We start from the raw sequence: 144,179 nt of genomic DNA, 5'->3' as shown, positions 1-144,179 counted from the left end.
AACAACCAACCAAAAACCTGGTCCTGAAGGGGTTAAACATTGCAGTACAGGTTGATTTGATTGACCTGAAAAGGCTGCCTTCCATCTATTAACCCTTTCATGCTTGGAATAGAGTGCTCCAACCTGCTACTGACATAGAAAGCCTTTCTAACTTTGCCACAATATCAAAATTGTTAAGATTAGAAAAGGCACTTGATGTTACTGGATGTTTAGTGTTCAGGGAATGAGCTACCTGCAGAGAAAAGTACAGTGATGATTAAATGGCTAATTCTGGGGAAATTGTTGTAAATTTGGAGCAGTGATGTAATGTACCATTGCTTGTATAAAGCAAAGGTATGGTATTATGTTAGGGATATTAATGAGACAAAATAGGCAAAACCAATATTTTATCACATACGCAAAATAACGACGCTACCAAATATTGTAGTACCACATCCACAATATTAATTTAAGGAGATACCCTATATTTTATCTCCGATCCTAAATTCTTTCAGATCGCCGAAAATTATAATTCAAATTAGATAGATATCGCCACGATAGTCAATCAAAAATATTTATTTATTGTGAATACAATTTATAAAATCTATGTATGAGTCACACAGTGCATAATATAAAACACAAACTTCTTAAAACATGTCAAAAATTAAATCAATTCAAATACAATATATTATCGATAGTTATCAATATGAATTAGTACTATATGAGTCTAACACACAATTAATTTCCAGTCCACTCAGCAACCAAAAATTGATAATAATCAGGGCAGTAATAAAAATATCACTCTCTCTCTAATATTAGTTCAACTAATATGACAAATTAAAAATAATTTAATTGTGTCTAAGAGTATTAGTGAAATTCCTAATAGATGCAAATAATGTCAAACTTCATCTATAGGTAAAAATACCTTTTCATTATTGTTATTATCACGGGTTATAAGCTGCAGTCTCACAAGCCGCCATATACAATAATGCAATATATTATTTCCCAGAAACAGGGAATTCTATACGAAGAAGACAAAATTCATCTCTATTCAGAATAATAAAACAATTATATTTACCACCACTTGTTGCTGTTGTCCCACCGGTCCTTGTAGAAATTAATCCAGGTTAATTGGCAAGAAATTAAGTGGAAAAGAATATAACTTTCTACCAGTTATATAGGTTAGAACTCAAAGTAACTCCAAGAGTGAAATATGGTGCCAGAATCTTAAGATTCCAATTCTCTGGGGTAAATTTGGTGAATAAGTCCGTCCTTTTCCTTTTTCTTTTAATTATCCAAGACATAAGCTTAAAAACAGAGCTTATTATCATAGCCTCCACCTCTTGATTGGAATTCTCCAATCATAACGGTGGGTTTTACCCATTAAAATTAGAATTTCTAATGCCCAGGAAACAATGCGACTATACTTACTTGTTTCTTCTCTTCACAGCTCACAATTATATGACGGGGACCACTGCATGTCTTGCTCTTGGAACAATTGCAGCTTTAACAAAGATTGGGAAGAAGGAAGGCTGGGAATTCATCCTATCTGAACCCAAGTTGTAACCCCTTCATCTACCCCATTCTAGCCTGTAAAATATGTCTCTTATAATGAAAGAAAAATAAAAGTATATATGAATGTAAATTCAATTTTATTTTGTGAAAATTCTAGCGTTATATATATATATATATATATATATTTATTTATTTTTTAAAAAGGAAACAAAACAATTGGACTGTTACATTTGCTGTTAAAGTGAATATATACTACAAACTTTACAATCTGTGCAATCGCTACTACAGGACTAATATTAAGATGTACCTTTTTATTTGTAAAATCTTCACCTCCAGCTTTCAATACCTGACAAAATATGTAAATGAAGGTTTTTATTTTACATAGTTAACTGAGAAAAATATTGTGAAAAATCTGCGCTTATATCTGTATATAAAAGGTTACAGGGTCGCCTTTAATACTGATTGGACCCTGGGCAAGCATTTGCTCAGGATACCCCCCACTCCCTAGCATGCAATCACAACCTCCACCCAAACACCAAAATTAGGAGGAGACGCTCAGTGTGATCTTCCCTCCTTCTAACCCTTGCGTGACACCGGGTGAGAGTGCGCAGCGCCGATCACATAGCAAATTAATGGCTCTGGTCCGGTAAGTGACCTGTAGCAGATGTCTGAGTCATCATTAGGACTTGCTTTAGGTGTTTATGTGGTGCCCTGGAAACATAGCATTGCATGTATAGAGTAACTGAGTAACACACAAACCCAGCCTTACAGGTATATATCAAATAAATAATGCATGAAACCCAAAATTGCACACAGCTCAAACACCAGCCCCGCGCCCGGATTGCACACATAGGACTGGCCCTAGCATCCAGATTGCATCCACAAGACCAGAACTCAGATTGGATGCATAAGACTTGTTTGAGGACTTTGCCCTTAACAGTCTTCCTGTACCATCTGTGCCCCTAGTTAACACCTTAATGACAATTGCCGGTACGGGCAAGCCATGCCCTAACATCCAGTTAGTGACAATTGACGTGCCAGGGCCGTCATGGCATTCAGCAACACTGAGATTGGCATCAGGGGCGATGTCTGGCCCCTCCGCGGGGAGTTAACCATGCCATACAGTGCTTTATCTTAAAACAATTCTCGCATGGAAAGAGCTAAAATACTGGCATTTTAAATGCCCATGAGGTGTACTTTAAAAAAAAAAAGTATGATTTGATGGTGTAAATTGCATTGGCCGGGTTCAACAATGTCCCAAATTAACACACGGTGAAGGATGACCATACTCCTAATTTCCAATTTGAAAAATGCACACATTTCAAATGTGACCTTTCAGCCACAAAACAACCCGACAAACCCATGCATGTGGGGTATCACTGTACCCAGGAGATGTTGCTGAACACATATTGGGGTGTAAATTCATACCTAAAGTACAACAAATATACACAAAAAATACTACTGCAAAGGCTGGTGGTAAAATGTGTGCATGCAAAGAGTTAAAATGCCAGCATTTGAAATACCCTGGGATGTCTAGTTTTCAAAAATATATGGTTTAATTAGGCACACTGAATTGACCAGGCTCAAAGATGTCCCAAATGGTGCATGGGCAGTGAATCACCAAATGTCAAAATTCAAGATTGCAAAATGTCCCAAATGTGGCACTGTTTGCCCCCAGTCAAACAAACCCATGCACAGGTGGTATCACTGTACTCGGGAGATGTTGAACACATATTGGGAAAAATGCACACAGAAAATACTACTGCTAACTTTGACAAAGGCTGGTGGTAGAATTAGTGCATGGAAAGAGTTTAAATACCAGCATTTGAAATACCCAGCGGTGTCTAGTTTTCAAAAATATATGATTTTATTGGGCACACTGGATTGGCCAGCTTCAAAGATGTACCAAATTGGGCATGGGCATTGGATCACCAAAGTTCAACATTGAAGAATGCGCATGCCCCAAATGTGTCCCTTTTGCCACCAAACAGCCAGGCAAACCCATGCATGGGGGAATCACTGTACAAAGGGGATGTTCCTAAACACATACTGGGGTGTTGTATGACAGTGGCATATACCAGGAGCTATAAATTCATTAGGGCTGCAACTAACGATTATTTTAATAACCAATTAGTTGGCCGATTATTTTTTTGATTAATCCGATAAAAAAAATGCAAATTTTTTTAAATTTAAAATAATGTAATAAAAAACTTACAATTTACACTTTCATCTCTTTATCACAATGGCATTTCTCTATTCATCTTCTTATTTTACCGACATAATAATAAAAGCTACAAGAACCCAAACCCAGTGTTTCTCAAACTAGGTTTTAATACTTAATAATATTTATATTATATATATATATATATAGTTATTTGTAAATATTAATTCATGTGTTAACTATTTTTTCATATTTAATAAAAACTATGAGAAAAAAGCCTTGTGCCCCTGTGCCCCCGATATGCCTTTATACTCCTTATATGCCAGTGATATGCAACTGAGCCCCCTGATATACCTTTTACCCCCAGATATGTCTTATGCCCCCGATATCCCTAATATCGATATGCCTTATACCCCCTATATGCCACTGTGCCCCTTGATATGCCACTCCGCCCCCCATAAATGCCCTGCACCACCCTGAAATTCATTATACTCCCTGATTCACCACTCTGCCTCCCCCAGATATGCCACTGAAATATATAACTCACCCATACACCACTCTGCCTCCTCCCCCCTCCCATACACCACTCTGCCTCCTCCCCCCTCCCATACACCACTCTGCCTCTCATCCCCCTCCCTTACACCACTCTGCCTCCTGTCAGCAACGGAGGTTCACAAGACACCAGGGAGTCGGGTAGAGAGGCAGAGTGGTGTATGGGAGGGGGATGGAGCCACCCTCCCATACACCACTCTGCCTCTCTCCGGACTCCCTGGTGTTTTGTGAACCTCCGTTGCTGACAGGCACTTTCACTGGAGCTTCATAGAAGCCCCAGCGGAGGTGAAGGGGAGTAACGGAGGCTGTCTGTGCACATCGCGCAGACCCCCACCAGTTGACAGAGAGGATGATCCTCTGCAGGAGACCTCGATTCTCTGTCAGCCGGTGGGGGTCTGCACAATGTGCAGAGAGCCTCCATTACTCCCCTTCACTTCCGCTGGAGCTTCTACATCATGTGATGCTGGCGCTGAATCGTAGAAGCCCCAGCGGAAGTGGAGGGGAGAGGCGGAAGTTGTCTGTGCGCATCGCACGGACACCCTCCGGCTGACAGTGAGGGGAATCCAGGTCCCCTGCAGCGTTGCGGGGGATCTGGATTCTAGTTTTATAATCCGATCTCTGTTTGAGGTCGGATTATATAAGGAGAGGAGTTTTTCAGAGCATTTGCTCTGAAAAAAAACTATTTTTATAATCGATAATGACTAATCGATAATGAAAATCGTTGTCAACGATTTCCATTATCGATTATTATCGATTAGTTGTTGCAGCCCTAAAATTCATACATGAAGTAAAATGTGTGTGAAAAAAACCACAAACAAAATGACTACCACAAAGTTTGACAAAGACTGGCGGCAGAATTAGTGCATGTAAAGAGTTAAAATACTAACATTTGAAATACCCTGGGGTGCCTAGTCTTTAAAAATATATGGTTTGATGGGGTAAATTGCATCGGCCAGCTTCAAAGATACCCGAAATAGCACATGGGGGGAAGAATTACCAGGTTTGGAAAAATGGTTTTGAAATAGCAAAAAGCTACTCATACGTGCACCATAACGTGCACGGTTGGTTGCTGCGGTCAGGAAGAGGTGGTCAGAGGCCAGCAGCACTCTGCCACGAAGCCAGCAGTTCGGCTGGGGGATCTGGCTGGGACATGCAGGGGGGGATCTTGGTCAGTTTCTGGGGCAAAGTGTCTGGGGTGACGGAAGGGAGCGGGCAGAGTTCAGCTGCTCTCTGCCTGGCTGTTTGTGCTTCTGGTGGGGGGCATAATACTCACAGGATCCACCTCCTCTGGGGCACGCTGCTGAGCATGGTCAAAGAGTTCTCGGAAGGCCTGCTCCAGGAGCCATTCTTGGTAAATCCAAATCAGCCCACAGGTCTGGCAGGTAACAGGGCACATCTGTGAGAATCCCTTCCCTGAACACATCTGCGAGAATCCCTTCCCGGATCTCCTTGCACCAATACTTCCATGGGCTCCCAAATTCTCGGTCCTCCTGTAGGCTTTCCATTATCAATCCCGAGCCGCCAAAGTCATCGCCCTCTGGCAGGTAGTCATCTTTCAGCTCTGGACACCACTGTGCGCCTGCCAATACAGGGCCCGTATCCACAATCCACACTCATTTCAAGTTGAAGAGTTGGAGAAGTTGCTTCCAAATCCTCTTGGGGCTGCTCTACCAGATACGGCATTCGCCAATCTAGTTGTAGCACGTACCATTCCTTGGAGGATGGGAGGATTATTCCCAGGACACCCTGGTCTACTCTGAGAGCCTCCATCCAGGTATTCAGGTAGCCCATGATTCTGCTGCGCACCAACACGTCCTGTAGTGCTGGAACCATCTTTAGCTTGCTGCTGGTATACCCGCTGGGACGTTTGCAAGGAGGATCCCGCCACAGCCGCCAATGTAACAGGTTCACCAAGAGAGCTGTAGTAACTCCCAGAGATCACCCAGTATCCATCTGTTGTCCCCGGAATAACTTCCAGAACCAACCAGCATGTACACCTTTGAACCCTGCTATGTGTACCCAATAAGTAGACACAAGTACCTTGAATTGAGTACAGCAGAAATGAACAGTTTATTGTTGTAAAACATAGATTCATATATCCTCAGAACTTCATTAACATAAATTAACATTGATAAACAGGTACATCTAGACAACCCAACCTTTAATCCCCTTTAGCTACTGAATCTCCCCCTGGCAGGAATCCTGTTAATGGGATTAGTTTACACAATGGAGTTCCTGCCTGTGCAGCCAGGCTGTATTCTGTCACACTCATCTGCTCTATACTGTGTCTGTGACACTCAAGCCCAATCTACATTTACTAGCTATTATCCCCATAATAATCAACTACCAATGTTTTTGCTCAACATCATGAGAGTTGCATAAACGTTAATGTTGTGTAGGGTAGCTCTGTGATGCACAGCAAACATTCTGTGGCATTACAAAAAAAGGGTAGTAAAAAAAGGGACCCAAAATAGAAGACTTGGTAGTTTTCCATCAGTTATGGCTAACATTTGGCACTTGAAGTTCCGTTGTATAGCTCTCATGATGTTCGGCCAACAAAATAGATGGCTAATAGTCATAAGATGTACAGTACGAAACCACAATGATATAAATGCTAACCTTTGGCACTCCAGTTGTTGAGCACTTTCCCATGATCCTTAACATAACAGACTGGCTGAGAGTAATGGGAAATGTAGTCTCAACAGCTGAAGTATTAACTAACCTAGCCGCAAAATATGTTTGAATAAACTATCTTGTGTCTGCAGCATGCAAACTCTAACACCTAGTGCGCCTGTGAAGAAGTACCTGACTGAGTGAAGAGGAGACCAGCTAGCGGCAGAGGAAGAAAGGAGACCAAACCACTTTGACAGCAGAAGTATACAGGATTCAATAAAAGCTATTTTGCTACACTTCCCTGTTTTTTGTCTGCTCTCTGTGTCTAGTTAACCTACTCTGAACATTCTACTGTTTCTCCCTCTCCTGGGGCCCCCTGTCACCCCACCTCCAGACACCCATGCTTCCTCCGCTAATCCTCCTCTCTCTTTCTACCCCCTTCCCCATCTTACCTATAATCTCTTAACCAGAGGTGAATGGGAGTTGGCAGGTCAGAGCGGAGATGACAGGAAGGGGCTGGGAGGATGAAAAAGGAGCTGGAATGGCTAGGGAGAGGCTACAGAGAACCAGTTAAGGGCAACTGAAGACACTTGTCCTTGTAGGAACTCTAATTTGACTTTACTTTAAGCCTACCCACCATGACTGACAAGGCTTATTGATACTTAGCAATACATTTTTATTAGTACCTACACTGGCAGGTCATAAACTATGACAAAATATATGCCAAAAATAAAACCAGGAAGACTGCATTTAAGAGATTATCCAAAAACATAAGGGCAGTTCAGTTAAGGGATACTCCATTGAGCTTTTCCCTGCCTCCTCTTTGGCTTCTTTGCCGCGATGCTGTGTGCATCGCAACAAAGAGTGGAGAATGGGAATAATATATCCTCACCCACCATGCTCCGACATGGCACGCCACATCCTTCATCCGAAATACTTCTGGTCCCAAGCGTTTTGGATAAGTGTACTCAACCTGTATATGACTTATACCGTATTTGCTCGATTATAAGACGACCCCCCAAAATCTGAATATTACCGTATTTTTCGCTCCATAAGACGCAGTTTTTTTCCTCCCAAAGTAGGATGAAAAATCAGCTGCGTCTTATGGAGCGAAGATGCAGGCAGGGAGGGGGCAACGATATACCGTATTTATCGGCGTATAACACGCACTTTTTTAACTAAAATCCGGAGCTTAAACCCTACCTGCGTGTTATACGCCGATAAATCCGGGGTCGCAACTGAGGCAGGCGGCGGCGGCGGCGGCCGCCAGCAGAGGAGTCCTGGATTTCTGCCAGTCAGGGGGGCCCAAGGGGTGCCGAGCGGTTGCTGAAGACAACCGCTCGGCAACTCTCGGGCCCCCCTGCCTGACAGATATACAGGAATCCTTTGCTGGCGGCGGCCGCCGCCACAGCGCTTCAACTCCTGTGTTGGAAGCGTTTGTCTCGGGTGCCGGCGCTTTACGCTGGGCGCCGGCATATGACGTCAGACGCCGGCGCTCAGCAGTGAAGCGCCGGCACCCGAGACAAACGCCTCACGCTTCCAACACAGGAGTTTAAGGTAAGTGACCGGGGCGGGGGGGGGAGATCCTGAGAAGGGGGGGTTAGGGAGTTAGAGGGGAGATCCTGAGAAGGGGGGGTTAGGGAGTTAGAGGGGAGATACTGAGAAGGGGGGTTAGGGAGGGAGGTCTTACTGTGTGTGTCTTACTGTGTGTGTGTGTGTGTGTGTGTCTCACTGTGTCTGTGTGTGTCTTACTGTGTCTGTGTGTGTCTTACTGTGTGTGTCTTACTGTGTTCATAGCTTATTCAGTTATTGTAATAAATATTTTAGCCCATTTTTTAGCTCAAAATATTTTTTCCTTTTTTTTCTCCTCTAAAATCTAGGTGCGTCTTATCAGCAGGTGCGTCTTATAGAGCGAAAAATACGGTAATTTATGAAAAAAAGAAAAAGCTTGAATATAGGACGACCCTATAGGAAAAACGTTTTACTAGTAAATGTTAATTCATGTAAGCTATGTGAACAATTGTTTGTTAATAAAAGCTACGGGGAGGCATGGCCGGCAGCTGAAGAGAGAGGATGCACGGCTGAGTTCCTCTCCACACAACCCTGACAAAACCGGCACAAATCAGCTCACTAACCGGCTAAAATACCGGCACGCTGGGTCTAGGAACGCCGCTAGCCCTGGAGCACACACCGGACACACTATCGCTCCAGTCGCGGAAACGGCACTCACACACAGATACAGAGCGAGGAACAGACAGGGTAAGGGACGTCTTCGCAACGGCTCCCCGCCATTTTACATTCACCGCAGCTTACATGCTGAGGGGAAAGACATCTCCCGGCCAGGACACCCAGTAATCCCTGCTATAAAATAAATGCTGTCTGCAGCTTTTTAGAGCAGAATCAAGCGCTCAGTTTCTGGGCACACTATTGTCCGCTTTTCGGCAGATATAAGGACAAAAGGGACAAAAAAGAAAACTTAAAAAAAATAAAAAAATAATAAAAAACCCCCCCCATTCCTTTCAAATATACTGCAGAAATTACCTACTATCATAGGAGGGAAGTAGTACACAACAAATGCCTCTATATTATCACATTCATATCTTTGACAAATGAAGGGCATGTGAAAGTATCCTGATACAGATTCCTACGCTCCCTCCAATTTTGTTTCAACTCACATTATGCCCAGCCGGCGATCTAAAAAACAAACCCCGCTCAAACTTGCTACATTTTATTCTCCAAAAGATAACAATCCATCGTTATCTAATCTACTTTCTTCAACGGAAACTACACAAAGTGACTATCACTCACTATCACCTATCCATTATTCTACGTGTTCAACTATGCCTCCCAAACCCACCCCGGCAGCCTCTAATACACTTTCGGAGGAAGCTGCTTCAACAGCCTCAATGGGAGACTCTAAAGTTTCACCTACTATAGAAACCACTATTAGATCTCTATTTCAAGAATTCAGAGAATCACTACAGCAAGACTTTATGTCCTCCCTCAGTACCTTATCCAAAGAAGTTACCAGCATAGGGGAACGGACTGCACACCTTGAAGAAAAAATGGGGGAATTTACTGATGCCCACAACGCTCTAGTAGACAACCAAAACGAAATGACTGATTATTTATTCAAACTCAAATTGAAATTAGCAGACCTAGAGGATAGGTCTAGACGAAACAATATTAGATTCTGTGGAATCCCAGAATCCGTACAAGCTCCTGATCTCAGAGACTTTCTCATTGATTATTTTACAATTCTTACACCTCAAGCGGATCAGTGAGACTATTGATAGGGTCCACAGGATTCCGAAACCCTCTCATCTCTCCAAGGACATACCCAGAGACGTCCTGGCCAGGATCCATTTCTTCCACTACAAAGAGGAAGTACTTAAAGCAGCCAAGAATCCTCCTACACTACCTGACCGCTTCTCTAAAATAGCGTTATTTGCTGACTCGTCAGCCGCTACTCTGAAAAGAAGAAGAGCGTTCTCTACTACCACCGCAATTCTGAGAGAAAAAGGAATTCCTTATCGTTGGGGATTTCCTGTAAAACTTCTTGTAACCAGGAATGGAGCCACTCATGCACTTCATAACCCCAGTGCAGCACTCCATCTAATTAACAAATGGTTCCCTGACTCCGTACAAGAGACTTCCACATCACCGCATAAGAGACCTCCCCCTCTCCACCAAGAATGGACCACTGTCAGAAAGTCTTCCTCCGTAGACTCATCATTTGGACACAGACGCTCTCACTCAAGATCCCGATCTCCTACTTGAAAACCAGGACACCCCAAGACGTACATGGACACATGTTAACCGACTTTCCGGAATCACAGATCCTCTGGACTTCCCGTCCAACACACCCGGTTCCTCCGTCAAACTCCTTTGCTTGATGCTCCAGTTCCTTACTGACTGGACATTCTTTAGCCGTGTATGGTTAGTGACAACTTTTTATCCTAATTCAGGGTTGGGCAGTCAATTATAATCTCTGCCTTAATGTCTTTACATACTTCGTATATACCCACTCCCTCATTTGCCACTGTAAACCTTACGGTTTTGGCATGTTCTCACAGAACACTATTGTTGTTATCTAAAGTTGAATGTTTTCTGTTTCTATTGCACTCAACTCGTTCGAAATTTTTCTATATGAATATTGTTGTCGATGGTATACCACTTCATTTTTGAAGTTGGGCAGGTGCGTTATCTCATCCAAATCACTTAATTTATCACAATGGTAGTTAAATTATCTACTTTTAATGTGAAGGGCTTGAATAGCCCCTTTAAACGAAATGTATTTTGGAAAGAATGTCGCAATCTGCAATGTGACGTAATCTGCGCACAAGAGACTCACCTGCTTGACTCTGATACCTTTAGGGTTAAACATAAAAACTTTCCTAATATCTTTTTTACACCTAATACAAAAAAAAAAGGGGCGTACTTATAGCTAAGAACTCGGTGGCTTTCCGCTTGATTGATGTCACGTATGATGCTAATGGTCAATATATTATTTTAAACTGTGACACTAATAACGTGAAGTTCTCTATTGTTTCACTCGATGCTCCCAATAGGCGACAGGGGACATTTCTTTCTCACCTACTCACGGCTCTCAACAAACATAGATATGGGGCGATCATATTGGCTGGGGATTTTAATAAGGTCCTTTCCCCTGTATAGATAAGAACCCTCATAACACATCGGACAAAAACACAGATATTTATAACATTCTCTTTAACCCCTTCCGGACCGGCGTTGGAAAACTGGGTCTTCACTTGAAGACCGCAGTTTTTTTAAAATATTTAAATTCCGTGCTCATGATTCGCTGCAAAGAGATCACGTGCACGGAATTGAGGGGGGAGTGGCTGCTACGGATCGCTGGGGACACCCAGCGGTCAATAGCATCCGCCCCTCGCGATCCCAGCGTTCAAAGCGACGCTGGATCGTGTATCATCGATGACGTACCTGGTACGTCCCGGTCTGCCGGTGACCTTTGACCCGGAAGTGCCAGGTACGTCCCGGTTTTGAAGGGGTTAAAGAAGACCTATATGACACATGGAGAACCCTTCACGCTGATGAGAGAGACTATACGTTCTTCTCTAACCCACATCACACATACTCGCGTATTGATCTCATTATGGTGGACAAATGGCTTCTCCAGAAAATTGTCTCCTCCACAATTTGTATTATATCATGGTCAGACCACGCCCCTGTATCAATATCCATTAAGGAACAATTTAACACCCCACCTACTGCCCCCTGGAGACTCAATCATTCTATTTTGGGCGACCCAACTCCTAATACTATAATAGAAAGGGACCTGAATGAATTCTTTCATTTTAATTCCCCTTCAGATACTAACGTTCTTACAAATTGGTGTGCCCACAAAGCTGTCTTGCGTGGTACCTTTATAAAACTGGCCTCGGCCCCCAAAAAAAGCAGATTAGCCAAGACACAAGACATTATGCACAATATTAAACTCATTGGGGACACACACAAAGTATCCAGAGACCCCACTTTGCTTAAAGAACTCAAATCATTACGTTTCCAACTCTATCAACTTTTAAACTTCAAATTCGACTTTCTTCTTAAAAGGACAAGAACCCACTTCTACTGGCAGGGTAACAGGCAAACTATTAGCAAAACTATTAGCAAAACGAAAATAGCAAAATCTAAAATTCAATTTCTTTATGATAAAAGCTACGATTGAGAAAAATATTTTGTTTTTATTTCCTTTTTTCCAACCTGCCACCCTCCCAGTTATGCACATCTGTCCCCAGGCTTGCCACTCTGCCCCAGAAATGCCTTATACCCCATATATATGCCACTGTGCCCCATGATATGCCTTTTAACCCTCTAAATGCCACTGTGCCCCATGATACACCTTTTAACCCTCTATATGCCACTGTGCCCCATGATATGCCTTTTGACCCGCTATGTGCCACTCTGCCTCCAGAAATGCCTTATACCCCTATATGCCACTCTGGCATTTAGGGGGTTAAAAGGCATATTATGGGGCAGAGTGGCATATAGGGAGGTATAGGGCATTTCAGGAGGCAGAGTGGCGTAGAGAGGGTTAAAAGGCATTTCACAGAGCACTCTGCCTCCAGAAATGCCCTATGCCCCCTGTTTAACACTCCCTCCCCCAAACTTACCGGTGCTTCGTCCGGGCAGTGTGTAGAGTTCTACACGCTGCCCGGACTAAGCATCGGGGACTCAGAAGCACCGGTAAGTTGAGGGGGGGCATAGCACAGGAGGATCCAGGTCCCCTGCATCTGAGTCCCCGGTGCTTAGTCCGGGCAGCGTGTAGAGCTCTCGCTGCAGGGGTTCTCGATCTTAGTCTCATAGTCAGACCTATTTGAGGTCTGATTATAAGATGACCCCGATTATAAGACGAGGGGTATTTTTCAGAGCATTTGCTCTGGAAAAAACGTCGTCTTATAATCGAGCGGCACAGGTAGACGCCTCTCTGTTTAGATTCTAAGCCAAGCTACACATCACACAAAATACTGGTAGTTTTTTGTTGTGTTAATAATAAAAACAAATATTGTTAAGTAACACTCACCCTGGCAGAAGTAATATGGTAAATCTTAATTAACAATATCTTGTACCGATCTCTATACTTTCAGGTTATTGATAAAATACTAAATTGTAATGATATATATATATATATATATATATAAAAACATCAAAACACAAAGCCAGGGATTGCAGTGCCTGATGCAGCAAAACACAAGTAATTAGTCATCTGACAGAATAGTTATACTATTATTTATAATAACCAAGCTACACGCCACACAAAATTACGGTAGTAATATGTTGTTGACACTTAACAATAAATATTAGTATTATTTACTAATACTAATTAGTATTATTTATTAAATTATAAAAATTGGACGACTGTGCAGTTCTGGCTGCTATTGCCAACATAAATCAGTTTTACAACTTGTAAAAGAAATCCCAGTAATGCAAAACATACGCGTTGCTTGAAAACTGAGAATAAAACAGTTTTAGTAATAACAGCTAACAATATAATAAAGGCTGCTTAAATATTAGGTGGTCTCCCCTCTGACACAACACCAATTTAACATACGCGTATAATCTGACGAGAAGCGGGGCTATAGCATGTATAACAACCACTTCCGTCACTGAAACCTGGAAGGAGGAAAGTCGCGCTCGCGCGGTTATGTGACGTCAACTCACGTGACTGTCGCGACACAAGGGAATAATAATAGCACGCCTAGTTTCCAGCTGGAAAACGCCGAAAACCGGCAGGTGAGATATAGATAATGGAAAACTGACGCGCAGACTTTCAATTAAGTGTTTTCGACATGATAAAATGCTTAAACAGTTTTCTTGGTTATTCATTTCTTTAGGTATTTTGGACCTGGAGGCGACAAATTATTGTGCGCACACAAGATATGTGTGTGGACGCATGAAGTATTTTATTTAATACGAATTGCATCCAATGCTGTGATATATTTGCTATCCACAATCGTTTCTTGTCTTGAATTACATCACTTGCATAATACAGGTAAAAACAGATTTTTGTTCTTAAATATATATTTAGAAAATGTTTTGCCAGTAAAAGAACTTTGTGGACAACTTCTAGAAAATGTTCGTAGTGCAAGGTTCTTACCTCAACTAGCAATGGGATTGTCTACTTAGAAGGTTCCCTTGCAAGAGTGAACTGACAGCTTTTGAATCTATTTTGAAAAAAATGGCAGATGTGGCATTATAACAATATACATTGTATACAAGAATATATGTGTATTCTTTTTTTTTTTGTTAAGTGTCTGGGATTTTGAGAAATCTGGTTTCAGAGGTTTACTGTATCCATGGCGACATACAGCCTTGCCAATGAGAGACTGCGTGTCCTGGAGGAGATAGAGAGGGAAATTGCTGCCATTTTGTTGAATGCAGGTACTCAGTCTTTGGTACTGGAGTTTGTTGCAGAGATTGGATATTATGGCATATAATATTAAACTTTGTGTCTATGTCCCCTTTATAGGAAATGTGATTTTGGAGCTGTCCAAGGAGAAGCCAAATGAGCGTCTTCTTGACAGACAAGCTTCTCAATTCACAGCTGCTATGCAGAAAGTGGAGTCTGAGTTGTCAGGACAAATACGCTACCTCACACAGGTATAACCTCTATAGAGATTCATGGTTATATCAAACTAAGACTGTAGATCTTGTTGGGTATGATAACAAGAGAACAATTTCTATAATTCTTAGCAGCCCTCATGATGATTATTATTAATTCCAGGTAGCCACAGGGCAGCCACATGAAGGCTCCAGTTACAGTGGTCGAAAAGACGGTACAATGGCACTCAACAGGATTGACTATGCCCGCGTCAAGCTAGCAGAATTGAGCAGGACATGTGAGCAGATGCTGGAACAACCTTGAGCAAAGAAGGGTATCATGCTGAACTGGGAGAACTGCATATGTACTTGATAAATCACAGTGATACCAGAAAGCAAAACGGTCACATCCAACAATGTAAATGGAACATTTTTTATATATATCTTAATACCTAAAAAAAATATGGCAATATTTTCAACTAAAATGATTTTGTTCCACGGGCACATACCCATATGTTAATTCTTTGCAGTTTATGTGCATGCACTTGCATTTTTCTACATATATGTTTGTTTAGTAGTCTTATCTTAAAAGGACAATAGCGGGCTATTTTTTTATTATTCCAATCTTGCTGGAAATGTATTTTATTCTCCTTCTGAAATATGAGGTTTTTATATGATGATGCATCTGGAAAACTTTTTCATAGGGGAAAATATAACTGCGGTGTTTGCCTTATTACCTAATTATTAAAGTTCTCCCCAGCCTTACTCTGTTGTTCACCTAAACACCAGCCTGTCTTTTGTAGCTCTTTTTATTTTGTTATGGAAGAGGTCAGTCAGAAAAAACGGACCAGTGACTAAAATGCTGTATTCTTCAATGCTCTCTAAAATGGAACTTCTGTACCTCTCTATGAAATGCATGATAAGTAAGCTGTAAAGAGAGACAATTACGTACAGCGAGAAAAGAAATCTCTATGGCACAGTGAATTTAATGCATAAACGAAACTAAAGCTGAGTTGCAATCAGGGTACACTTATCTGACTGTATTAACTATCCTAATGATTGGCCAACCTTTGCAAACATGGCTAGGTTTGCAGTGTTTGTAAACCTTAAAATGACCTCCTATCATACTGTTTTCCTTGTAACTCCTGGCTGCAAACAAAAGAGAAGATAGCTCTACCTATCCAGATAGGGCAGGAAATTATAAAACTTCTATCCTAGGTAGAGGTGAAGCCTCCCCTCATTTTTCAGGCTTGTGGGAGAGCTCTATTTTACCCAGGCTCGCTAACCTCTCTATGGAAATACGAGGACCATTTTTTTTTTCTTCATGCCTTGGTTTTGTCTTTGGCTACTACTAGAGCAGAGTGCTGTGGATCCTTAGGCGGATCATTAAGCAGGGATTGGCATGCACTTTTGGGGCGCGTGCTGAGAACATAGTGCAGAGAGTCCATCCACTTCTGGGTACCACAGCAATAGGCTGCTTTATGGCCTTTTGATATGTTGAAGCCTCCAGGCAGGTCATCTTTAAGGGATGCCAGATGTCCTGTACTGGGTGCCATAAAATCCTACAGAGGATGAAGTCTACATTATATAGTGTGTGTGTGTGTATATATATATATATATATAATATATAAAAAAAAAAAAAAGGCCGTAAAAAATTCCTCTACGTTTTTTATCGAGCCAATATGTATACCGTATAAAGTATATATACGGGAGACATCTATTCTATGCAGAACGCGTATACAACTTCCGGTGCCGGCACTTCCGCCGTGGAAAGTGCTGGCAGGGTAGGCTGTCTGAGTGTATCAGAGAGTAGGATGCAGGTCCCCTGCACCCCTGTGGGGGATCTGTATTATAACCCTGCTGCCTCCCCGGCGCCCGGAACTGCATGCGTCGGGCAAAACGAATTGCGCATTCCTGCGCTAAACCCCGAATATAGGCCGCACCCCCACTTTAAAGAATTAAAGTGGGGGGGGGGAAAGTGCGGCCTATATTCGGACAAATACGGTATATGTGTGTATATATATATAATTTTAGGGCTAGTCCCATAATAAATTTTTATAATATTGGTTGCTTAGTGAAGTCTGGTCCCTTATAAAGGATCTACGGGCACTTCTGGTAGGGATATATACCCCCAGGGACTACCCCTCCTCTTCCCTCCCGCCCTTATTTCTTCGTGGTACGAGCACAATCGGATCCTTCAAGGAAGAAAAGGAGAGGTCTTCCAGAGGAAACACTGGTCCCCTCACTAAGGCGCATTTTGCACACATTTTGGGTGTGCAACTAACAGTGTGAGTGCATCTATTTATTTACTTACCATACATCACTGAAATATACTACACTATTTCATTCAAGTAAGGGGCTGCAGGAGATGTATGAACGAGTATGTGTGAATGAGTATCTGTGAATGAGTGAATGCTTATGTGTGTGATAGCATGGATGTGTAAGTGGGGCCAAAGATGGCCCAGACAGACTGGGGCAAACATAGCACAGGGAGGCTGTTTGGGGGTAAGCATGACACAGGTAGGCTGTTTGGGGCAAGCATGGCACAGGCAGGCTGGGGCAAAGATGGCAGAGGCAGGCTGCTTGGGGCAAAGGTGGCACAGGGAGGCTGTTTAGGGACAAGTATGGCACAGGCAGGCTGTTTGGGGCAAGCATGGCACAGTTAGACTGTTTGAGGCAAATGATGGCACAGAGAGGTTGGAGCAAAGATGGCACAGGTAGGCTGGTTGGGGCAAAGATGGCACAGGAAGGCTGTTTGGGGACAAAGATGGCAAGTCCCATGCATTCAATCTGGGTGCTAGGCTGGTCCTGTAAATGCACCCTGGGTACTGGGGAAGTCCTCTGTGGCAATCTTGGTGCCAGGGCTGGCCTGTGAGCGGTGGGGCCTGCCATCTATGTCTGCAATTTAGGGTTTCCATGCATTAATTATTTGATCTATACCTTCAATGCTGAATTGGCTTGTGATTTTTCACTTGATCTAAACCTGCAAGGCTGGGTTTGTGCGTTTTTCAGTTGGTTTGTACGTGCAATGCTATGTTTCATGGGTTATTTATTAATACCTGCCAATACAGGGTTTGTATAACATTTTTCCATGTGTTTATTTGATCTATACCTCAACTACATGAGTACTACCTCCCTTAGCGCCAACAGATAGAAACTAGTATTTTTCTAGACTTGCTATGCTATAGTTATATTGCACTACTACAGAATTTCAAATGAGCACAAAAGTAGCAGTATGAGTAGGCAGTGTGTACAAAGCAAAAATGTTCTATGCACTGCCTTAGCATTTTTTCTGACAAGTGCATGGATCAAGAGGAAAACAGATTTTAAGCATCAGTTTCTTTTTGGCCCTTCAATCTTGCACAATGCACTTTTCCAGTGGCTGCAGCCAACTTCTTTGCAGGCAGGAGCTCCTGTTGCACACTTGGCAATTGTTAGCACATAAGGTGTTAATGGCATCTCTGATGAAGCATGTCTGTCCACCTAACAGCTAGTATAGCAGCACGGACAGGTTGTCCAAAAAAAAAAAAACGTTCTTTCTGGGTGACTAGATTCATTTGGTAAATGTAGAAAAGGAGTTTTGTTGCTGGTTAATAAGCAAAGGAGCATAACATTTATTTTATAAAGGAGCGATTAATGGTAAAAGTGTTAAATTAGAAGCAGTTGCCAAATAAAACAATACCCACCTACTGCTGTACATTTAGCACTTAGGGGTGTTTTCTTTTTAAAAGACTCAGATTTAGGGGCAGTGCAGCCACCTCAAAGGAGAACTTTATGTTTTACTCTCATTGGAATAACATCGAAAGGTACCATCTGGATTTAAGGAGTTTCCACAGGCCTGCTTGTTGATGAAACTTGTGAGTGAGGGTCCTGTGTTTAAATCCCACTGTTTGCTTGTTTTTCTTTTGTATGTCTTGTTTTTTGTAATTGTAACCGTGTAACATTTGTCTTTTTGTTATTAAAATATTAATAATCCAAATCTGTCTTTGGGCTCTAGTATTGATATCCACAAACCCTAAGAGAGGATAACACGTTACCAAATTGTTATTTTCTAATTTCTAGAGGATATATATACATCGGTAGCGTACCTAGCGAACGTGAGGGGGGGTACGCCCTGGGTGCCGCTCATCAGGGGGGTGCCACCACTCCCGCACCCCTCCAGAGAAGGACAGTAATGTCCGCCGCTAGAGGAGCAGGCTTGGTTGGGGAGTTCAAGGATCTCTCTCTAACCGGCTTAAAGTCAATCAAGGGAGCGGGAGGTCTGTTAATGCAGACATCCGATCCTGTTCCCTTGTGATGCACACGGTAACTGATGCTGTGCGTTGGGATTTGATGTCATATCCCGGCACACAACACTGAAGCCGCACCCACCGCCTTCTGCGCTCACTGTCCTGGAAGGACAGGACACTGAAGAAGAAGAGCCAAGAGGAAGAACGAACAGGAGGAGGAAAAGTGACAGTGACAGAGAAAAGGTAGGAAAACATTCAGTGAGAGTGGATTAGTAAGTGGGTGAGAGTGATGGGTGTTGTGAAGAACCATGTCTGATCTTCACTGTTATTATTATTATTATATTTATTTGTACCCGGTTTGAATGTGGCTGCAGCTCCAGCCTTCAAAGAGACGATCCTATAATCCGGCTGGGGCTCTTAATCAGCCAGCACAGCCCTGTCTGCCCAGACGGCACCCGCACTACAGGGGGGATAACACAGGTGGGGGAAACCCATTGTATCCCTTAATCCCCTCACCTGATACATCCCCTGTATACCGATTTGTGAGGGGGATGTGGCTGATGGGATTTGTGATGGGATGTGGCTGATAGGATTGGGGGTTGGGTTCGGTGCACAGTGAATGGAGATTGTGTATAAGTTCTGTGTGTTTGTAATAAAGAGAGTTCTGTTTTTAACCTCAAAGCATGAAGTCCTGTCTCATGATTGAGGGACGTACTGGTCTGTGACTGCTTTCTTCGGACAGCCACAGCGTGTCCGCTTACTGGGAGAGGGAAGGAGCTGACGGGCGGATGTGTCCAGTCTGGGGCACAGGACGATCCGTCACAGGTGTTATGCTGTAGTTTATGCTGAATGTTTGTGAATGAGTGTGTGTGTGATAGCATGGATGTGTAAGTGTGTGAGGGAGGGGGTAGCATGGCATATGGAGGCTGTAATCACATTCCTATCATGCCCAGGTTCCAGCTGTACGACCGTCAGTGCATGCCTCAGTATATAATGATAACAGTTATGCTGTAGCACTGTCAATGTTTCAGTATATAACGATAACAGTATATAACGATAACAGTTATCCTATAAGGACGTCAATGTTTGCCTTAGTATATAATGATAACAGTTATGCTGTACCACCGTCAATGCTTGCCTCAGTATATAATGATGGCAGTTATGCTGTACCACCGTCAATGTTTGCCTCAGTATATAATGATAACATTTATGCAATACCACTGTCAATGCTTGCCTCAGTATATAATGATAGCAGTTATGCTGCACCACCATCAATGTCTGCCTCAGTATATATAGTGATAGGTCTTATGCTGTACCCCCGTCAATGTCTGCCTCTGTATATAATGATAACAGTTATGTTTGCCTAACGATAGAAGCTATGCAGGTTTTAAGTGTGTGTGTGGGGTGCCACATACAGGATCCGCCCCAGGTGCCAAATACTCTAGTTACGCCCCTGATATATATATATATATATATATATATATATATACACATGTTGTTTGCCCAGGGTAGGTCGATATATATATATATATATATATATATATATATATATATATATATATATATATATATAAAGATAGATATTTTATTTCGGATATCTCACATATCTGGTATCAAAATCATGAGTGGTGGCAAACTACCTGGGGGATACAGGCAGGATTTGGGGGTCATTTGGTATAACTTATGCCTTGTTAAGGGGTAAAGTTAGTAAATCCAGAGTCCTGGTGCTATTAACCCCTTCTTGCCCACACCCCTTTACACCGTCATGGCTTGGCAAGTAGTCCTGACCGTGACACCTACCCCTGCTCCTAGTCATTAAAAATGTATCATGTTTTGCCGCACCTTAACAAACTGTGTCCTCTTTTTCAGGTTAATGCTAAATAATGCACACTAATACAAATCGGTACACCAGAGATTAAACAGAAGAGGTTTGTGGATATATTTTTATCGACACAATCAAGGTGAATGTTCCATGCCTCACAGTGCACCCATGCTCATTTACGCATATTGCGGCATCTGTGCATTCTTTCTTGATAATACCTGCAATGTGCCAGCAACTTGCTGAGGGTGGACCCTCCATCAGCATTGTATACAGTGGTTTTGCTCTGATGAACTTGTCCACAATACTGAACCCACATATAATGTGAAAATTGTTCTGTGATGTTGAAGGACGGGAGGATCCCACTCTTCATGCAGAATGTATAAAGAAGGATGTGGACAGAGTGTATGCTTGCTTGTAGGAGATGAGAGGCATTACACAAGCAGTGTGGAGACATGGAAGACTCCAAGAACCACTAAGGATTATAATCAGCAGCATTGAAGATCAAAGTAGCCATGGAGAAAGCAGAGACGTTATTAAAGAAGCCAAAAACTAAGGAGAACGTGGAGATGCTGCTGTAGTCTCAGAAACAAGAGACTGAGATGATGATTAGAGGCGTGAAGTCAGGGCTGGAAGCTTTGGAGCAATGGGCTATATACTATGCTTCTCTAACAAATGAGTAGAACAATTTGAAAGAGACAACAAAAATAATCTGTGGAATTGACATCTTGAAAAAGAATTAGGATTTTGTTACCCACGGGGCTCAGAATGCCACGCAGATGACCAAAATGAGTACAATACCAGTCAGAAGGAGTTTAAGAATGCATAAACTAGACTGTAAGCTCGTTTGAGCAGGGCCCTCCTCACCTGTTATCTCTTAGTCAATTTGTTATGTTACATACTACTTGTTATGTCCTGTCTACCCATTGTACAGCGCTACGGAATTTGATAGCGCTGTATAAAACAATAAATAATAATAATAATGAAGAAAGTGGAGCTCCTACTAGCAGCCCATGAAGGCATTGGCCATCTGCTACTTAATAGCCCTGCTCTTATTGGACTCCAACAATCAAAGCTCTGTTCCCCGGGTGAAGTCTTGCAGAAAAAATATTGGTTCCCTAAAGCGTCCAAGGAAGTCATCATATTCTGAGGGAGCTAGAATGTAAATCTACAGTATGGAAGAATGTGCATACGTTTTCAAAACGTTTAGATTTTTTAGAAGATTCCAAGTTTGTGGTTTCCTGAGCCCTTGCTCTAAGCTTTGTTATCATCACTGTTTTCTAAAGGTAGGATGGTGATGCATCCCTTGAGGACAGAAAGGGCTTGTAGCCCCAAAAATATTTGGAAACGACGATCTGTGTCATGCAGTAATAAAAGTGATATTTGAGTCCATACTCCATAGGGTTGATTGGAGCATATGGTACTGATGATTATATATTGGTGTAAATGACAAGGGGAAAAAAACTAATTCTAAGTAAGAATTTAATGTTTCCATGTGTTACTAGGACGTAACAATCAATGGTGCAATGTCTGGGTAATTTTTGGACACGTTGTTGTTTTGTTTTGCATTTATAGCATTCCAGCAAATTACTCATGATATGTTAAGACTTCACAAGGAAAGCTCTTCTTGGCAGCTTTCATAAGAAGTATTTTCTTACTGAAAACTGGTTAGGATGAATTATGGGGCCATGAAATTTTGTTATGTGTGGAGCTGAAAAATAGATATTTTTTTATTTGTACCCTTTTGCTTAAACTTTTCATAACCACACATTTACAGTTCTTTTTAAATATGAGGGTTTTATATGCTTTCTTAAAAGGAAACATAGAATCAGAATTTTATGGCACATAATAACCATTTGGCCTATCTGGTCTGTCCATTGTAAAAACCTCAAACCTTATTTGGTCCTTAGTTACACCATTTATTGAAGCCTTATGTCGATTCCATGCATGTTTAACTTTATTAACTTCTTCCACCTTTGCTGGAAGGCTGTCCCATGCCATCCCATGAAGTGGTGGGTGCTTTTACCAAGGGCAGATTATCCTATTGTGACCCATACTCATGTGTCAATCTTTCCTTCCTTGATATTCTTTTTTTTAAGTTTTATGGGGATATTAGGTATACTTGCCTTATCAGTGTCAGATAACCCTGACAGTCACAATAAACACTGTAATGTAATTTTGTAAATGCACTCAATATATATAATATATTATATAACATAATGCTGTGTAAATAGGCAGGAGGGACACCAAAGACTATTCTTGCCTATGGTGCCATGTGGTCTAGGTCTTGGGGAAGTAATGTCATGATGCACATGGACTGGATGGACCAGAATCAATACTAGTAGAAACTGAGACAGGACTGACCTTTTTTGCTAATTAACCACTAGATGGCAACATTTACTGCATATGTACTTACACATCTAAATGCAGTACAGCTAAAGAGACCCCTGGTGAAAGCATAGGAAAAAATAATAGTAGTGGCAAATTTCGTATAATTATACTTCACAATTTTTGTTACAGGTATCCCGTGTTACAGGAAGGTCTGGTGACTTTAGTTAGAGTAGTGATTCATTTCCATGTAATGACTTTATATTTTTTAGAGAACACCCTGAAACAATTATAAACATCTTGAATGCTGGCCCAGTTGTAGCACACTCATACCATTAACTGCTGTGTCTTCTGGGATGGTCTGGTACTCGTCACCATGGAATCATATTCCAACCAGAATTTAAAGATGTCTCCAACAAATGCATAATTAAATGTGTGTATCACTAAAGAATGTACTATTATTCTGGAAACCTGGATTGTCTCCAGCCATTGAAGTCTTGAATTTGGTATTTGTGGTCTAGTAGTATGGGTACCTGATATCAAGTCCTTAGTGATCGAGGAAGATGGACAATGTTTTCATACCCTTAAAAACTGGAGTTTTTTTTTTTTATTTTTACGATATGTTTGTTAAACCATGAGTCCCCTTTGACATATATGATATACCCACACAAATTATACATTGTTTTGTAGGACACTCATGTATAAATAAAAGACATAAGCATTATTAGTGCTAATATGTAAAAAAAAAATCTAAAATAGAAACATTTTTGCCTCTTTTAGTTAGGATTTCTCGTACAAAGTGATGCAATTTAGACAAATCCTTACATATACTACCCTAATTTTTAATTTCTGCTCCAGGTACAATATGGGGATGCAGTTGGGCATCTCTCTTATATCTTAGATTCAGATTCACCTGATTCAGATTATCCATATTTCGACCTTTGGCTTGGACTTTTATTATTCTCCTACACCTACTTTTGGCACTGTGTACTACTTTTCCCCTGCATGTGGTTTCTTGGCTTGCCTGACCTTATCTGTCAGTCTTTCCAGACTCAAATGCCGTCTGCCAGTCTTCCCAGACTCCGGTCCGTCTGCACATTCCCCTGTATTCCAGTACCCAGGCCCGGACTGGCCATCGGGCAAACCGGGCGTTTTCCCGGTGGGCCGGGGCGCGGCAGGGCCGGATTGATTTAGGGGCTGATGGAGCTGCAGCTCCAGGCCCCTACCTTAAAATAGGCCCAGTCAGGACCGAACTGACTGGGCCTATGCGGCCTCTACGGCCGCGTTAACGCAGGGCATAAGGGGCACCTGCCCCTTAAGCCAACCGCAACTGCGACCGGGTCCGCCACTGTAAGGGGCCAGGAAGCCCCCACCAGGCCCGGCCTTACGGGTGTGCGGCCGCACAGGGTTTAAATTAAAACATCGGGGTTTTTTTTTTTACTTTATTTAACATCCTCCATGTTAAATAAAGTTTTTGTTAACTTTATTTAACATAGAGGATGTTAAATAAAGTTAAAAAACCCCCCCGATGTTTTAATGTAAGCCCTGTGCGGCCGCAGACCCCTAAGGCCGGCCCTGGTGGGGGCTTCCCGGCCCCTTAGAGTGGCGGACCCGGTCGCAGTTGCGGCGGGCTTAAGGGGCAGGTGCCCCTTATGCCCTGCGTTAATGGGGCCGTAGAGGCCGCAGAGGCCCAGTCAGTCCGGTCCTGCCGCGGGCCCGGCCGCAGTTGCTGCTTGCTCCGGCAACAAGGTAAGTAGGGTGAGGGAGGGGGGTGCAGTGAGAAGGGGCAGAGGGGGGTTAGATAGTGAGAAATGGGGAGAGGGGATAGATAGTGAGAGGGGGTACATAGTGAAAAGGGGGAACATAGTGAGAAGGGGCAGATAAGATGGGGAGAAGGGGTAGTGTGAATGCGTATGAGAATGAATGAATGAATAAATGTGTGGATGAATTGTGTGAATGCGTATGACAATGAATTCATGTGTGGATGAATTGCTTGAATGATTTGTGAGACTGCATTAATGAATGTGTTAATGATTTGTGTGAATGAGTAAATGCAAAGATGGTACATGAAGGGTGGGCTTTAACAATAAATAAATAAATAAAAATGGGCTGCTCGGGCTTAAATGCACGGGCCTATTTTTTGTCCCAGTCCGGGCCTGCCAGTACCCCTACTCTGTCTGCTGCCGTCTGGCAGTTTCACCAGTTTGCCAGTCTCCCAGGACTCTGTTGCTGTCTTCACAGCCTGGTATCCTCTGCTAAGAAGAAGGCCAAGGCTGTAGCACCTCTTCTACTGCCTGTTCCATGCTGCGTTCTAAGCCTGAACCTGTCCCTGGACAGAGACTCTTACTAAACCCAGTACCCACAGTCGTAAGATTCATGCAGCGGCAGGAAGGTGTCCCACAAAAAATTCAGCAAAGTCAGCTGTAGAAAAGTCAAGTACAGGTACGTCCTAATTGGTATCCTGTCACTTTTTTGTGATACACCTGTACTTCCATAGTGCTGTTAAAGAAGTGTGAACGTCTTTACAACCTTTTCAAAGCTTTTTTTGTTTTTTTGGAGCCTACGGTTCTGTACTTCTATGTAAAGGATGTGACGTAGAAGTCCAAGGTGCCAAACTCTTCAAAAAAGAGCAACAGTGGATAACACCAGTGGATAACAGTGGTCACTATCTCTTTCTTCAGGAATCATACCTCCTGAAGGGGTATGGAATCGCTTCCTTCTCTCTTCAGCCAGCAAGAGGACCAAATCTTCTGTATTGATATAAATAAAATCAAGGAAGCACATGCTCAGATAATATGCAAAAAAGTGCCATTACAACCAGCTAGAAGCCAAGGGATGTCTTTTTGTTTATTGTAGTTCCCCATACGTTTTCACTCAAAGCAACCAATCAGTGGCAAGACATCTCTTCCATTGAAATCACAGTTTCATCAAACACATCTTCTGAAAGTTTATGACATAGATAATAGGGGAAAGATGCGTATATCTTCTACATAATCACTGCATGCATGTGTGCATTTGCAAGGGAGCCCTCATGAAATTGTAACTGTTTTCTGGGAGGGTCTAGACCAGGGGTGTCCAAGTTTTTTCTGCAGTGGGCCACTTCATCAGAATTGTATACGTGCAAAAAAAATATGCAGATTAAAATAAAGTAAATGACACAAAAACTTTACTTTTCCTCTCACTGATTTCTGGGCCTAGAAAGGTTTGTGACTACAAATTCAGGATAATTAAAAATAAAATACTTCTATTTATTCTAGGGATGCACCAAAATGAAAATTCTGGACCAAAACATTCACAGTTCACTTAGCCAAAACCAAAAATGACCCCCACCTTTATAAATAATAATAAAAACTCACATTTTTAAAAAAAAGTAGGTAACACACCACAATTGGACAAAAAAATTTGCAATATGACTTGGCATGATAGGAGTGTGATTGCTAACAGCAATCACACTCCTATCATACCCAGGCAACCAGTAAATGATGGTACCTAGGCATTATGGGACTGTGCTTGCTGTGATTGCTGTTAGCAATCATTGCTGTTAGCAGTCACACTCATATCATGCCAAGTCAGCCAGTATATGCTGGTACAGGGTGGCTGTAAGTGATGTGTAGACCCCATACTGCTGGCAGCATCAATACACAAGGGGGGCAGCTAGCTAGGTTTCAGCATGTACTGGCTGACTTGGCATGATAGGAGTGTGATTGCTAACAGCAATCAAAGTCCCATCATGCCTAGGTTCCAGCACTTACACATCCAACCAGTATCCTGTCATGCCAAGTCAGCCAGTACATGCTCATTCAAACACCCACCCCCTTACCTGCACTGCAGCTCCTCAATGCCGCTCACAGACTTCAGCAGAGGGCGCGGCCTCCCTCTGCGTTCTCTGGTACTGCACAGAGGAAGCAGGACTGGAGAAGAGTCATGTGATGTCACGTGAACGCTGCAAGGTTCCGCTTCCTCTATGCAGTACAGAAGACCCTACCACAGGTAAGTAGCAGGGCTCAAGGTGCGGTCCGCGTAAGATCGGTTGCCCTGGCTGCCGATCTTACGCGGGCCGCACCTCGAGGTCTTGCGGGCCACATGTTGGACGCCCCTGGTCTAGACAGAATACAAATACACCCCGCTCAAAGATCTTATTTTCATGTTTCATGTTCGCCATCACTTCCATGTAAATTACTGTGACTTCGGCTGTACTTAGGATTATCTCTATGAATGTAAACGGACTTAATAGCCCTCATAAGCGTCGTCTAGCGATATCTGAGGCATGCAAGGCGTATGCCTTCAGGAAACTCACTTCTCACATCAACACACGCCGACTTTTTCTTCTTGACAATACCCTACACATTACTCAGCCATGGCCTCTACAAAAACGAAGGGGGTATCGATCCTTATACATAAGGACTGGCCCTTTCAATTGATTAAAAAGTTTTCTGACTCACAGGGGAGATCTCTCTTTATTGTGGGAAGATTGAATCACCAGGTTATTACCGTAGTGTGTATATATGCACCTAATGCTGACCAACTCCAATTGCTATCCATGTGCTTCGAGAAATTGTCTAAGGTCCAACAGGGTCGCATATTGGTCTGTGGGGACTTTAATCTCCCTTTAGGTTCGGTGTGGGATGTCTCCTCGTCATCTACCAGGGCCCGAGGTGCGCCCCTGCGCAGGTTATGTTCAGGTTTTCAGGACCTTTTGTTACAATACAGGTTATTTGACTCTTGGCACATTCTGCACGGTACAGAGAGGGACTACACGTTCTTTTCTGAGGCCCATAATAGTTACTCAAGGATTGATTTTATATTTGTCGATAAACTCACTTTACAAGACGTCAAGACAGTCACTGTGGGTGATATCACGTGGTCGGACCACGCTCCGATGTTCGTGGACGTACCCTCAGTGGCTGCGGTTAGGGGGCACGGAACGTGGCGTTTAAATGAATCTTTGCTTAATGACAAGAAATTAGTCTCCAGCCTCGTCACCGTGACGAAGGACTTTTTTGCTGCTAACTATACTCCTGAGGTAGACGTTCCGACGGTTTGGTCTGCTTACAAGGCATTTATTCGGGGCCATTTCATACAACATACCTCCCGGTCTAGGCAATTGCGTAGGAAAACTTACCTCTCACTATTGAGTGCGTTGACTTCTTTGGAACTCCAGCATAAGACTGACCCCACCATTGCTTCTGCGCAGGCACTGCATAAGGCTCGCTCGGAACTACGGGCGTACCTTTTGCAACACACTGCTTTTAATTTGCGGAAATCTAAACAGTTGTTTTACCGTAAGAGTAATAAGGCTGATACTCTGCTGGCTCGCAAACTCCGCGCCAAAACAGCACAATCCGCAATATCCTATGTTCTAAATAAATCAGGACATAGGGTTGCCAATCCAAAAGCTATAGTGGAGGAATTTGCTGCTTATTATCATACACTCTATAACCTTAATCAGGATGCTGATACGCATCAACCCAGGGTGGAAGAAATTGGCACATTTTTAGATACGCATGGTGTGCGCCATCTAGAGGAGGCCCAGCAAAATCTCCTATCACAGCAGATAAAGTTAGATGAGATTCAAGCTGCTATTAAAGCACTCAAAGCTGGCAAGGCCCCAGGACCTGAAGGCCTGTCTAATATTTTCCATAAATGCCTTCGTCAACATTTAGAGCCTCACCTCAACTACTTATTTAACTTTATTTTTGCCCACGGCACTGTACGAGCTGAGCTTCTAGAAGCTCATATTATAACAATTCCCAAACTTGGCAAATCACAGACGAAATGCGAAAACTTCCGGCCAATTTCTTTACTTAACTCTGACATTAAATCAGGTCTTGTCATCTTTAATAGACCCGGACCAAGTTGGATTTGTCATGAGGAGACAGGCCCCGGACAACACTTGTAGATTTGTTACATTCTTTCACCAGTGCAACATTCCAAAGCCGCAATGCTGTTACTTTCCCTTGATGCCGAAAAGGCCTTTGACCACTTGAATTGGGCATATATGCAGGAAGTTCTCGTTCGATACAAACTCCCAATTGCCTTTGTTCGAGCTCTCTTGGCCTTTTACTCTTTTCCTCATGCTAAAGTGTCATATGCTGAGTTCCACTCTACCCCTTTCCCCATCACCAATGGCACGAGACAGGGTTGCCCGCTATCTCCTCTAATTTTTGTGCTGGCTCTGGAACCCCTTGCCATAGCTATTAGGAACTCCCCGGTTAATTGTGGCTTTTGCACTAACTCTCTAGAGCACAAACTGGGGTTGTTCGCCGATGATATTCTCTTGGCTATTTCTAATCTGACTGCAGCCCTCCCCTCCTTTCAGAAACTATTGGACGAGTATGGTGGATGCTCTAACTATAAGAACAACACTACTAAAACGCAACTATAGATTTCCCTCCTGCTGAGATTGCTTCCCTTAAGGAATCCTTCCTCTTTGATTGGCGTACCGAATCGATCCTATACCTAGGCATTTATCTGACGAAATCTGTCCACTCCTTAGTACAATATAACTACAGTAAATTATGGGCCACTTTGTTGAAAGATATCCACAGGTGTGGTAAATTTGAAGTCTCGTGGTGGGGGCGTATTGTCTCCCTTAAAATGATGTGTCTTACCAAACTCTTATATTTGTTTCGCACTATCCCATTGCCTGTTCCATGACATCTTCTTTTACTGTATCAGCGAACCTTTAATGCTCATGTTTGGTTGAATCGCCCGCCCAGATTTGCGAAGCGCACTCTCTATATGCCTGTGTTCCATGGAGGTATGGGTGCCCCTAATTTGCTATACTATCATGATGGCGCTAGACTGACCCAGGCCCTCCAGACAGTGTTTATGAACCCTGCCCCCAAATGGGTTGACATGGATTGACCTCGCCGTCCGCGGATTACTTCTCTACATTTTTCTCACCTAATCTGTCCCTGACCCGTTGGAGGGACAAAGGGATAGCTTCTGTTGATAATCTGTATGACAAACAAACTTTACGCACCTTCGCTGTCCTCCAGACCCAATATGCTCTCCCGCACAGCAATTTGTTTCTTTACCTTCGGGTCAAACACATTCTAGTTCAACTAATGCCCACCGGTATGCCAGCGCTTCCACCTCACCCTTTAATGAAGCACTGTTCTGCCTCCTCTAAGTTGAAACATACCATCTCGGTGTGTTACCGTACACTTTTGGGCCCAGGATCCAAATTGTCTTATATGGTAAAGTGGGAAAAAGAGCTGGGCATAACATTAGATCTGGAGGACTGGCATAAGGCTCTTTGTAATTTGCAGGGTGTATCTCGCTGTGTGTCGCACTGGGAGGTTAATAGGAAGGTTCTATACCACTGGTACCTGGTTCCTTCGCAATTGGGTCACATTTTCTCAGATGCCTCAGCCTTGTGCTGGCGCTGCCACAGCTCTCCGGGCTCCATGTTACATATCTGGTGGGAATGTGTCAAACTTAGACCTTTCTGGTCCGTGGTCTTTACTGTCATTAATAGCTTACTTCCTCATAGAGTGCTACCTCATCCGAAAATAGCTTTATTGGATATGCTCCCCAAATGTATCTGAAAATTGACTCGTAAGCTTGTTATGCATGTGCTTCTAGCAGCTAAAACGCTGATAGCTAGATTGTGGAGATTATCTAGGATCCCTTCTGAAGAGGATTTCATCTCTCTCATTGAAGAGAATGAACATTATGACTATGCAGCTCATGAAGCCTCAAACCATTTGAACTCCCATGTTAAAGTGTGGAGTATGTGGTGGCTCAGGGACAACTGGGGAAGTGTGGGGAATTGATGATTCGTGGTTGGTGTCTTTTGAGATAAAGCAGAGGACATTTTACAACCTTTTCTTACCTGACAAGCACCGTGTATTTTGTTATGTTTTACCCATTTTTATTTCCACTGTATCCTGAAACGGCCCTGTATTCACCTGAGAGGGGCTCTATTCGACAGAGTTCATTGACTCAGAGATGGTGATTTTTATTGTTCAAATGCAACAATATGACACAAATTGTGTCTTGCAGTATTTTCATGCCATTATATGTATCATTGTCTCTGTACCATACTGTGCATTGTACGGCTCTGGGAATTATTGTGCATGTTGGATCTATTTGTTTCCCAATAAACGTTTTAAAATCTGCGGCTTCGAAGAATATGGTTCCAGCCCTTATCAAGCAGCTAAAAAAGAAAAAAACGGTTCAGCACTCATGCTAGCAGGAAAAAAGGCACAGCATAAACCCTCTTGAAGCATACCAACCCAGAAAAGAATCCCAGCACTCCAAACAGCTTCCAATCCTTAAGTTACTTTATTCAGAGAAAGCAAAACCAAAAAAGCAATGTTTCGGCCAAACAGGGCCTTTATCAAGCTTGAAATTTGCAATGCCTTTATGTCACTCGCACTATAGTTTATTGCTACATATTGTCATGTTTATTTATTGTCAAGTTATGTTTTGACTAACTTTGTCTTCTTCCTTTTGCCCTCTTCTAGGCTTACCTGGTACGTCGGTTTTGTTTTCAGACCGAATGGCCCTTTTGTCATTATGTCTCTGTTCCACTTATTCTATTAATTTGCCCTGACCACAAATGTTGAGGCTAATTGGCATTAGCCTGTAGTTGTGAGAGGGGCTGTGGTTATTTAACCAACGCCTTTCTTCCCACAGCTATGTTGCAGCGTCTCACGTTTGCCCTCCCTTGTTCCCCTCTCTTTTATTTCTTCTCTCTTCCTTCCTCTGTCCTTTCTTTTCATTTCTCTACTTGGGGTGGCCCTCTTCTAGGCTTACCTGGTACGTCGGTTTTGGCATACCTCAGCCCCAAAGGCCCTTTCGTCATTATGTCTCCGTTCCACTAATTCTATTCATTTGCCCTGACCACAACTTAAATTGTGTCAGTGTATGTCAATTCAGAGCCAGTGATACTGGGTCTTTCTAATGGAAGGGAGACTGAGCTGTCATCAGATAACTCATCACAATCTTGAGTGTGAATGACACTGCAACCCTGATTTTCATCCATGAGGTATGTCATTGTTTTACAGGAACAGTTTGTTTGTGATGTAGACGCAAAGGGTTTACATTAATGCTTTCCTTTGGTGAAAGGCAATTCTTTCAATTCTTGTAAAGTTTGGGTAAACAAAATGCATAAGGATTTATGAAACGTTAAGAAAATATTTCTATACTTCAAGAAATTATGTTAACTCCGTCTTCTATTTCCACTTGTCTCACCTTTTGTTTTATGTATTGCAACGGCAACACATTACCTGAAATGTGACAGCATATATGTAAACCTTCTAAGCCTACTTTGTATACATACATTTCTCTATAGGAAATAAGCAAAAAAAAAACCATTATGGATCTGCTGCTTTTTTGAATAGTTTCCATATATTTGGTTTTCTTGTACTAACAGAGAACTGGGCTGAACAACAGGTTTGCATACTCAATTGTAGGATGCAGTTCACATTATATTCCACAATAGAGTTGTAGACAAACTATTTTTGCAATCAATTAACAGAGCATGGAAAATTGTATGCTGTGTAAACATATTAATTTATTTACCAGTTTTAGATTCTATTTTAATAATGCATGTGCACGTAATTTCATATGTGATTCAACTAAGCATATTATGCTGTCCTGGCCTCATCTTTGGGATTGGCTGCTAAAATTTATTTATCACGTTTTAATAGTTTGGCTTTTGGACATTTTTGGACAAGTAGATGTAATTTCAAAGAGGGTGATGTACAATGAAGCAGAGCAATGGCTTTGGTTACCACCGCCCCTTGTTAACGTGTCTTTTAGCTCTAGTAGTCTAATATTTGCTGACCAATATTGGAGTTTTTCATATATATTTTCATAAACAACAATACTCTCATGCACAAAGCAAGCATGTGGTTACGGACAAAACAGTCATTGAAAAGAGGGTGAATATGCCTTCCATCTCCAATTCTAAATGCTGGTATTAAGTAGGTGCACAGTAGATAAATGAGTGGTGGGAAAAAGACTTCAAAATTGAAGGACAATACAGATCAAATAAACATATACCTGATATTTTTGTGTTTTGTTCAGTATTTGCAAGCTAGCCATGTTCAAACAGAACAAGCCTTGGATTAGCCACACAGCTGCCTAGGGTGCCTGGACCAGGGTGCACCACCATCCCAGAAACAGTCCCTAATATGTACTGTCTGGTACTTGACAGAAATGCAGTGGAATCCTTCACAATCGGGGGGGGGGGGGGGTGACTAATCAGATCATAACTACAGATATCACACATGTGCTAAATTAATCAGTGAGCTAAACCACACTACCCAGCCCTCCACAACCAGAACCAGACTTATCTGGGCAGAGAGTGGCCGTGCATCAACTGTTCAAAGGTACTGTGTTGTTTGCATTGTGCATGTGCAAGCAGATGAGACTCTTTTTAAACATCTGATGCTTGATACCAATTTTCCCCTCTAACTTATAGTACTTACAAATCTTATGTTATGCATTTTTTTCCTGTTACAAAAGTATGTCTGCACGGAATGCTTGTGCAAATGTAAACCTAAAATTGTTTCAAGATAGCTTTGGAACAACCTATTTCTCATGTCATGCCCCCCCCCCCTTCGCTGTGCTACAACTTTCTTTTCCTCAAAACAAAGAAATAAAGTGCTGCGCAAAGTTTACAAACGACACCACAATATGTGCGGAAATTAAATAATACTTAAATTCATTAAAATGGATTCTTCAATAGGTTCCTCTGTTGAGAAGCCCATAGAGCCCCTTCTGGGGAATGGAGTTTCTTCTTTGTACCGGTGTACCAGAAAAGACCGGAGGAGAAGGAATTAAAAAAGTAGTAACTTTAATATAAATAAAAAAATATAGTATCTTACATATAAGAACACTTTAACGCTCCCGTGGGAAGGACCGGAATAATGCTGTGTTATAGCAGGAACAGCTTGGTTCTCTCAGGATTCCTCTGTGTCTACTTCCTCAATGGGCGTATTCAGCACAACGCGTTTCACCAATCGGCTTCCTCAGGTGCATAGTCTCTCCACCTCCAGTCTTCCCATTTATAGAGCCATTAACCTCTTCTCTACCAATCACTTGATTAATTGAGTCCATTAACCCCTTCTTTACAAAGTCACTCAATTACCATAAAAATATAGTTAATAGATAAAACACATAAGAACACATAAAAAATACCAGTGTTCTAAATGAGGTAGTTACATATAAAATAGCCACAAATATATCATACAAATCTTTTAACGCAAATAATTACATATGTTCATAAAGTGCTGCATAACGTGCAAAAGATTAATTATAGCAGAATACTGGTGTTGCAATAGTTAATTTAACCCCTTCGAGACAAAGGCTGATTTTACTTTTTGTACCCTTTGTGACAATGGCCTTTTTAACATTTCTGCGCTGCTTGTGTTTAGCTGTAATTTTCTTCTTTCCCGTTTACCCACACACATTAGATATTGTTTTTTTCAGGACAAGAAGGGCTTTCTTTAGATGACATTGTTTTGATTGTATCATATTATTTACTATTAAAAAAATTATAAAATATGGTGAAAAATTTAGAAAAAAATGACTGTTTCTAACTTTTAGTTGAAAAATCTTTTACTCATCTATAAAAGGTAATGAAAAAACCTGCTAAATAGATTCTACTATTTGTCCTGAGTTTAGAAATACCCAATGTTTTTATGTTTTTTTGCTTTTTTCTACCCATTATGGGGCAATAAGTACAGGTAGCGTTTTGCTATTTCAAAGCCATTTTTTCCAAATCTGGTAATTCTTCCCCCCATGTGCCATTTCGGGTATCTTTGAACCCGGCCAATGCAATTTACCCCATCAAGTCATATATTTTTGAAAACTAGACAGCCCAGGGTATTCCAAATGCTAGTATTTTAACTCTTTCCATGCACCATATCTACCACCAGTCTTTGTCAAACTTTATGGTAGTCATTTTTTTGCATTTGTTTTGTCATACACATTTTACTTCAGGTATGAATTAAAATGTTCTAGTTTATGTCACTATCACAAAACACCCCAATATGTGTTCAGCAACATCTCCTGAGCGCAGCGATACCCCACATGAATGATTTTGCCTGGCTGTTTGGGGGAAAAAGGGCCACATTTGGGGCATGCGCATTTTTCAATGTTGAACTTTGGCATTTGGGGATCCACTGCCCATGCCCTATTTGGTACATCTTTGAGCCGGGCCATTTCAGTGTGCCCAATAAACCCATATATTTTTGAAAACTAGACACCCCAGGGTATTTCAAATGCTAGTATTTTAACTCTTTCCATGCACCATATCTACCACCAGTCTTTGTCAAACTTTGTGGTAGTCATTTTTTTGCATTTGGTTTTCCACACACATTTTAATTCAGGTATGAATTAAAATGTTCTCGTATATGTCACTATCACAAAACACCCCAATATGTGTTCAGCAACATCTCCTGAGTACAGCGATACCTCACATGAATGATTTTGCCTGGCTGTTTTGGGGCAAAAGGGCCACATTTGGGGCATGCGCTTTTTTCAATGTTGAACTTTGGCATTTGGGATCCACTGCCCATGCCCTATTTGGTACATCTTTGAGCCAGGCCATTTCAGTGTGCCCAACAAAACCATATATTTTTCAAAACTAGACACCACAGGGTATTTTAAATGCTGGTATTTTAACTCTTTGCATGCACATATTTTACCACCAGCATTTTTTCAAAGTTTGCAGTAATATTTTTGTGTGTGTATTTTTCCCACACACACCTACTTTATGTATGAATTTACAGCTCCTGGTATATGCCGCTGTCACACGACACCCCATAATGTGTTCAGCAACATCTCCTGAGTGCAGTGATACCCCACATGCATGGGTGTGTCATTTTTTGGGGGAACTAAAAGGCCACATTTGGTACGTGTGCATTTTTCTAATTGGAAATTAGATGTGTGGCCATCCTTCCCCCCGTGTTAATTGGGACGTTGTTGAACCTGGCCCATTCAATTTACCCCATCAAATCATACATTTTTTTAAAAGTAGACACCCCACGGGCATTTAATATGCCAGTATTTTAACTCTTTCCATGCGAGAATTGTTTTAAGCTAATATGCTAATTTTAGGACTTGCTCACAAAAATATATTTTTTATATATATATATATATTTTTTTTATTTTTAAAAAAAAAAAAATTTAACATTTTTTTTCAACTTGGAGGTTCCCCTGATAGTGACATCAGTGGGAAATGATTTTTACATTTTACTGTTTTTTTACTATTTTTTTCTAATTATTATTAATTTTATTTTATTTTTTAATTTATTTTTACTAATCACACTGTGATTAGAAAGCTGGGCTCCATTGACTTGCATGGTGAATGCAGTACCTGTATTCAACCTGCAAGTGGAGCCAAAGTTCTCTAGATGGTCTGGACTATCTAGCGAACTTTTAAAATTTGTGGTTCCTGTTACAGGACGGCGGCCATCTTCCTTGATGGCGAAGATTGCCGGCAGCTGCGGCTGTGACCGCTCTCCGGAGCGGTCACAGCCCATCAAAAGGTTAGTGTTTGGTGTCGCTGGATGCCTCCTGATCGAGGCATTCCAGCGACACCATTTAAGTTTAGGAGGCGATCGTCGATCGCCTCCTAAACGCTTTTAAAACGGGCGTCCGCCGCCATACAAAGTATGGCGGATGTTGACGCCCCGTGGAGGGGCCAGAGATGGCCCCTTCGTGCCGATCGCGGCGTTGCTGAATGCCTCGAGGTCCTGGCACGTCAATTGTCGTAAAGCACATGCTTTTCCGTGCCGTGCCAGGACCGGCAATTGTCATTAAGGGGTTAAAGGGCAAACTGCTTCAGAGTCTGTCTGTTTATACACATCACCTGCATACACATAGCAGCATAAAACTTTGCTCCTCGTTTAATCTCACGAATAAACACATCTAACTAATACAGCATTGGTGACTAACTAAAAATACTGCGTAATTAAGTATATCAAAGAATGTGTAAATATTCTGGGATAAAATTCCTGCAGAAAAAGGAAAGAATGGAGAAGGCAGTATCAGAGCTCAAAAAATCATAAAAAATTAAACAAATCAAAATCTTGGTTGAGTCCAAATGGATGTAATGTTTTTAATTGGTAGACCCACCTCATCTCTTCCTGACCTATCCTTCTAATAAAATCACCTCCCCTCCAGTTTCTAGTGACGGCATAGATTCCCATGAAACTTAGGTCTCTAGGATTGCATTGATGGTAGCTGCCAAAGTGAGCAGACACACTGTGTTTACCACATCCCTTTCTGATATTTCGCACGTGTTCACCAATTCGAACATGTAATGGTCTAATGGTGCGGCCTACATACTGTAGTCCACACTTACAACTCAATGTGTAAATAACATTTTTTGTATGGCAGGTAATAATTGTTTTTATAGGGAATTCTTTATTGGTTCTAAAGGATTTAACCAGCAATTCTGGTTTGTTATATTGTAAGCTGGTGCTAGTGCATGCTAAGCATGTACCACACCTATAGAAACCTTTTCCCCAATTTAAGAAGTGTTTTGGTGTATTAATGTTGGTGCCTACATTACATAGACTGCTACTGATGTTTTTAGCTCCCCTAAATACTATTCGTGGGTCACGTGTCAAAATTGTAGATAATTCTCTATCTTCAAACAGTAAATGCCAATGTTTGGAGACAATTCTTTTTACATGGCGATGACTTTTATTAAAATCTAAAATCAGTGCAGTCTCTGACCCTAAGCTAATATCTGGTTTGGTTATGGTATCCAGTAGAGCCGCTTGTTCTATTGGTTCTACCTCCCTGGCGGCTTTTTCAATTACTTCATGGGGGTATCCTTTTTTAGAAAGATCTTGCATAATCTTTTTGGACTGTTGTTTATACATTACTTCATCACTGCAATTTCTTTTAATTCTGGTAAGTTGACTTTTTGGAATTCCTGATAGCCAGGGGGTATAGTGTCCACTACTGAAAAGTACATAACTGTTCACGTCAACCTTTTTAAAGTGTGTCATTGTTTTTAACGTGGCATCTTCTATATAAATATGAAGATCCAAAAAATCTATTTCCAAGGGACTGTATTGCGTAGTTAAATTTATGCCCCATGTATTCCTATTCAAATAAGCTAAAAATTCAATCAGGTCAGTTTCAAGGCCATCCCATATAAAAAACATATCATCTATAAAGCGTTTGTATGACACCAAGCTCTGCTCCCAGCCATGCGAAGAAAAAACATGCGTGTCCTCCCAATGGGACATGAAAAGATTTGCATAGCTGGGAGCAAAGTGGGTACCCATAGCCGTGCCTCGGCATTGCAAATAAAAGGTGTCCTCATATTTAAAATAATTATTCTGTAAAATCCATGTAATGGCATTAAGAATAAACTGTTTCTGTGCCTCTGGAAATATTTTATCCTTATCCAGAAAGTACTTGACTGCTGTAGTGCCCCTTTCGTGGGATATGTTTGTATACAAGGATGACACATCACACGTGACCAAAATATAAGAATCCTTCCAGTGTATCCTTTTCAGTAACCTTAATATGTCGGGAGTGTCTTTTAAATAGGCAGCAGTTTTTTTAACCAGGGGTTGTAGGCAAATGTCCACATATTGTGACAGATTGGCTGATATAGAGCCAATGCCAGAGACTATTGGACGTCCCGGGGGGTGCGTTAGGTCCTTGTGAATTTTAGGCAATACATAAAATGTAGGTGTGCGAGGATATAGATTGTTTAAATATTTATATTCATTGTGTGTAATTATATCCTGTACCCTGGCCTTGTCTAAAAGGGATGTGAGTGATTTTTTCATATCAGTGATTGGGTCATTTTTTAAAATGTTATATACTTCCTGATCTGTAAGTTGACGAAGACATTCTAGAGAATATTGTTGTGTGGGGAGGATAACAATCCCCCCCCCTTTGTCAGCCGGTTTAATCGTTATAGTTTTATTCTCTTTTAAGCTATTTAAGGCCTTCTTTTCACTAGGGGTTAAGTTGTCACTACCCACATATTTACTCTTTTTACCTAACTTTTCCAGATCTTCAGTGACCCTTTGCTCAAAATTTAATATAGGTGCAGATTTACAAAATTGTGGGTAAAATTTGGATCTATTACGTAGTGAAGTGTAAACATAATTATTTTTATTATTGGAATCTTCTTTCTGTGATGGGTGCTTCAGGAAATATTTTTTTAAAGTCAATTTCCTAGAGAATCTGTGTATGTCAATATAAGTGTTAAATGCATTGAGATTGCATGTGGGAGCAAATTTTAATCCCTTATTTAATAATTTAATTTCATCTTGTTTCAAAGTGTACTGAGATAAATTAAAAATCCCTACCGGTTCAATGGCCTCCCTCTCTTTTCGCCTCCTATTCTGGACCCTATGCCCTCCTCTACATCCCCTTCGTCGGAATTCCTGCCCCTTTTGTGTTGGTGGGGGGTGGTGTTCCACATTCGCGAGCCTAAAAAAGTAGATTGTGCTTCTTCATTGTAATTTGCCAACGCTTCAAATCTATTCTTAAGGGGGATATGATTAGGATTGTTATCCCTCAAATTCCTTCTTCCAGACGGGGAACTAATGAAACTATTGTGCTGTGGAGCAGTATTAAAGTTCCTTCCGCCAAAGGAGGAGGAGTCTTTCAATCTCCCTTGTTGGGAGTTAGCTTCTGCATTCCTCTCCTGCCAGTTGGTGTGTTTTTTTTCTATTATAATTATCACCATCCCTTATTATCCCACCATAATACCTTGGTGCTGCAGAACAAACACACTGACCACAAGTGTGTAAAGGATAATACACAAAACAAAGAAATTTTTTTATTTATATTAAAGTTACTACTTTTTTAATTCCTTCTCCTCCGGTCTTTTCTGGTACACCGGTACAAAGAAGAAACTCCATTCCCCAGAAGGGGCTCTATGGGCTTCTCAACAGAGGAACCTATTGAAGAATCCATTTTAATGAATTTAAGTATTATTTAATTTCCGCACATATTGTGGTGTCGTTTGTAAACTTTGCGCAGCACTTTATTTCTTTGTTTTGTGTATTATCCTTTACACACTTGTGGTCAGTGTGTTTGTTCTGCAGCACCAAGGTATTATACTTGTTTAAGTTGTGTCATTACACCAGATATCTGGCATTTTCATTTTAAGCGCTGAGTATCACTTTTTCCTTTTCAACTTTCTTTTCCTCCCCCATGTAATTCAGGTATAGAGTACATAAATAACACATGGAAACATAGCATTGCACGTATAGAGCAACAGAATAAACACATCAACAGTCTTGCTCACATGTGATCAACTGAAAATCACATGTGAGCTCAGCTATGTTATAGAACATACAAATAATGCATGGGAACCCTAAATGGCACCAAGATTGCACACATAGGGCTTGACCCAGCACCCAGATTGCACCCACAGGACCTCTCCAGCACTCAGTTTGGACGCAAAGGACTGCCATCTTTGTCCCCAAGTAGCATGTCTGTGCAGTCTTTATACACAAATAGTTTGTGTGTGCTATCTGTGCACCAAACAGCTTGTCTGTGCCATCTTTGTCCCAAACATCCTGCCTGTGTCATATTTGTCCCCCCACTTACACATCCACATCTACACTATCACCATACCGGGGAACTTCTGTGCTCCGGCTACCGCAGGACGCGGCCAGGACTGCCCACTGACGTCAGTGGGAGTTCCTGCTGATGTCAGGGGCATTCCCGATGATGTCAGTGGGAGAAACACCCCCATTAAAAGGGAAAATGGGCAGGGAGTGGGGCGTGTCAAGACCCCGCTCCCGCAACCCTGAGGATTCGGGTCTTGACCCGGAGAACCAGAGAGTTCCCAGGTATGGCTATCACACACTTATACATACATAAATACATTCACACATACTCATTCATTCATACTCATGCATTCACTCATTCACACATACTCCCTCCGGCACCCTCTTACCTCACCTACAGATTTCTCTGTGGCGCTTGCATACTGTGTAGCGTGACCCCGCTGTGTTCCTGCTCCCCTTGGTGGTGCAAGAGAGGTTCCTTGCACAGTGTGCAAGCAACACAGAGGTAAGCCACAGGACCATGTGAAAGTGGTCGCAGGCCGTGGTTGTTGCGGGTTCAAGAGGCCCCCTTTGTTCTGTGTTACAGATGGCTTTGTCTTCATCTCTTAACTTTTTTACTATCTATTCTATCTCTCTCCATCTCTTACCTTTATGTAGTACTGTAGCGTGAGGTCCGCTGTCTTTAGTTTCACTTCTGAAACACGTAATTCCTGACATATTTATTTTGCATGGAGCACCCTTAAGTGGAACAGAAAGGGGTAATCTAAAATCTTAAAATCTGAACAGCCTGGGATGTTATTGCCCCCTGTCCCACTTGCCAGCCCACCCTTTGATGTTCTATAGAAAAGGAAGGAGGCTTACCGTAGAAAGGCCAAACAAAATAATAAAATGTAAAAAATATATAAATTTTTTTTCCAAACATTAGATTTCCCCTTTTACATTTCTGTTTTTAATGTTTCTTTAGCAAAAAGCTACATATGTTTGTAAAGAATCCTTTTACAATTACGTTTTTTTCAACGAGGGTATTTTGTAAAAAAACTGGTTTATTCTATTTTAAATAACAGAATAATAAATGGCTAAAATTATTTTATTCCATAGCTGGTGTAAGATATGCCAAATCTTTTTTTCATCAGTGACTAGAATAGAGAATTTTATACGACATAGTACTTCAGTTGCTATCCTTTTTTAAATTGCTTTCTGACATGGTATGTTTTCTTGAAGTTCATGTCACATAAAAAGTCAAAAGGGAAATGTATCATGAAAAATTATTTTTTTAACCTATTATACCATATAATTGATATTACAGCTGGCTAGATATATATATCACAAGTTTTAACATATTTTATTAATGTAGGATACATTATTTCCATAGAGCCAGCCAGCTTCTTTCTATTTAAAAGTAAATGGACGGTAAAGTGAACAATAATAAGAACATGCAGAGGCTAAAGCACACCTATCACTTGGAAAAAATGAACACTGATGGTATATGAAACTGTATATTGTGTTAAAGCAGTCAGTTAAATTGAAGCAGTATTTCACTTTGAATCTCTGCTCATTCCTTTATCCAACGACTCCTACTGGCATTTGCCAGTCAGCACAACCAGGCATGCTGCTGCATGTGTGGACAGGTATTAGAAGCAGCATCCCATGGCCTGGTTGGATTAAAAGTTTTGGACCATTAAGAGAAGCCTTTTTTGCATGATTTACTTCTGTATGCAAGTCGCAGAAATTTGAAGTTTACACAGAATTTGCAGGCAAATTGATGCATTCTATGCTGAATCTGGAAGATGGTAAAGTTACGTAAATAAAATATATTTTTGGAAACATATTATAAACAACCATCAATAGGTCATGACAGTTTTACGGTAAAAATAAAAGGTTTTGATAATGTCCTGTCCCCAAACTACACCACCCACTGCACCACCTTAAACAAAAGTATGACCTTCTGATCCTATATCCACGTTTTTCCATTGATAAATCACTGACTAAAATAGTATCCTAATTGTAATTCATTTTTCAGAAAATAAAAAGCAAATACAGAATTATGAAGATTTGAAGAAAAAAAGAACACTTTCAAATTACCAACTTTTTTATTTTCTTGTTATAATTGTCTTCATAGCTTTCATCTGCCTTGTACTAGGTTTGACCCATAGAACTTCCTGGTCTCCCAGGTCAGTGTATTTAATCTCTGGATGGGAGTAGAGCATTTGGCCCTACCCAGGTTCACCCACTTCCTGCCCAGGTCCTGCTCTGATCCTTTTTCCCAGTTGCTTCCAATTCTTTTGACTTGACATATAAAGGCAGGAGTGGTAGCTTATGGCGGGCAGATTTGGAAAGTATCCAGTAATGCCGGTAAACCTAATAGACAGGCTAGGCATGCATAAGTGGCATTGCCTACTTCCCTGTACTATTTTCCTGCCATGTATTGAGCATTAGCAACACAGTGAGCACCCAGGAGAAAGGCTGTTTATTTTGATCATGGAGGGTGGCTCCAGCTCGGAACATTTTCAAAGGTATACATTAGTTCCAGTGTTTTAAAATATGTCTTTTCAAAGCAGTCAATGGATCTGTGCCCACACAGCTGCTGGAAATCTGCATAAACCTCACAAATCCATTCCCATTAAAGGAAAGAATGCTAGACCTGGAAATATCTTTAAACAGCATAGGAACTTGACTTAGCCTCCTGTCACCTTACATGAAGTATCCTCAATTTGTCACTGATATGCTACATACGTATGGTGAATGATTTGTAAACCTACTTACATATCTGTGCCAAATAGGCATATTATCCACAAGAGAGGCCCTACCTGGGGCCTCAGCACAGGTTTGTACAGCCATATTTTAAAGAATGAGGGGATCATTATTTGATAGTCTGCCTTATGTAATATTAGTCTAGCTTTGCCGGGCCTGTCCTCATAATTTGTTGTCAGGAAGTTATCATATATTTTATGTAATTCTAGCACTGCCTAAGCCGATTTTCATAATTTACAGTCAATAGAACTGTTGTGTATAGGTAGATAATTGGTCTTTGCTTTAACCACTCATGCCAGTATGTTTTGTCAACATTCCAAACTAGTGCATAAAAATCAATGCTTCTTTACGTTTTACTAACTTAAAGCAGTCGGGACCACATATTTTTACTACCTACTGCAATGTCTAATTGTTCATCAATAGGGACAAGGATAAGTAAATGCTATATTTGTCTGCCTCTTTTCATGGATTCTCTATTATAACAAGTTAACAAATGTTAACAAAACACAAGCAATTACCTCAGTAAGAAGTTTTCACACATTTAGTTTGATAATTATAAAGTTGTTTCTATATTTAACTTCCACTACTCATCTAAATCTACAGATTTTGAAACTAGCATTCCAGACTGATCATTCATTGTAAGAGTTTCATAGCCCAAATAATTAATGGGATTTTCATCTTATGAATATACACCGATGGGCCATAACATTATGACCACCTGCCTAATATTGTGTAAGTTCTCCTTTTGCCACCAAAACAGCCCTGACCTGTCAAGACATTGACTCCATTAGACCTCTGAACGTGTGCTGGAGTATCTGGCACCAATATGTTAGCAGCAGATCCTTTAAGTCCTGTAAGTTTCGAGGTGGAGCCTCCATGGATCAGACTTGTTTGTCCAGCACATCCCACAGATGCTCGATTGGATTAAGATCTGGGGAATTTGGAGGCCAAGTAATCACATTGAATTTGTTGGTGTGTTCCTCAAACCATTCTTGAACCATTTTTGCTTTGTGGGAGGGTGAATTATTGTGTTAAAAGAGGCCAATGCCCTCAGGGAATACTGTATGTATGAAAGGGTGTACATGGTCTGCTACAATGCTTTGGTAGAATCCACATAAATGGCAGGACCCAGGGTTTCCCAGCAGAACATTGCTCAAAGCATCACGCTGCCTTCGGCGGCTTGTCTTCTTCCCATAGTGCATCCTGGAGTAATGTGTTCATCAGGTAAGATACGCACCCAGCCATCCACGTAATGTAAAAGAAAATGTGATTCCTCAGAACAGGCCACCTTCTTCTGTGGTCCAGTTCTTATGCTCACGGGCAGTGGCGACTCTAGAAACAATATATAGGGGGGGGCACAAAAGATACCACAGTCAAAACTGGGGGGGCATTAATAATTTCCACCATTAAATCATACCACTGAAAAAATCATATATATATATATATATATATATATATATATATAATATTCCCAAAAGTAATGATACTTTTGTTATTGGACTAATACATGGAAAGCCTGAAGCCACAAATAAATAACACAATACCTTAACTTTTCCACTAAATGATTTCTGGGCCTTGAAAGTTTTGTCCCCTGAAGTCACTACAAATTCAGGAGGGCGTTTTATCTCTGGATATAGCTCTGCCATACCGCCACCTAGACAAACACACCAGGACAGTGTCTGCCACACCAACATCCAGACACACACAGCAGGACAGGTTCTGTCACACCGACACCCAAACCAGGACAGGCTCTGCCACACCGACACCCAAACACACACCCTAGGACAGGCTCTGCCACACCGACACCCAAACACACACCCCAGGACAGGCTCTGCCACACCGACACCCAAACACACACACACCAGGACAATCTCTGTCACAATGACACCCAAACACACACCAGGACAGACTCTGATACCCAAACACACACACCAGGACAGGCTCTGCCACAATGACACCCAAACACACACCAGGACAGGCTCTACCACACCAACACCCAGACACACACACCAGGACAGGCTCTGCCACACTGACACCCAGACACACCAGGACAGGCTCTGCCACACTGACACCCAGACACACACCAGGACAGGCTCTGCCACACCAACACCCATACACACACACCAGGACAGGCTCTGCTACACTGATAACCAAAATACACAAACAGCAGGACACAATCTATGACACAGACATCTACACCAGGATGGAAATTCCACACTGCATTGTTGTTGATACCCCTCTTAGTGTTTTTGCCCCTTGTGTATTGATGCCTCAGCCAGAACCCTTTTTAGTATAGATTAATGTGGTGCCCCCACACCCTTGTATGATCTCCTCCAGCCAGCACTATTTGCCAGCGAGCCCCTCCCTTTATTATTGATTTATGTGATGGCCCCATCACATATATGCGTTAGACATGCATTTTTAACTATATTAATAAGTACTTATCACTTGAAATTGAAATATGATTTCAAAATAACAGCTGAACTGGCAGTTTCTTTAATATATTATTTATTATATATATTAATATTAGGCCCTGCCGCCGATATATATATAGATAGATATAGATAGATATATATATAGATAGATAGATATATTAGACCCTGCTGCCTATAGCAGGTATAGATCCACACATTAACATACAAGCCCAGCTTTGCATGTATAGATCAATTGAAATTCACTTGTGAACTCAGCATTGAGGGTATAGATCAAATAAACAGAATCAGACATACAAATCCTGCAGGTATACAATTATAATGTATGGAAACATAGCACTGCAGGTATAGATGAACTGCAAATCACATGTAAACTCAGCACTGAGGGTATAGACCAAATAAATACATGGAAACAGCACTGCAGGTAATGATCAACTAAATATGACATACAAACCCTGTATTTGCAGGTATACATAAATAATGTATAGAAACATAACATAGCAGATATGGATCTATAGAATAACACAAAAGCACAGCTTTGTGGGTATAGATCAATTGGAATTCACATAAAAACACAGCATTAAAGGTATAGATAAACCCCCACTTGGTATTTAGAGCTCACACAATAAAACACAACAAAACAATTACACACAGAAAGCTTAGCTGGACATAAGGCAATGGATTCAACATGGTTTTGTGTAAATAGCTTCATTCTACAATATCATATTATTGACAATGGTTGCATAATTGAGTTATTGCATTTTTCCAGCATACCTGGAATGCATAAGGGAAACTGGGGGCAAAGGCAAACTCTGTCCCCAGTTTCCCATAGGCATCTTTGTCACTAAACATGGGACCAAAGATGCCTATGGGAAACTAGGGGCAGTGTTTTCCTTTGCCCCCAGTTTCCTATAGGCATCTTTGTCACTAAACATGGGACCATGGTAAGCTATTTACTGACAAAGATGCCTATGGGAAACTGGGGACAGAGTTTGCCTTTGCCCCCAGTTTCCCATAGGCATCTTTGTCACCAAACACGGGACCATGGTAAGTTATTTACTGACAAAGATGCCTATGGGGAAACTGGGGACAGAGCTTGCCTTTGCCCCCTGTTTCCCATAGGCATCTTTGTCACTAAACATGGGATCAAAGATGCCTATGGGAAACTGGGGACAGTGTTTTCCTTTGCCCCCAGTTTCCCATAGGCATCTTTGTCACTAAACATGGGACCATGGTAAGTTATTTACTGACAAAGATGCCTATGGGAAACTGGGGACAGAGCTTGCCTTTGCCCCCAGTTTCCCATAGGCATCTTTGTCACTAAACATGGGATCAAAGATGCCTATGGGAAACTGGGGACAGTGTTTTCCTTTGCCCCCAGTTTCCCATAGGCATCTTTGTCACTAAACATGGGACCATGGGGAGCTATTTAGTGACAACGATGCCTATGGGAAACTGGGGACAGAGTTTGCCTTTGCCCCCAGTTTCCCATAGGCATCTTTGTCACCAAACACGGGACCATGGTAAGTTATTTACTGACAAAGATGCCTATGGGAAACTGGGGACAGAGCTTGCCTTTGCCCCCAGTTTCCCATAGGCATCTTTGTCACTAAACATGGGATCAAAGATGCCTATGGGAAACTGGGGACAGTGTTTTCCTTTGCCCCAGTTTCCCATAGGCATCTTTGTCACTAAACATGGGACCATGGGGAGCTATTTAGTGACAACGATGCCTATGGGAAACTGGGGACAGAGTTTGCCTTTTCCCCCAGTTTCCCATAGGCATCTTTGTCACTAAACATGGGACCATGGGGAGCTATTTAGTGGCAAAGATGCCTATGGGAAACTGGGGACAGAGTTTGCCTTTGCCCCCAGTTTCCCATAGGCATCTCTGTCACTAAACATGGGACCATGGGGAGCTATTTAGTGACAAACATGCCTATGGGAAACTGGGGGCAAAGGCAAACTCTGTCCCCAGTTTCCCATAGGCATCTTTGTCACTGAACATGGGACCATGGGGAGCTATTTAGTGACAAAGATGCCTATGGGAAACCGGGGACAGAGTTTCTCACCAGTTTCCCATAGCCATCTTTGTCCCAGCCTCCCACTGCCAACCATGCCCCCAGTTTGTCAACTTACCTGACTGAAGACACGCGGCCTGACAATGGACTCTGCTGAATTCCCGCTGCCAACTTTCTCCACCCACTTCACTGAACGGGACTGGCACCGCCCCACAAAGGTAATTGAGCCGTGCTGACGCCGCCCACGAATGTTATTGAGCGGCGCCGGCTGACTCAATTCAATTTCAAATGGACAGGGGCGGCATTTTAAGAATACCACCCCAGTCGATCCGAAATAGATTTGAGTCAGCTGGCCAGCGCGGCTCAATAACCTTCGTGGGTGATGACAGCCCCGTTCAGTGAGGTGCACTGTCCCGGATTGAATCCGGGACATCTAGATCCAAATTCGGCGGGGGGGGCAAGGAATAACCTAGGGGGGGCAATTGCCCCCCCTTGCCCCCCTGTAGCGACGCCACTGCTCACGGGCCCATTGTAGGTGCACTCGATCAGGATAGACACCATGTCTGGTCTACGGCTACGCAGCCCCATACGCAACAAACTGCGATGCACTGTGTGTTCTGACACCTTTCTATCAGAACCAGCATTCACTTTTTCCAGCAATCGGAGCTACAGTAGTTCGTCTTCTGCATTTGACCACACAGACCAGCCTTCGCCCCACGTGCATCATGAGCCTTGGCCCCCCAAGACCTGGTTCACCGCTTTTCCTTCTTTGGACCACTTTTAATAAGTACTGACCACTGCAGACGTGGAAATGCTCTGACCCAGTTGTCATTGCAATTCAGACCTAGTCAAAGTTGCTCAGATCCTTATGCTTGCCTATTTTTCCTGCTTCCAACACATCAACTTTAAGGATGAAATGTTCACTTGCTGCCTAATATATCCCACCCACTTCACCTGTCAGTAGTCAAAATGTTATGGCTGATATACACTCACTGGCCACTTTATTAGGTACACCTTGCTAGTACCGGGTTGGACCCCTTTTGCCTTCAGAACTGCGTTCATTCTTCATGGCATACTTTCTAGAAGGTGCTGGAAACATTTTGGTCCATATGGACATAATGGCATCACGTAGTTGCTGCAGATTTGTCGGCTGCACATCCATGATGTGACTCTCCCGTTCCACCACATCCCAAGGGTGCTCTATTGGATTGAGATCTGGTGACTGGGGAGGCCATTGGAGTACAGTAAACTTATTGTCATGAGCTCTGTGATATGGTGCATTATCCTGCTAGAAGTAGCCATCAGAAGATGGGTTCACTGTGGTCATAAAGGGATGTACATGGTCATCAACAATACTGAGGTAGGCTGTCGCATTTAAATGATGCTCAATTGGTACTAAGGGGCCCAAATGGTGCCAAGAAAATGTCCCCCACACAATTACACCACCACCAGCCCCAACCGTTGAGGCAGGATGGATCCATGCTTTCATGTTTTTTACGACAAAGTCAGACCGTGCCACCTGAATGTCGCAGCTGGAATCGAGACTCATCAGACCAGGCAACGTTCTTCCAGTCTTCCATTGTCCTGTGCAAATTGTATAATCAATTTCCTGTTCTTAGATGACAGGAGTGGCACCCAATATAGACTTATGCTGCTGTAGCCCATCTGCTTCTAGGTTCGACATGTTGTGCGTTCAGAGATGGCAGTCTGCATACCTTGGTTGTAACAAGTGGTTATTTGGGTTAATGTTGCCTTTCTGTCATCTCGAACCAGTCAGCCCATTCTCCTCTGACCTCTGACATCAACAAGGCATTTTCATCCTCACAACTGCCGCTCACTGGATATTTTCTCTTTTTCGGACCATTCTATGTAACCCTAGCCATCTGCATCAACAAACATGCCACTTTCAAAGTCACCTAAATCCCGTTTCTTCCCCAATCTGATGCTCGGTTTGAACTTCCGCAAGTTGTCTTGACCACGTCTACGTGCCTAAATGCATTAAATTGCTGCCATGGGATGAAAAAGCCATGGTTCAGACAGGGAAAAAGTGGTTCCTGACACCTCCGCTGCTGCCGGCACTTCTGCTGGGGCTTCTATGACGGAGCGCCGGCATCACATGACCTTCCAGTGCTCCATCATAGAAGCCCCGGCAGAGGTGCAGGCAGCAGCGGGGGTTTTCTGTGCGCATCCTGCAGCCAGTGAACGTTTGGCCAGGAAGTACTGGCCAGCAGAAGCAGAGGTCTGCATCGCACAGGCTGCCCCAGTAGACACCAGGGAGTCTGAAGCACGGGTCACAAGTAAAGGGATGCACTGGAAAGTCGGGGGGGTTGGCATGGAGGGTTTCAATGGTTTTCTGGAGGCAGAGTGGCATATAGGGGTTAAAAGGCATATCAGGGAGGCAGAGGTATAAGGCATATCTGGGGGAGTGGCAAATAGGGGGTTAAAATGCATGTCAGGGAGGCAGAGTGGCTTATTAGGGAGGCAGAGTGGCATATAGGGGTTATAAGGCATTTCTGGGAAGCAGAGTGGCAAATAGGGGGTTAAAAGGCACATCTGGGGGCAGAGTGGCTTATTAGGGAGGCAGAGTGGCATATAGGGGGTATAAGGCATTTCTGGAGGGGCAAAAGTTTTTCCTAAATTAATATTCAAATTTTGGGGGGTTGTCTTATAATCAGGGTCGTCTTATAATCAAGCAAATACGGTATTACTGTACTGCAAGGGTAGTGGAAGCATGGACTAGCTTTCCAGCAGGAGTGGTAGATGTTAATACAGGGAAGGCATTTAAGCAAGCATGGGATAGGCATAAGGCTAAGCTAGACATAAGATAAGGCCAGGGGCTAAGGAAAGTATTCAGAGGTTGGACAGACTCTCTATCCTTCTACATAGTTATTTTTTCTCCCCACACCCGTATTGACTATCTTTTCCTACAATATTACCACCTACCCCAACTTAAGAAAGCCACATATAATCCAATAACATAGTAGGACCACATGCCTCTGACTGTCTCCATCACTTTTCCACTCACATTACTGACCTCCACCACATGGCGACTCAATGAATCCATCCTGGCTGATCCCAGTATATAGAAGTGACAGCCAACTTGTTAACATCTTAATTTACCGAGAATCAGTCCCCACATATCTCACCGCTCACTGTCTGAGAAGCAGATAAATGTGTAGTAAGGGGCCACTTCATGGCACTAACCATGTCCTTTCTGATCACCAATGGAACCAGACACGGTTGTCCCCTCTCCCTCTTTATCCTCTGTCTGGAGCCCTTAATTGAGGCAATACGGCAGAAGGCAGATATCACTGTACTTCAAACCCAATGCATCCACCATAAAGTTATAGGATATGCTGATGATCTCTTCAAGATAGCCAAACCAAGTCTGTCCCTACCTATCATATTACAAGATTTTCAAGCATATGGGGCCCTTGCAAATCTCCAAATTAACTACACAAAGTCAGAAATTGTAAACATAAACCTAACTACAACAGAGGAACTCCTTATACCTTTGTCTTTCCCCTTCGAATGTTGTAAAGAGAAACTGAAATACTTAGGCGTTTGGCTCACTAAGGAACTAACACAAATGTACCAATATAATTTTCCACAGCTTTTGGCTCAGCTGCAAAAGGGTGTAAAACAATGGGCCTCTTTCTATATCTTTTGGTACGGAACGATTAATACCCTAAAAATAAATGATTTACAGAGACTCCTCTACCTATTTCAAACTTTTTTGAATCTGTCAGAATGATGGTCCTCTGATTTATATGGTCCTGGTGGAAAACAGAGAATTAAATTCAATAATGTGACCTTCCAAAAATGGGGGTGCAGGACACCCCTGTCATCATACTTACTATCAGGCTTACCATCTGCTGCAAATCCTGTAAGGGACAATTCTCCCACCCCATAAAGTTTGTGTGGAGGTGAAATCTCACCTGCTCCGGACACTTCTTCATAATCTCTATTGGTTGCAGCCCTACAAGGCAATGCCCTTACTGAAAGAGCATTCACTGACTTCAGCAACCCTTGTACTCTACAGGAAATATCAATTAAAATTTTTCCCTTCCCCGCTAACACTGATCAGAGGTAATCTGGGATCCCCCTTGGGACAGGAGCGGGAAAGTTTCCCCTCTACTACTCTGAAGGAGCTTTCTCCAGTTTCAAGAGTTATCAAGGATGGCAAACTAAAATCCCTGAGGAACCTTATAGACCAAGACCATCCTTTCTTGCTGGACTCCTTCCACCATCTTCAACTGAGTAACTTCATCTGCTCCATACCACAGCAACATGCCCTCAGTAGAGAGCTTACTCAGTTTGAACACCTTTGTAGGGGAGAGGGGCCACCCTGACATGGTATTTCTGTATTATGCAAACTATTACTCCATGGAAACCAAATAAGCTAGCACAGTTTACCAGCAAATAGGAGCAAGCCTTGCACTTCTCACTTCACACACTGGACTGAGAAAATATATTAATACTCACACACAAAAGCTCAATCTGTAACAGTACTCAGAAGGCCTCTTATAAGACGCCTACCCCATAGTACAGAACTCTGGTGTGATATATGATTTAACAAAAGTCTGAATATTTTGTAGTTTCTAGTTATGGCTCCATACACATGGACATCAGACACTATTCTGATCTGAAGCCTTCAGCAAAATGAATGGGTTACTGAAGAGTTATATGTGCGCAAAAGAGAGGGTTTTCTAGTGCACAATAGTGTTGCGTAGGGAGGGGCAAGCAACCCCCACCTGATAAAGATGATACCGAGGGAGCAGCGGCAATCCCGGGGTTCCAATGAAGAGTCCAAGGTTCAAGGATGTTATGTTCCAAAAAGTGACTTGATCCGTCCTCTGGACTAATCCAAGTAGCTAGGCCAGAGTTAGTTTACATGAACTAATAAAGAAATAAAAGTTTCTTACAAGAATATCGTGAAGAGTAATGTGATCACTGTTTTTTTCCACTGAATAAAATTAAACTTTTTCATCTAAAAATTTTTGCAGTAGCAAATGTTTTGATTCCATTATGTCTAATGTATTTCATTTATTAGGGCCTTTTAACACTTTTGCTTTCTGGCATTTTAATACAAATTATGTAATAAAAAGAATGTTTTATTTGTATGGCAAATAGTGTGACTCGGGTATGGATCAGGGGTGCATGTGGGTATAAGAGCTCGATCGCGAGAGAAATTATATGGGGCTGGTCTCCAAATGTTTCCAGGGCTGCTTTTTATTCAAAGTCCGGCCCTGGTCTCCTGACCTTAATATCATCAAGCCACTCTGGGGAGATCTCAAACGTGCGGTTCATGCAAGACGACCAAAGACTTTGAATGACCTTGAGGTATTTTGCCATGATAATTGGGCAGTTATACCACCTGCAAGAATTTGAGGCCTCAGATTGGCAACTATTACTAAAGACTGCACCCTGGGGCAATACAAAATATTAAGAACTAAGGGTATGCAGATTTTTGAACACAGGTCATTTCATTTTTTTCTTTTTTGCCATGTTTTGTTTTATGATTGTGCCGCTCTGTTAGAACCTACAGTTGAATATGAATCCCATAATAAATAAAAGAAATATGCCTGCTCACCAGTGTTCACTCTAAGCTGTGCGCTTGTGCGCGCGCACATAGCTTTCAAAGGGAGCGCACACAAACAAAAATTGTGCGCACAACCAGTAGCGTACCGAAGGGGGGCGGTCCGCTACTGGTTGTGTGCACGGCACCCCACCAGAGACGGACAGTAATGTCCGCCGCTAGAGGAGCAAGCTCGGTTGGGGAGATCAAGGATCTCCCTCTAACCGTCTTTAAAAAATCAAGGGAGCTGGAGGTCTGTTAATGCAGACCTCCGATCCTGCTCCCTTTCGATGCGCGCAGCAACTGATGCTGTGCGTCGGGATTTGTTGTCATATTCCGGCGCACAGCACTGAAGCCACGCCCACCGCCTCCACTGCAAAGAAAGGAGAGGACACAGAAGAGGGAAGAACGAAGAGGAGGAAAAGTGACAGGTAGGAAAACATTCTGTGAGAGTGAATTAGTAAGTGTGTGAGAGTGATGGGTGTTATGCTGTAGTTTAAACTGAATGTTTTTGAATGAGTGTGTGTGTGATAGCATGGATGTGTAAGTGTGTGGGGGGGATAGCATGACATAGGGAGGCTGTAATCATATTCCTATCATGCTCAGGTTCCAGCATGTACTGGCTGCCTGAGCATGATAGTATTGCTGTTAGCAATTATATATTTTTTTGTTCAATTTTGGTGTGTTAACCACACCTTTATTAAAAGTAAGTAACACACCAAAATTGGACAGAAAAATTCAATAACAATATTAATATATATATATATATATGATTGCTAACAGCAATCCCACTCCTATCATGCCCAAGCAACTAGTACATGCTAGAACCTGGGCATGATAGGAGTGTGATTGCTGTTAATCATATATATATATATATATTGTTATTGATTTTTTTTTTCTAATAAGTGGGTTTTTTTTTGTTTTTCAAGGTGTGTGGGAGGGTCATTTTCGGTTTCAGTCAAGTGAATACTAAATTTGCAGGTCCAGAATTTTCATTTCGGTTCACCCCTATATATATATATATATATATAGATATAGATACTAGGCCAGACACTAACGTGGTAGGCCTACACCACATCAATGTTTGGCTTAGTATTTAGTGATTGGGGTTATGCTGCATTATTGTCAATGTCTGGCTCAATGTATAGTGATAGGTGTTATGTTGTACCACGGTCAATATGTGCCTCTGTATATAGTGATAGATGTTCTGCTGTACCACTGTCAGTGTTTGCCTCAGTATATAATGATAGCAGTTATGCTGTAACACCATCAAAGTCTGCCTCAGTATATAGTGATAGGTGTTATGTTGTACCACCGTCAATGTCTGCCTTAGTAAATAATGATAACAGTTATGCTGTACCCCTGTCAATGTTTGCCTAATGATAGAAGCTATGCAGTTTTAAAGTGTGTGTGTGGGGGTCCCACGTACAGGATCCGCCCCAGGTGCCAAATACTCTAGGTACGCCCCTGCGGACAACAGTTTTTCCAAATTTTTTTTTATCCTTTATGCGGCCTGGAGCCTCCGCTCGTGATTCGTTCATAATTTACTTATACAGTGAGAATTTCACCTTTAAAAAAACATTACAGTAAGTTATACTACATTATCACACTATAATGTGGTGTAATTAACCATGAGCGAGCTATACCAAAAATATAGAATAACAATTTAAATTTAACATTTGCAGAAGCATATTGTGCACACAAAATTTGGGCTCTGGGAAAATTTTTGCACAAGAGAAATTTTCTGCGCACACCACCTAAGAAAAATTAGAGGGAACATTGCTGCTCACTCATATTTTCTTTAAAAATTGGACATATATTACCAATTCTTGAAGGGCATGCACACTTTTGATCACAACTGAATGTTATATTAATAGGTTTATATAACATTTAAAAAACTGGACAAAGCATTCAAATATCTCAATTGTTTTTGTTTAAGGAAATTCACAACATGTTTTCTGTATTTGCATTGTTATTTAAATTTGCATTGTTAAATTAAATTGTATATTTTTGCAAATACTCACTTTCTCGTTGCAATTTTTTAAAGCAAAATCTCTGTTGAGCTGGGAACTCTAGCCGGCCTGAGCCTGATCTGATAATTTGAAGTCAAGACACTATGAGCACCTTTTTTTTGTCTGGAATAAATTATGCAGTGGTTATTATATACACACACGTTCCAGCATTACTCACATACCAGGGGAAGGATTTTGTTTATATGGACAGCTATGAAATAAAACTATCGTGGGACATCATCAGATCTGAATGCAATTTATAACTCAATATCTTAACAAAGCTGACAGGTTTAACTATAAGTTTATTCTTAAATAAGAACAGTTTAGCACGACAGGTTCAGATGCCGGATTTATATCTAATGAAAGATGACCTCCTGCATACAGATTAACAAGAGTTAGTGCTGGGTTTCCATATAATGTATGGTGAGTGACCACTCGTTGGTCGTGTGCCGCGATCCACGAGCACCTCCATGCTGGGGACGGCAGGGGTGTGTGTGTCCCGGCATCGGTGTACCCTATCTCATTGGTAGAGATATGGGAGGCGGGGAGAGAGGCTGGTAATCTCTTATGGGAATTGCATAGCACTACAGGTGAGGGCGGGAGTATCCGGAAGCCAGAGGGAGGGGCAAGTATAAAAACACTGCACACCCTTCAGTTAGTGCTTAGTTTTTGAGCCCTCTTGTTAGCTTTCCTCTGCTCAGACCCAGTCCCTTCCGTGTTCAGCTTATGCTACCTGATAGACTTTCCGGCACCCGACTTTGGCATCGTTTACTAGACTTTGTGTTTCTCTCCTCTACTGACCCGGCTCGTTACTTGTTGTTGCACCATCGCCACCTGTCCTGATACTGGTTCGCCTACCAGACTTTGTTTGGACCTTGGCCTCCTACTTGGCCACTCTGTTCTACACTCCCAACCAGTCCTGCTAGAACCTGACAAGGACAAGTTCAGACAGTGATAATTTTCTGTATAATGTAGTGTCACAGCCCCGGTCTAAAATGATAACATACAGGTCCTTAAGGCAATGAAAGAGTAAAGGTGAGCTAGTTTTGTAGGATAAGAAACTAGGAAAGACAGCTGTAACTAGATCTGCCTGCTTTGGAGACAGCAGAGGACATTGTAACATCACATTTTTGTTTAAAGACTTTAATCTCTAGCTATAAAACTTTTAATATACTAAACCACTAAAACTGTCCCATCATATCCACAAGTATAAGCTGTCCTAAAATCTGCCAGATTTCTGGTAAAATTTCCATTAAAAACACCCACGCAGTAATGCAACCCATCTTACAGTGTTACACGTAGGTCAACCTATATCTATAATGAATTAATGGCTGAAAGTGTTTGTTCCTTCCATGAACCAGATAAAACTAATTGTAGTGTTTGTTGGTGAAATCATGATAAAAGGGAACTTGATTTGGACTATAGGTGTGAAAAAGTAGTGCATGCTGGCATATATCTGCACTCCCTAACTCATACATGGCAGGTTTTTGTTTACTGTGATATGTGTATGCAGGGAATGATTCTAATTTCTCCCTCACAATGACAAATCCATTTAATTTGAATAGTATGATCAGTACATTCTCAGTATTACGACCGTTATACACAGATTTTATTTTTATTATTATATTCCGTTTCAGTATAAAAGATTTAGTACTTAATGGTATGGTGGCTGTCATCCAGTCTACGTGGAATAAAAAATTGTCTTCTCTAGCTAGTTGTACAATATGCTGACAGTAGGCACATTTACAAAGATAGGGGACCATGGGGATAGGAATCCAAAAACTCTTGGGCAAGGGGTAGAATTTATGACCATCATGCAAATTATTTGATGTCAAATTCTGCTTATTAAAAAGGCTCATGTGAATATGATATCCAGTTACTTTGGTCTGTCCTTGTAGTGCATAAGGAAAAGAAAAAATGTCGGTGCTAGTCTCAGGCTCAAATAATACAAATGTATAATATGAGGCCTACCAAACAGTGTGAGCATGCTGCAAATACAATGTGTTGGCTGTACAATGTATACAAAAAACAAAATAATGTCTGCGCTTCTCACCCTAATAAAGTGGGCAACAAATATATAAACATAATATAAATGAGAGGTTTTGGTTATATGAATTGGCCAAAGCATAATAAAGCTCACCCGCCACGTCAAGGCACACTCATAATAGGGTGAGAACCTACTCTCACCTCTTACATAGTGGGCACACAAAGCAGTTTATACTGCTACCAAAATATGAAGGAAATATGCAGTGGACAACCTCCCTTTTACCATTTAGATTGTGGATTCATTACTATTTTTCTGTGAAATGGACTGAACTGTAGTCAAACCTTTGTCAGAGTACTTTTCTCTAGTTCAGGGGAAAGGGATAAATCATAAAGAAACCATGTCCAAATCTGCCTCTAGAGAGAACAAAATAATTCCTTCTCGACTCCAAAACAGGGAATTAAAGTTTGATTTGGATCTACATAATATCTATGTTAAAATTTAATTGCAATATCCTTTTGCAAACTTGACACCAAAACCTGAATATTCTTGGCCACAATTTTGTTGGATATGAAGTGTACCTGATCAGACCCACAGGTTATTCTGTGTCTTGCAATGAGAAGACACGTGATTCCCCATTACAACATAAAAGGCTGACCTGAAGATACAGACAATAAGCTATTAATATGATCCAAAATAAGGAATAACAATCTTAACTCTTGACAACTAGTCTAAATATTCATATTATTGTCCAAAATATCTTTTCCAGATTGTTTATTTTTGTACATTCTCAATTTACCACATCTTGCTTGCTAGTGGAGGGTGTTTGGTTTTAATCTTTGTCTAGCAGAACATAAGAAAATACAATTGTTTCTATTGACTAACACACACATATATATATATATATATATATATATATATATATATATGAAACAGAAGCCATTTACAGAACTAGTTTTCAAGATTATAAGCATACCAAATACTTTGCAAATTGGTCAATTACCTTTTAATTATAGTAATTTAAAAATCATATGACCCTGCCATTTGACCTAGAAAACCCTCCAGACAGCTTTACTTCAGGATCTATTAGGGAAATATGGGGTTAGAGTCAATGACCCATCTTAAAAGTAGACTTTTGCAAGAAAAAAAGACTGTATAGTAAATATATAATCACCTGTACGCAATTCACACTCTATGAGTACAAACTTGAATAACAGCTAAAAGACATATAGATATTTAGCAACCATAACGAAAAGTCACAGCACAGCAAGGATTGATTTCAAGTGTTCTTTTTTTTATGAAAAGCCTGGATTTTAGACTGTTATTCATTAAATGAAGCCCATGGATCCTTACATTTGTAGCCCTAACCAAAGATGACTAAAAAAGATGACTCAACATTATGGCCATACAATTGACTATTGTATTGGTATTGTTCACTTTTGTCCTCACCATAATTTGATGTTTGCAAAAATGGCCAAATGCTAGAAAATGCCCTCAATCTGCCATGAAAAAGGAAATCACAACATCTGAGGACTCAAAGCAAGCTTATGGTTCCTGTTTTGTACTATACAAGACAACATTCTAAAGACAAGTTAGTCAATGTATATATTTATCTGGCCAATGTGGTCAGAGTTTGAATGGCAAAAAGTAATTTTTACCATATGCCACAGATGGTGAAAAGATTTTAGCTATCCACCTCCTGGTCCATTCATTACACCATTTCTGCTAAATACTGATGTGTACAAATTTATCCTATAAATATGTTGTCACTGTTCATAGAGGTCTGTTTGAAAATAGACAAAAAGACTGTGCTGAAATATTTACAAATATTGAATATCATTGTTTGGAAGAAACTGCTGCTTCAGCAGTTTAGCCAAAATTCATTGCCAGTGAGGATTAATAAAGGGAACATTTTGGGAAATGCTAAACTTTTGCTTCCTTTTGGAAATAAATATTTAGCAAAAAACAAGTATATCAGACTTCAGAGCTTGAAATAATTTCATTTCAATTTCTAAACAAAAATACATATATATTATAAATATAATAAATATACATTATAACACACTCTACTACATCCACCAGGCAAGCCAGAAGACCTGCTTTTCCCACAGAAATCTAGTGCTACCACCACCGCAAGGGATTCTGGTGGGTATATGTAAATAAGGCCAATAATGATTTTATACATGGACCCCCTGAAGCAAATGTACACTGTACTAGCCAGCCTTTAAACAAACCCTGGAACACAATTGCAGAAGCCAGATAACACTCATGGACAGCTGTTTTGTCTTCAATGGGACTCATCAGCATAAGGATACTTGGGAACTTCTTGGCTCCAGCTACCCAGAGCCTTCCCTTGTGTGCGGCCAGGACTGCACACTGACGTCGGTGGGCGGTCCCGCTGACGTCGGCAGTCCCGTCGGCGGGAAACACCAACATTTAAATAAAAAAAATGGGCGGGGAGCAGGGCGTGTCAAGACCCCGCAACCCGGAGGATTCGGGTCTTGACCCGGAGAACCGGAGGAGCAGCGCTCACCCGGCAATCTCCGGGTCAGACCCGGAGAGTTCCCAGGTATGAGCATAAGGCTGGATACTGTTTTACTGCTTGAGGCTTGAAGCAATACATAAAGCACACACCTTAAACTCTAGTTATTCATGTGCAGTCTTCTAAACAATATGAGGTAGAGCACAGGAAGGAAATTGAAACTAATTGCTTTGAGGACAGGTTCCAGTGTAGTTTTTACCAGGGATCGCTTTCTACACCCGTTTAAAGTCATAATGTGCCTGGACCGTCAGTTGTCATCAAGGGGTTAAACACCTGCGACGTACATAAAACATAAACTTTAAATATGTAAACATATACTCATAACTTGCAATTAGCATCAGCTAATAACATCATGGGTACTCCTGTTTGAGGGCTGAGGAATCACCAGTCAGTCCCTCATACGGTTAGCCCCTGCTATCCACGGATCAGTCAGACCACCACTTTATTACAAACACACAAAATTTATATATATCCTCAATTCAATCTGCACCGAACCCAACCCCCAATCCCATCACCCACATCCCATCACAAATCCCATCAGTATACAGGCGATGTATCAGGAGGAGGGGATTAAGTAATACAATGGTTTTCCCCCCTGTAGTGCCCCAGCCAGGTTACATGATTGTTCCTTTGAAGGCTACGAACATATGAACCAGCTAGCCTGGCCCTGTCACAGTCCTACCTTACTAGGAGAGGGTCCGCCGGAAATGCTGGCACGGGCATAAACGATGTTAAGAATGCTTACTGGCATCCTCCCTGCATGGTAGCGAAATGGATACGAACTCCCCTGGGCCATCCCATGGGGAGTTCTGCATGTAGCTGTCTGGCATATCCCACCCAGGTTGCCGTACCTTAGACGGCCAACTCCCGCACTGATGCCAGAGCCAGAGGGACCCCCTGCCACACCAAGAACAAATCAAAACACAGGAGGGCGGGAGCGGAAACTTTACTCTATAGGATTTCTGAAAAAAGTAGAAATAAAAACAGCATAATTAGCATAATGCCCTAACAGAGGGTAGCCATTGGACTATCACTCTAACAGCAACAAATCTGGGTGATTTACAGCCAGCCCAGCCATGCTGGCCCTGCGTGTACCCTTAAGGCCAAGACTTTTCATCTTGCATAACAGAAGATGTGGATTTGTTGGCAAACCTGCTTGAAAGTACCTTGGTGGCTGAAAGTGAAGTGTTTGGTTAAGAAATCCTCCATTGGTCCAGGCACTTCTTTAACTTGGATTCAGGAAATGGCATACACCAGGATCATCAAGCTACAACAACGAAAAGAAAAATTTGGGAAGCCTGCAGCCCTTTTGAACAGGTTAACTGCAAAACCTGTTTACTTGCCAGAGCAGGCTACTCATGGGAAGGACTTTGTAAATCGGTGGGACTAGCTGTATGAGTGGGCAGGGCTTTCCCTCATATTTTCAAATGGATTGTCAGTGGGAGTAGAAATGGGTAAACACTATCCTATCTGTCTTTGGATTTCAAGATTTCCCTTGAAGTGTCTGTGCATAAGAGAATGAGCTGGTGCACAATTTAAGGGCAGCTGTAGGTATGGGGTTGCCAAGCTCCATATTAATGGTAAATAGGCAATGCAATGTGGAGCCCTGCTGTGAGCATATTTAAATATTTGTTTATTTTGCACTTTGTATGTCTACATCATAGGTGTTACGTTATTTTTATTATTTTCATTATTGTTACCTGGGTGAATTATTGGGACATTTTTCTTGCCATTCATTATTCTTGGACTTTTTTCTCTGCTTGGCTCTGGATATTTATAATATCAATCATGTTGGCCTAATTTTCCTGTCCTTAGTTACATGGCAAGATTTGTATTTACAAAAAACATATTTAGCTAAGATGCAGTTCTAGATTTTGCAGTAACTCCAAGTTACTTATTTTATTTACAGATGTCCATATTATTGAGTTTTCGTCTTGATTGCTCTTCTTTGTTAGCCTTTAACCCCTTCGTGACAAAGGCTGATTTTATTTTTTGTACCCTTTGTGACAATGGGCTTTTAACATTTCTGCGCTGCTCGTGTTTAGCTGTAATCTTCTTCTTTCCTGTTTACTGAACCCACACAAGTTATACATTTTTTCCAAATCTGGTAATTCTTCCCCCCATGTGCCATTTTGGGTATCTTTGAAGCCGGCTAATGCAATTTACCCCATCAAACCATATCTTTTTGAAAACTAGACACCCCAGGGTATTTCAAATGCTAGTAGTTTAACTCTTTCCATGCACTAATTCTACCACCAGTCTTTGTCAAACTTTGTGGTAGTCATTTTTCTGCATTTTTTTTTAACACACATTTTAATTCTGGTATGAATTAACAGGTCCTGGTATATGTCACTATCATAAAACACCCCAATATGTGTTCAGCAACATCTCCTGAGTACAGCAATACCCCACATTAATTGGGACATTGTTGAACCCAGCCAATTCAATTTACCCCATCAAATCATACATTTTTTTAAAAGTAGACACCCCATGGGCATTTAATATGCCAGTATTTTAACTCGTTCCATGCGAGAATTGTTTTAAGCTAATATGCAAATTTTAGGACTTGCTCACAAAAATATTTTTTATATAGATATAGTTACATTTTTTTTGCCTTTTTTAATGTTTTTTTTTTAAAAAAATTGGAACTTGAAGGTTCCCCCCATAGTGGCGGTTGTGACCGCTCTCCTGGGGTGAGTGTTTGGTGTTGCTGAATGCCTCGTGATCGAGGCATTTCAGCAACACCATTGAAGTTTAGGGGGTGATCGTTGATCGCCTCCTAAACACTTTTAAATTGGGCGTCCGCCACCATACAGTGTATAGCGGACGTTGACACCACGGGGAGGGGCCAGACACGGCCCCTGATGCCGATCACGGTGTTGCTGAATAAGGAGTCAAGGGGTACTGATTTGTATTCAGAAGAAGAATACTGAATATAAAGAAAGTTTGTAAATGGAAGTAAAACAAGTGTTAAACCAAAAGTGCTTGATTATAAAGGGTCCAGAACAGTTAGATTTTACTCATTGTATATAATATATAATAGCCTTGTCAATGTGAATTGTCACGCCGGGCAGGGCTTAATCCCACCCAGCATTTCAATTACCAAATTGACAAGTGATTTTCATGCATTGCGTTTCTCCCATTTATCTCTGCTCCCTTGCAATACCTGGCTATCCCCTCTATTGTACACCATGCCCATTTCCTAACCGCTGCTGCCTGGGGCTCCCAGAAAAAAAGAGAGAAAGAGGAAGAAGGGATAAAGGAAGAAAAAAAGAAAGAAAAAGAGAGGAAAAGAGGAAAGAAAAAGATAGAGGAAGGAGAGAAGGAAAGAAAAATAAATAAAGAAAGAAAGAAAGAAAGAAAGAAAGAAAGAAAGAAAGAAAGAAAGAAAGAGGAGCCAGAAAGAAATAGAGGGAGGAAGGGGAGAAAGAAAGCACACAAGAAAGAAAGAGTAAGGGTATAAAAAAAGAAAGAATGGACAGAAAGAAAAAAGAATAGAAGAAAGAAAGAAAAGGAAAGAAAGAAAGAAAGAAAGAAAAAAAGAAAGAGAAAGAAAGAAAGAAAGAGAAAGAAAAAAAAGGAAGGGGTATAGAAAAAGAAAGAATGAGGAGAAGGAAAAAAGAGAGAGAGGAAGGGGCATCAAAAAGAAACAAAAAGAAATAAAGAAGAAAAATGGAGAGAGAGAAGTGGATACAAAAGAAAGAAAGAATGTTAAAGTGATAGAAAGAGAAAGAGAAAGAAAAAAGAAGGAAAGAGAATAAAAGCTATAATGCCCAGTTTCCAGTGCATTTTAGGAATTCTAGGTAATGCATACAATGCTACTCTAAAGCGATGTAGCAAGTAACATGCATATGCAGATGAGAAAGACAATGCAATACTGATAATTTACAAAGTGTAATAAATATCAATCCTATTCCTTTATTAGTAATGATTGTCATTTAAAATAACACTAAGGAGATCCACAGTTTGTTTCACGGCAATACTCGACCAATTTATATGTGTGTTAAAATTGGTGCACTTACCATAGCACAATCATTACTGTAATTACTGTAATGTTCCTACTGATCTACCACTGTGCACCATAACGACTTTTATGATATATATTTTTTCTCTTATCTAGTTATGGTTTATTTAATTTGAAAGATGCCTGAGACCACTCATTGTTTAAAGAAGGTCGGAAGGTCATTCATGGCTTGAATTCCAGGCAAAATTGTCCTGGAAGTATCCTTGCATGTGATTTATCATTACCAATCATTACTGTAATTACTGTTATGTTCCTACTGATCTACCACTGTGCACCATAACGACTTTTATGATATATATTTTTTCTCTTATCTAGTTATGGTTTAATTTGAAAGATGCCTGAGACCACTCATTGTTTAAAGAAGGTCGGAAGGTCATTCATGGCTTGAATTCCAGACAAAATTGTCCTGGAAGTATCCTTGCATGTGATTTATCATTACCTTAAAGGATTTGACTTAGCCTGTCACAACCTATCCCAGGATCCCTGTATGTAAGGTGAATTACAGATTTTGCGTAAGGTTCTTAAGGAGGATATTATGTAATCTGCTCTTCATGACCTAATCACAGTAGCATCTCAAACAGGAGTCCTCTACTAAAATACCCAATTTTTTGTTGGCTTAACTCTTCACAAAAACCAGCATCAGTATGTAAAGCATGCACAAAATGAAAATAACAGTCATGACATCCTACATTGCTGTTCATTTATCTTGGGAAACAGCCATGGTAGACACATAGCTTGCACTATTTAGCCTCACACACGCATTAGGCCATACCTTCTCACTAAAAGCACCACCTTAAGAGGAAGTGCTCTGGGTATTCTACAATGGGAAGCTCCCGTATACAGTGGCGTCACTAGGTTTGGTGTCATCCGGTGCGATGACACATGGTGTCACCCCCTTGACTTGCATGGTGCCGTAATTCCTCCTCCGCTGTCCAGTGATGATCTGCCAGTGCCAGGTCTGCCTCCTCCGTTTCAGTTGCACCCCCACGGCCGCGCTATGGTAGGGTGATCCCAGGCGGATTACACTCTCATAGAGTTCCTTGCCTGGTGTGGTGTCACCCAGTGGTGTCTCCAGCTTTCATATTTAGGGGGACACATGGGGGGGACAGGGACCAAAGTAGGGAGGGCAATTATAAAAACGCTACATATACACCCTGTATATGCAGGTATACATAAATAATGTATGGAAACATAGCATTGCAGGTATAAATCAACAGAACACACAAACCCAGCATTGCATGTATAGATCAACTGGAAATCACATGTAAACTCAGCACTGAAGGTATAGATCAAATAAACAACACAAATGGAAACATCACTCCAGGTATTGATCAACTGAATAAGACATACAAATCCTGTATTTGCAGGTAAACATAAATAATGCATGGGAACATAGCATAACAGATATGGATCTACAGAATAACACAAAAACCCAGCTTTGCAGGTATAGATTAATTGGAATTCACATAAAAAAAGCATTAAATTACAGGCATAGATCACAGGTTGCACACCCCAAAGCCAGCACTGGCATCCACACTGCCCACATAGAACCTGACTAGCACCCAAATTACACACACATAGGACGTGCCATCTTTTTCCCCAAACAGCCCAGAATGAGTCAACATTGTCCCCAAACAGCCAAGCGTATGTCATCTTTGTCCCATAAACAGGCTACCTGTGCCATCTTTGTCCCATAAACATGCTACCTGTGCCATCTTTGTCCCATAAACACCCTGCCTGTACCATCTTGGTCCCCAATGCTTAAACACCCTATTTATACCATCTTTGACTTTTTGACAAATCAATTATACAGAATGATTCACACAAATACTTTTACAGTCACTCACTAATTCACACAATCATTTATTCATTCACAAATTATTTAAACATATTCATTAATGCATTCTCACAAATTCATTACTTCTCTCACTCATTCACACAATTAATCCACACATTAATTAATACTCCCACTCATTCACACAATTCATCCACACATTAATTAATTTATTCTCTCACTCATTCACACAAGTCATCCACACATTAATCCATTCTCTCTCTCTCTCTCTCTCTCTCTCTCTCTCTCATTCTGACTCTTTATTTCAATATTCTTGCTACCCTCCGTTCTCCCTATCTACCCCCGCCCTATCTACCCCTTATCACTCCCTTCTGCCCTATCTACCCCTTCTCACTCCCTTCTGCCCTATCTACCTCTTCTCACTCCCTTCTACCCTATCTGCCCCTTCTCACTCCCTATCTACCCTAGCTCACTCCCTTCTCCCTATCTACTCCCTTCTGCCTATCTACCCCCTCCTATCTACCCTCTCCCCCCCTTTGAAGTTCACTTACCTTGTAGAAGTCCTGCGGTGGGATCGTGAGGCCTCTGTTTCCCTGCTCTGCCGCGGTGCGTGCTGCATCATATGACGTCATATTCTGGTGCTCAGCATGAAATGCCGGCACCGCGACCGACTCAGAAGCCTCGTAGAGGAGAATGAGAGGCGCCGAACGGTTCCTGAAAACTTATTCCTGAGCAACCACTCTGCACCTCTCTCTCTCCTCCAGCTGTGCCAAAAAACAAACAGCATTTTAATTGGGGGGACACAGCATGATGTAGGGGGCCATGGCCCCCTCTGCCCCCCCCCACCGCCACTGGTGTCACCCCCTGTAAGGTGTCATCCGGGTGCGGTCCTGTGTATGCCATTTAAATATATTAAACATATTAACTAGACTTGGGCACCAGGGGGCTCTTCGTGTTCGTCTTCGTGCTCGTCTTCGAAAAAAAAAAATCTTCGTATTCCGCGAATATTCGCCTGTTCCTGTCTTCTCTTCGGGCGAATATTCGTGGACATTCTTCGTGTTCGTTTTTTCTTCGTTTTTTCCGGTTAAGGGGTTAATACGGGGTTAACGCGTACTGCAGCAGCTCTGGCGCCAGGAGTTTAAATGTCCGTATGAGCAACTCAATTGGTCGTCAGCAGGGGGCTCGTCTGCCAATGGTTGATGGCAGACGAGCCCCCTGCTGGCGACCAATAGGGTCGCTCGTACAGACTGTTAAACTCCTGGTGCCGTAACTTGTCCGGCAGATCACGGAAGTGGAAATCCGCAGGTTCGCCATCACGGGTTACAGGGCAGTGCGAATGAGCCTATTGGTCGCCTACAGGGACCTCCTCTGGCATCAACCAATTGGTTGATGCCAGAGGAAGACCCTGCAGGTGACCAATAGGCTCACTCGCACAGCCTTTGTAACCCCTGACAGCGAACCTATGGATTTCCGCTTCCATTAACCCCTTCGATGCTGCGTTAGATAACGGGAGCGGAAATCCATACGTTAAAGGGCCGTGCAAGCGACCAATAGGCTCACTCGCACGGCTCTTTAACCCCTTAAGGTGCAACAAGTCTGGTCTCCCTGGTCTATTATTTATTAACTGATAGAACAGGGAGACCAGTGGGATCTGCCGGACAAGTTGCTTCATTAGGGGTTAACTTTTTAAAGTCTGTACGAGTGACTCTGTTGGTCGCTCGTACAGACTTTTAGGCTCCTGGTGCACTTGTTGCACCTTAAGGGGTTAAAGGGCCGTGCGAGTGAGCCTATTGGTCGCTTGCACGGCCCTTTAACCTATGGATTTCCGCTCCCGTTATCTAACGCAGCATCTAAGGGGTTAACTGGAGCGGAAATCCATAGGTTCGCTGTCAGGGGTTACAAAGGCCGTGCGAGTGAGCCTATTGGTCTCCTGCAGGGTCTTCCTCTGGCAACAACCATTTGGTTGATGCCAGAGGAGGTCCCTGTAGGCGACCAATAGGCTCATTCGCACTGCCCTGTAACCCGTGACAGCGAACCTGCGGATTTCCACTTCCGTGAACTGCTGCGATGCCAAGGTAAGTTAGAAGGGGAAGGGACCGTGGTAGACGAAGACGAAGACGAAGTCTTCGCCTACGTTTTATCGCCGCTGTCTTCTCTTCGGCGTGTCTCCGGAAAGAACACGAAAACGCACTCTTAGTGTTCGTTTTCATGTTCGCCCGAAAAGGAATGCACAAGTCTAATATTAACCATAATAATTTGACTTACAGAAACAACAAGTAAGGAGGGATCTGCTCAAACAAGCATATATATATATATATATATATATATATATATATATATATACAGTTTATTTGCACATATGTGTGCCTTTTAGGATTATTTGTTTGTCCCAATGATTGGGCACTGTACAATGTAGGGTGGACCCTGTAAACCACTGCAATCAATTATTATTGTTAAAAGGTCTTTTTAGTTCTGACTAAAAGACAAGTATATTGACTAATTTTCCTGCCAGAAAGCTTGGTTTATAGAAGGATTTGATGACTTCAGCTGCACAATCTAATTTGCAAGCATGAAGAATTTAATTAAACTTTCAGCAGAAGAGTATCGGATGTCAGTTATAAAAGAGACTTAATAAACAAGTAAAGCCTGCACAAATGCACAGGCAGCAGAGGTGTATTTTGTGGGTTAGCTTTAGGACAATTGTGGTCATCTGAGGACATTTATTACCTTTTTTTGTTAGCTGCTATGCCCAATAATTACAGAAAGTATGAACCCCCCCAGATCTAAGACCCCTGTGATTACAGATTCACAGTGCAATTTAACTAGCTAGCTAAGTACTTAGCTCATGCACTTCAAGATTAGCAGCCAAAAGAATAGAGGGTACAGACTAACCAACACACTGAGGATTTTAGTGATGCATGTTTACAAAATGTACTTACAAGACCATAGGAATATAAGTGTGTAAAACAGTTGAATTGATTTAAATTTTATTTAAACATTTATTTTCACTTTTTTAAATTAAAGAAATGGGAAGATTAGCTTCTGTGGATGACAATTTAAATCAAACTTGGGTAAATATTTTGTTTGAATAGCATAATTATGAAATGAACCTATTTACCCTACCATGTGATACATTGTGTATCTCCTGCAAATATATAGTAGATTTACCTAGGGAGTGGGGACTTTTGAGAAAAGTATTGTTTGTGTTACTTTTTAACTGTATTGTTTTAGCATACAAAGATTAATAATAATAATAAGGGAAACAAGTTTTTGTTTTGTACTTTTTTACCATCTTATCTTGTGATTGGATGCACGGTTTGCCTTCAATTAGGCATCTATGAGCTTGCCCTGTCCTGAAAAAACACAGATGTCTCCTAGGTATAGTGTAAACTGCTTATATAGATGTTACTCATACCCTAACTACAAAATATGCCAATCTATGGCCAGTTGACACATTAACATATTTTTACTAGAAGGTAATGTTAAGGTACTGCAGATTGTGTTTAATAAATGAGCTTAAAAACATTATTATTATTATTTATTGTTTTATATAGTGCCATCAAATGCCGTAGCACTGTACAATGGGTAATTAATGTTCCACAACTTGCTGTTGAATGACTTATAATATTCATTACTGACATAACCAAGAGTTCTTCCTTAGTTTTGCTGCTCAGTACAGCTTACTACCAGAGGAAAACTGGTATTAACCTGGGTGGCAAGTCCAGCCATGTACCTATGTAATAAAGCAGTCGAGGGCATAACTGACACCAATTTCAGTGTATCATCAAGTTCTGTCCAACACAGGTTTCCATAAAGCAATATGTAAAAAGCCTGTACAACAGAAATAATCCAGTCATCATGTAAATGCTGCCTTAAATCCTTCAGGTAATGGCCCATTATGTTTAAATCATAGTAGCTCTACCCTCCGACATCCTTCCTCTGTTACTATGCATTTTTCAGTGGGGTTGCAGCACTAGACTTTTCCAAAAACCTACCTTCTGTCCCCTGAGCTGGCTCCTCTGTAACAGTTGACCATAGACTGGGACGAGGTCTATGTTTTGGGCACAAACCTTTCAAGCAGCTGACTAGAGCTGAAGGTCTTGATATAACATCATCAAACACACAGGGGGAAACCTTGAAGATCTGTGCCAAACGAAGCACAGACCTACACCCCTTAGGAATGATGTTGGTGTCCCAGCATCTGGTCCTGGGCCACATACATAATTGTTATCATAACTTTACAATATATTGTAGTGTAAAGGAAATGTTTAGCTCTTTTGCATGCAAGTTGAGAGGAGTTACCAAGTAACCTAGTGCCACTATCAGCTGAATAACAATTAAGTTACTGTAGAAGTGTGTTACTTTGTAAAGTACTATGAGGATACAATATTCTTTTGAGAATTGAATAATGGTTCGTGTCAGTGTTACGCCTCATCTTTCTGTGTGAAACTCAAAGGCGGATTTTACAATTGGTCTTTTGTGGGTCCCAAAACTGAAGCATATTGGGTATGCTATTAATAAAAAGGCATAATTTGTATTGAAATATTTCCTGGAGGTTGCAGAAGCATTTCATAGGGAAGGATGTAGTATTCCATAAGGTGGGATCAGCCCAGGGGTGGACTGGCACACTCTGGTCCGTAGGGCAAATAAATACAGGTGGCCCTATTAGTCCCTTGGCCCTCCAGGTAAGTAACATACACACTGGCACACATATTTACACACACTAACACACACTTATACTAACACTTACTCATGCTAACACACACTCCCTCTCACACACACTTACACATTCATTCTAACACATATTTACACATTCTTTTTAAAACACATACAGTTGCATATACACACACTCACACATACATGCAAACTCACCCACTAAAAAACACAATAATGTGCATATAAACAGCAGAATTGGTTTAAAAATTCAGTTGTGTCAATAAATAGTATTTATACCACACCCAGTGACATAAATAGCGATCAATAAGTCCCATAGTAACACAGGTCCTGGTAAAGCCCCTCTCTTTAGTCACACATCTAACACACCCCTAAAGCGAAAGGGTCCCTCTTTAGCCATTTGAAGATTGGATGTGTAACACGTCATACTGTCAAAATGACTTGGGACAAAAAGCCTGTACTGATATTTCATTTTTTTATTTTTTTTTTAAATATTTAATTATCATCTCTTGACATCTTTTATACAAAAAAGACACAGTACAAATAAAACTTTAAAGAATAAAAAGGAATAAATACAATTTTACAAAGCAAGAAATTCTAAAAACATATTTAAATAAAAAAATAGTCTCTTGCTAGCTTTAGCATAAATGTAATATTTAAAAACATTTTCTGTAATGTTAAAAAGGACCTTTGCACACACAAGACAGTGTTATATGAACCAAAAAAACACTGAGGGTCATATATTTGGAAATATAAGTTAATATGATTTTTGGGAATTTATTGAATAAATAGTAAACTGCGGCAGAATTAACGTTATCTCATTACTATTCATTACAAATGGATACTCCAGTTAGAGCATCTGTATAGAGCATACTCCAGAAAGCAGGCACTGTGGGATGCCCTCAAGAGCTTAATCTTAATCAATCTTAGTCTTCATTTATGGAGTGACAGAATTTGACAGAGACCTACTGTTGCCTCACTTTGTTTAAATAATTTGCAATTGGGTACCCACCATCTGATCATGCATCCCCAGGAATCTAATACGATATCAGTTACAAAGTCATAGATGGCAATGTATTTTAACAACAAAATTCCATATTACGATAACAAGCATGGCCGAGCTAAAGCGGTGTTCAATAACATACCACTAGAGGGTAGACTATACATACGCTAAATTTGTGAAACGCACAGGGCCAGACAGTGCACCTGAATTTGTATTTTTTTTTAAAATATACCAGACAAGGGAAAGTACTGATAGTGTTAGGTTTCTATACCGTCTGATGACCCTCTGACTACAAATTCCAGGACAAAATCAAGACTGCTGTCTTTCTGCATAATGCATAACTGCAGATTATCTGTAAATGATTTTATGACTTTGTATCATACTTTTTTTTTTTTAAGTGTGTTGGGTTTTTCTAAAACTTTTAATTGCATAATGCTCATAAAATGCATCTCTGTTCTGGAAAAAAAATACTGTAATATGGAATATGGAAAGCATGCCATAGTTTCAACAGTTTCAATTTGTGGCACAACGTGGACCTGTAAGCTTCATATTGATGCTGTGCAACTTTGTTATTACACCATGGAAAAGGAATTGATAATACTCATGCACAATACCAACACAGGGATGATTTTAACCCTTATTTGCTGGTATTCTTTGACATTTAGCCAAGACATATATGTATACAATTAAATAATGCTATTATCGTGATTGTCTATATTTTCTGGGTGTTCTGATATTACAAATCACACATATGTATAAGAAGTCAAAATCCCTCCAAGTAGAAGGTAGATGTGCTAAGTTGTTGGCACTCATGCCAACAGAGATTGCATAATCAGGTCCCCATCTGCCTTGAAACAAATAAAACAATGTATGGTGTTCACACCACGAGTCAATAGGAGGCATGTTGATGGTTTTATAAAATATCACCAAGATTGTAAGTCTTGATAGAGATGGGTAGAGATTGTTTAACTGAAGGCATGGTCATCTTACAGCAATGACATTGAACTACATGTAGGCATCATGTTAAAACAGTGCCATGTTTGTGTCTCATGACTTTTAGATTATCCTTCTTCATGTCCCTAAATAAGTGTTTCTGGATGCAGTAATGGAATGCTGAGGTTATCTCAGTGCAGTTGTATGGAGCCTCTTCAAATTCATGATCATGCAATCCCACAAGCCATTTTGTTTTCATTTTGAGTCCGCTTTCCATTAAAATATGTGAGGTAGAAATGAAAGTAATATTTCAACTCCTAATTGTCCTAAAATGCAGTACTGGCTCTCATCTGGTAGCCAACCACATTTTGCCATGTTCAACAACGTCTCTCTTCTAAATACTTATCAAACACAGCCGCAGTCTTTAGCAGAAACCTCCTTTATGGTGTGATAATGATTTTTAGAGTCAAGGAAGGATACATCATCGTCATATGATAGTGGCCTGCAACAGGGCCTGGCCCGTACCTTCTCTTTTTTGATTTTCTTTTTCCCTCTGATGCTCTGTAAGGAGAAATCGTAATTCCGAACAGCACCTTCGCAGCTTCCACTGCAATAACGGAATAAAACTGTCTCGTCTGATACATATCCCAGGCCCAGATCGCTGACACTCACTTCGAGCTCTTTCAGGGTACAAGGCTGTTTGTGAACCCTCGCCCTCTTCATCCTTGGCCCATTCTTTGGATCGTCTCCAGAGTGTACTGATTGACTGTACCTCTCTACCAGAGTTGAAACAAGTTCCCGAATCTCGCCTTGTGTGTAGCTTTCGAAAAGGGCAGTGTCTAGAATTTAAAAATAGTATTAAGTTATCACAGAACTATTAATCATCTGGTATAATTCTCCCCATTGCTCATTTTACACCACAGAACCCATCATTTATATTGTTTTATTTCAAATGAATCACTTATAAGAGTACCATTAACTTGCTTCCCTGCAAATACATGTATTACACATAGTGGAGCATGTCAAGCAAATGCATTATTTGGACTATTGTGCAATTAATTGTAAGGTGGAGGGTGTCCTATTGTGAACCAGCCGGCCTTGTATTGCCGGTCACCAAATGTATGCATATATGTATCAGCTGCTTATTGTTATGAGGCCAATCACAATATAAATAACTTTATATGCATATATGATGCAAAAGCATCATAAACTCAATAACTTGTCTTGGAACATATGCCTTGTGATTCAACTAAGTTACCTCTATCTGCTAACATCACTCATCTCTTTAAAAACAGATGTTTCACAGGTATCTCACTGTTAAAATCTCTGTCTTGCACCGAGCACACTTCTTGGTTGCTTATTGAACTCAGGTATCCCTTATAGCACACCTTTTCTCCATTAACCACCAGGAAACCTAAACTGGGGTAGGCTGGCATCACCCTGGGGGCCATTAAACCCATACTCTTTCACACACACTTACCTGGTGCCTGTTGTGCACCCAGGCAACATTAGACTCTTGTCTCCCATAGCGGACCAGATATGACCCAGTCAAGTTCTTGGGGTTGTTCCAAGTTGTTTGAAGTATTTGAACATGCCTGGGGGCAAATTGCCTCTTGGGCAATCCCACCTCTGGATAGGTCAAAACCACAGCTCTTTATTGTCGTAAACCAGCATGTCAAGCACATAATACAAAAAAAGGCCAAATGAGGAGCAACCACCATTCAGTTCCAAACCCTTGCATCCCAAGAGTTTAAGTGTACCTACCTTATGCTACACCTGATCTACCCCTCCCATATTTTATCATGTAAATGTTTGCTACAACTTCTATTGCTCTTGGAAGATGCACATCCTGTATAATGTGTAAAATAACAAATCCCTACAGAATGCAGTACCCTTAGTCCATACAGTGGTTCCTCTCTAGGTCTTTGTACGTGTGTGTCACATTAACACCTTGATCAAATCCTATAAATCATTTACGTCACTGTCATTAAAAAAACTTTTGAACTTATTAACCAAGAAATATGCAGGTCCACTACATTTAAATTATTAGTTTTCCATTTATTGCTCCCAAGCGTAAAATAAAATTAGATTGTAAAACGACATCTGGGAAGACAGATCCTACAACCAATGCCTTAGAGGCAACCGTGGCTTAGGAGGGGTTAAGGCTCTGTGTGTCAGCAAAAGTGGTATGTGATGTTGATCAAAGGAACACTGTTTCCTGCAATGCAGGAGAACATTCCCAAACCTCTTAAATTAAAACCACCAGGTAGTGCCTGGAAAGTCTATACATATGAAATACACCAATGCACTGTGATGCATATTGATGCTGGGAGGGTCTTAAAGCTTTTTGGTAGTTAGGTTTACGATTTATTTACTATCTTTTTCTCCTGTGCTGTCAAATATCAATGCAATGCTACAGCAGCAACCAAGACAGCACAAGACTAAACCCATCCCCAGCAGTTCAGCACCCAGAGAAATCAGGTATGCTTGTACCCTGTCAAATCCTTCATTGTCCTTAGCAACCCTAAAGATATATAACAGGATATGACATTTTCCATAAGATGTTCATAAGCATACATTTATAGAAGTTATTGGATCCTATAGGGAACAAAGCAATCCAAGCCATGGATGCTGCCTCGTAACATTACTAAAAATAAAAACACTTCTTAGCCAAAGGCTTGCACTACATAACCAGTGTTTCAATTGAAAGAAACAACATCCTTAGCTTGGCAATGCATCACAACTACCTCCAGGCACTATATCACTGCTTGAGGCACCACTTTAAAATGGCAACTAATATTCCCTCAGAAGTTCGACACCTCTACAGGAACTGGATTGACAGATTTAGTACATGTTAGGCATGTATAAACATACAGCTGAGGTTTATTTAGCTGCCTTGCTCCATTATTTTACAATTCTAGATGAAGCCTACTCATCTAGCTTGGGAAACAGCATGTAACCCAGCAGCATATTTATCTTTCACACTGCCTTAGGCCTGAACCAGGGCAGCACCACCACCTCCTGTACCTAAAGCTGAAAGCTAAGCTGTGATGTCATATGCTTGTGTTACGCATTTTAAGGTGTTACACATGCAGTACCAGAGAACAGCATGGTTTCGAGGATGTGCTGATGCTAGGCACAGTCCTCTATAGTGTAAAGGGTCAGTTGGAGAGATCAGAGATCTACTTTGTAACCATCCCAAAGGGTGGTATACAAGAATACACATATGGAACCCAAGTTTTTAAAAAGACTTGCCAGAGAAAATACGTTTTATATTGTTCAATAAGCGGTCGGGGTTATTAATCCACCTTATACTTTTGCTGAACTTTGCAGAAAACAGGTAGGAATACATGATTGCCCCTGCCTTACCTCCAGAGTCTGGCAAACTAAATTGCGAAGACTTAGATAACCCCTTTAAAAAGGCTACCTTGCATTAACCAGACCTGCCACATTATTAACTCATTGCAAAGGTTATGGTCTTGTTGGACGCAAATACACATTATTATTATAAATATTGATGGTAACAGCAGTTGGGAATAAAGCTACCCTATCTCAATGAACACAAGTTCAGAGTCCTATGTTTAAAATGACTTGTGAGAAACCTCTCAACACCTTTAAGATGCACTGGACACTGGGAAAAGTAAGGACAAATCCACATAGAAAATTAAATAGTCTTATATCCTCAAAATCTATTACAAAATACCTTCTGGTCCATGAAAGTTTACCCATGTTGGTGATGTGGGTGATATGACCTGTGACATGGGATATTTGTCAAATGGATATTTCTTCCAGATTCACATACATATGTGGATATTTTGTAATTCATTAAAGGATATTGTGCAATGCATTTAAGGTGTGCGAAGAACATTTGCACACCGGGTTTTGTAGAATCTTGCCTTGTTTATTGAAAAACAACATTTCTGCTCTATATGTTTTAGGGATCTAAATTGTATAATCTCACATAGTTACTACATATCGTCTCCGTGGCTACTTAGACAACAGAATTGGGTTTATAGACCTGAGAAATGTCAAGTTATTGTTATTATTGTTTTATGATTCACAACCTATGTACAAGTTGTAGAAGATATTTGAATAAAATACCACAGAGAGAACATTTGTGTCACCTTAAGTGTGTCTGATTTGTCTATGTTATGTAGATATTTAAATGCAGAAAAATACAAAATACAGTTTATGATGGTGTCACCATATAAATGCCAGGTATAGTTTTGGCACTATTTAAGAGTTTTAGAGTATTTATAAATCCTTCTTGTTCATATAAGTTTAGATCTAATAACTAAGTCAGCTTTGTAGTTGGTAAAATGGTATATGTTCTTACATTGGGAAAGCATAGGTTGCTTGCGCTCTGTGGCTCGTGGGACTCTCCGATGCCCCTTCAGTGGTGAAACCATGACTGACCGCGAGGAGGAGGTAACTGAGCTGAATTTCCAGCTCCAGAAGAAGACTTCTCTGCAGATCAAGAGGGACAACACAGCACAGAGGAGCATCAAAGGAGGGCCTGTCCTCTTCCATACCTTCATCTTAAGGACAGTCAAGGCATTGAAACTCTGCAAAAGACAGTGGCCAATGGAAGCGTCAGTTTGATGTACACTTAAAATAGAGGTTAATTATAAAGGTAGTTAAAATAAAAAAACTTTTTGTGAAACTCATAACAACAACAGGCATTTATATAGGCATTTCTCCCAGTGGGACTCCATAACATTGTAGACACTAATTATTATAACCCTTTATACATAGCGCCAACAGTTTATGCAATGCATCTTATAATACATACATTCAAAGGTTATGACAAAGCTAGAATAGACAGACTAAGGCAAGCAAATACATTAGTTAAAGCTTACAATCTAGTCTGTACCACCTCTTATTTACAGTTTGCTCTATTACAAAATATACTGCAAATCAGGAAGATTTGGCCGGAGCAAGCTGGAAAAGGAAATTAATGTCTTATTACAAATATGTTAATGTATTAATGCAAAAATCATGCCCCCCGACTGTGCCAATTTAGGCGGGACAGTCCTGATTTTGGGTCTCTGTCGCGCTGTCCCGCCTGTGTGTGTAAGGGCAGTGTACATGTATATGTGTGTGTAAGGGCAGTGTATGTGTATATGTGTGTTTATGGGCAGGTGTGTGTAAGGGCAGTGCATATGTGTGTGTAAAGGCAGTGTATGTGTATATGTGTGTTTATGGGCAGGTGTGTGTAAAGGCAGTGTGTAAGGGTCCTGGGAGGGAGGCTAACATTAGCCTTTTTTATTTAAAAAAAAATCTCTGCTGCTGTGGACTACTCTTCCAATGATGCTCAGCCAGCATTATGGTGGACACCTGGCTGGCTAAGAATCATGGAAATTTTAGTTCACAGGAGCAGAGATTTTTTTTTAAATAAAAAAGGCTGCCTTTACACACACCTGCCCATAAGTGTCCCTCTTTCACATTTTGAAATGTTGGGAGGTATACAAAATGGTAACATGCAAACAATCATTTATGCTCAAATGATTATTGTATTTTCCTTGTTAGGTTACAGATCAAATAATCTATTTTAATATCTACCTTAAATTATTGATGAATTAAAGATGAATGACATTCCCAATTACTTTACTTTCAATTATAATTAGCAGTAAATAACCAATTAATTATTTTATGTATCTGTAAAACAATTCCAAAACTTGATCAAGTTTGTTCTCTCCATGTGTAAGTTCCAAAAACAAAATCAACATTTAGTTCAGAGTTTTATGTATTTATGTTAAAATTAATTTCTGCATTGTACAAAAAATTTATTGGTTAGATTTAACTGAAATTCTTGTACTAAGCAATAAATTACCATACTGATCAGAATATAAGATCCACCTGATTGTAAGACTCTTTTTGTAAGATGCTTTTTAAGAGCAAAACTGGAGAAAACAATTTACCAGATGTTTATAGTTATTTTCGGAATATTAGATACAGACAGTTCTTTTGTATACATTTTCCCCCTCAAAAATGGTTAGTTTTATCCATTGGCTCACCAGGAACCATGCACATATGAGTGATGAGTCTGCTGCGTATACTAACAATTACATCATTTTTTAGAGTAAACATTTAAATCCATGTTTAGCTATTGAATGTGTGTTTATATGTGTATATGTATGTATATCTGTTTGCCTTATTAACCTTTTGCACTACCCTAGCCCTAAGCCAGGTGCTACAGGTTGCCTGATTATTATCTTTTACAATACATATATTCAAGGGGTATGACAAGACAAGAATTGACAGACTAAGACAAACCGATACATTAGGTGGAGAGAGCCCTGCTCGCAAGCTTACAATCTTGAGGGAATGGGGTGACAAACATAAGGCACAGAGAAAGGGTGAGAGGTAGTGTGGTGGTTGTATCAATGACAAGGACGTTCTAGCAACTAAGATGGTATGTTTCTCTGAAGAAGTGGGTTTTGAGATGTTTCTTGAATGCTGGGAGAGAGGGTGAATGCTGAAGGTTCGTTGGGAGTAGATTCCCAAGATATGGGGCAGGTAATTGGGATCCAGTGGAGGGTTTCACAGAGTGGGGAAGCAGAAGAGGAGCGGTGTGCAAGTAAGATAAGCCTAGCAGCAGCATTTAGGACAGACTGTAGAGGAGAGAGTCGAGACAGTGGAATGCCAACCAGAAGAGTGTTGCAGTAGTCAAGATGGGAAATGATAAGTGAATGAACCAGAGTTTTTGTGGATTCTTGGGTGAGCAATGGGTGCAAGCAGCAGGATTTAGCGAGGGATTTAATGTGAGGGATGAAGGAAAGGTTAAAGTCAAGGATGACCCCAAGGCATCGGGCCTTGTTAGTAAGAGAGATACTCGTGTTAATGGTGATAGAGAATTCCGGTAGTGGAGTGGTAGTAGCCTGATCACCAAATAGAGAATTGGCTCCAAGCCAGCACAACGGCAGCGCCTTTGGACCAACTGCCCTAGAGCTAGTTGGCCTAGGCCAGAAAACTCTACTGCTATAGCCGCATTTCTAGCCAATAGAAAGTATCAAGTTAACTTCAAGCAGGTAGCAGTTAAATTACTAGGAAACTAGTTACAGGGTCAGGGTCAATGGACATCATCATAAAGCAGATAATGTAACCACATAACACTGAGAGATAGCACCTTTAAGGAGTGTAGCACTGGGCTTACGGATATCTCTGTATGCAATTAAATTTGATTTTTTTTTAGCTGGAGTGAACGGGAGAGAATCTTCCCCGGTACTACCTTATTAAAGTTTTTTGGATAATTTTTTTTCTTTCATTATATTTTAACTATTATAATAAAATGTTATGTTTTATAGGAAGATATTGATTTTGGGACACAATCATTTGTAAATTAATTTCCGTCTTCAGTGTCCATATACATATATACATATATATGGATTATTGTGTATACCCTATATAGCGTCTTGGCAAAGGTGGACCTACTATAGTTGTATTTCGGACAATTCCTCTAAGGGATATGAATCCAGCTTAAACCGAGCAGGATACTTGCACATGGTGACTCTCTGCTATTTCTTTGCTAGTCTTGTGCGTTGTTTGCCTGGCATAGTGAATATTGGAAAATTATGAAGGGCAGGATTTGTGTTATGAAATCACAAGGAGTAGCTGACATCCAATGACTCCATAATCCCTAAATGGTGGAAAAGTACTGCTATAAATACTACATGGGGCCTTGGACACATGTAATTATCCGGTAGGGCGAAAAGCATGTCTACTGGTTTATTGTGAACATTGTTAATTTTATACATTTCCTCTACGTTTGCTCACTTAGTTGCTACATCCTATTTAAACTGCAATCAGAAGCCGCTAGATCTAGGACACGCTCTGGGCCTTCCTCATAGTCTTCATGTACATATTTAGCTTGAAAAGGGTGAGAATACACTGCTGGGCTTCTGTGTTCTAGCGATACATGCCATGATACATTATCTTACAATTGACTAATCAGAGACTTGCTATGACTAATGTTTCTTGCAATGTATCCAGCAGTGTAATGGTTGCATACCCATACAATTCTTTTTATCTCTAATATGCTCCAGGTTTAAAGGTTTTCAGCCTGGTGACTTCTCATCCCATGTGTGTGAACAGGCAGCTGTAACAGCCAAATTCTGTTTCATTGACTGAAAGACTTGAAAGAAATCACACAGCGATGTGTAAAAGGAACCAGGTGACCATCTTACTATTCGCTTAGTTTTTTTATCACGATTTCTGAACATTACTAATAATTTATATATTACTATATTATTAAACCTTTTCATTTTCCTTTGTTTTTTTCTAAATCTATTAATATAGAACTATTACTCTATTACATGGAATGGGAAGGGGGCAGAGTTAATGGGAAGTGGGTCACTTTTTTTCCCTCTCTGCCATTGAAAGACACTAGTTGCAAAACACAGCTTGCTATAATATTACAGCCAAGCGTGATGTTGTTGACTCACGATGACTGCCATTCTTCAGAGACCCCTCGCTGTCTATTTACAACACACAGATTATTTTTCCAAGATCATTCCAATAACACTAAAAGGTTTCTGGGCTTTCGTCCATCCTCCCAGCTATGTGAATGTGTAATATGTACCTCGTGGTTGGCATATATCCTAAGGATTCTGGGGGAATGCATACTAATTATAATTTATGTGGGTTTAGTGCAGCAAGGTGATAGATGAGAAGAAATTGTAATTTGAGAGGAGAGTACACGTCAAACTAAAAAATAGGGATGAAGGAAGAAAGGGAGAAAACATATAAAAGAGGAAAGAGGTCGTTGAGAAGAGGAACACATAAACGTGTAGTCATATAGGTCAATATAGGTCTGGCTCAGTGTCCCTGAGATGCGGATGCGTGGCTTTCACATGCCTTGAAAAGTGACAAACATAGGACAATTTACCCAGGGGTATAAAATTAATAAAGCAGAACCATTTAAAATAAAAGTAATACTATTGTGTATTTTGATTTTTATTATCTCAAGACATGATATGCTTGAAAGATCCTAATGATTTTTAAAAAATCAACCGTTTTCAGCTGTACATGGCAGGAGGAATGAAAGCAGTCAAATGCACACAGTAGGAAAAGGACACTAACCAGAGCTAAGTGACAATGAGAATAAGCTAGTAGCACACAAGGTTACACCGTGGATTGTCTCATACGGTATGGTCTCAAGTTTGTCATGATTTGTGTAAAAGAAAGAATGGGCATAAGGAAGCCATCTATGAGGCATAAAACCATCTCATTGTCAATGGGAGAAGGACAGAGAGAAAGGAAGCAAAAAGTTCAAAAAGTACAGAGAAATGATAAAGAACAATGACAAGAAATACCTTCTTTACATAGCAGGTGATAGCTCGCACCATAGTAAAATCCTATTTTGCTACTAGGAACGCGTAACAGTACATACTTACAGGGCCGGCCTTTGGGGTGTGCGACCTGTGCGACCGCACAGGGCGCCACACTCCAGGGGGCGCCGCCGCCACCGTAGCTTACCGCTGCCGCCAGCAGCGTACCTAGCGGCGGGGGGGGGGGGCGAGCGGCACCCGGTGCCGCTCATCAGGGGGGCACCCGGCACCCCTCCAGAGACGGACAGTAATGTCCGCCGCTGGAGGAGCAGGCTCGCAAGGGAGCGGTATCGGAGGTCTTTAACAGACCTCCGGCTCCCTTGAGTGATTTTAAGCCGGTTCAAGGATCTCCCTTGAACCCGGCTTAACATCACTCAAGGCAGCCGGAGGTCTGTTAAAGACCTCCGATACCGCTCCCTTGTGATCCGCGCGGCAACAGCTGCTGTGCACCGGGGTTTATTGTCAGATCCCGGCGCACAGCGCTGAAGCCGCGCCCACCGCTGTCCGTGCCCTCTGACCCGGAAGAAGACAGAAGAACTGAAGAAGAGGAGGAAAAGGAGCTGTAAAGAGAAAAGAGGAAAGGTAGGAAAGCATTCAGTGAGAGTGGATTGGTATGTGTGTGGATTAGTGTATATATGTGTGGATTGGTATATATGTGTGGATTGGTATATATGTGTGGATTGGTATATACGTGTGGATTGGTATGTGTGTGGATTGGTATGTATGCGTGTGGATTGGTATGCGTGTGGATTGGTATGCGTGTGGATTAGTATATGTGTGGATTGGTAAGTGTGTGGATTGGTAAGTGTGTGAGAGTGATGGGTGTTATGCTGTACCATTTCCAATGTCTTTTTCATGATCTAATTATGCTCTAAAAGTACATCATAACTCCCATCACTATATACTGTTCCAGTGGCAGAGCTGGGAGGCAGAGGCCTTGCACCCCCACCGCAGGACTCCTGAAAGGTAAGTGAACTTCAAAGAGGGAAAGGGTAGATAGTTAGGAGGGCGTATATAGGGAGAAGGGAGTGAGACAGGGGAAAGGGGGTAGATAGGGAGAAGGGAGTGAGAAGGGGTAGATACGGCAGAAGAGAGTGAGAAGGGGTAGATAGGGCAATCATACTCCTATCATGTCAAGTCTGCGAGTAAATCCTGGAATCTGGGTATGCCTGGGCATGATAGGAATGTGATTGCTGTTAATCATATATATATATTTGATATATATAGACTTGAAAACCGAAGTTGTTTGTGTGGTTATTTGGAAAGTCCCTGGAGTGCCGGTAACTATTTTTGGACATATATATATATATATATATATATATATATATATAATATTATTTAATTGTTTTGTCCTATTTTGGTGTGTTACTTACTTTAAATAAAAGTGTTAGATTTTTTTATGGTGTGGGGGGGGTCATATTCGGTTTTGGCCAGGTAAATGCTGCACTTTCGGTTTCAGTCCAGAATTCGTTTCGGTGCATCCCTACTACTAAGCCAGACAATTAAGTGGTAGGCCTAGACCACATCAATGTTTGGCGTAGTATATAGTGATTGGGGTTTTGTTACAAGTTTTTATTCCTTTCTTTTTTTGGGATGGGGGGCGCCAGAGGAGTAGTCCGCACAGGGCGCCAGAACACCTAAGGCCGGCTCTGCATACTTAGGAGGAGATGTAAGAGGATAGGGCTGTCCCAGTGAGAAAAATGACAATGGTGTCATGCGAGAGACACAACAAGAAACTCATTGATCCAAAAAACTATCATGTGACCTTTGGTGACCTCAGGAGGTTCATATCTGGCTGTCATCCATGGTGCTGAAATGCCCCCATACATGGATATGGTACAGAGCTTTCTAGTTAACTCTTCACATACTAAGTGGGTTAATAAGCATCACTTAATAATATTCTGTAGATATGATGCTGCAGAGAAAAAAATATTAGGGCCATATTACAATAATTCCTGAATTTCCTCTGCCCGAGGGCATCAGCATCAGTAACTCCAGACACACATTACAATCTCTAGGCACAGTAAGACATTGTCTGCATTGTCCATGTGGGGGACTCCTCTAACCATATTCAAAAATATAAATATATTAAATCTGCTATTAAATCTCCAATAGTGGAAAAAAATGTAATCACTGTCTACTGAAATGGAGTTCCAATATTATTATCCTATTAGTATCCTATATTAAAGGCATCATTAATGATGAAAACCTGAGACACTCTGATTGACAAACCAACATGTAGGTCATTGTAGATTAGAATGGACCAAATTAATATAAAATACCAGATCAATACATGGCTATGCTATTGTTTCTTTAATACAGATTATGTAAACATACATAGAAGTATTACAAAAATGATATAGCCATAGAAACACCTTTATACACTGTTCAAACACTCAGTTGACTACCCTGCTACATTCCTGATAAATGAGTAATGGTCATGGCCGCATTTACCAAGGTACACATGGAGCAGTGACCATAGGATGTGTTACATTTATTATAAGTAAGTGCTACTTCTGACTACACAATCAGCATTCACTGCTGCTACTTCATCCGCTCTTCTTGTGGGAAGCCCCGCAGACGCTTCAGGATATGACATCATATGCTTGCGCCCCCCTATCACCCAGACCATGAGCAGCAAGCAGTGGCAGAGTTGCAGGTCAGCATGACCATTCAAACGAAATCCTGTTGTGATTTTAATCATTGTTGTTTTCAATGACTGCTGTGTATAATTGATCCTATCAGTGAGAGTGTCATAGAAACAGCTACACATTAGTACATTACACATTGGCAAAAGCACCAAAATGTTACCATTTCATTTTTTTGTGGTTATTGTTTGTGTATGTGGAACTGACATACGGTTTTGCATCTTTTTTTGCAATGCACCACCCTGTAACAAACTGATAGTGGTGAGGACTGCCATCCATCCGTTGGTAGCCAATATTTGATGATTCATTTATATTCATATCTGTATGTGCAGAGTTTTGAATCTGAAATGATTGAGCTAGAAATAGAAGACAGCGCACAGGAATTAATATTTGATATGTTTAGGTGTCCTTAAGTATATGTGAGTTATAACAAATGGGTACAGAACATGTCCACGTGTGACAAAGTTAACACAATCATGTTCTAAAGCCAACAAGACGTGTAAAAATTGCTCAGCTGTTAATTTAAATATCTCATATTTTTCACATAACAAAAACTCTTCCACAGCATTTTCAACAAACAAAAAACACATTTATATGTTGAATGAATAATAAATATTTTAGTGAGAGGGTGGTAGATAAATGGATTGCCCCCCAAGCGGTGGTAGTGGTAGAGGCCAATCTCGTGAGGCAATTTAAACATGTGTGGCATAGGCATGTAGTTCCTGAATCTAAGATGAGAAACGGACTGCTTTAGGTTTAAGTCTTGAAAGCAGGACAAATGTTCAGACTAGCTGGGCTGAATGGTTCTTATCTGCTGTCAATTTCATGGTTCTATGTTTAATCGCTCAGCATTCTGAACATAATCGTTTGGCTGTGCTTGACTTACCCCAAATTACAGTTTACGCCTTACCCCAAACTACAGTTTTCCTGTCTGTTTAATAATGGAGTTTTGATCTAATTTAGATTGGTATTTGTCTGAAAGTGGTTTGCGTATTCATTTTTTTTTTTACAGTGCTTGTGTGGACAATAAATTAAAGAATTCTTGGTGTTTTTGAATTTCCATCACTATTGTGAAGAATGGACATTATGAGTTTGCATCAGTGGGTAAGTCTTAGTTTGTAAACCCAATGGGGGGATTCACCCCTGTAAATGAGAATGAAGTTTAGGACCTAACTGTTTCTGTATAATTTTTGTACTGCAATATACATTTTTCCTTAGTAATAATTTTTTTTTTTTATTGATGGTAATTAAGTGCGAGGGGTGCTTCTAATAAACTGCTCCAAGGTCCAAAACTCCTTAATCTGGACTTGGTAATAATGTTTACTAATTGGATATGTGTTTACATTAGTCAATCATTTTATGCAAATTGGTCCCTAATTGCCACCCCCTAATTGTAATTTCCTCTCTCAGTGGTTCTTCTGTCTGGTCCTTTTTCTGAAAATAATGAATGTTACCTAGCAGCTTTCCCCCCTTATTCCAATCAGGTATAGTATTGACGACGTTTCTGGCAGTTGTACCATGCATTTCCTGTCTTTGGACTACAGAGTAGAACACAAAAGTGATCACAGACAGGTGGGAAAATCCAAATCCTCTTGATGTACTGAAACAGCAAGCATTGACTTGACACATGTGTTATGCATGATGGAAGGACATCAGGTAATATGCCTTTAAAATCTCTTCTTAGTAGAACATTGTGTATTCCTTTTTATATTTTGGAATGTTCTAGCAGAGGCTGTCATGTGTAATAAGCCATTTCATCTCTGATAAATATCATTCCTTGCAGCTTTCCTTGGTGGTCCTTAACTGGAGGTATAGACCTGTACCATGTCTAAATGACAAATTCCAATAGATTTCTCAGATTTAGCGCAATTACTGTCCAGTTGCTGGAAGAGATTTCTTAAAACAGGCTGATCCTATTTAAATTGTCACTATGAGATGATAACCCTGTTTGCACGCATACTGATCATTTTATTAAAAAGCCAACATTAGCTCTTCCTTCCATTATATCCTTTGATTCCCACACTGAGGCTTAGAACAAACCCCCACAGCAATGAAGATGAAAAACAAATTTGTAAACACAGCAGGGATTTGCTAACATGCTTTTCCTGGATTTAATTTTTCCAAACCCAGAAACTGCACACGAACTAATGTTCTCCATACACTGGAGCAAAATGATTCCTTAAATCTTCAACTAGGAACAAATAGAGAGCTGATGTCCAGGGCCCGTTGAACCATATTGTGGTGAAGTCACCTTGGTAGCTTTTGTGATAGCCCTTTTCAATTAATGCATATGACGTAAGCGATCTTAAAATAAGTGGGTTAATCATATGGTTGAAAGGGGAAAAACAGCGTTAGGCGCTTCCTAGAATTTGTTATTTTCAATGTTGTATTTTAAGAAATTCCACATATGAAGCATGTTACTGGAGAGGGCTGACTTTGATATTTTATTAAAGGATTTCAGCCCTAGAAAATGTGATGACCTTTTTAGTGTTTAGTGCAAAACGAGGCAAATGTGACATTTTTTAGTTAAATATAAGTAGGTAAACGTCCCTTTTTTTGGTTTTATGTTGTCTTGACGGATGTTTGCTTTAATAGAGATATGACAGCAGGAGTTCTGAACATCTCTATTTGGCCCTTGGTGAAAGAGCAAAAACCCCTGTAATGATTTTGAATTCAAAACATCCTGGACCTAATTACTACCAGAGAAGAGGCGCCATCCAGACATAAATTCCAGAGCATAATTCACTTCAGATCCTTTAAAAATGTGTAATGAGATTAAGGTGGATGGTGCAGATATTATGGGAATCTGGGAAAGAAATCGGGTGCGAAAATCTGAAAGCTAGAGAATTAAACCTGCAGGTTAAAGGGAAACTATCATGAGTTTTCTTTTAACAATTCTGTTATATTTAAAAGCAGATTTAACACGTATAGTAAAAATGCCTGTTTCGCATGGTGCCAATATGGATAGTACTTTCAATCTATTATTGTTGTATCCCTCAACTCAGCTCTTCTTTCCTCATTTGATGTTTTCCCTCACTTTTTAATAAACCACAATGTAGATTTTATTTGCAGAATAATGATGTGGTGGGAGTACAAGTCATTTAAAAATGTGGATGTCCTCCACAATTTGGAGCCATGCACAATTAACATAAGCAATGAACCATACAGATAAATGGCATTAAAGTTGAGATCAGCACCATGGATTTGTTGCATGTTATCCATTTTCTTGTCTAACACTTCTTGCTTGGAAAACCTCATGGAGCATAGCAGATATATAAATCCAGACATGTCCGAGTATGAATTCCCAGTTTTCCCTACGCCGCAGTCAAAAATGCACTTTTTATAAACTTTGGAGATTGAAAACCCATGCACATTAGCCATGCAAATGCCTATCTATTAGGCATTCAACAATTCAGCAGTGACAATCCTTAACCCTTTTGAGACCAGTGACTGCAGCATTTTTGATATTTTTACAATAGGTTTGTTCAATCATGATTTATGTTTAGGGTACCCACACAATGTATTTATTATTTATTGTTGAATTACCTGCAGGTAACATAATATGTTAATAATTACAGAAAATAAAAAATTTTGCTACAAGTTATCTGCCACTGATTAAAAAAAGGTTCATGTTCTGCAAATCCCCCAAGTAGGTTTTTTAACATTTTAAAGCAGAACAAAATGCTGTCTTAAATACTATGGCTTTTTTTATTTTTATTTAAATGCTTCGGTTGTGGTATATTTCTAGTATACTTTTTATTTAGCTTTTTTCACATTATTAATATTATACATTTTTTAACTTTTTTTGGACCTCAGGGATCTTCCTTGTAAACCGATGGCAACCTGTATGATGTCATAGTGACATCACTGCGTTCCATATATTTTTGTGGGTTTCTATTTTTTATGTTTTTTCTTTGTTTACAGTAGTGTCTTTTCACTTTGATCCTCATTACACAGAGTGATCAGCAAGCAGGGCTGTATAGTAAGACTTAAGGCAACTTTTACACCACAATTTGCTTTGATATGTACTACGATGGACCTTTAATCTTTTGAGTACTAAGGAATTTTTCAGTTTGGTATAATCATGGTTTTGTTTTAGTTAACTAACAATCTTATACAGTTTACCTTAGAAAAGCAATATATACAGTATATATTAGGAGAAGTTAAAAGTATTCAGCACTGATAAGTTGAAGATAAACCCTGCGTAACATCACATGATATAATGATATAAATGATCCCTATAAAATATACTTTTCCACATTATTTCCCTGTATATCAAGCCAAATAATCAAAGTAACTAAAAGTAAATGTTTTTTTACTTGATTCCCATTAGTAATTTGATCCAGTAATAGATAGTGGAGGTTGGTTTTGGTTATACGCTACACTGAGTCTCGGCTAGTGACTGGGAAACCGGGGAAAGAGTGTGTTGTCCCGGGCTAATGGAGCAGAAGTCAGTGGAGGTAGCCAGTCGGATTATCCAGCTCCGTGACAGGGACCAATTTTCTTTTTTCCCATTTTTTGTATTTTTAAAAATAATTTTTAGACTTTTTTAGGAGATCCTGGTCTTTAAAGATCTCAGGGATCTCTCTCAAATCTGGATGGTATCCTTTATGATGTCATGGCGACATCTCTGGAGTCTGTTTAATTATTAATTCATGTTTCATTTTATTTCATTTTTTTACTATTTTTTATATTTTCTGAAGAGAAAGAACCACAGTTTTTCCCATTTCTCACGTTGATCCTGCTGCTGATCACAGAGTGGTCCATTGCTTGTACACACCTTATGCTGTGCCCTGTATACAATGCACTGGCTCCCGTTCGGGTTACATTGTGTCCTCTGTGTGTTATGCTGCATCCTGTGTGCTCTACCCTGCTTCCTCTATGTTAACACTGCATCCCGTGTGAGTTACACTGCTTCCAGTGTGTGTTACACTGTGCTACCCTGCGTCCTGTGAGTGGTAACACTGTGTCCTGTGTGTTACAAGCTGTTTTGTATGTGTTTAGCTGGTATGTCGGTTTTGGCAAACTTCAGACCAGCTTTCTTACAATCTTCTTCTGCCAATTTAATTAGTCTGTAGTTGTGGGAGGAGCATTGGCTTTATAACCAACCCCTCTCTCACTGCAGGGATTCCCTCCCTTGGCCCCCCTTCTTTAATTTATTTCTCAATATCGCTATGTTCTCCTCCCCTCAATTCCTACCCACTTGCCCTTACCACAAACATTTGTGGATGAAGGGAACTTATGATGGTGGAGCATCACCTTAGAGAGAAGGGAGAGAGGTGATATGACCCAAACTTACTACAGGAAACATAGAATCGTACAAAGCATACGAATCATTCAGTGCGAGTAATCTGCCCATTTGTTTTATGTTGTGAAAACCCTAATCTCTATTTGGTCTTTGGAATTGTGTTGGATAAAATTGTGTGATTTGAAAGTATGGCTTGTATTTGCAACTACATTATCAGTTGGTTGGGGTTGTTCTCTCGACTAAAGGTTGCCACTCATCTCCTGTTGTCTGTGTATGCTTCTGTTGGATTACCTTTCTGTCCATAGATTGAAAATGGGATGATTGTGTTACTTGTAAAAGCATTCGCAGAATTTGAGAAAGCAGTTCTAATCTCTGTTTTTCAGGAAATGTCTAAAAATTTGTATGTGCCCCTAAATTATTTTGATATGCACATCTCCCTTCTAATTATGCATACTTCAGGAACTGTATAATCATAAAACTTCAAGAATAGATCCTGACATTTATCCCCACAAACTTTTAAATCAATAGCAGTTACAGTATTGTATTTGTTGTCATATATTAAATGACTACATATCCCCACTTTTTTTTCTGTTTAGTTTAATCTATGCTATGCTGTTATCACTATAAAAACATATATTTTGTCTGCGATAAGATGAAAATTCAAGGATGCTGTCTGGCATTCATTATCAAGGCCTACAGTGGAATGGAGACACTTGCTTTAGAATTGGAGGGGATGATGCCAACTTGATCTGACACTATGCTTGTAGATTTTCTGCAAAGTGCATACGAAAAAGAGGAATGTATCTGCAATTTTTTTCTACTTTCCCCACAGTCAATTCCCCGTCTCTACCTATCCTCCCCTACTGGAGTATCTTTCTTTCCGTTGCCCCTGTATTTCTCCCAGTCATTTGACAACCATTGCAAGTCTTTTATCCCATAACACTTAGCTTCTCTCCATATTATCCATGGTCTCTTTGTCCTTTGGGTCTTTTACTGCTCTACTCCCTTCTATCAGCCATTTCTTTCACTCAACAGCCTTCATGTTTATTTTACAGACAGATGCTTTTGAATAATCCATCCCTACCCCAATAGTCACCTAGCCAGGGAAATGCTGGCAACATTTAAGAAACTTTGGGGGGAGGGCTCATTAAGTTGTTCAGTACTTCAGATACACATTTGCAAAACATTACACTAATTATTCATTCTACAGAGATGTCCAACACTCATTATCTATGAATAACGTCATAGAAAACCCATAAGGATCTAGCCAAGTGTAAATTCTGCATCAAACGCTTGTAAAACTAAAAAAACCCAGTAAATCTATGAGGAATTGTGAGTAAAACACATAAGGTTACGTTAAGCAGTGGCCCAACATCTTAAAATCAGAGCAGCACAGTGGACAATTGCCCCCCTACCAACCCCCTTGTCTGCCCTACTCTGCCTCTAGCTTTAGGTTATAGCCTTTGAAACAGCACACACTTAACCAGGGATTTTTTTTTGGGGGGGGGGCAAGCTAAGCTATCCATAGATACCTAGTTTAGGCCATACCATACATTCCACAGCATGTTGTGGGTTCACAGCAACAGCTTCCGAATGTGAATGTCACCTTTTACCTGGCTAATTGATGAATAAATAAAGAAGGAATAGCCCACATCTGTCCATGAAATAGCTTTTGAGTGAACTGTCCAATTACTTTTGGTCCTTTGAAAAGGAGTAGGCTACATATTAATGAGTTGTAATTCCTAAACCCTTCCTTCAATTTGGATATGAATACCCTCAAATTAAAGCTGAGAGACTCATATTCATTATTTAAATGTAATTTAAATTTATTTTGGTTAACAGTCAAAATAACAAAACTTGTGTTAGTGTGCAAATATTTCCAGTCCTAACTATTGTATTTGCTTGATTATAAGACAACCCTGATTATAACGACCCCCAAAATTTGAATATTAATTTAGGAAAAAAAAGAAATAGCCTGAATATAAGACTACCCTATAGGAAAAAAGGTTTTACTACTAAATATTAATTCACATGTAAACTATAGTGTGAGCAGCCGGTGGACATCTGCGTGATGTGCGCACTTCTGCCGGGGCTTCTATGACGGAACGACGGAAGGTCATCTCACGCCGGCACTCCGTCATAGAAGCCTTGCCGGAACTACCGGCCAGCAGCGGATTTTGTCTGTGTGCATAGCGCAGATGTCCACCCGCTGCCAGAAAGGAGGATCCTGCATCTTAGTCTTATAGTCAGACCTCTATATAAGACAAGGGACAAAACCTTGTCTTATATTCAAGCAAATATGGTGTAAGTATATATATATATATATATATATATATATATAATTCCAGGTGTGTGTTCACATTAGTAGTTACTATATTTATGCGCTGGTGACTTCAATACACTCTAGGATATACAGAGATTTTCAATGTTCATGACATGAGGCATAAAAACAGCTACAAGTTAGTAAGTGTTATAACAGATGTAAATAGTGGATGCTTTCTTTGTACAGCACATTTCTTCTCAGCCTTCAGACTGAATGTTTTGAACAGCATTTCGTACCTTCCTGTAACAATACAGCCTTATAGGCTACTAAAACTAAGTAAAAGATTGTTTGTAACAGCAATGTGTGGATTAGCTTTAGATACCTTGCCAGATGTATGGAGGAAGGATCACAGGATGTAGGATGTAAAATCCAGACATGGAAGTGTCAGTGGGGTCAGTTTTCTGGAGGAAATCTGAAGTGACAGACAGTTAATGAAAAACAATAAAATGTATATTGTTTGGACAAGCTTGAATAAACTAATACTAGTTTACAAGAAGGTAAAAGCCAGTCCTGGGTGGGCTGTTGGGAAGTTGTGCTGTGCTGGTTGCTGCAGGTGCATGACTTCAAAAATGCTCTACTGGGCGAATGGGCAAAAATTCCCACAGAAACACTCCAAAATCTTGTGGAAACCCTTCCCAGAAGAGGAGACGCTGTTAAAGCGGCAAAGGGGGGCCAACTAAATATTAACGTCTATGTATTTGGAATGCAATGTCATAAAAGTCCCTATTGGTTCAATGGTCAGGTGCCTGAATCCCTTTGTCCGTATAGTGTAGCTGCTGTCTTGTTCACTTTCTTATTTAACAAGCACTCTTAAATATTACTGAAAGTAAGTGTAACATTTCTGTAGTTTTCCGGTAAATCCAACAATTTTACATTATAATCTCAGTTTTAAACTCAATATGATGTTAGGCTGTAAGGCATGTGGTATTTGAATTGTCAGTAGCATCTGCTATGTGTACATGTGAGACATGGAGCATTTCTGCTATAACAATTTACCAACCAAAGGAATTATCCAATAAGATGGATCATCCTATTCTTTCCTACGATAGTAAGATCAATTTTAAATCTTCGCTGCATAGATATTTTTTTTATAATATATATATAAATAAACCCCTAAGTGCATTTTTTGGCTAGATTCTCGTCCTACTCACTTGAATACATTAACCTAAGGTCTTGTTTAAACCCTGTTATGTGGAATATATTGTATTTGTTACATGTCATGTAGATAGTAATTAGAAGCAGTTTGTGTTTGGAAGATGTGTTATGTAGTTTTAAGGCAGAGTATTACGAAGGGGGTCTTATAGAATAGCTGCTCCTTTACAACCAACGGAACAGCACATCCTTAAAAACACAACCTTTGAGGATGAATGGTCTTCTATTTCGTCCTCCAATTTCTTTGAATCATTTGTTATTATTATTGTATACTTGCTTTAGATGGGTACAATAATGGGTAAAGGTGTGAAAATGTATTTCCATTCTTTGTCCACTTTTTTAGTGATATATAAAGGTATGTTTACAGATGAAAGACCTATTTTAAAAAAAATAAAAATGTAATGTATGTGAGATGGGGAAGATGTAGTAAAAAAACCCCACACACTAGTCCCACACTTCAAACCTTAAATCTGGGCTTTCAGAATCAATGCACAGTTATGGCCTGATAAGAGGGTATTAATCGTATTATATTTCTCTTCTCCACTTTGGCTCCTCTGCAGTACTGTCCTTACTATCAACTCTTATGATGTCACATCATAGTTATGGAATGTTGGAGGCTATACCAACTCTGGAAAGTTCTCCATAATGTTAATGGTCCGGTGACCTCCCTTTTAATTGCTCTATTGAACAATGGTGCTACAAGGAAACAAACTGCCCAAATACCTGACATGCCTTAGACTGTTACAGCTATGTAGAAGATATGTAGCTGGCAAAATGTGATCAGGGGGCCAGCTACATATCTCCTATGTAGTGGCAGTTTGATAGGTAGACTGAATGATCCCAAAAAGCTATTGTTCAAATCACTTTTCTGTGGTGTATATGGGCAGCCTGTTAGCTGCTAAGCTTTCTCCTATCTCCCCAGGGGGAAGTCTTGTGTGTTTCACATAATTTGATGATAGATACAAACCATTTGGCCCATCTAGTCTGCCCATTTTTCTTGATGCAAAGATGCAGGCCTTAATTAGTCATTATATGCTTAGATAGCCTTAGATTCAGAATAGATTTTTGCCTAGCTCATGTTTAAATTCCCATTCAGTTGTAAAAACATAAAAAATGATTTGGTCCTTGATCAGGCTAGCCACTAAAGCAAGACTTCCACACATTACATCTGAACCTCTGACTGTCTAAGTTTCATATGTATATTATTTTATTATTTATTATGACCTAGTGTTGTAAGTATTAAAAGTAAGGTATACACAAATCATCTGTGCAAACAGGGAAAAAATATTGCTGCTCTAAGCTTGTCTCAGGCTCAAATAGTAGAAATGTGTAATATGAGGCCTACCAAACAGGTATGAGCATGCAGCAAATACAGTGTATTAGCTGTACAGTGTATACAAAAAACAAAAACTGGCTGCGCTTCTCACCCCAATAAAGTTGGCAACAAATATATAAACATAATATAAATGAGAGGTTTTGGTTATATGAATTGGCCAAAGCATAATTATTTTTGTTTTCTTTTTTGTTATTATATGGCAATAGGTACAAGAAGCATATTGCTATTTCAAAACCATTTTTTTTTTCAAAACTGCATATTCAGCCCCCATATGCCATTTGGGACATCTTTGAGGCCAGTCATAATCATATTTATGAAAACTAGACACCCCAGGGTATTTCAAATGCTAGCATTTGAACTCTTTCCATGCACTTATTCTACCATCAGGCTTTGTCAAACCTTGTGGTAGTAATGCTATGGCTACAGGTTGTTGAGATTCCTTGTCATGCTGCATTTACACTGATAGCTTCAGGGCTTTATGTTTGATAATATCTATACCTATTTTGCTGGTTAACTCTTTAAAAATGTCATGATGTTCCATGCTTTCATGAAAATATGTGCTTAAAAACCTATCATGATGGCATGGAATGTCTTTAGTAGTGGTGTGTACATCTTTGCACACTGCTACCTGATGGTATTCCCTTCTTGCGCTAGAAGTCTTGCACAATCACATGTACATGTGAGACTTCCTATATGTATGGAAGCTTTGAGTTTACACAAAGATTTCTGCTGAGAAATAATAAAAAAAATTCAAAAGTAAAGAAGAAAAATGTGTTTGCTGCCTAAAGTATGTTGGAAATCCAGGTGGCTTCTATAACTAGGGGTGCTTAAAGAAATGGCATTATCTGATGCATGACAGCTACTCTTTACAGTTGGGAACCACAACATTTTGAACATATAATCACATTAAAAAAACTTTATCTATGGTCTCTAATGGCTCTGAAAGTAATTGGCAATCAGGAAATCTCTATTGGCTGAGTTATTACTGTGGTAAACTGTGGTTTTTATGCAGGCTGAGAGAAACAGAGCTTTCTCGAGAGAAAAAAAAACTTCCTATGGTAACAATTAAATATGAACACAAAATCCAAGATTTTCCTTTACACAGTGACCTCGTGCTACCTGTAGAATTCTATGAATGAAGAGGTCTTCAGAAAGCTCTTTGTATTGACCTTGAATTTACTTGTATAACTTAATCATATCCCCTTGTTGGCGCCTCATTCCAGAGAAAATAAACATGATTTGAACAGCCTGTCCTCATAACTAAAGTCTTCCATTCCCTTAATTAATTTTGTTTCCAGGCTTTGAACTATTTCCAGATCCAGTTAATGTCTTTTTATGAAGAAAATGACCACAATTGTGACAAAAAAAGAATATTCAAGGTGATGAGTTGTATAAAGTTTTATATGAAGTTATCTCCATTTTGCTCCTTTTAAAAAAACAGCAGTTTGTTCACTGGTTTATTCACAGATGATTTTTTGTATTCTTCACACATTCAACTAATTAGTACATAATTTGTCCTTTGTAGAGATTAAATAGTATGTTCTTACCATTACCAGTAAGTTACCATATATAATATAGTGTCATTGGCAAAAAATAACATTATATTATTCTACTTCATGGAGAAAGTGCTAGGAAAGTGAGGAAGGTTAACACAATGAGATAGTTTATAGGCATAAGGCTGTAATGAATATACAATGGTGATATGTGGAGGTTTCTTAAAGCTTAAAACTAGTTGCTGCAAAAGGTTCTTTTACTCTTAAATTCTTCAAGCCTGTGCCACTAAACCAAACACTGAATAAGCTCTTGTCCCAGAAAAAATTAGTTAATCATGGAAAATGTTCTCTCATTCATATTTAAGGAAAGGCTGGTCACATGACACAAACACAGGTGCTACTTCTGGTCACAGAAGATGAAAAAAAAACTTTTAAATGTTTTTGATCCTTTAGATGAAATAATATAAAAAACAATCTGGCATAGTTTATTTTCTTAACATTTTAGAAGGTTTAGTGAATGTATTGCACTATATGACCTTACCCTGAGCCTACCCTTGTCGGATGTGGCCAGTACTACCTGCTGGCGGCAGTGGCTGGTACCACTGATGTCTAGAGTCTACGGGTGAATCCTGGAGAGTTCCCAGGTATGTATATGACCATACATTGCTTAGCCCACCACTGTGTCAAAATGTGCAAGTTCTATCCAATCCTAACATGGTTACCGTGAGCTGAATCCATATGACTGCACTGCTTTTTAACCCCTGAAACTCCCCTGCAGCTTAAAGCTCTCTTCGGAGACCATTAATGAAGCACCTGTAGTGGGTGGGGTCAAAACCTTTTATTCATGGACAACATTGGAATGGGTTGTGCACCTTTAAGGCACAGAGCACCAGGATATGATGTCATAATGCCGAATGGGCGGCTGCGGGTGCTGTCTTGGGTCAGGCTAAGGCAGCATGAGAGGTAAATACCTCTCTGTATGTATATATGTTTATATATATATATATATATATATATATATATATCAAGCAAAACAAAATCTATAGGCCTACTATGAGAATTCTAGGCAGATATGTGCAAAGACTGTACGTCACTTGTTGATTCCTTAACCAAACATTATATGAGCTCTCATTTGCATATGCCTGCAATGTTACACGTAACTTTGGGGATAGCAAATGAAATGTTTGGATATTAACATTCCCTAAGTATTTTTGGTATATAGGACATGTACTAGTATCTACGAAGAACATAATTGTTAGATGATCCTGGCTGCAATAACTATTTATTCTCTTAAATGTTAAGTATGAACTCCTCTCTTCAAGGAAATGTTTATTGTAAAAGACATCTCTGGTACAAAAAAAAAAACTTTGATCATCCCATAAAATGTTTTTCATATTCCATCCATCTGTTAACACTTATTCTGTTAGATTAACCCTTCTTAGTAAAAAAAAAAACATCTCTAAACCTAAACATTCAATGCAATATATCCTTATTGTTTTAGAGTATGTTAGATCTGTTGATATAAAGTAATATACAAACTTTTAATATTCGCAAACGTACTATAAATGGACATTCTTTCGCTGCAGACCATGAATTTTAATTTTGAAGCATAATTTAGTTGGAAAGATTCCCAGACTGTAACATTTTATGCTGGCTCTAGTGTATATGTGATCAGATTGACATAATCTACATGAAGTTACCGTATTTTTCGCTCCATAAGACGCAGTTTTTTTCCTCCCAAAGTAGGATGAAAAATCAGCCGCGTCTTATGGAGCGAAGATGCAGGCAGGGAGGGAGGGGGGCAACGATATACCGTATTTATCGGCGTATAACACGCAATTTTTTAACTAAAATCCGGAGCTTAAACCCTACCTGCGTGTTATACGCCGATAAATCCGGGGTCGCAACTGAGGCAGGCGGCGGCGGCCGCCAGCAGAGGAGTCCTGGATTTCTGCCAGTCAGGGGGGCCCAAGGGGTGCCGAGCGGTTGCTGAAGACAACCGCTCGGCAACTCTCGGGCCCCCCTGCCTGACAGATATACAGGAATCCTTTGCTGGCGGCGGCCGCCACCGCCGCCTGCCTCAGCGCTTCAACTCCTGTGTTGGAAGCGTTTGTCTCGGGTGCCGGCGCTTTACGCTGGGCGCCGGCATATGACGTCAGACGCCGGCGCTCAGCAGTGAAGCGCCGGCACCCGAGACAAACGCCTCACGCTTCCAACACAGGAGTTTAAGGTAAGTGACCGGGGCGGGGGGGGGGAGATCCTGAGAAGGGGGGGTTAGGGAGTTAGAGGGGAGATCCTGAGAAGGGGGGGTTAGGGAGTTAGAGGGGAGATACTGAGAAGGGGGGTTAGGGAGGGAGGTCTTACTGTGTGTGTCTTACTGTGTTTGTGTGTGTGTGTCTTACTGTGTGTGTGTGTGTCTTACTGTGTGTGTCTTACTGTGTGTGTGTCTTACTGTGTGTGTGTGTGTGTGTGTCTCACTGTGTCTGTGTGTGTCTTACTGTGTCTGTGTGTGTCTTACTGTGTGTGTCTTACTGTGTTCATAGCTTATTCAGTTATTGTAATAAATATTTTAGCCCATTTTTTAGCTCAAAATATTTTTTCCTTTTTTTTCTCCTCTAAAATCTAGGTGCGTCTTATCAGCAGGTGCGTCTTATAGAGCGAAAAATACGGTATTTAATGGATCAGCAAATCCAGGGACAAAAATATACTAATGACACATTTGTTAATATGTAGGTTGGCCACCTAATAAACTGTAGAAATTAACTAAGTAATACAAGCCTGTTCTGTTGTCAATGCACATATTGTGTATGCTCAAAAGTAATATAAAACAACTGATTATTCTTTTCCCGTGAGGCAGAACCCAGATGATTCTTCTATCACGCATTCTCAATGTCCATGTCTATTTCCATATTGCACCAATGGAGTAACACAAAAACCTAGGGCCCCTTGCAAACTGCGTTGGGGGCATCTTCCCATGTATGTATCCTTTTTTGGATCTACAGAGCTGTGTTCCTGGAACATGTAAAATTGATGATCACTTATGTTCACTTACATAGCATTCACACAGCAAGTACATAATGATTGTACAGGGAAATTTCACAGTAACACTTTCCTATGTAGTCATTATCTGCTGTTAGTATTTTAATATGTCATATGGCTTAACTCGTTCAGGCACACACTCATACAGTGAAATGTTTATATATTATACAGACTTATCGTGGTAGTGGCATGCAGTTACTTTCTTGTATACATCTCAGTTGTGGGATGGCTAGAGTGCATGATTTATTAATTCTATTAATGCCCTTGCCTATAGATTTATAGCCAAGCTTGGCAGCACACATAGCTAGTGAGGAAAGCTACTTATGAGATGTTTATACATGCTTCAAGTGTACAGATATAACGAATACATTTTTATGACCATATACCATATGTAGCAATATAAGCAGCAAGCTCAAAAACGCAATGAGAATGAAAGATATATGTACATTTAATTTTTAATAAAATTGGGGTATGTAAGGACTACAACTCACTTAACTCACTTCACTTAATGATGAGCAGGGTTAGGCAACAACCAGAGTTGCCTGGATCAAGAATACATTTAAGGGGAATATCTCAGTGCTTCACTCATGCATGAAGAGACCCTCAGATTGAGTGTAAGCAGTGAAGCACCGTGGGGCCCTCCTAACACTGTATGCCCCTGTTAAGAGGCGACCATGACAACAGACTTTGTGATGGACATTTGACTGTCCTTCACACAGGGGTGAGCCTTTGGTACTGGCGACTGGGTGCAGGATTTCCTCGGCTTCCCTATCGGTAGGTGTGACTGTAACAGTGATCATATGTGATTGCCCACCATTTCCTGTTAATGCTCCTCCCCTTCTAAACTATGCCCATCCCTTCCTATTAATACTCCATCCCATGATAATCTCTGTGAACATCAATCAGTTTACAAGTTTGCATGCAGGAAAAAAGTTGTCTACTTTCTCTGGTTAAGAAATAATGCCAAAGCACTACTAGTTGTATGCATTCAATATATTCAGTTAAATAATACATTATCACATCAAAGCCCACATAGATTAAAATTAATCTGATAGAATTTTTTATTTTGAATCGAAGAACAGACCAAAGTCTGAGTTTTTGCAGCAGGAAAAAAAAGGCTGACTAGATAGGCTGAATGGGTCTTATCTGCTGACAGGTTCTAGGTTTCTGTGTTTCCTGGGATTGAAACCTGAAGGCACCTGTCCATGCTCAGCAGGCTAATGTGTCATGAAGGGAAAGCCCAGGCCAAGAAATACTTTTTTTGCAATAGCTCTACGTAAAGTAAATAATGTTTTTGCTTTAAAACACAAATTCTAGGTCAGCTCTCTTCCTTTACACACACACACACACACACACACACATTATATATATATATATATATATATATATATATATATACATACACAAAAACATCCTAGACACTCACACTAACACACTTCCATATTGAATCATTAGCACATTTACCCATAGACTCAGACCAATACACAGACATTCACACTAACATATCCAGGCACTCACACTTACACACCCAAATACACTAACATGCCCCAGACATATTTACACACTTACAATAACATACCCGCACACACATATCATACCGAGACACACATCAAAACACACAGATTCCACTCATTTGCCTATTCTTCAATGCAATCGCCCTACATGTGTGGGGCCATTCAATGATACATGACTCCACTCATCCCCACCTACTCTTGGAGTCTTAGTTTTAGTGGCATGTGAGTGCAATGCACCCCTCACACCCATCGTAGTGCTCCCCTGCGTGTCCATTGCTGAAAAATTGAGGCATATTATTTTGTGAAGTTAGTTGGATGGGCAAAGATAAGACATGGACATCTTCAGGATATCTGTTATATATTCATAAAGTCAACCAAGCAGTTTATTTCAAGAGTGGTGGCCTTGAAAAAGGGGAAGTTTGCCCTAATGAGCTATCAGCACCCCTGGTGGGACATTAGGGCTTGAGCTGTGTGAAAGTCAGCACGGACATCCAAAAATATGAAATCCAAATTTGTTCAGTATGACTTTATACTTCCTATCACAGTTGACAACATGGGCTGTAGAAACCTCTTAATTTTTCATTGTAGATTTTAACACATATGGAGTGATTTATTGTGCTCATAATTGAGATGGGATTTGTATGGATTAACAGGCTGTCCAAATGCTTGCTCACACAATAACACATGTTAAAACGTACTATTATTCTAAAATCATTCTAATATTACCATGGATTTTCTCAAAAGGAATCTATCAGCAACATTATGTAAAACAACCTTTTGAGGTGCAACAGAATACAAATTACAATTGCATCCTTCATCCACCTAAGAGACAGTTAAAGTTAACAGTATGAATTTATGGGCCATTATTTCAGTCGAAGCGTATCATTTGCATTAGCACAGATCACAAAATGCCATTTCCTGTGATGGAAACCTAAATTGTAATTTATGCCCTGCATTTTAGTCCATATATATATACCCTCCAAATGCATAACCTTTTTTTCTTGATTGTCATATGATCGTTATTGTCCAAGTTCCTCATTTTATCCTTATTGATAGAATCGTGCTGTGACTGCAGTACATGAACATTTTACCACCATCTCCAAAAATTAAATTAGGTTGCTCCTTTCAGTAACCACCTCAAGGTAATTAACAGACAAATGAAAAAAGAATGGTCTGGAGCTGTGTTGTACCCCACGTGCAGTGCTTGTCTAATTTGCAGTCTGTCCTTCAACCAATTTTCCATACAAATGCAGATGGTTTCTTTTAGTTCTATTACACTTAGTTTGTACTGTGTGGCAACGCATCAAACACTTTTGAAATCTCAAACAAACCACATGTGCCACATTTCCATGGTCAAAATTTCCCTGGTATAATATAAAGGTTTGTTTGACATGATCTGTCATCCATAAACGTTTACTTCTGATTTTGTTTCCATAATACATTGCCTATCATGCACCTCACAGACGGCAAACATTTCCGATTTTTCATCATAACATTCGATGTGCAACACTACTGTATAAATGTAACGCATTCAAAAAATACTTTCTATTTGACAGTGACATTTAAAATAATTACAAGGACACATGATATGGTCTACTCTAAAATGTATGCCTGTTAGCCAATATCAATTATGTGCTTAGCTACCGTATTTGCTCGATTATAAGATGAGGTTTTTTTCAGAGCAAATGCTCTGAAAAATACCCCTCGTCTTATAATCGGTGTCGTCTTATAATCAGACCTCAAATAGGTCTGACTATGAGACGACTAAGATCCAGATCCCCCGCAGCTGCAGGGGACCTGGATCCTCCTGTCCCCCCCCCCGCCCCACTTACCGGTACTTCTGAGTCCCCGGTGTGTAGCTGGGGAGTGTAAATGTCTATGCGATTCGCGTAGACAACTTCCGCTGCAGCAGGAAGGAGGCGTGGCTAGCAGCAGGGGTTGTCTGCGTTCATCGCGCAGACCTTCCCCGGCTGTCAGAGATCAGAGTTCCCCGCACCAGTGTTAAATGGGGGGCATAAGGCATTTCTGGAGGCAGAGTGCTCTGTGAAATGCCTTTTAACCCCCTTAATGCCACTCTGCCTTCAGAAATGCCTTTTAAACCCTCTATACGCCACTCTGCCTCCTGAATGCCTTAAACCTCCCTATATGCCACTCTTCCCCATAATATGCCTTTTAACCCTCTAAATGCCAGAGTGGCATATAGGGGTATAAGGCATTTCTGGAGGCAGAGTGGCACATAGGTGGTCAAAAGGCATATCATGGGGCACAGTGGCATTTAGAGGGTTAAAAGGCATATCATGGGGCACAGTGGCATTTAGAGGGTTAAAAGGCATATCATGGGGCACAGTGGCATTTAGAGGGTTAAAAGGCATATCATGGGGCACAGTGGCATATAGGGGGTATAAGACATTTCTGGGGCAGATGTGCATAACTGGGGGGCAGGTTGGAAAATAGAAGGAAATAAAACCAAAATATTTTTCTCAATCATAGCTTTTATTAAAAAAAAATAGTTTAGATGAATTAACATTTACTGGTAAAACTTTTTTCCTATAGGGTCGTCTTATATTCAGGGTTTTTCTTTTTTTCCTAAATTAATATTCAGATTTGGGGGGTCGTCTTATAATCAGGGTCGTCTTATAATCGAGCAAATACGGTATTTTAATAGCAGTTTGAGTTCTCTTAAACAAGGGGTAGCCAAGAGGCTAGAGTGTTTGCAAAATGAAGTATCATGGATCATGGTAATCTATAAAAGATGGAGATATGCTGACAACAATATACCAGTGCAATTAATTACTTTAGCCTGATGGACTGCTCATCTAAATATGTTTAGTATTTTTTTACTATATTTACTGTAATTGTGTATAGCAAAGTGTCATCTTACCACCTTATTTCTGGAACTCTTATAGGTTCTGTAGTCACTCTATAGCCTGTTTATAATTATGTCCGCAAGGGGTTCATTAAATTGGTCTTAAAGATATTAAGGCACAATATTATAACATGTTTATAGATTCCTTTTGAGTATATTCTATGTAATGATAAATCTTACTTAAACTTTTGAATAATTTTATTTTTCTCTATAGTGTTTTACAATCTGACTGCAGTAGTTGGTCTACTTGTCTACAGCCAATGTACTTAGATAAAAAATAATGGTAGCTACTTCCTAATGATGAAGATGGTGACAGCAAAATGCAAGAGCTGTTATATCTACAATACCTGCACTAAGAGGGAGATTCAATACTTTGATATATTTGAACTGCATAATTAGTACATTTGCTAAAACTATACACTTTTCACATGCATTATAGTTTATATAGAGGAGTTTTCAGGTTTTTGTGAATGTGGACTTTGTCTTATCTCCAGAGAATAATAATAATGTCTACAGGTACAAAACATACATGTTCAACAAACTATGAACAGTAGCTGGTAATGTATTCCAAGGTGCAGGAGAATCAGTACAATCAGAAAATCAGATTTATATTATTGCTTCTATCGTATTGGATCAATTACTCAAACAAATGAGTTGGAGCATTATTACAAATTATCAGTCAGCCTGGCATTGCTAGTGCCTTTTTAACCTGATGAAAGTGAATATGTACTATAGGGTACTTACAATAGTAATAACAATAGCAATAGCAAACTGAGTGTAATTGCAGTGTAAGTCTTTTCAGCGGACATTCCAACGAATTGCCTGAGGGCAATCGGAGTCCCTAATTTTTAAGTAAAAGGTAATTAAGTAACTACTACTAAAATTCCATGCATAACTGGAACACACGGGCACCTTATACAGCTACTCATAAAGCACCAAGATTGTTTAATAATGTCCCTTAGTTGTTGAGGCCATATTTTCTTTTCGCAGTATGTGTGTCTACTAAGCCTTTTCTATGGACAAAAAATGACACATTCATAAATAGAACTGTGAATACATGTGAAACTGTATTGTTTTATGTGATGACAGTGGTCTCTTAAGAACTATGACATGAAACGCCTGTTGCCTTTTTTTGAGCAGCTCATTTGATTAACTTACCCTCCTAAATACATTATGAGCGAGCCAGTTTATAATGGGAGTTGTATACTCAGATATATTAATGCAGTTAAATGGCTATTTTCTTCTTTATTAAGCTACTGTAGTGTTGCAAGTCTAATTGTTTACGTAAAAAATGGATTTTAAGCTCATAACCATTGCACAACGCTGTGGAATATCATGGCACCATATAAAACAATAAATAATAACTACCATTATATTTAGGAGGTAATTATGTACCCAAACCACTATTCATCGTTCAAAAACTGGGCTACAAAGCTTACGTTTCCAAGCGTGTGATATCACAAATATGACACCACTGAAGCCAATTAACTTTTTTACTGATAGACATGTGCTTATTTGCTTCTTGTCGTTTTTTTTCAAGCAAGTTATTATTGTGTAGCCTGGCAACAATATTAGGGTATAACAAATAAATTAAGACAATGATTCCCCCTACATATTTTCCACAGAAAAGGACATTCCCCAAGCTGTACCCACAAAGTTGGAAGCATAGCTTTGTCCAAAGGGGACATACCAATATATTTTGGACAATGCTATGCTTCCAACTTGGTGAGAACAGTTTCAGGAAGGCACTTTTCTATTTCAGCATGAATGTGCCCCAGTGCACTAAGCAATGTCTATAAAGACATGGTTGGGGGGAACCAACTACATATTAATGTCTATGTATTTAGAATGCAATGTCAATGCTGGTGTAACGGTCAGGTGTCCAATATTTTTTTCCATATAGTGTATTAATACACGGAATGTTTGTGACACTCATAAAACTGCAAATACAACACATGCCCAGATGTAACTCATTTGTTCAAATACAATGCATATCTAGAAAGATAGAAATCTACTTGTAGCTGCGCTCAGATGCATTCACTCACACTTACATCCCACCACCACTATAGACCTGATTATCAGTTAGCTCACTGCATTATACTCATATTGCCAATTTATAGTATTGCCTGTAGAAAATGAAAACCATCATGGTGATGCCAAATGTTCACTCCACTTAAGTAATGTCACCATACTGTGCGATTATGGAAGTAACCTCTTGTACAGTCATGAATATACACATACAGCATTACATGCTGTGTTTTTGACCATTTCAAAAAATAAATAAAAAGAAGCGCGTGCATTGAACACAACATATTTTTAAGTACAAATTAGTTGCCCCTTTCCTGTGTGAGGACCTTCTTAGGCAAGGGACACTGGAAGTGATTTCCTTTGCTGATATGACAAAGTCTTCAACTTGCACTGAAGACAAAAGAGTGGTGTAGTCTGCCCCTTAAAATGTACACAGAACATCTAGAGTTCTATTACCTTTTGCCACTTTGGCCATAACTCCTCAAATAGTTACATGTTTTAACATAGAACCTCGAGGTTCACACTGTGCTGTAAAAGAAAACATATTTATGAACCTTTATTTCACTTATGATCCAAACCCTTTTACAATATACAAAATGCAAAATACAGGTGTCCAACACCTGTAACAGAAGAACCTCCCAAATAAAACAAGCCAAGGAATTTTACTACCTGAGGTCAGAGGTTATCCCAGAGAACCCATAAATACTGCCTATGAGTTTTCAACAAGCAGCATGGGTTCAGCATCCAACAATAACATTCAAAGGGGTCTGGAATCTGGTTTATACACTCAGTTAACCGAGACTTATTTAAAGCAATGAAAAAAGATGAAACTGTAACCTCTCTATCATTAACAGAAAATGCTTAGAGCTTGTTCCATATCCAATTTTACTACATCATAAATTCTCTAATGAAACAATCTAAACTTGTGATAATCTGTAGTTCTTAAGAAGCGAAGCTGTTACTACAGCAATTAATATTGATGTAATGTTATGCCAATAAAATAACATTAGGTTATTGAAATAACAATGTAGAACTCAGCGCAATATGGAATTTTACTGTTAATGCTAATTTTGTGTAATTTTTATGTCTATTTTATGGCGAACATTTATGATATGGAACTCTATTTGTGTATCATGCTTCAAATTACTTACACAAACAAATTACATACACAAATGTGTATAAATATTTCTATAATGCTATATGATATATTTTCCTTAATTTTCCACCAGAATATCTTTAATATATATATAACTCCTCTGTGCTTCAGTTTTTACATTAAATTACATTAGCGCTCCAGAAATATAAAGCTATTACAACAGAGCAGAGTGAAAATTTACAATAACATTAAACTTGCCTGTATACAAGATTGACAATTTTTGAACACACATTAAGATATATTTGTACAGAAGCAGAAGGGGACCCTGCTCTTGTGAACTTATAATCTATGAAAGTGGGAAGAACAGATGGTTTCTTTTCATAATACAGGTTTTGTTGTTGAGTTGTGGGTATAAGGAGGATCATTCTATAGTTAGAATATCTTTATACTTTACAAGGAAGGTTTTGGATCAGTGCCATATTGGAATTAAAATTTTCAAACCAGACATCCATACAGAGTCTCCATTTGGACAGTATATTTCTCTTGACGCTATTGAACATTTCAGTATTGAGCAGGCTTCATGGAACCTAGTTGTTGTTTTACATTAAATTATTTCTTTAGTATTAATAAAGAATCACCAAGTGACAGTGTTTGCTATGTGCAAATTCAGCATACTCGCTTTTGATATTTGTATACACTTTGTGTTTTATCTGAAACAACATTCTGATTGCCGCCTATCACTATTCTAAATTAGGCATGTGTATTTACTTACATATTGATTTTAATTATAATAACAAAATATATAGTATGGCCATAGATTAAAACTTCATACAATGCTAATTGCCCATATGCAATATTGCTTTTATTGGAATTCAATATTTTAAATAAGTAATAAAAACAAAAGCATCACTTAACCCTATAATTATTATACACTTCAAAGAAGATAAACTTTGAATATCCCTTTGACAAAGAGATTAAGATATAGATTTATAGACTATAGCTACGGTATTATTAGGCTGTAACGTACAATGAGGGTAGTGACCCAATGTTATGATGTAGCAACAACAAAGTGGGATGGATATTTTGCGGCAATGCTTTTTGCCTTTTAACATCAGGGACATAAGGAGGCAAGGATATCACAATTTACTATGCAACAGTTTAAGTGTTATTACTAACACTTTATGTCTATGAACATGTGCTAAGAGAGAAAAAAAATACTATTAAAATAGCTTTTTACATGTTTCTAAGTAATTAAATGTAAAATTCCTCTGTTGCCAATTACGCACATCTATAACCAGCCTAAATTCCAACGGCAGGAACGCAAATGGTTCTTTTCAACACTCATCTCAAAATATACATAAAATGATTTACAAAGTTACAGTACCCCATAACCTTGCAGTAAACTATAAAAGTATATATATATATATATTCTGAAAGCAGATACTCTAAAGAGCTGAATACTTACTTGCACATTATTTAGACATGATTATTTTGTGGAATATCGTTTTCAGCAACAATTTTCTAAATCTTTTGAAAACATGAAACAAATAAAGTTGTGACTGAAATAAACCAAAATATTATGAAATATGTACATTCAATTGCTTCTGAATGCATAAGTACCAAGCACATGTATACTTAATCATGAAACAGCCTTGGCCTGTAGAAATCCCTTTGTTATATAAAGTTCTGTAGAATCAGACTAAAACACAGAAAAAAGCTATAAAAAAATATATCAGGACTGACTCCAGTTGGAAAGCCATAGTAATCAAATGGGAAATTACATGTCTAAAATGTCATTATTGGCGCCTCACTTTCAAAGTATTTATATAGTGATCCATGGACCTAAAGTGTCTTTATTTATGTCTCGGTTTTGATGCTAAATATGTTTAGTTGGCTCTACTCAAAATTTGCCAACCCCTGGTTTACCAGATGTAAATGCAACATATCCCCTGTATATGGAAAAATTTCTACTGAATTGCGTCTACTCAGTCGGATATTTTTGCTCAACATTACCAAGAAAGCACATTACCTAGGTGTTGAGGTTTCCAGAATATGTCATATAAAGGCATCCATGCAGTCACAGAATATGTGGACAAGTGTGTGATTAAATTGGGCCACAATGATATAAACAAAAATGATATGAACAATTACAAAAGATAGAACATTCCTGAAAATATATGTGTGTCGAAGACCATAATTGTGAATGATATAAGGAAAAGTAATTTTTTAAGAGGCTAGATTTTGTAGTATTTTAATTTTCTACTGTTTAACTTATTTTTTTCGAATATTGCAAAAAACATGTAGTAACATTATGCTATTCATTGATCCAAAGTAGTATTGGCGAGTAGTTATTTTGGATCACCAATGTTGGGCATCATTTCCTCTTTGTTTCGTTTTTGCCACCTCACTTCCTGCCTTGTGCAACCATCTGGAGGGCAGTCAAGAGCAATGAACATTCCCTGCGCCCCCTCTGAGTAGCTCAGCCAATGTGTTTTGGATTTGAAGGCTTTTTCAGGCTAAGCTGAGCCATCTGTCCGAGCCCTGCCTCGATCTCCCAGCAAAGCAAACACGTGTGGCTCATTTATTGTGTGAACTGGCCCGAACATCTTTTAAATCAACACACACATTATGCCAGCCAGGGCCTGCCATGATTTTACGAGGCTTACTTAACCCTTAGTGTATCAATCATCTGATTTAGCCCATTAATTCTCAGGTGACTTATAATTACGGTTATTAAATTAAACGTCTCTTTCTATTTTTCCTATTCACATAAGAGCTTTCTCCTACTACTTTACATAATGAATTAGTCAAAAACAATCAAAACATCAAAATCACTATATGTTTCATTAATACAAACAACCACCCCCTTGCTATTGCCCAATTTCATGGGTTTCCAATTCTGCCTGACAGATATGCCTATTTTGACTTGCATTGAAGCAGGTAGAGAATCAAAAATAACTACAATTTCAAAGGCAATGTATGGGCCAGAAATGCGCAGCTATGTCCCAAAACTCACAGACGTAGCCTAGCAACATTAGAAACAACATTCCTACTACTGTTCGATGCTCAATCCCTTTCCAGAAATATTTCATTGCTCGCATCTTATACCAGGAACGCATAATTGTCATGTGATACAAAAGTAGGCACTGGTCTGTTGTTGCCACAAACTAAAAAAAAAAACCCTGAAATTCATGTTTAGTATAAAAAAAAAAAAACACCTTCACCACTAAATTCAAGATGGAAGACGAAACCCATGAAACTTCATTAGATGTTCACTGAGCCTTTGTTGTACGACAATCAGTACTCCTAAACTTTGATGTGCTTTTTCCTGATGCAGATTATTTAGTGAACATACCATATTGTTAATAAGCCCACATTTTAAATTAGTCTGGGAAATTGTTGCTTTCTCTCTTTTTGTCGTTATCTGATTAAAAAAAAATGTTTATGTTCAAAGAAAGGGTTATTCAGTACACGTTATGCCAGGATAGGGTACAATATGACTTTGTGAATATTCTGTTCCATTGTTATTATAAACTCTTAAGATCCAAACCTTGGCTTTACTTGCAGCCTAGTGAGTATTTGCTAAAAATAGCCTGCCAAGGAATTCATATTCCCTGGGCACAGTTTGTCTGTGACTTTTCAACTATTCATCCTCATGGACTTTTATGGGGTCCTATCAAATAACATTTCTTCATAGAAATTCACAGCATGGTGGACAGATATACCTGTTTGCCACTACAGGTATTTAATCCCCCTCTTACAACAAGTGAGGTATGGTATTCTAACTTTGAAATGCATCCATTACCATCACTTGAGACTGAGATTGAGTATAGGAATATATTTAATCTATTTTACTATTGAAAGGGACATGCATAAACATTGATTACAGTTGTTCCCCAAAGTATGTATGGTATACACCAACACATTGTATTGGGGATCTGGTCTCGGAGGAAACATCTCCAAAATGTGGGTTTTTAAGACATCATTGAATGAACATGGTTGTATCCATAAGAACTCATATATTTATTCATTCTAACAAAAAAAACCCTAATTTCTCCCTAAATCTTAATCTCTAGCTATGAGAATGAGAGATCTGGTAGATGATCTCTAACAGTCTTTCTTAACCCTCTAACATACCTTTCCCACCAGCAGGGGAACAGATCTCACAACCTGGTGGTCTAGTGGGGGAATGTGGGGATCTGTGAATACAATAGCTAGATTTCTCTTCCCCGTCTCCCTCCTGTAGCTCCTAAATGACTGATATGTGGTAAACATTATGGCAGAACACGACCAGTACATGACAAGACCACCTTTAGATGGGGCATGGTGCAATACTTGAATAGCAGCACAAAAATGTTAATGCACGATGTTTTCGTTGCAAAGTGCACTATTTTTGTAAACCACTGCAAACACAAGTTGCCACTGATATAATGTTACTTTATAAACATTAGAAGTAGAGGCAGTTTAAACTTGCACTTCTAGATTTACTCTTTGTTAGTATAACATCTGAAGAGGAAAATACGCTGTGGTCTGGATAGCTGACAACACCAACATACAAAAGCTATTTTTTTTTTATACCAAAAGAGTGAGGTCTGTGTAATTAATACATTCGTCATATAAAGAAACAGAAGAGATGGAAAATGACACAGCGGTGTTTTAAAAGATGTTTACAGCCTTAGGGAGGGAGTATATCATATAAATATATTGAAAAGGGCAGTGACATGTTTGATGGGATATTTACTGGTCAGCCCAACTAAGAGCTAAACTACTTACTTAAAGTTGAGTTGCCATTAGGAACTAATATAACATTGATGTGTTTAATAGGTCAAGATCATCAAGAATGAAAGGGACTTCATGAGTGACGTTTTAAGAGATCAGTGGTAGCAAAGTGACCTAGTAATCAAAGTTATCAAAGGAGTTAACTAGGAGAAATGTGACCTGGTGTCGTTGCCATATATCATGCGGTATAATTACCAGCTTTTCCGAGGTGCAAAGTGACCTGTGTGGTGATAGCATCAGTGAATCAGAGAATCATTATGAGATTTAGTTTTTTGGTTTTTTTAAATAGATTAAAGGATCAGTGGCAGGAAAATTACTTAATAGAAAGTAAAATACCCCAGCCATTTTTGCAATAATAGTGTTCAAGCTGTTAAACATATTTAAAAAAAATAATAGAAACCGCCCTGGACTAGGAAAAAGCCTCATTTATTGTATACATTTTAGTTTTTGCCTTTGTGTTCTAAAAGTAGATCTCATTAAGAATAGCACAAAAGATACAAATGTATTGCTGCTAGTACAGTGCTACCTATATCCCTAATAATGGATTTTTTTTTACCCTTTCATAAGTGATTCCCAGTCTTATTGTTTACTTTATTAGCAGAAAGCTTGATTTAAATAATAAATGCTTAATTGCTTTATTTTTCTTTTTTATGTATAACCCATGGCAAGATATGATGACCCGCTCTATAATCTTTGTCCTTAGTAATTGAATACAGTTCAGAAAGTGACATCAGATCACAGCCACTTGTCTCACGCAGTAAGCCTTTTTCCTATATGCTGCGAACCTCAAACTCCAGCGTCTCAGCTTTTTTTCCTATTCAAAGTTGGCTCTGCTTATTCAAATCAGCTTTGAAGTCTAGCATCTTTCTGCAAACGGCTGTCATATTACCTCTCATTTACATAGTCTGTGTGATGCTGCACTGTGCTTTCCAAGTCTTAAATTACTATTTGTCGAACCCTGTAATGTATTTGAACATGCCTTTGTCTCGGGGCTGTGTATATTCGTTGATGTTGTGTATATTCATTCTGTATGGTGTGATTGTCTTGTCTGGCAAACTTCCAGGCATACAGATTCGGGTGAAAGACAGCAGCAAACTAGCTTTAACTTTCATTGCTTTAAACTCTCTGTATAAATACACTTATATAAACCGAACCTGAAAATAGCATGAGCAAGTCGGCTACACACTGGGTGGTCAGCAGAAAAATAATTACAGAAATTCTTATCCATTTATAGTATGCGTGTCTAAACTGTCCGAAATCTCAGATTAACGAGCTGGATTGAAAATAAAATAAAAACAATGGTAATTTTGGCATATATTCTTTTTTTTTTTTTTAAGTCTAGTGTTTATATGAGTGCCTTTCAGCTTGATGGCACTCAGACAGGCCATGGTTTCTATAGAATGAGATTTTACGACTGCAGATTATCAAGGCAGGGTCAGGCAGTGGTGGGTTTGTACCTCCTATTGATATAGGGTTTGTACATCCTATGATCACCGCTCATGTTTTCAATGAAAGCACTGCACCTCCTGCTTTCAAAAGAAAATTGATACCTTCTGACCACAGATTATCAGTACAAACTGCAAATTGTCCGAAGCAGCTGGGTTTCTCTATAACATGTAGAAGTCATCTCTGTGCTTGGTTTCTACATCATGTTAAGAATGTCTGACATCAAACAGATTTGGTACCGCATAGGAAGTATGTTGTTTTTACTTGGGACGGGCACAGAAGGGACCATTTCTAAAAGCAGCTTGAAATCTAGAGTGCTTGTTTAAAATATATTTATATATATATATGTGTGTGTGTGTGTGCGCTAAAAATTGTCTAGAAAACTTAACAACAAGGTTAATCCTCCACAAGACATACATATATTACAGTTATGGGGTTGCTGGAAAAAAAGAAACTTTTTCCCACAGATTCTACCTATGCACAAACGAACGCATACACAAATCCTCATATATCTCTCAAACAGGCTTCTTAAAATGTCATAGTATTTCCACCAACCTAGGTTAGTTATTTTATTCTTAATGTGTGTGACGGGGAGTATGTTTAAGCTTTGTGAACATACAATGGCCATGTAGAAACACATCTGCGAGGACAACCTCTTTGACTCTAAGCAAATAGCAGCTGTTCCTACATGTTACCTGACAGAAATTATTTCTAGTGCCTGCTGCCCTTTTTCGCCATTTTATACTTTAAAACGTTCTTTTTAACATTTTATTGTGGAGATAAAAATACGTCTGCAGCTGATTTGTTCATGACAGTGAATTTCCTTGTCATGTTGCAAACCTAGTAATTGTGCGATATTAACCTGTGGATGACAGCTGGACGGTGCCGGACATGATACATTTCTGTTCATATAAATACAAACACACACAGAAAAAAAAGTTAAAAACACCGCTCAACTGGGCATGTTTTTTAAAAAATATTTACACAATAATAAATGCAATGGAAAAATTGTAGCTGATGCTAAATATTTTAAGGGGGAGTTTGTAGTGAATATTTAATGTAAAACTGGTGGAAATTTTGAAATATAGGAAAATACATTTCTGAATACATTAGAAAAATGAGATTGACCAGGGAAATTGATGTAACCTTAACCATCCCTTGTATGCTACGTTTAGATACTGCCCATTCTGCAACTGAAGAGCTAACAATCTAATGTTGGTGGTTTAAATGTTTGGTGATAAAGTCATCATTTTCAGTTGCTTTGGTATTTTCATAATACCAGAAGCTGATTTCTATAATAAAATTTCCCCAAAAAATAGCCCACATATTACATTGTAGTCTTTAGGTAATGTCTGGGATCAGAATGCCTCACTTAAGAGAACTTTTGGTGGGGATGTTTCTTAAAATATTTGCTGATTTTATAAACCTTGTTCTAAGTACCTGTACATTAGCCATTCTACATGTCATGACAACCTCTCCAAAAATACTATGTGTTTATTCAATATTATTATTTTGTATTCGTTATTATTCATTTAAAATGAGTCTGTAAAACTAAATAATGCTATGATAGAATCATTTTATCGGAATGCAATAAATCAAAACCTTTGTATGGAATCATACATTCATATGAGAGCAGTGTAATACATATCTAGCACAGTTTTGTGTAGAAACATATGATATAACAAAAACTTTTGAATTTAATAGAGAAACACATCTACATGCACGCGGGAGTTTTGTTTGTAAAACTGCCAAAGGAGACGAAGTGTGAAAGTGCATGATTAGAGAACAGCGATTGTTTATTTTGTGGTTTTTCTCTTACCTTTTGCCCGGACCATCCAGACTGCTAGTTAATACAAAGTTTTCCTATCCTTAAATAAGATCCACTGTTAAAAGCAAAGAACCATGAAGATGGAGTGACCTTGGCTAAATCTGTGTCTTCCATTGGGGCAGTCAATTCTGCAAAGTCAAGCACCTTGTAGATACCTGAAGTCAGACTGTCTCCGCTGTCTGTCTTCTCAGTCCAAGAACTGTCAGAAGTTTTAGCTGCTTCAATAGATATAACTGTAGCTGATTAACATAGGTGTCTCTGGAGGCTTGTCATTCCACTCACGCAAGACACCATGCCTGGACTATTCTTTACATAAATGAAATGCTCTTCAAAAATTCTCATTGTTTCATTGTGATATGCTCCTTATAAATCCTTCTCAGTCCTTCTCCAGATTTCTTTTATTCCTTGGTGTATGGTGGTGATTTGAATTAAGGTAACAGCTTTTTAGGAGTGTAGGATTTTCTCATTGCAGGATTAATTATTTTTAGCAGTAGTCTAGAGTTTAATCTTTCTTCTTCTTTCAGCCACCCAGAACCTTGCTGGAAGGAGAAAACGAGTTTCACTTGAAGGAAGGGCTGGAGGTGGGAGGGTGAGTGTGTGTATATAAGTGTGCATGTGTGTGTGTGTAAGGTTTCTGACTTTTTTTTTCTGAGTTTAATCTTTCTTTTCTCACTAACTCCTCCTGCTGGCCAATATCAGGTTACTGAAAAATTACACATTTTAACCACTTAACTAGCGACATGACTGTTTACAGATTGGAGTAGAAATCAATAACAAATATGACACAATGATCCAACAATCCGAATACAGTCTGGTTAAGGAGCAAAGTGACTTAATGAAAGTGTCATGTTAACATATATCTTACACAGTCACTTGCATCATATATATCTGATATCTGAAATGAACCAACATTTATGCTTGTTACATTTTACACCTTTTTAAAAAAAATACTTTATGAGCTAATAAAACAGAAATTCTTCTGCTGTCATAACAACAATGTACTTTAACAGGGTGCTTTGACTACTGGGACATGTTTCCTGGGTTTACTTGATTATCCACAGTGGTATACTGAGCATAACAGCAGTGATCTGTTTCCCCAAAATCACATAATTTAGATCAGTTGCTTATGAGAAACATCCCTTTCAACAGATAAGATGTGTTAGCATGATTACAATGCTTTTTAGACTAAATAAGGTATTAGAGGGACACTCCAACCATCATATGCACTTTATACATGATACATGTGTGATCCCTTTAAAATTTCATGGTGTTGCTTTTGCAAATACATGAGGAGGGTGTTCTACAGAAACCCCGCATATGCATTTTCCCATTTCTCCACCTCTAATTCAGTTGCAGAGAGGGAGATGTGTTCAGCTACATCTCAATGTACTTCACTCCAGTCAGCTTCAGAGCTACTTTGGCAGACGCTGGTCAGACCCTCGTGTACGTGCGTGGAACGAGCTCCCATTGATTTCATTGGGAGTGCTTTCATGACACTGATTTGCTGCTTCAAGAATCGTCAGTAGAGTCACAGAGTATAATATACATTCTTTTTTACTGGGGCTGTCCTTTTTAGTTCGTAAGGGTCAGATATAGTAATTGAAGCCCTTTTTCTTAACAAATAACATAGCACTGCACATTAACACCCATGACAAGTCCACAACAATTTCTCCTTATCTCTGTTTGTACTGCTCTGTATATTGTCTATGTATCAGTGCCTGTAATAAGCCCCTAATGCGATAACGTTATTAATTGATACAAAGAGTTAATAATTATGGAACAAAGAGTTAATCCTAAGGGTTAAGGCGTTGGCAGTATACCAGCTCCTTTGAATATTCTTGTGCCAGCTTTCACATAGGTCAGGCCTTGTTCTTGCTTACCTGACAGGACTTGCCCTTTTTCAGCCCGTGGGGCACAGAGTTGTTACCTCTTTCATTTGACACTCCTTGTTGTTTTTCTTGGAACTGAGCTAAGGAAATCCCATGTTTGTCGCCAATCCCTAGGGGGAAACATACAGCACGGGTGTCCCTGCTACCTGCAATTTACCATCAGCTCTTCAGACTAGAAAAATGGAACCAAGCCTAGATGTCCATCAAACTTTAGATGTTCACAGAACTGATCCACAGTTTCAATAGAAAGAATATAAAAGCATCTAGAAATATCCAGTCTAATTCACACTATGAGTGTATAGTTATTTTAGGTTTCATTTAAAATGGTATGAAACATTTTTTTAAAAATCAGACTTTTTATTTTAATAATACAGTCTTAAAGATACCAAAAGAGAAAACATCAGCAAACATATGATATTGAATCATATATATTATATATGATTTAAGAATGTCATACAATCCTGCTTAAGCTATGGCTTTTGGTCAGTGAGTGTTGTAATAAAGTGGCATCACAATTTGGCTCTTGTCAAAGTTGCTCAAATCCTTACGCTTGCCATTTTTCCTGCTTCTAACACATCAACTTTGAGAAGGAAATGTTCACTTGCAGCCTAATATATCCTACCCACTGGCAGATGCCATGATAACAAGATTATGAGTGTTATTCACTTACCTGTCAGTGGTCATAATGTTATTTGTACACTATTCCCACAAAGATGGAAGCATAGCATTGTCAAAAATGTCTTGGTATGCTGAATAATAGCCCCATACCACTATCCCTCCTCCATCAAACTTTACAGTTGACACAATGCAGTCAGGCAGGTAACGTTCATCAGACTGCCAAACAGAGAAGCGTGATTAATCCACTGGCGGCCACTCAATTCAACACTTGGCAGTAAGTGGAAGTGTGGAACTCTTCAGCTGTGGAATCAGCAGTGTGTTGGGGACTTTTACACACCATGCACCTCAGCACTTGGTGACCCATCTCTGGGACTTTATGTGATCTTCTGCTTCATAGCTGAGTTGCTGGTGTTCCTAACTGCTTCCACTTTTTAGTAATGCCAATTACAGTTGACCGTGGAATATCTGGGGTTTTTTCCACTTCATGAAAATGGACCAAAAACGATTGGACAAAATTTTCATTTTGTTTCCTGTCCTTTCATTTCCAACAAAAATTGTTGTTACTTATCCTTATTTACACTCTCATGGTATTTTATTCACCACTACCTTCTCCGGTAACCACTTCTGTGTCCTTGTTTTCTCCGCTCCTTCTCTTGCGTCTTCAGTCTTTCTTCATCCACTGCTCCAAAAAGTCTTCTTTCTGTATTCACTTCTCCGTGAACAATTGCACATGGCCTGCTAGTCAACCTCTGCAAAAGAGCGCCTATGGGCACAGCCTTTCCACAGATTTGAGGAATGGGGGAGAGGCTGTCTCTCCCCCATTCAGCAGAAGTCCACAAAGCGGAAGAATAATCCAGATAAAGAAAGAGGAAATCTTTCTTCATTATTATGGCCTCCCATGGGGAGGACTGCAAGCTCCGGCATTTTGCCCTCATGTGAACTGAGGACAATATGGTGGCACTTGCGGTGACATCTTCTTCCTGATCCACCAAGCGGGGAAGACAACATTACCACAAGAGAGCGATCGAGAATGTGAGTCTGAGAGAGTGTGAGTGAGTGTGGACCCACACATTTTTAGCAAAAATTGAGCTTTTTACTTCCTTTTTGTCCAATTCATGGGGGATCTGGGCTAGTTTTTGGGGCTCGTATGAATTGCTTCATTTACCAAAATTGTACGAATCTGAATGCAGAAGTCTAATAAATACCTTCAACTCATTAGTTAATACCAATGGAAGTCATAATTTCTAAACCACTTTTTATTCTGCTCTATGAATGTACAGTTGTTTTTTCACTGATACAAACTTCCTTGCCATAAAGAATGTCTGTGAATGGTACACATCAATGATGAATTTCCATTTCTAGAATTATGCCTGTCCTAATCTGGATTAACAACAATGAACTATGTCTAATAGAGTTTTTGTTAGATAACAATTTATCCAGGTCTCTGGATATATTTAGAGAGCATGTGAAAGTGTGTGAATGAAAGTGTGAAAGAACCTGAGTGAGAGCATAAAAAAGTATGAAAGAGCATGAGAGTGAATGAGAGTGAGTGAAAAAGATCAACGAAATTGAAACAAAAAATCTGAGCTCTTTGCTTCAAATGGCAATTCGTACAAATCCAAATTTACAAGTCTAGTTTCTTTAAATGCCTGCATCAAGAGAGGTGTTTGCACGTTACTTAGCTGAGAAACCATTATTTGGAAAGTCATTCTCTGGCAAGATGTATCAAGATGTATGTTCTTGAATCAACATATATTGCATGTTGTTCTGTACTGGATACTGTATAGATTGTTACTTGCAAAGTTACATAAATCGAAAAAAAGTCCAACAAAGTCAACACTTCCAAGTCCTGATATCTGTCGATCCCTAATAATGCACAAAATAGGCTTTTATTTAGCACTGTCCCTCGATCTATGCTTGCTAGAAAGGCATTTAATGTTTTTTTTGACGCATCTTAAGCAGTACATTGCACATCTTAACTGTCCTGACTGTAAAAAATATTTTCCTTTCTTAATAAAGAATTTCTCATCTAGACTTGTGTATTCTTATTTTTAACAAATTTTGCTTAATTTGTGTATTTGTATAAATCTCTGAGATCCCCAACAAATCAAATAAAAACTAGAAACTAGGACTTTTTTCAGTTGTCCATTTTGGTAATCTTTCTGCAGGGAAAGTGATGGACTATATCCAGAGGGTAAAGAATAAATGATTGATTCATAGAAGTAGCCCAAAAAATTGTGGCATGAAATTACAAGACAGTCTCGTTGATTATGGCTGTGATTGAGTGTTCCAACAGCCCTGTGTTTTTTTTTTACTCTAGCTAATCTGTATTTACAAGGGGAGGGACAAGCATAGTCATATACACCGATCAGCCATAACATTTTGATAGGGCTGCAACTAACGATTATTTTCATCATCGATTAGTTGGCCGATTATTTTTTCGATTAATCGGATTAAAAAAAATGTAAATTTTTCATTTATTTAAAATCATTTAATAAACAACCAGAATGTTAAAAACAAACAGCAGCATTAAAAAAAACTTTGAGAAAAATGCATTTCTTGCTTTTATTTCCCAATCTGCCCCCCCCGCAGTTATGCACATTTGAGCCCAGGCTTGCCACACTGCCTCCCAGATGTGCCTTATACCCCAGATATGCCGCTGTGCCCCCTTGATATGCCTTATAACCCCCAATATGCCACTCTGCCCCCCAGGTATGCCTTATAGCCCCAGATATGCCCTTCTGCCCCCTGATATGCCTTATAACCCCCTGCAGCCACTCTGCCCCCCTGATATGCCTTATGCCCCCCCAGACTTACCCCCCATGCTTCAGACACCTTGGTGTCTAGTAGGGGCAGCCGGTGACCGTCTGCGCAATGCACGTTGACAACCTCTGCTGGTGGCCGGCACTTTCGCTGGAGCTTCTATGACTGAGCACCCGAAGGTCATGTGACGCCGGTGCTTCATCATAGAAGCCCCAGCGGAAGTGCCGGCAGTAGCAGAGGATGTCTGCGCGCATCACACAGATGACCACTGGCTGCCAGAGAGGAAGATCCAGATCTTTCTCTCTGGCAGCCGGCGAACGTTACGCAATGCGCACAGACAACCTCCGCTGTGCTAGCCGATACTTCCGCCGGGGCTTCTATGGTGGAGCACCGGAAGGTCACGTTATGCTGGTGCTCCATCATCGAAGCTCCAGCAGAAGTGGAGGACAGTAGCGGAGGATATCTGCGCACATCGCTGGCTGTCAGAGAGGAGGATCCGGGTCCCCTGCAGCGCTGCGGGGGATGTGTATCTTAGTGTTATTATAAGATATATCTTATAGTGTTATTATATTTTTCAGTGCATTTGCTCTGGACTAGGGATGCACCAAAATGAAAATTCTGGACCGAACCCGAAAATTCAGGATTCACTTGGCCGAAACTAAACCGAAACCCGAAAATGACCCCACTTTTATTAAAAGTAAGTAACATACCAAAATGGGACAAAAAAATGCAATAACAATAATATAATATATATGATTGTTAACAGCAATGACACTGCTATCATGCCCAGGCAATCAGTTCATGCTAGAGCCTGGTCATGATAGGATTGTGATTTCAATAACAATATTACTTATATGATTGTCAGCAGCAATCACACTCAATCATGCAAAGTCAGCCAGTACATGCTGGAATCTAGGTATGCCTAGGCATGATAGGAGTGTGATTGCCGTTAACAATTATATATATATATATATATATATATAATTGTTAACGGCAATCACACTCCTATCATGCCTAGGCATACCTAGATTCCAGCAATAATATATATTGTTATTGCATTTTTTGCCCAATTTTGGCATGTTACTTTAAAAAAAACCAACAATATTTTATATATATATATATATATATATATATATATATATATATATGATGTCTAACACCAATCACAATCCGATCATGCCCAGGCAGCCAGCAGGAGTGTGATTACAGGCTCCCTATGCCATGCCACCCCCCCACACACACTCATATACTCTTTGTACTCTTTGGTTTAGGAACATGGCACTGGCAACATAATTCCCTGTACTAATAGGGCGTTTTATGATGTATCTCTCTGTTTGTAAACATATAGCATATGAGAATCACCCCTCACCTAAAAACAGATTTGCTAGCTAGGGGAAACATTTCACCAAAAAATGAATAGGTCACTTCAGATTAATCTCTGCCCAGACGCTGTGTAATTAGCCAGAACAGTCAGAACATTCTCCTAAAGTGGTGTCTAATGGGATGAAATTACACAGAAAATGTATGTAATGAACTAGGTATTTAGGATTCTGTAACTGAATAGAAATTTGTAAATTAGGTACAGCACCAAAATATTATGGATGGTTGAAATCAGACAAAAACCTGGAATATATCTGATTGCAGATGTACTTTTCAGCAGTCCAGTTTTTGACCACTTCTTGATCTATGATAGTTCAGGGAAAGGCTATCAAAATTTCAAATTCCCTAACTAAAACATTTACAGAGACAAATAAAGAACTGTCTATGCAAATCTTACTCATTGTTCTTCCCTTTACTATGGTTCGAGGACATAAGATTCTTTGCATATATGGAAGAAGTTAGAAGTGCATTTCAGAGCATGAATTAGTAGGAAATATCATTTGATGACTTAATGAAAGATTGTGTAAAGGTAGGTAATATTTTAACATATACACATATACTTACAGTAAACATTGTGCTATCAACCTGAAAAGCCTCTGCAAAGTTTTTAACAGTGACTGGAAAGGAAGGAAAGGCTACAGAGACTCCTGTAAAAATGACTAGAAAAAAACTAGAAAAAATATTTTTTTTCCAAAACTTTGACCAGAAGTAATTCTTTAATTACACTTTTGTCCTATTCTTATTTTCTAGATATGATTATTTCAAACTTGTTGTTGCCTGTTTCCTTTCTATGTGTTTTATCTATTGACAAAAAAATGAAGACATGTCCATACTTTCAGGTAATGCTTTGTTTAGGTGAAAAAATTAGCTTTAGGGCAGTTCTTATGCATGTCTTATTAGATGATCAGTGACTAAACTATTAATTGCACCCATTCATTTGAAAAATACCTTAGGCTATCTAATCTTCAACATCTGCTCTATAGTATTACATTTATCCAAATATTTATACATGTGATAGCTTACATTCACATACATATACTGGTACACATGCAAACATCCCTCTCCTCTAACACAATATGACTGACAGGAGAGGAAAAACTAATCTCTATACTCCTCACCTCTGTGTCTTACTCTTTAAAGATGAACTGTCACTGTGACAGCTTTCAGCACAACTAAAATGACTTATTTGTCAAAACATCAATAGAATTGCTTTGGTGATATTTGCTGTGGATGGATGTGGAGATCTGTGAGAAAAGGCAGCAAAACTAACAAATAGCTTATAGTTTTGAAGTCATCTCCTTTCTTCTTCCACAACAGTTATGTAGGTAGTTATAAAATAATCATGCAGCATTTGGCAAAGTGTACCTTGGATGACAAACATGTATATATTGGCTCTCTCCTTCCAATCCTATTTGTGTTATTCTTCTGAACAGTCTTCTCTTCATGCAGTATACATAAACATTTGACACGTACTCTTTCCTGTAGAATGCAAAGGCTTCCTCCATTAAACAGACTGTCTGATGAGCATCTTCTTTAAGAGTTTAAAAATAAATAAATAGAAATTCTATGTGAGGTCAGTAATAAAACACTTCACACTGCTGGTTTGGAACAATGATCTTGACAATTTTATACAGAATGTGACAGAGGTGGCATCAACTGCCCCCCACCCCCGACCGAACCAGGTCTGAAACGTTGGACCACCAATTTCCCCACATCGGATAAGACAAATATATGGAAAGCTTTTTTAAAAATAAAACAAGGGTTGCCGATGACAACATATGCAGAGATTACTTTAACTATTGTGCATCAGCATATATCTCTTCTGCATCTTTATAAATGGGGGTCTACGACCAGACAGCAATTGTCACAAATGTGTGCAGCAGGATATCATGCATGAATACTGGTCGTGTCCACACATAAAGCTTTTCTGTCCGAGGGTTCGAGCATTTCTCAAAAGGGAGATATCTGCAATTTGCAACTCACCCCTGACATTGCAATTTTAGGGCTCCATCAAAACACAGGAGGATTGTGTACAAGGGTGGAGCAAATAATGGCAGAGGTTGCAAGGAAAATTATTCTACACAAGTGGATGAGAGCGGAAAGCTCGACTGTGTCCCTGTTTCGTCATAAATTACATTTCCTATTTAAAATGGATTGGGTGTACTCCATCATTCGAAAAGAGGAAAAAGTCAGAAAAGTTAGCAATGCTTGGAAGGATTATATAAATATATTGGACAGACCTGTTGGGGAACCTATAATAACAATTTTCCAATACACTGAATGGTATGGCCTGCAGCTAGTGCAGGGGAGAAATGTAATCTAGGCATAGAAGGAAGGGGTAATGGGGGTATTATATGTTACATATATGGTACATGATGCACACGCTGGACACTTTCTAATGTCAAAACTCTCTCAAATTATTAAAACTATACTATATGAGCAAAAGTATGTGGGCACCTGACCTATACGAGCTTGCTGAAAATTGCATTCGAAAACAATGGGCATTAATATGGAGGTGGCCTCCACTCTTCTCCACAAGATGTTGTGTCTTTGGGAATTAGGCCCCTGGGAATCAGCGTAGCTAAATGGACAGGGAGCATGTATGTGTGTGGGTTAGTGCATGCTCAGGGCATGTCCGTGTTTTGATTGGGGTATGTTAATTGAGGGGTGGGAGACCCTAGGTGATATAAGGTGCCCTCTGGGTGACCCCGGTCACTGTCCTTTTTTACAGGCACGGCCAACAGTCTTACCTGCTTCCCACCCTCCCTCCCTATTTCTTGTGTACTACCTTTCTTTCTTTTGTCACAGCTGGCGGTTTGTGTGTCCTTGCCGGTCTGGTTTTGGTAAGTGATGGAGTTTGGATGCTGGTGTAATGGAAGGCTCAATCCTCCCCTAACCTCTGGTGTTTTATTGGACGTGCCCACCGAGCTTGTTGGACGGCTGGTGGTTAGCATTGGTGGTGGGGCAGCGAAAGGTAGCTGTCAATTTTGTTTGGACGAGGGGGGAGGTGAGTACCTGTGGTCTGGATTGTGCAGTGTGAGAGGCCGGCAAGGACGGGGTTAATTCGGTTCCTGTGTTGGTTATGTTTTGAATATGTTACGGTAATGTGTTATGTATATTTGTATATTTGTATTTATTATTTATCGGTTATTGTATATTATTCTTATTGGTTTATGGTGTTTTGGGCCAACACAGTGTTTTATGGTTTTATAATAAAATTGTGCTGTGGCCTGCTTTATCCAATTTCGGTCTCCGTGTCGTTATTTGGTGGGTTAAACTGGTTTTGGGTTTACAATGCACGATACACACTACCTACATACATGTGCCCAGTGGCCAAAAGAACATTTATGAGGTCAGGTAATGATGTTTGATGACAATAGCAGTATGTTGATGTTTGATGACACAGCTTGGTTTGTAATCGATATTCCATCCCAAAGGAATGCAAAGGGGCATTATTACTCCAGAAGACACATTTCCACTGCTTCAGAGTCCAGTGGTGGTACACTCCAGAGCCACTTTCTTACCACCTCCTCAAATTCCTCCATGTCAAACCATGTATTTTGTGGATCCTGTTTTGTGAACAGGGGCACAGTCTTGTAGAAAAGGAAAGGGCCTTCTCTAAACTGGTGCTACAAAGTTGGAAACATACAATTGTTTAAAAAATCTACCTCTGTCCCGCTTTGGAGGGGTGGAGGAAGGGTAAGACGAGAGCGGTACTCACCTCGGGTGCAGCTGCGAGTGGGCGCACAGCTGTCCGTTCAGCAGCTTCAGCGTGCAGGACTGGTTGGGGAGATCACAATCCCCCTCTAGTCCGCTCAACATTAGGGAGAGTGAGGTCTGTCACTTCGCATTGGCAAATAATGCAGAGCACGGGTATATGACATCGTAAACCCGTGCTCTGCACCAATAGCCGGTGCGTAGTGATGAGGGAGCAGTAAAGCGAGATCTGAAGTGACAGACCCACCACAGGATGGAGGAAGAAGGATGGAGGAAGAGGTAAGAAATGGGGAGAAAGAGATGTAAGGGCAATGTATGTGTTTGTAAGCTTGTGTGTGTATGGGCAGGTGTGTGTAAGAGCAGCATAGGTTTTTGTAAGCTGGTATGTAAGGGCAGTGTATGTATATGTGTGTGTAAAGGTAGGTGTGCGTGTGTGTGTGTGTGTGTGTAAGGGCAGTGTACGTGCATGTGTATGTGGGCAGTGCACTTGTATATGTGTGTGTAAAGGCAGGTGTGTGTCTAAGGGCAGTGTATATGTGAGTGTATGAGAGCAGTGTGTATGTGTGTAAGGGCAGTGTATGTATATATGTGTTTATGAGCAGGTGTGTGTGAGGGTAGTGTATGTGTATATATGTGTTTATGGGCAGGTGTGTGTAAAGGCAGTGTGTAAGGGTCCTGGGAGGGAGGCTAACATTAGTCTTTTTTTTTTAATAAAAAAAAAACCTCTGCTGCTGTTGACTACTCTTCCAAAGATACTTAGCCAGCATTATGGTGGGCGCCTGGCTAGCAGAGAATCATGGGAATTTTAATTCACAGCTAGCATCTGCAGCTTTATCTACTGTTAACTGCACTTCCCATGATGCTCAGCCAGCATCATGGAAGAAGTATGTCTGGCTGAACCACATGGGAATTCAATTCAATGTGTTGGTTGTTTTTAAAATGCATGACTGTGCTGACAAATGAAGCCTGTTGTAGGTGGCAATGCAAGCGCGACATTGTAAAGGGCAATTGCTTGTATTGGTTCTGCAAGAACGATTTAAAAAAAAAGTGTCCATCTTTCACATTTGAAATGTTGAGAGGTATGCTAAGGGCCTAGCCCAAACCCTGAAACACAGCCCCAGACCATCCCCCCATCACCATACTTCACAATTGGCATATGACTTTTTCCTGGCATCCGCCAAACCCAGATTCGTCCATCAGATTTCCATATAGTGAAGGAAATGATTCATCAATCCAGACGACACTTTTACACTGCTTCTAGTGATTACACAGCTCATCTGCAGCTGCCCGGTCAACGACACGCAGTGGTTGTGCTGATAACACCTCCAGAAGCAGTTTGGAACTTTGTAATCGGTGATGCTACAGAGGACAGGCACTTTTGCGTGCTTCAGCATTAAGCAGTCCCCACGTCTTTTCGTTAACCGCAATGGCCGGTAAAAGTGTTCAGTTTACCATGGAAAACTGTATATTGTTTTCAGCAGAAGTTAAGCTTTTATTGGTAGCTAACTTTGAGTGAATGTTGCATCTTGGGAAAAGATATAAACAAAAGTATATATTTCCTGAAAGATCACATCAAGGGCTATAACACACCAGTGTATCTTCTTTTTATTTACCCTGTCACAAAAAACGTTGAAATATATGTTTTATTTACGATATTTTTTTACATAGCAAGTACAGCATCAGGAAATATGATAACGTACAGTATTTCTAAAATGTTAGCTGAATACATTAAAAAATATATTATGTTTGAATCACCAAAGTCACAATACTACATGTGTGTTACATTACATAGTCACTAAGGTGCATATGCCCCACAATGTAACCTTGCATGGTTCTCAACTTTGAAACAATAAACACTATGTCTCAACGATAGTTGTGGCAAATTAAGTCTCTTTATTTATTACACACAGAGTTCCCGTATAATGCGGCAATCCCTCTCCCCGAGGACAGCTGCTGAGTCACCGTGCACTCATTATCCAGATCAACCTGCATCTGATGTGCCATGCAGGTCTGAGGGGCAAGCTAGGAGCTCAACTAGCCGTACACCCCTCCCCGATGAACAGATAGCGAGCTGGGCCACCCCACCCAGCTGCTATCGCAAAAGATCAACAGGGCATTATCAGAATGGCCCTCCCCATATGCACCCTGGCGTTCATCTGGCAAAAGCCCCATTTAGCCCAGAGAAACAAGCTCGACCACAACGTCAGTGCTTGTCATTGAGCGCCTGACCACAAAGTCAGTGCTTATCATTGACCATTACCGTCACCGGAGGGGTATGCCTGCACCCAGCGATGTACCATTGCCAGGCCCAACCACAAAGTCAGTGCCTGGTGCTGGCCCGAATCGAAACCGTAGAGGGTGTTTGCTGGCAACCTTGGGAGGAGGGAAGGCCATATTACCACTGGGAAGTGAGTCAACTGGAGCGTTAGTGTAGCTTGAGACTTCTTTGGCGTTTTATTTCCAGTCGCCCTCTGGTGCTCCTGAGGCCCTCATGAGGTTGGGTGGGAAACAAAGCAGAAAAAGTAAGTAATGCAGGGCCAGGTTTAATACCTATCTCATTTACCTAATCCCCTTTGTCCCTGCCCCATATTTTCCCGCTGTTTTCCCAGCTATTCTCCATTTTAGGTGTACCTGGGGGCAAAGCACCTTAATGGTGCTCGCTCACAGGCAGTCCCTCGCGATTTTTAGAGCCACAACATGACCAAATGATGAGTGCACAAAGCTATTCCATCTGATACAAATTCACTGTTGGAGCAAAAATGCACACCTAGTGATTTGGAGGGCATCCCCTGAACACCCACAAACTATAATTAAAAAAAAAAAAACTAGAAAATTTCAAAGAAACCTTTTTAAGTGATCATCAGCAACCACAAATCTAACACGAACTCAGAATTTTCCATAGGAAAAATTTTCCATTGGTTGTGACTTGGTCCCCACACACCTGTGGAGGCTGAAGAAAAAAATGTTAACCCCCTTCAATGCCTTAAAACATTGCAGGGGTTATTGCTGCATGATCGCTCCATGGGAGGGTCAGGGATGTACCTCTGTAAGCAGGCTTTAGCGTTAGGACCCACCGTCATTGGAGTACTTTGGTGTAGTGGTGGGCTAAGCATACTATGACCATAAGATGTGACGGAATCTCCAATAGTTATCATATAGTCCTAGGCTAGTTCCTGTATTTATGTGTGTCAGTATCCCTGCTAGGCGATGTTTCCATACATTATTCATGTATGTAGTTATGTAGGTTTGTATGTCTTATTCAGTTGATCTATACATGCAAGTGCTGTTTTATGTGTTGCTTATTTGATCTATACCTATTTTGTGGTGCAGGAGTGGAGGGAGAGATTGCATGCTAGGGAGCGTGAAGCAGGGCCCAAGGAAATGCTTGCGTAGGATCCAATTTTTGTCAATATCAAATGTATCGGCAGCAGGGTCTAATATTTATATATATTGGCAGCTGGGGCTAATAAGAAACTACCAGTTCAGTTGTTATTTTGAAGTCATATTTCAATCATAGGCTTTACGTCAAAGAGATACGTACATATTGTGTAGTTAACAATGCATGTCTAACGCATATATAAATTATATATATATATATATATATATATATACACACACACCTGTGTGTGTAATCTCATGGGCTTTCTGCCTGAATGGCAGAAATAAAATGTGGTCACCCAAGTTCAGTAACACATCCTAATTACAGTCATAGCCCATGTACAGTTTTTTATGTTCAAGAGGGCGACACCCATGCTTTACATATTACCCTATAGCACATACTTTTAATACCATTGGATTAAGGGGTTTGGGTGAATTTTTTACTTTTTAATTTTTTACTGATGTGGTAGGGCTAAAGGGCACTTTTTATTATATTAGGGTCTAAAAACTGGGTGCGTCTTATACAGTGGTGTGTTGTTCAGCAGAATCTCTTGATCCGTCACGGCGACACAGGAACCCAGTGGAGTCATATGAATGTACAGCACATCACCTGACTCCGCTCAGTTCCTGTTTGAGCAACGCAGAGGAAAACAGCGGCCCCCACGGAAGTCTGCGAGCCGCACCAGAAGATCTGCAGTTCAGGTATAGGGGGCACAGGGAGGCTGAAGGTGATGTGCATGTACTGGCTGCCTGAGCATGATAGGAGTGTGATTGCTAACAATTGCTAGCAGCTAACATCAATCACACTCATATGATTATGTAATGTTTCCAAGGTCCTGTTGTCTTCCCACCTCACCACTTGTCCCCTCGACCATCACATCTCCTGCCACCCCTCTCTATTGTCCTTACCCCAAGCCTAGCCCACATCTTTAATCTCTCCTTGTCCTCTGGTGTGTTCCCATCCTCATTCAAACATCCCATCATCTCCCCCATCCTAAAGAAACCTTCACTTGATCCCACATCCCCATCAAACTACCGTCCAGTTTCACTTCTCCTGCTAGTTTCCAAACTGCTGGAACGATTAACCTCAACTGACAAACTTTCTCTCGTCAAACTCTCTACTTGACCCTCTACAATCTGGTTTCCGACCACAGCATTCAACACAGACTGCACTGACTAATATTACTAATGACCTCCTCACAGCTAAAACGAAAGGCCAATTCTCACTGGTTGTTCTCTTGGAGCTCTTAGCAGCCTTCGACACAGTCGACCACCCCCTTCTCCTACAAACCCTCCATGCTCATGGCATCTGTGACATGGCTCTTTCATAGGTTAAATCCTACCTTTCTAACCGTACTTTTAGTTTCTCATTTACTGGAACTTGCTCCTCTCCCCTACCGGTACTGGTGTTCCTCAAGGCTCAGTTCTTGGGCCTCTGCTATTCTGCATCTACACTTCTTCCCTCGGAAAACATATTTCTTCCTTTGGTTTCCAGTACCACCTATATGCAGCTAACACTCTACTCTATATTTCTGCTCCCGACCTCTCCCCCTCTCTTCTAACTCGCCTCACTGACTGTCTATCAGGAATTGCATCATGATGGCGTCCCGTTACCTAAAGCTCAACATCTCATGGTAATCCCGCCATCTGCTATGTCCACTTTTCCTGACATCTCTATTACTGTTGATAACTCCACTATCCAACCAACAGACCAGGTTCGCTGCCTTGGTGTCACCCTCGACTCTGCTCTCTCCTTCATCCCTCACATCCAGTCCCTCACCAAAACTTGCCGCCTCCACCTGAAAAACATCTCCCGAATCTGCCCTTTCCTCACGCAAGACAACACCAAGTTACTAATCCACTCCCTTGTGATATCCCGTCTGGATTATTGCAACTGCCTACTAACCGGTCTCCCCCTCTCCCGCCTTTCACCGCTTCAATCAATCCTCAACACTGCAGCTAGATTAATCTTTCTCTGCCGACGCTCTTCATCCGCTGCTCCAGTATGCCAATCACTTCATTGGCTCCCCATACCCTTCAGAATCAAATTTAAACTTCTAACCCTGACCTATAGAGCCCTCAACAACTAGGCACCCACTTACATCTCTATCCTCCTATCCAAATACACCCTCTTCGTTCCCCTCACGACCTGCGGCTTTCTTCTACTGTTACCTCTTCCCACTCCCATATTCAGGATTTCACCCGCGCCACTCCCCTCCTGTGGAATTCCCTTCCCCGTTCCGTCAGACTTTCTGTCTCGTACGCGACTTTCAAAACCTCTCTAAAAACCCACTTGTTCAGGGAAGCATACAACATTCCTTTACAGTGCTCCCAACCATCATCCAATTCAAAGACATTGGAACAAAGAGCTTCAACACATCATCACAACCAGATCAACTCATCCCCATCCAAGCAGTCCTCTCCCCTCCCCCCAACCACCGACTAGATTGTAAGCTCGCAAGAGCAGGGCCCTCTTCTCCTTTGCACGAGTTTGTTATTGTATGTCTTTATAAATTGTTCTAATGAATGTAACAGCGCTGCGGACTCGGCCGGCGCTTTATAAATAAATATAATGTGATATAATATATTATCAAATTTCGGGCCCCAAAATTAAGGTGCGTCTTATACATGGGAGCGTCTTATACTTGGGAAAATACGGGGTATTTTCATTGTGAGTGAGGTTTGGGAGCTGTCTGGCTAACGTTTGGGGGGTGAGTGCCGTTTCCGACAGTTAATGTGGGGATATTAACGTGTGAATGTATGTTAGTGTGTGTCTGGGTTTGTTAGTGTGTGTATGTTAGTGTGTGTTTAGGTATGTTAGTGTGTGTCTGGGTACGTAAGCATGTGTGGGTACATGTGTGTCTAGGTATAATAGTGTATATGCTAGCGTGTGTCTGAGTATATTAATGTGTGTGGGTATGTTAGTATGTATGTAAGTGTGTGTGTTAGTGTGTGTCTAGGTATCATGTGTGGATGTGTGTATAGGTACATTAGTGTGTTTGTCTCGGTAAGTTAGTGGATGTGTGTGTGTGTGTGTTACTGTGTATTGTGTATACTGGGTATATAACTGTGTATATGTTTGTCTGGGAATGTTGGTGTGTGTATGTGTGTGAGTATGTTAGTGTGTGTGTCAGGGTATATTGATGGGTGTGTGTGTCTGGATATGTCAGTGTAAGCATGTCTCGATGTCTGTGAGTGTTAATTTTTGTGCCTGTGTGGGTCTGTGTTAGCTTGTCTGGTTGTGTTAGTGTGAGTGTGTCGGCATGTTGGTGTGAGTGTCTAAGTGTGCATGTGTTAGTGTGTGTTAATATTGAATGTCTAGCTTTGGTAATTTGAGTGTCTCGATGTGTATTTTGATGTGACCAGGGACTGAAGCTGTGTGTCCAAAGGAACAGTGCTAGGGGCAGTATTGTCTGACCCTGACAGCCCAAAGCACTGGAAGATTGCTTCTTTAGGCTCTATTAGGGAGATTTTTTTAAAACAAGACTTGGGGCATACTGATTACTGAGAACACTTTATGATAACCAAATATTATAGAAAATTATACTTGTGATCTGTAATCAGGAGATTACAGAATCCTGTCATTGGCCTGCACTGCTACATCTGGCATCAGTGGTGTAAAACAAATTGCAGTAGGTGTTAATGCGTCCAAGTACTTTCACTGAAAACAGTCTCGGTAAGAGTTCATATAAGGGTCTGTTTGCTCCCTGTCATTTTAGGAATATCTGGATGATTGTTCATATACTGCTACAGGCACTTAGTGTGAACAGATGTCAGTTGAGCAGATATGATTTTAGTAGACCCTAGGGGAATAGAGGCAGTCTGTAACAAAATTGTGCAAACTTTTAATCCGCTCAGTTTACAAATAATCTTTATATTTTGTCAATTCTTGAAAAATAAAAGAAGTGAAAATTCATGCTTACATTGTACATGTAAACGAGGAGGCTGTTCTGCATTATAATTCCAGCACTATATACCTAGCCTTTTAGAGCACAGGGTGTCAGAATACTTTGGAATTTCCAGGTATGTCTGTATGGAAGTCTCTCTCTCTATATATATATATATATATATCAACTGATAAGTCGTAACATTATGACCACTTACAGGTGAAATGAATAACAGTGATAATCTTGTTATCATGGCACCTGTCTGTGGGTGGGATATATTGAACAGCAAGTCCACTGCCAGAAGCACCTACAATGGGCATGTGAGCATAAGAGCTGGACCACAGAGCAATGGAAGAAGGTGGCCTGGTCTGATGAAACACATTTTCTTTAACATCACGTGGATGGCTGGTGCGTGTGCGTTGCTTTCCTTCAACAACACATGGCACCAGGATACATCCAAGATTAGGCAGGTGGTCATAATGTTATGGTTGATCATTGTATATACTGTGAAAAGGCAGGTGTGAAAATGCTGTAAAGTAATAATGCTTTTAACCCCATAAGGATAACACTGTTTTTTTCATACTGAGACTGTTTTAATGTTTCTGTGGTGTTTATGTCTAGCGGTTATTTTCTTCTTCCACATTTAGTGTACCCACACAAATTATATATTGATTTTTCAGGACAAGAAGGGCTTTCTTTAGGTACTATCATTTTGATCATATCATCTTCTAACTCTTCTATAATATGTATTTTTTAAAAGTAGCATACTGCTGTTTCAAAACCTAAACAGTTTTTCCCAAAACTGACCATCATGTGCCCATGTCCTATTTGGGACATCTTTGATAATTCTAGCACCAGCCAAAATTTGTACTTTTTTTTTTTTTTTAAACACATTGAAATTCAGGTATGAGTTTCCATATCCTGGTATATGTCACTGTCAACCAACATCCCAATATGTGTTTAACAATATAGCCCGAGTATAGCAATGACTCACATACATAGGCCAGGCAAATTTTGTGGAAGTTATGGGACCAAAGCTAGAGCATGCCCTTTTCAGAAATTGAGTTTTCAGAATTTTGTTTGCTGGGCTTATCTTGCATGTGGGGCAGTTTAGCAGCCCCCAATTCAAATTCATATGTTTTGGAATAGTAGAGCCAAAATAGTTTCATTTATAACAAATATTAACCAAAAAGTATGAACAAAATAAACAAAAGGGACCTATTATGAAATGTAATTAATTGGAAAATGTGTAAACCTGTACCCTGCCGGCACCTCTGCTGGGGCTTCTATAGTGGAGCACCGGAAGGTCATGTGATGCTGGCGCTCCGTCATAGAAGCCCTGGCAGAAGTTCTGACAGCAGCATCGCACAGACCTCCACCAGCTGCCTGAGATGAGGATCTTAGTCTTGTAGTCAGACCTCTACTTAAGGTCTGATTAGAAGACAGCCTTGAATATAAGACGAGGGATATTTTTCAAAGCATTTGCTCTGGAAAAAAACTTGTCTTATAATCGAGCAAATACGGTATTACATACACACGCATTTAGTTGATGACAGATAGTTGTTCTTGGCTTTGTGAAACGTCACTGTATGGTAACAATGCTGCATTGCTTTTACCGCTATGTTGTAAATATTTTTTGGTTGTTGCCTATTCTTGTTACATTTCTTCATTCGAGAGTTCATTTTAAATTAAATGATAATGTGCACCCCTGGTATTCTACAATAGTGAGGTCACTAGCACTTAAAGAAAACTGTTTTACTCTGTATACCATATGTCCTAGACTAACAAAATTATCTTATGACGGAGAATGCACCATAAACACTGCTAATTTGCAGTACAATTATCGTGTGACGTCAGTCTGTTAAATGAGATGGATAGCAGGGATACACCTGTAATAATGTGGTTTCCAGACCAAACCCTTGAAAGGGATTTACAACAACATACCATAGTAATTAGCAAGATGTCTATTAGTATACATGGTTTGTATGAATGGAGCAATATGAGCAGCATGGAATAAGTAGGCATTGTACTGACAAAAACACTTGATTTAAAATGATAAAACTGATTAATCTCTAGAGAATAAATAACAGCCCTTATGCTGTATCTATAATTGGTGACGTTTTCATGTATCAGTGAAGCCATCATTGAGCGCTTTACTAATGCTTCTTTTAATGCAATACCACCGTAACGGAAACACACAGCTTGGTTAATCACATGGCAACTTCTGATGGTGACTGCATGTATTGCTACAGAATTATAGAATAGAAAACATACCTCCCAACATTTCAAAATGTGAAAGAGGGACACCTTTTTTCTTCGTTTTTGTCAGCACAGTCATGCATATTAAAAATAACCAACACATTGAATTGAATTCCCATGAGGCTCAGCCAGACATACTACTTCCATGATGCTGGCTGAGTGTCATGGGAAGTGCAGCAACAGTAAAGCTGCAGATGCTAGCTGTGAACAAAAATTCCCATGATTCTCAGCCAGCCAGGTGACCACTATAATGCTTGCTGAGCATCATTGGAAGAGTAGTCCACATCAGCAGAGATTTTTTTTAATTAAAAAAGGCTAATGTTAGCCTCCCTCCCAGATATACACATATACACATACTCTGCTTTTACACACACCTGTCCATAAACACACATAAACTGCCATTACACACACACATATACATGTACACTGCCCTTACACACTCACATATACACGCACACTGCCCATACACACCAGCTAACAAATACCTATACTGGTCTTACACACCGGCCCATACACATACACAAGCTTACAAACACATACATCTTCCTCCATCCTTCTTCCTCCATCCTCCATCCTATATCCTGCATCCTATGGTGGGAGCGCTGTGACAGAACCCTCCATCACTGGGACCCCTGGAGAGGCCTGAGAGCCAGCCTCCTCCCTATCAGGCCTGGTAGAGACTTCTGTGTGTGGATACAGGGGTTCAGTTTCTGCTGATGTTCCCCATGTTTTAGCACTCAGAGTCTCAAAACTGTAACGTCAGCTGGACATCCTGTGGTAGGAAGAAGGCTGATTGTCTTAGCATTGTTGAAGACATTGAAGGTGGTACAGCATTACTGTTATCATTATATATTGAGGCAGACATTGACGGTGGTAGAGCATAACACCTACCACTATATACTGAGGCAGACATTGACGGTGGTACAGCATTACACCTATCACTATATACTGAGGCAGACATTGATGGTGGTACAGCGTAATCCCTATCACTATACATTGAGCCAGACATTGATAATAGTGCAGCATAACTCCTATCACTATATACTAAACCAAACATTGATGTGGTGTAGGCCTACCACTTCATTGTCTGGCTTAGGGATGCACCGAAACTTCTGGACTGAAACCGAAAATGCAGCATTTACCTGTCCGTAACCGAATATGACCCCCCTCCATAAAAAAAAATCTCACACTTTTATTTAAAGTAAGTAACACAGCAAAATTGGACAAAAAAATTCATAAACAATATTAATATATATATATATTATTGTTAACAGCAATCACACTCCTATCATGCCCAGGCATACCCAGATTCCAGCATGTACTAGCTGACTTGGCATGATATGATTGCTGATATGATTGAGTATGATTGCTGTTAGCATCTATATACATCTATCATATACACAAACACTTTAACAGTCACTCACTAATTCACACTTTCATTCACATAATTAATTCACACAATCATTTATTCTCTCACCCATTCACACATTCATTAATGCATTCTCACAAACTCATTAATTATCTCCCTCATTCAGACAATTCATCCACACATTCACTCATTCTCACTACCTACCTTTCCCCCTTTTCTACCCCCTTCTCACTATTTACCCCCCCTTCCTTCACACTATCTAATCCCTTCCCTGCCCACTATCTACCCCCCTCTCCCTCCCTCCCCACTATCTACCCCCCTCCCTCTCCCTCCCTCCCCACTATCTACCCTCTCCCTCTTTGTAGTTAAAGGTTTTGGACTTACCATTCAGAAGTCCTGCGGTGGGAGCACGACGCCTCAGTCTTCCTGCTCTGTCGCTGCTTCCTGCTCTGCCGCTGCTTCACTGCTGAGTGCCAAAATATGACGTCATACTTCGGCGCTCAGCATGAGATGCCGGCACTGCGACGGAGTTAGAAGCCTCGTGAAGGAGACTGAGGGGTGCCGAGCGGTTGCTAGGCACCCCTCTGTCTCCTCCGCGTAAAAAAAAATGACGAGGCTGCCGGGGATCCGGGCAATCAGGGACATGTGGTCACCCTAGCCCGTGGGACCCCCCTGAATGAGCGACACCCGGGGCGGACCGCCCCCCCCGCCCCACACTAGGTACGCTATTGCCTATAGGTATGACTAGGTGTCACTGCTGCATACCTAATTATCAATTACATAACAGGTAGCTGTTAATCCTGTGAGCTCCTGTTATCTCTGTGTCCTGGCCATTGTCTGTCTCAAGCCAATTATATGTCTATCGTCATTCCATTATCGTCTACGTCCCCAATTAATGTAATTATTTATGTCTCATGTCATTCTGTCCTTCCCCTGGATATGGTGTTTTGACATGGTAATTGGAGCATGTGATATTTGTATTGCCCCTTTTCTTACTTGTGTATATATAGCTCTGTCTTTGGTTTTAATAAAGGAGTCCTGTTTGCACCTTAACATGAGTGTTGCCTGATGTTTGGGGTGGGCTGCTATGATCCTTTATTGTCCTTTTCAGGACAATAGCCACACTGTGTAGCTAAGCTTCAGATAGCCACAGTGCCAACGCAGCTCCGGTGCAGCGACGTCCCTCCTTCTATCTACAACGCTGGTTCTGCCTGGCACTGAACGGGTTAATTGTTGGTGTCCCGGCAGGAGGAAGCAACGTTTGGCGGGAGTACCCAGTCGGGGTACAGGTCAGTCCCGTCACAAGCGCGAGGTCTGTCACTTCACTGCTCCCCTCTTCACTACGCATCGGCTATTGCTGCATAGCACAGGGGTGACGTCATAGACCCGCGCTCGGCATTGAACTGACAGACCTTGCGCTCCCTAATGTTGAGCCGACTAGAGGGAGATCGTGATGTCCCAACTAGTCTGCAGGCTGCACGTGAGGTGAGTATCGCTCTCGCCTCACCCTTCCTCTGCACCTGCATATAGAGTACTATTGATACTTAAGGTAAATGTTATTTTATATAATAACCCTGACAGGGCAGGGAAGCACTACAGATATTATTTACCTAGAGCACAAGAAACTGCAGGGCTAGAGCACCAAAAACCGTAGGGCCGGCTCTGTAACCATAAAGAAAACTCATGTTAAAGAGAAATACACGACCCTAATTTTAAGTTTACAAGAGTTTAAATCCTAATTCATCTGCCCCTCTTTCCTCTTCACCCTGCAATAGTAGTGTGGGCTGCAGTGAAGACAGGATGTGCAAAGTAAGGGAGGGGTAGGGAGGGAAAACGGTGTGAATTCAATGGATAATGGGAGAGGGAAAGAATGTGGTGGTAGAGTGTCTGTTAGCATATGGTGTTAGTGTGTACATGGGGCAACCATTTTTTGAGTGAGTACATGTTTTTAGCATGTGTGTATGTTTTACTGTATGTATGAGTGTGTATATTAGTGCATGAGTGTGTATATGGTGTAAGCATGAGTTTGTGTTAACACATGACATAAGACTGTGTGTGTATGTTAATGTATGGTGTGAGTGTTACAGCAAGTTAGTATGTGTTTTAGTCACGAGTGGGTTTTTTTGGGGGTTTACTGAAGAAATCCTGTACCCAGGCACCACTAACCCTAAACTAATCCCTGGAAGAAAAACTGCCTTTATCCCATGTATTGCGTACAACATGGCATGAATTGTTCATTCTGTAAACATATAATAAGTAATACTATTTTTATTGTTTTCTGCTTTCAAGAATGTTATGAAAATTTGAGAATATGAAATGCTTTAAAAAGTTGAGGAACGTCAGTGCTGTACCCCCCCCCCATCCAGGCAATAATAGCTTGAGCAACATTAGATGACATTATTTTATAGCAGGAGCTAGCTGCTCTTATTTTACCAGAAGAGGGACACTCCAACCATCATAAGTACTTTAATGCATATTATAGCTACATAGTCCCTTTACATTTTTGTGTGGCCGATTTAGCAAATGCATGGGGGGAATCTGCAGAATCCTCTCTTATGCATTTGCCCATTTCTAAACCCCCAGCTAAATACCTTGCAGGAGATGGGTTCAGCCAAGCACATCTTCCTATACATGAGATGCCTATAGTCGGCTCCAAAATTCCAAATCTTACATGATTAAAAGAAAGGAAAACATTCTACCATCCAGCAGTACTAGGAGTGATGTTTCTTGTTTTCTTGTTGTAAATGTGCAGAATAGATAGAACAGCAACTTTAAACAGTGTTGTCATAGATCATCATGTCATCGAACTCCAAACAATTTCACTCACTCAGTCCCTCCTGGTATTAGGCTTAACAGTACCTAACCCAGCAAATGACTTGAGGAACTTTTCTTGAAAACATTTGAGAATCTCTGCCTGATAGAGCTTGACAGAGTCCTGCTGAGGGCCCTGCTACAGTTACCACTTAAAAATGGTGATTTTGGGTGTAATGCACAGAATATAATGCCAGTAAGAAAAAAAAAGCAGTTCATTGCAATGGCGCCTTTTCCCCCCCGTGTATGTGGAGCAATCAAATGCAAGTATAAATGAGCCTGAATTTATTGGTGTGTTGGTGTAACGAGTTTATGTTAGGGTTAGCAGCTGTCTCACAAAATGTCAGTAAAAAATGCTCAGATTGATTTTCTTTGTTAAATACCCATTAACGTGTCAGACAAAAACATCATCCACCTGTTTTTTAAATGTAGTCTAGTAAGAAGTCATAAATACAGAATCACTTAGAATTCCATTTTTAACTTTGTAGGTAAATATAGACAGGAATCGTTAATCCAAATTAACATGTTATTGTACAGATAGGCTACCTTGGGTTATTTATTTGCAAGATTCCATGTGTAAGAAATTTTGACCCTCTTACAAGGTTTGCTCTTTAGGGAATGTGCGATGGAATATACAAAAGTGCATACAAAAAATACATTGATTAGAAAAGCCTATTGTAAAAGTCTTAACAGTTTTGCTATTTAGCACACAAATGCAATACTGAAACACAACCATATAATACAAACAATAACATAAATGAACAGTACTCAAGTGTTACCTGTGAGGATGGGGTTTACCTGGGCTCCGTCTCCATTGGCCTTGATCGAATCCTCTCTTTCTCCCAAATTCCTCTTGCTCCTAAGAATAGGCACACACAGTAAATCCTTACAGGAGCAGTCTTTTACAGGCACTGTTCGTTCAACATATTCTGGATTCAGGTTCTATAAACAAGAAAGATGTCTGCTCAGTGGCTACTTTTTACACATGCTTTTCATGAATTCTGGGTGATGACATCCATTTTGAGGAAGCAACATTTGTGTCAGGCTCCAAGGGGTTCCCTACCTTGTGCAGCGTCCTCAGGCTCCTCCTGTGTGGCTCTGGGTTTGCCGTGTAGGCCGCATCCCTGGCCTCAAGTTGCCGACACGCCATATACTGTGACGCAGTTGCGAAATAGGCTCTGGTGATGCGGTTCATCCCTAGCCTAGAATGTCCTGAACTCCACAAGGAGTGGAGTGAATGAGCTGCAGCTTCAGAGGGCATATCCAATCAGTCAAGGAGCATTCCCATTGGTGGAGATACAAAGATGGACCTACCTGGCAAATCCTACTCGACAAGAGTAAATCAAATGTAATTACTTGGAGGAGCTAGCTACTTGCAGCCTTGTTGAAACCGTGTGAAGCTTCACAGCTTTGCTTGAGTGCTGTGGTGCTACAACTCCTTACCCTACTTGAACATGCTTGACCTTTGACCTCATCTTGTTACATGATTGTCCTGATTATCTCCTGCTCCACAACCACTGCTTATTAACCCTTTTTGATCCTGTGCGGTCTGCCCTTGACCTTCTGGAGTACATATTAACTGTTTCTTGATTTGGACTGCCTGCTACTTGGTGTCTATACCTTCTGCCTTAATGTTCCCAGTCCTTACAATCTGGTACCAAAGTAGACTAAATCAGCCTATTTAACCACAAGCAACAAATGGAGTGCCAATAGCAACCTTTCATACACATTGACACCCATTGTCACCACCAGTATGAGTTGAAAACTAGCTTGTGGTCATCTGTCCCAATTACTTATACACAAGCACAATGTTTACAACCAGGGCCGGCCCTACCATGGAGCAGAGGTGGCACTTGTGAAGAGGCGGCACTTTGCCGCCCGAAGCGCCCATTTTTTTTTTAAAGCGGAGGAGAGAGACGGGCGCCGAGTGGTTTTCACTAACTTACTTGCTCGACACCCCTCTATCTCCTCTGCGAGCCCTCTAGCTCGGTCTCTGTGCCAGCTTGTAATGCTGAGCGCTCACCATGGCAGAGCAGGGAGACTCGCCGCAGGACTGCTGAAAGGTAAGTGAAAGGGGGGGGGATAGGGTAGATAATAGGGAGGGAGGCAGAGGAAGGGTAGATAATAGGGAGGGAGGGAGAGGAAGAGTAGATAATGACCCCTGGCGTCAGCAGGGGGTGGGGTGGCATTTTAAACTTCGCCCCGGGCGGCATTATGTCTTGGGCTGGCCCTGTTCACAACCATGTAAAAAAGTCTTGGACTAGCTTATTTATTTACTTATTTGTGAAACTGAAATGTCAGTTGCTGAAATATCTATTAAGAAGTCTAGGCCAAAAAAGGGTCCAAATGATCACTGTTCTATAGTAGGTAATGCTACTAAGTAAATAAGGCTACCACTTATCCATTCAGACCATCAAGGTTCCACAATCAAGTTTTATCACCCTCTCATTTATGGTGTCCACAATAGCTCCGCCTTAGAGATCTTCCTTGCTGCTGAAAGCTTAATTGCTCAAGCACTAGCCGAGACTTAGTGGGTAAAACAGAACTCTCTTTATTGAGGACAGCACCCATATATATATACAGCAAACATGATATGATTAAAGGTATAATCCTATCAACCACCAGACAGTTCTATGGCCAGCAATGCCCACCTGACAAAGAGTCACTATTGCAGGGTGATTCCGAGGTATCGGCATCAATCCCGGGGTACCAATGGAGAGCTCAGGGTTCAAAGATGTTATGATCCAAAAAGCGTTGTGATCCGACGTCGGGACCCTGCGCGACAGCGTCAGAAACAGTCCGTGCGGTAGCCGGGCCAGAGTTCCATAGCTGGGTAAACCCTGGCCCTAAAGATTGGCAATAAAACTAGGGTTCCCGAACGAGCTCCCTCTCTGTAACCATGACTGAATGCTGCCCACCACAAGCTTAAAAAAAGCAACACAAGTAAAATTGTCAGCAGGCATCGCCGCGGCTCCTTGCCGCTGCACTGTTCTATGAATTTTTGGCTAGGTCCCGGTCAGGACCATCGAGCGTTTCCTGGCTTGTAGAGCCCCCATTGCTGGCTAGTCCACGGGAGTCTGGTTCCGCCAGACCAGACGGGATTTCTCGGTCACTCTGTGCCCCCCAATGAGCACAGGGTAACTTAGACATAATAAGGGACTGGGGAGGCAGGTAAGGAGCCTCCCCAGAAATGCAACAGTGCCCCTCTCCCCACCTCAAACATACCTCCATGAGTCCTCAGCCTTAAAGAGTTAATGTGACACTCCCATTGACTACCTTGGCTCAGGAGAGGGGTTTCCTGGCGGAAAGCAAACGTTAGTTACCCATTAATAGAAAAATATTATATGACCATGGTAGTAGTAGCTAAAAGACCCAGATGTATCTGCACAAAATGAGAACTTTAGTTTACAAGAGCCAAGGTGAAACAGATTAGCCACAACTACTCAAGTCTACAATGCCTATGGTGTTTAGCCATTAATTGCTGACTGTAAACCTTGGTAGCTGCAGTCAACAACAAAAAAAATTATTGTGTCGGCCACCACAGCCAGGGGCGTGCCAGGACCCTGCGACCTAGAGGATTCAGGTGTTGACTGAGAGAACCGGAGAAGCTGCTAGTTCCCAGACAGGAACTCATGTATATTTCCTATATAGTTAGTTTGTGACCAATTCATAGACATTTTTATAACTGGGTGAGACATGTAGAAGATTTGAATATTTAAATCTAGAGGGTGTATTACACAAGAGGTAAAAGTGCCGCTATTAGGGATGGACCAGCCACACTTGTATAAGTATTGCAGGAGAGGGACTACGAAAGGAATATGTGAGGACGTTAATTTGTACGTTTGTTGGCGTCCTAAAAGAAGTGGGTTTTTAGGGATTTTTTGAAACACAGAAGGCAGGGGGAAAGATGGATAGACAGGGGAGGGCATTCCAGAGGATGGGGAAGCCCTTAAAAAGTCTTGCAAGCGTGCATGAGAACTAGAAATCAGGGGAGAGCACAGAAGGAAGTTATTGGATAACTGGAAAGATTGGTTAGGAGTGTATTTAGAGATCAGTGAGGAGATGTAAATAGGGGAACCGCTATGAAGAGCGTTGAAGGTAAGAGTCTGGATTCCAAAATGTTGAAGTATTATTCAGGGGGTAGCCCCCTAATTGAGACTTCTCTCTCTTACGAATATTTGTCCTTTGAAACCCTTTAAAACTTAAAAGTAAATTATAGTTAATTAATAAACTGTTATTTTTCCACAATAACTTAGCGGGTCTCACACCTGTCACACCCAACCTGCCCCTCTACAGTTCACCATGAATGCGTCAACATACTAACATACTTGAATGCGTCAACATACTAACATACTAGAGACTGTTGAAAGGTATGGTGTTATCTGTACTGTGTAAGTCACATTCTAAAAATAGTGATGTCAGTAAAAATGTAAAAATACAAATAATTATATCTCCTCTAATTAACATGGATAAAGTCTACGTAGGCATTATATATATATATATATATATATATATATATATATATATATATATATATACACACATATATATATATATATACACACACACATATATATATATATATATATATATACACACACACATATATATATATATATATACATATACAAGCATGCCATTAAAAATAAACAGGGTTATACTAATGGAAAATAATTTATTTTCAGCCTGTAAACAACTCCTCTGTGTATGCCTCTTAACACACCTTATCTGTTTTAAAATTCAAACGTTTCCCTCAAGGTCTGAGTCTGACCTTCCAACACGAAAGAGTTCAGTGAGGGAATTTGAAGTATCTATTTTCTCTTAATGAAGCCTTGGAGGGTAATATGGTATACAGGTGTATACAAGCTACTTGAATAGTTTTAGGAATCTAGCTTGATGCTTTTCATTCTGTTTATGATGAGGAATTGTGCAGGAAAAGCACGTGAGTTAACCTGTGGAGGACAGATTATATACAGGCATACATCACACACAAATGTAACCGTTAACATATTTAAAAAACTAAATAAAAATGAATGCAGCTGCACCTTTTAGTACGTTAAATTACTTGTTAATGTAAAATGCTTATTCAAGTTAAAGGCTGTCTAGGCAGGGTACTGTGTTTCTGTGATTTTGTTCTGTATGTAAACCTGGGTGCTGCTTAATAAACTAGTTCCTGTTTTACTTCAACTTTGATGCTGTCTGGTACGTGATTGGGGTAAATTGCTATATTCAGCTATTCTTTGTGGATCCCTTGATAATGAGGAGGGTGTCACGCTCAGCGTATAGGTAGACACCGTAGTCAGGTAGAACAGCAAGAGCACAGTCCAACAGACAGAGATCAGAGAGCCTGAGTACAGGATAGTCGTAAAACAAGCCGGAATCAGAACACCAGGAATCAGCAACGAGAACAAGCTGGGTCGGTAACAGAAGTCAAACA

General features: G+C 40.3%; 3 protein-coding genes across 3 annotated transcripts in view; 2 read left to right on the top strand and 1 right to left on the bottom strand.

Annotated features, from left to right (window-relative positions):
- The window catches only part of NDUFA11 (NADH:ubiquinone oxidoreductase subunit A11), a 7,252-nt gene extending 5,707 nt beyond the window's left edge, over positions 1-1,545 (top strand). The window contains exon 4 of the mRNA XM_089505129.1: positions 1,430-1,545. Coding sequence (XP_089361255.1) covers positions 1,430-1,545 — 116 coding nt within the window. The remainder of the gene's footprint in view (positions 1-1,429) is intronic.
- A 13,110-nt stretch (positions 1,546-14,655) lies between these two features.
- MED11 (mediator complex subunit 11) lies at positions 14,656-15,224 on the top strand. Its single transcript, XM_089505127.1, has 3 exons — positions 14,656-14,740; positions 14,829-14,959; positions 15,084-15,224. Exons 1-3 carry the CDS (start codon positions 14,656-14,658, stop codon positions 15,222-15,224), a joined length of 357 nt encoding a protein of 118 aa, XP_089361253.1.
- Positions 15,225-72,951: 57,727 nt separating this feature from the next.
- Positions 72,952-139,937, bottom strand: LOC149274915 (uncharacterized). Its single transcript, XM_089505110.1, has 5 exons — positions 139,806-139,937; positions 139,522-139,684; positions 84,735-84,879; positions 76,883-77,013; positions 72,952-73,385 (listed from the first exon to the last, which is right to left on the bottom strand). The coding sequence occupies exons 1-5, from the start codon at positions 139,935-139,937 to the stop codon at positions 72,952-72,954; spliced, it is 1,005 nt and encodes a 334-aa protein (XP_089361236.1).
- Between the last annotated feature and the right edge of the window lie 4,242 nt (positions 139,938-144,179).

This window comes from Sceloporus occidentalis, unplaced genomic scaffold (assembly GCF_023333645.1).
Source record: "Sceloporus occidentalis isolate IW3139 unplaced genomic scaffold, rSceOcc1.0.p SCAF_311, whole genome shotgun sequence".
NCBI lineage: Eukaryota > Metazoa > Chordata > Lepidosauria > Squamata > Phrynosomatidae > Sceloporus > Sceloporus occidentalis.
Note: the sequence above shows the minus strand (reverse complement) of the source record. Positions and strands in the feature narration are given on the sequence as shown.

Excerpts from the sequence above, each read along its gene's own strand:
- LOC149274915 (XM_089505110.1), bottom strand. The coding sequence starts at position 139,937 with ATGAACCGCATCACCAGAGCCTATTTCGCAACTGCGTCACAGTATATG. Across the intron at positions 77,014-84,734 it reads GCAAAAAAAGATGCAAAACC|AGAAGTCTTCTTCTGGAGCT; the intron begins GTATGTCAGTTC and ends CTTGATCTGCAG. Across the intron at positions 73,386-76,882 it reads GCAACCTATGCTTTCCCAAT|ACACTGCCCTTTTCGAAAGC; the intron begins GTAAGAACATAT and ends TTTAAATTCTAG.
- MED11 (XM_089505127.1), top strand. The coding sequence starts at position 14,656 with ATGGCGACATACAGCCTTGCCAATGAGAGACTGCGTGTCCTGGAGGAG. Across the intron at positions 14,741-14,828 it reads TGCCATTTTGTTGAATGCAG|GAAATGTGATTTTGGAGCTG; the intron begins GTACTCAGTCTT and ends TCCCCTTTATAG. Across the intron at positions 14,960-15,083 it reads AAATACGCTACCTCACACAG|GTAGCCACAGGGCAGCCACA; the intron begins GTATAACCTCTA and ends TATTAATTCCAG.